This window comes from Thermobia domestica, chromosome 9 (genome assembly GCF_964235325.1).
Source record: "Thermobia domestica chromosome 9, izTheDome1.hap1.1, whole genome shotgun sequence".
Lineage (NCBI taxonomy): Eukaryota > Metazoa > Arthropoda > Insecta > Zygentoma > Lepismatidae > Thermobia > Thermobia domestica.
Genome location: NC_137462.1, coordinates 185,398,777 through 185,542,955, shown reverse-complemented (window position 1 = coordinate 185,542,955; position 144,179 = coordinate 185,398,777). Strand labels below are relative to the sequence as shown.

General features: G+C 34.5%; 2 protein-coding genes across 2 annotated transcripts in view; one reads left to right on the top strand and one right to left on the bottom strand.

Annotated features, from left to right (window-relative positions):
* LOC145660502 (lysosome-associated membrane glycoprotein 5) overlaps positions 1 to 52,775 on the top strand; it is a 55,314-nt gene extending 2,539 nt beyond the window's left edge. The window contains exons 2-8 of the mRNA XM_081725628.1: positions 25,555 to 25,643; positions 29,914 to 29,977; positions 34,763 to 34,890; positions 37,054 to 37,170; positions 38,607 to 38,694; positions 46,792 to 46,974; positions 49,444 to 52,775. Coding sequence (XP_081581754.1) covers positions 25,555 to 25,643; positions 29,914 to 29,977; positions 34,763 to 34,890; positions 37,054 to 37,170; positions 38,607 to 38,694; positions 46,792 to 46,974; positions 49,444 to 49,604 — 830 coding nt within the window. The 3' untranslated portion in view covers positions 49,605 to 52,775. The remainder of the gene's footprint in view (positions 1 to 25,554; positions 25,644 to 29,913; positions 29,978 to 34,762; positions 34,891 to 37,053; positions 37,171 to 38,606; positions 38,695 to 46,791; positions 46,975 to 49,443) is intronic.
* A 9,859-nt stretch (positions 52,776 to 62,634) lies between these two features.
* Positions 62,635 to 133,281, bottom strand: LOC145660501 (homeobox protein SIX6-like). Its single transcript, XM_081725627.1, has 2 exons — positions 132,282 to 133,281; positions 62,635 to 70,120 (listed from the first exon to the last, which is right to left on the bottom strand). The coding sequence occupies exons 1-2, from the start codon at positions 133,169 to 133,171 to the stop codon at positions 69,847 to 69,849; spliced, it is 1,164 nt and encodes a 387-aa protein (XP_081581753.1). The 5' UTR covers positions 133,172 to 133,281; the 3' UTR covers positions 62,635 to 69,846.
* Positions 133,282 to 144,179: the final 10,898 nt, after the last annotated feature.

Sequence of the window (144,179 nt, the reverse complement as noted above, 5' to 3'; positions counted from 1 at the left end):
AGTAAAGTTGAAAACTGCGTGTCAAAAGCATTGATGAAGCTGCAAAATTACATGCAAGCAAGTGACCACGACAATTCTGTGTAGAGAGTACGAAAAGCTCTATCAGTTATTTGGTCCAGAGACTGTTTCACTTCATAAAGATCTAGACATCAACAAAATTGAGCTGTTGCTTAAATCGTTGACTGTTTTTTGTGGTGAAAATGTTGGTTGCTTACGGTCAATTTAAAAGTAAGTTTATTGAAGTTCTCAGCAGTGAGAATAAGAAAATGACATTGTATCATTGTTAAAAAGTTTAAAAGTTAACCACAGGTCATTTGCTGTCAGCTCGTTACATTCAATATGGTTGCTGCCAGTCTCGAGTGTTGATGCCGAGAGATTATTTTCCAAGTATAATATGATTTTACTGACAGGAGAACAAACTTAAAAGAAGAACTGGTAATGTCTTGCTGGATGTGATCTTTTAACTAAAAACGAGGTTAGAGGGTGTTTGAAATTTTGCATTAATTTCTATATTTCAGTGAATACATTAGCTAGAATTTGCATCTAATTAAAGTATATCCTCATTTTTGTATTAAATACATGTTACTACCAAAAATATACTGTTTCACTCACACTCTCTCTCTCTCTCTCTCTCTCTCACACACACACACACACACACACACATATATATATATATATATATATATATATATATATATACTAGCAGCGTTCACCCCGCTTCGCTGCGGTCACCCCGGAACGCAATAAACTTTGTTACTTAGATAATTTTTACTTTTTCGCTTTCAAGTGATATGATAAAAACCATAGAAGATTGCACTAATGTTAACATTATATCGCCTGTCATTTATGTTAACCCGCCCCGCTTCGCTGCGGTCACCCCAACCCGCCCCGCTTCGCTGCGGTCATCCCGGAACGCAATAAACTTTGTTACTTAGATAATTTTTACTTTTTCGCTTTCAAGTGATTTATAGCGCCTGTCAGTTATGTTAACCCGCCGAGTCACAGGGTCATGCGGGTTGCATATAAATACGTTTATTTTTATACCTATGATGAACTAATAACAAAGGATTTGTACGTATGGACACCTGAATGGTCAATTATCTCAAGACACTGGTAATTGAAAATTAAAGTGATATGATAAAAACCATCTAGGGTCCACATCCTAACAACCCCCCAAAAATGAAAGAAATCGGTTCAGCCGTATTAGCGTGATGAGCGGACAAAGGATTTTTTGTACGTATTGACACCTGATTGGTCAATTATCTCAAGACACTGGTAATTGAAAATTAAAGTGATATGATAAAAACCATCTAGGGTCCAAATCCTAACAACCCCCCAAAAATGAAAGAAATCGGTTCAGCCGTATTAGCGTGATGAGCGGACAAAGGATTTTGTGCGTTCTCTTTTATATATATATATATATATATATATATATATATATATATATATATATATATATATACATACTTGTGCTACATTTAAAAAATATAAATGCGAAAATATCAAAATTGTTGCGAAAAAGTTTCGTCTCTAATTAGGCCTATAATTACTCACTCATACTACAAGTATTGTGTAAAGTAATCAAATTAAGTACTCTATTAGTGGCTATGATGGCTTAAGGTTCTTCATCACTCAAAGCATGAATAATGTTGGAAATTTAGAAAGTCAATATTCAGTATTGAAAAGCTGCTATTAAATAAACTGACATAGGGGAAAATGGGGCACAATGAAACTTCAAAATTATATTTGCGATATCTTATTTATTTCTTACGGTATTCGTTTAAAAAAAAACTGTTAAAAAAGTCATCTTTACTCTATGTGCGCTGTGCACATTCGTTGTTAGGCCTATAATTCAAAATACGAAGTTAGAATAAACAATTTTTGAAAGAGTTGTGATTGTTTCATTGTACTCCAGATGTAGTGGGGCTCAATGAAACAATAGATAGGATACAATTATAATGGTCTAGCTTTTGCAAAAACTGTTAATTAATATCGCATTAACGAGAAAGAAATATTTGTGTATAGCCATCGGCGCAAATCTGTCTTCAACATTGGTGGGGGGCGGGTAAGACCGTTCCCATATATATATATATATATATATATATATATATATATATATATATATATATATATATATATATATATATATATATATGTATATATATATATATATATATATATATATATATATATATATATATATATATATATATATATATATATATATATATATATATGCGATGTTCAAAATATTTATGAAGTTGAAAAACAATGCTGTGAAGAATCAGGAGAGCATAATTGTCTTCAGTGGCGTATTTAGGAGGCTATCGGGCTCAAGCACCCCCCCCCCCGAAATAAATGTTAGTTTTTCGCATTCCACGTACAACAATAATCCTTCCTACCATTTCTAAGAATGTCATTGACTTTCCATTTTCTTATGCTCTTTGTTCAGAAATAATACTGTATTTGTCAAATTTCATTCCATGTAAGAACTGCTTCCTTTTGTTCTTTCTTTCGTCCTTTCTACTTTTCTGTTTCTTTTCCTTGACGTTACTTTCTTTCATTTCGTCTATCATACTTTATCGATCGTTGTCAGTTGTGATACAAGTCGGTCGTAATCAGTAACACCAAAACTAAGAGGAGTTGATAGAAGAAACTGGTGTTCCACACCAACTTGCTCGGATATTAACATGACAGGACTTTAGTTATTATAACAAAGGAAAAATTATATCGTTTAGTTATTTTTAAAAGAAGGAAATATTTGAATTAAAGAAAATCAAAACGGGGGAATAATTAGCCCGGGAAATTAGGAAGGCCAAAAGAATGCTTCCTTTTTCTTGTATGAATAGAATTAAGGGTTAGATTCACTCCTAAATTTTTGTATCATATCATATAGGATTTATCGGTCTGCAATTCTTGCCATTATAACTTCAATTTATGCATAAATCAAAATATATTTAATTCTCAAACTCAGATGGGCAATTGCCCACTTCCTTCCTTGTGTTGGGCATAGCCCCTCGAAACAAAATCCTAAATACGCCTTATTCTAGAGAAAGGAGATGAAACTCATATTAGGGTAGATGAATCTGACCAACTGTTTTAGAGTATCTATATATATAAAAGAGAACGCACAAAATCCTTTGTCCGCTCATCACGCTAATACGGCTGAACCGATTTCTTTCATTTTTGGGGGGTTGTTAGGATTTGGACCCTAGATGGTTTTTATCATATCACTTTAATTTTCAATTACCAGTGTCTTGAGATAATTGACCAATCAGGTGTGAATACGTACAAAAAATCCTTTGTCCGCTCATCACGCTAATACGGCTGAACCGATTTCTTTCATTTTTGGGGGGTTGTTAGGATGTGGACCCTAGATGGTTTTTATCATATCACTTTAATTTTCAATTACCAGTGTCTTCAGATAATTGACCATTCAGGTGTCCATACGTACAAATCCTTTGTTATTAGTTCATCATAGGTATAAAAATAAACGTATTTATATGCAACCCGCATGACCCTGTGACTCGGCGGGTTAACATAACTGACAGGCGCTATAAATCACTTGAAAGCGAAAAAGTAAAAATTATCTAAGTAACAAAGTTTATTGCGTTCCGGGGTGACCGCAGCGAAGCGGGGTGAACGCTGCTAGTATTATATATTAGGCAACGTAAATGAAGTAGTAGTACATATCAATATTACAAATCACTGCCGTGAACACATTCTGAAATCTGAATACATGCATATTTATAATTGGTATGTTCCTAATTAAGCATCCACAAAGATCCACGTTAAAATTGTTTTATAATAATATAATTAATGACTTCCCCGAAACTATGAAGAAAGAATATCAATTATGTATGACGCAAAAATACTCTTTGATCAAAATGACGATAATCTCAAAAACATTACAAGAATCGTTACAGAAATCTGTCGCATGTCATATACTCTTTAGTTAACAGATGTAACCTTAAGATTATGGAGAAAAATATTCCAGGAATTGAATTCTTTTCTTTGCTTACGAAATATCCTCTCTCAAAAGAAAAATCGGGACACGCGGAAACACGTAGGAACAAACCATGGTTCGAACTAGCAGAGAAGAAAAAACAGGCAAAATTACGTTGGCTACAAAATCCGAATGAAATAACTACACAAAATTTCGTAGACATCAGGCGGGAAACTTCCAAAACTTTTAGAACAAAGAAGCGCGATTTTTTGAAAGCTAAAATTTAGGAACTTGAAGATAATAGTAAAAATAAAAACATTCGGGACATGTATAAAGGGATCAACGAATTTAAGAAAGGCTATCAACCTCGTGCTTACATTTAAAGAAAGTTGATGGAACAGTTTTCACTGATACAGATAGCATTTTAAATAGATGGAAAGATTTCTTTGACAATTTGCTTAACACGCAGTCAAAAACTAATGTGCGTGGAGAAAGAGAGATACTCACCGTAGAACCGTATAATCCAGAACCCAACCGAATAGAGGTAGAAGTCGCTATAAAGAAATTAAAGAAATACAAATCTCCGGGTGTAAACGAAATTCCGGCTGAGTTAATTTTAGCTGGAGGCGAAAAATTGTGGAACAAGGTACACAAACTCATTCTCCTTATCTACAACAAGGAAGAATTTCCAGTGAAATTTTCCACAAGAGTGGAAAGAATCAATCATTGTTCTAATCCACAAGAAAGGCGACAAAACTGACTGTAATAATTATCGAGGCATCTCTCTTCTGTCAACATCTATAAAATCCTAGCAAACATTCTATTAGCAAGATTGACCCCATACGCAGATGAAAGTATTTGAGATTATCAGTGTGGATTTAGACGAAATCGATCAACTATCGATCAAATATTTACCATTCGCCAAATACTCGAAAAGAAGTGGAAATACAGTATAGCACAGCACATCAACTATTTATTTATTTTAGAAAGGCTTACGACTCGGTTAGGAGAGAAACATTGTACAATGTTCTTATATAATTTGGAATACCGAAAAAGCTAATTAGATCAATTAAAGCATGTTTAAATGAATCTCAAAGTAAAGTCCGGATAGAAAAATTTTTGTCCACGAGCTTTCACATCGAGAATGGCTTGAAACAAGGAGATGCGTTGTCGCCATTATTAAACTTTGTCCTGGAATACGCTATAAGAAAAATCAAAGATAGCAACCAGGGCCTAGAGCTGAACGGTGTTCACTAGGTTATGCGTACGCTGATGATGTAAATTCAATAGATGATAGGAAAACAATAGAAAGAAATGCAGAGGTCTTATTAAACGCTTGCAGGGACAAGGGTTTAGAAGTAAATGCAGAGAAAACTCAATACATGGAAGTGCGTCGGGAACGTAATGCGGCAAATTATGAATGCGTTAAAATATTAAATAATACTTTTGATAGAGTTGATCTTTTCAAATATCTAGGATCAATATTAACAGACAAAAATCTTATTCACGAAAAAATTAAATGTCGACTAAAAACAGAGAATTCGTGTTATTATTCAGTTCAAAATCTCTTGTCGTCGCGAATTCTGTCGAGGAATTTGAAGCTTAAAATAAATAAAACGATAATCACACCTGTTGTTCTGTATGGTTTCGAAATAAGGTCGCTTACTCTGAGGGAAGAACATAGACTGAAAGTATTTGAGAAGAACAAGATGCTCAAACGAATATTCGGACCCAAGAGGAACGGGAATGGGGAATGGCGAAAACTTCATAACGAGGAAGTACGTAAATTATACGGCTTATCAAACATTGTTAGGGTCATCACGTCTAGGAGGCTTAGGTGGGCAGGTCATGTAGCTAGGATGGAAGAAAGTAGGAACGCTTTCAAAAGTATTAGCGGTAAGACAAATCGGAAAACGACCATTAGGAAGACCTAGGCTCAGATGGGAAGACGATATTAAGATGGATCTTGCAAAAATAGGAATACAAAGTAGAAACTGGATCCAGTTGGCTAAGGATAGAAGTCAGTGGAAAGCTTTGTGAACGCGGCATTGAACCTCCGGGCTCCATAGGCTATAGAGTTAGTTAGCTTACGAAGCATGAGTAGATGCCTAGGCTGATACTACAAATAGATTAAATGCGCATTTTCTGAAAAGATGGGTTCTACTGACATTGGATAGTCTATATACTCTTCGTATGCTGGGGCCTAGGGGAGAGGAGGAGATAAGATTTCATATTAGGTTACGTCACGCACAGTTGCACGCCTTCATTTTCACTAAAAATGGAAAAGCCAAGAGAAACAAATTTCATCTCACTTTCCTTTGTAGGGATGGGCACGACTCGAGTCAAAGGTAATTTTCTCGAGTCGTGTTCCTAGTCGAGTCACTGCTTTTGACGTCGAGTTTCGAGTCGAGTCGAGTTTGATGTATGGCTTGCTCGTTCGGCTCGTTTTAGCTCGTTTTGAAATCATGGTCTGATTGGAATGGAAAGCGAAAGCCATGAGAAACGTAAGCAGTAATGTGGAATATTTTTAATGTTGCTCACGACAGAGGACAATACTGGCATCTCGTCTCGTCTAGATAACTATAAGACAACAGATTTTTACAACGAGACAGTCTCAAATGTCGTGAACACCAATATAAATATATAATTACTGTAGTTCTTACCATCTAGGTGGAGACCTGCACAGTCGAATTTTTGAATTGAGTTGGTTTTGAGATCTGTTATGATCAAATCTTCGAAGGGATCATGACAACTCTATTGGTTATCGAAGACGCATCTCGACAAAAGCACTTTCAGATGATGGAAAAGGTGGAAGCCAGTGGGCGAGATCTGATACGGTTTTGTGTCATATCGCAATACATGTAACTTTTACAGTGATGTTTATTATTATTGTTGTAATTTGATTAGATCTTGACAATTGACCAATGCTTAACATTGACATTGTAGTTTTTGATACATTTCGTCAATTTTCTGAAGCACTCAATTTGTCTGGATTAAGTAAACTGTCAGTGGAATAATGCACCCACGAAGTACCTCACTATCACGGACAAATCCAGGATTTTCTGACGAGGGGTGCACCAATAACTACCACTACATTTGAATTTTTTAAATGCTTTTAGGCATCTGTGGTTGTGCATGAGGAATGTTGTTTTGCTTGGTGAATCCTTTGCCTTCAACCTTCAGAAAATCGACTTTAAACTATTGCTTTTACAAAATTCTGCTTTCTTTTAAAAACGGAAACATAACAGCAGAAAATTTAAGAAAGTGTTGCTATTTTCACTGCTAGCTTCTCATTTTAGATAGGGTATATTTACAACGAAGAGGGTTCACGTGCCCTGGTGCACACCCTTACATCCGGCCCTGCTCACTATATACTTCGAATGCAAAATCGGCTCTGGAAATGTTTTAGGAACAGATGCGCGATCCAACAACTGATAGAATGTGTCGATTGCCAAACAAGATAAAATTTTCCTTTCATGTGTGTGTATATATTAAATAAATTGCTTTTATATCACAGAAGCAACAGCAGAGTAGAACAGAATTCAAAAGACTTATTTCTTAGGTGTTTGTTCAGTTTATCCATCTTTTCACCTTTTCCAGTTTCGTTGTACAGAGGTTGTTCAGTCTACATTTGGCCAATTTCGACTTAACTAAAAATTTAGAAGAATCCATGGCGCTAGGTCCGTAAATGCTCGATGTGTTTCCCTTGGTTCCTAACAATAGCCCGACAGCGTAATTTCCACTGTAATAGGCTTCTATGAAGAACTGGGAGGGGAATCTTGTCCCATTCCGTTTGCACAGCGTTCCAAAGTCCTTCCACAGTTGTCACACGCCGTTTTCCCAAAGCCCGCTTCAGCAATCCAAATCCACAATAGTCCCTAGGACTTGCATCTGGAGATTTAACAGGTACCTCATTGAAAGATATCACCTGTATACCACTTGCCTCCTCCATCTCCCTGTAGAATGCGAGGGACGATCGTGAGATATGTGATGAGGCCTTGTCCATGTGAATGCGCACCAGATTGGCGTCACTTCCGTACATTGTTGGAATCTCATGCTCGCAGATCGGCCGCATGATCTGCTCCTGAAAATACTGCGAATGTATTTTGCAGTTCTTCGCCACCCTACGAATCTTCAGTTTACCTCGGTAACAGCAGCCAGTAATGACCATGAACCCTTTTGGGAAGGATTCTTTACAGACACGGACCCACCTTCTGAAGTTCTTGGCGCCTTTCTCTCAGTACATGATGGCTCTCGGTTTGCCGCAGTCGGAAAGGTAAATCCACGCTTCATCGAGCGTTACGACGTACATCCACCTTCGTTTTGCCAAATGCCGTTCGTACAGCTTCCGGGCGTTACACTTTCGTTCCTTTTGGTGGGCATCCGTGAGAAGATGGCCGCGAGCTTTCATGACTTTTTCCAGCTTGAGTTGATGATGTAACGTCCGGCTCACAGTCCCCAAAGACACGTCAAGACGATTAGCCATACACCTTTGTGTTGGCGGATTTTCTTGCATTGCCATTTTGCGAAGTTTCCTCTGCATGTTGGAGGTGACCTTGATGCATTCCCGCTTCCTAGGCAACTTCGTTGGTGATCCTAATGGTGGAGTTTCGTTGCCCTTGTAGTTTTTAATAACATTTTTATTCCACTTGCAACCATTCTTCTTGCACTGTTTTCTAATGACAGAAACACTAAAATGAGCGTCATAAAGAGCCTCAACATAGCCTTCCCAAAACCGGCTTATTTTGGGCGGCATTTTGGTCACAGAGCGGAAACCCACACACTTGGAAACAAATTTAACACAACACTCACAACAATGGTCCTGTTTTGTGCGTTATTGCCGTCCGCGCGGAAAAACAACTCCGTTTCCAGGAAGCCACTGCACAACAATGCAGGACGCCACGAGCCAGGTCGGGTGAGTTCATTCTGCCCGGGAGGGGGAAGGAACGAAATCGGCCAATCGTAGGCTGAACAACCTCTGTATGCTTGCTCGCTGTCTTAATTTACCCCGCACATTCATTCCTGTGTGACCGTTGAAGTAGATTTTGCAAGAAACGTGCTTCGGTGCCCTATTGTCTCACAAGGGAACCTATCCCAGTGTAACTCTGACTTCGAGTCGAGACTATGGCCGTTGGATAAATTGTCCCAAAAGAACATAACACGAAAAGGGATACATCCTCGATCGCAACCGTTGCGGAGATATAAACGTGAAAAGTTAGAAATTGAGCTCCATACTATACATTACAAAGTCGGATTCCGGGTCAGTTTTTTCGGGAACGGTCGGGTAAGGAAACTCAGCGAATACATATCAAATTAGTGTGGGGAGCCCATACCTTTTGAATGAAAAATGTGTGTACCCGGGGCACTCGCAGGGTCCCAGGCGGGGTCCAACTAAAATTTGCAAATGGAACCTGGGGTCAAGTAGCATATTGTATGAAAGCTATTATTAAATAAAAGAAAATAGAACATATCTCAACTCTCTACCTGAACCCTGTGCAAACGGGTAACTGGTCAAAATGCCAATACAACGTACATCAGAAAATCTATGGCCACGCTTCTAAATCCGTTAAGTTGCGACAATAACAAAACAGAAAAACACGTTTAAAAGTGCAAGGTATTGAAGTAAAGCAAATTGCTGCAGAATCTCTCTCTCAAAAGCATCCTTCGATATATTTTATTTCTGCACTATTATTCCAGTTTTCTCGAACCGTCCGATAGAAATTTCACGGTGCAATCTGTGAATCTGGGGTCCCGTTGCGCGAAGCATATACCGTTGCTTTTTGACCTTCTCACCCTCCACGACGGATGCGATTCACAATGTATCCTTTCTAGGACACGAAATCCAATGGTCATGGTCATTCTATGGTCCATTGGTCATTCGAAGTCACACTTATACTTGGATAAGGTCCGTTGTACAACTCTGTGAGAGACTGCAGCAATTTGCTTTACTTCAATACCTTGCACTTTTAAACGTGTTTTTCTGTTTTGTTATTTTCGCAACTTAACGGATTTAGAAGCGTGGCCATAGATTTTCTGATATAGGTTGTATTGACATTTTGACCAGTTGCCCGTTTGCACAGGGTTATCGTAGAGAGTTGAGATTTGTTCTATCTGCTTTTATTTAACAATAGCTTTCATACAATATGCTACTTGACTCCAGGTTCCATTTGCAAATTTTTAGTTGGACCCCGCCTGGGACCCTGCGAGTGCCCCGGGTACACACATTTTTCATTCAAAAGGTATGGGCTCCCCACACTAATTTGATATGTATTCGCTGAGTTTCCTTACCCGACCGTTCCCGAAAAATCTGACCCGGAATCCGACTTTGTAATGTATAGTATGGAGCTCAATTTCTAACTTTTCACGATTATATCTCCGCAACGGTTGCGATCGAGGATGTATCCCTTTTCGTGTTATGTTCTTTTGGGACAAAATATCCAACGGCCATAGTCTCGACTCGAAGTCAGAGTTACACTTGGATAGGTTCCCTCGTCAGCCTTGAAAATAAACGAAATCTCATAGATTTCCTATAATGTACTACAACGTGGAGAACATAAACTTTTGGAATGAAGTAACAAGGTATACAGACAAGATATACATGTTCTGTGACCACAGCTTGTATCAGTTAAAAAAAAAGCACCCGCATTTCTGCAGCAAATTTGTGCAATCCAACGAGGCATGTCATTTGAAGAGGGCGGTGGTCGATGGACAATCTTGCTCCCCCTCTTGGCAAAATCTGAAATGATGCCATTGAATCCAACCCAGTAGGACATGCCAGTGTCCTATTCGTTATGTAGTTCATCAGAAAATTAAATCTTTTGAAGCCTGAAAGAAAATTGTCACTTTAATTATTGTACCCCACCCAAAGCATGCTGGAGGAAGGAGCACTGTAGGTCAGTAACAGAGCGCTTACCTCTGCTGCGTGGTTCCCTGGTTCGATCCACGACAAAGTAAGTTTGTGGTTGACAACATTGTGCCCTTGAGTTTTCTCGGGATACTCCCGTTCCTCCCCACATTCTCATTCTTCCAATTCTTTCGTCATCATTCACTTGCCTTTATCATCCTTCTCCCTTAGCCTAAAGGGCATAATCGTGGGACGTTAAACTGAAAGGTTTCATTTAATTTCATTTTCCGAGTTATGCTCGATTTAGTCACGACCCGCCACTGATATTACGTCCAGTTCTTGTAGTGCAATGGTAAGTTCCGCAAAGGGAGAAAATTCTCCCTTAAATTCTCTCTCTCTCCCTAAATTCTATTGAACAATGGTTCAAAAGATTACGTATTAATATTACCTCCTCAAAGTTCTGTGATATCTACCGACCTGAAAGAAACTCTTTGTGAGTTCGTCATTTTCTCAACCATTTCCAGTATGGAAAGTCAGAACGGCAGTATCTGAAGCAGTGAAGCGGTATCTCAAATATAATGAATGACCACTTTGTTTTATAATATTTTCCAAGTACTAGGCATATAAGTCTTTCAATGAAGAGCGAATCATATTTATTTAATTGGTGAAAGGAAATTGAGAAGTTCTCATAGATTTTCAGTTATGGTATTACTGACAAAACAAATTTGAGTTTAAGAAGAGTAAATGCCTGGACGTGTGTAAAGTTGGCCCCCACTCTCAAATTTTGATTCGAAACTGAAGTTAATCGTTTGTTTCTCGTTTGTTACTATTGTTTTGAAGAAAAAAATCGTTTCGTAAAACATAAAGATATATATCCAAAATAAAGTTGGGGGAGCCAACTTTATACTAGCCGCTTCCACTTTCAAATTTCGATTAAAAAACAATACCAATTGTTTGTTTTTCGTTTGATAATAATTATTTTGAAGAAAAAAATCATTTGAAATATTTATAAAATAATGTTTGGGGTGCCAACTTTACACTGGGCACCTAGTTTAAAATTTTGATTTGAAACCTAAGGCAATCGTTTGTTGTTGATTCTTTTAAAGAAAAATAGTTTCTTTCCAAAATTATAAAGAGATATTTATACTTTCACTGTCCCTCCCATCTTTTTCAAATGTCGATCCAAACTCGAAGCCATTCGTTTGTTTTTAGTTTTTTATTGATTCTTTGTAGAAAAATGTTTGTCTCGAAATTCATAGAGATATTTACACAATAAAATTTGAATGTGGCGAAATTTATCCTGGTTATTCCACTTACAAACTTCGATTGAAAATCAAAATCACGTTTGATGTGTGTTTGTTGTTGATTATTTGGAAGGAAGAATCGTTTGTTTCGAAAAACATAAAGAATATTTACAAAAGAAATTGGTGGTGCAATTTCGCACTGATCCCACTTTCAAATTTCGAAATGGGTGGTGCAATTTCGCACTGATCCCACTTTCAAATTTCGAAATGGGTGGTGCAATTTTGCACTGATCCCACTTTCAAATTTCGAAATGGGTGGTGCAATTTTGCACTGATCCCACTTTCAAATTTTGATTTAAAACCGAAGCTAATCGTTTGTTTTTCCTTTGTTATTGATTGTTTTGAAGAGAAAGTAGTTTGTTTCGAAAAATAGAAAGTGAGATTTACAAAATAAATTTCGGATGTAGCAATTCATCCTGGTCCCTTTACTTACAAATTTCGATTCCAGACCAAAATCAATCGTTTGATATCGGTTTGTTGTCAAGGGCGCCCATCAGGGGGGGGGGCAAGGTGGGGCGCTCGCCCACCTAGAGGAAATTGTACTTCGGAATATCGAAAACCCAATACAATTCTTAGAATAGTTACATCAAAATTTGAAACTATATTTGAAATGTCGCTTATACTTGCCCCCCCCCTTGGAAACCACAACATTGGCGCCCTTGTTTGTTGTTGATCATTTTGAAGAAAAGTACTTTGTTTCGATAAATACAAAAGTATGTATTTACGAAATAAAGTTGATGAAGATGGTTTGTTTATCGTTATTTTGAAGAAAAAAATCGAACAACAAAAAGAGAAAATTACAGGATACATTTGGTGGCCAACTTCACACTGCGTATTCTACTTTTAAATTTCGATTCAAAACTCAAGTCTTCGTTTGTTTCTTATTAATTGGTTTGAAGAGAAAATTTGTTTCGAAAAATACTAAGAGTCATTTACAAAATAAAGTTGGATGTACCAGCCTCACATTGGTCTTCCAAATTCCAAATTTCGATTCAAAACCAAATTCAAGCATTTGTTTTACGTTCGTTATTGATTGTTTTGAATAAAAATCGAAAAGTATTAAAGATATTTTGATAATAAAGCTAGTGATCACCTTCACGCTTTCTCTGCACTTCTAAATTTCATTCAAAGCAAAAAAAAAAAAAAAAAAAAAAAAAAAAAGAGAGAGATAACGATGAGAATACAATCAGTAGTGTACGCAGAAGTTTGCCAAGGGGTTCAGGCTCCTAAGTTCAAAAATATTTCAAATGTTGGTATATATATGATGAATGCTTATTTTTGCATATCTTGTTCAAGGTGTAAGTTTCAAACTCTAAAATCCCTCCCCTTGCATACGCCACTAAACAGAATAATACTATTTAAAAGAAGCACATATTTTATTGCCAAAAAAAAATGAAAAAAGGAAAAGACCAATAATAGTAATAATAATACCTTAGACGAATACAAATTCAATTATAAAACAATATTTCATTATTTTATTTTATATTTTGGAAGTGAGAATTGAAACACTACAACGTATACAGATTGGCAGGCACGTAGCCAGGATTTCGAAAAGGGGGGAGGGATCCGTGACATGAAATACTGTAATCATCGCATCAGGGGCTCGAGCATTCTAAACTGTTTTGCTGGAATATATGTTGGTTCGTTTAGCCAGGATTTCGTAATGAGCGGGGGGAGGGGGGCGAGAGATGAAATACTGAAGGCCCAGGACGTCGATCAATCTAAACTACTTTACTGGCGACATATATTGATTTGTTAGGACAATAAAATGAGGATATGTTAATACGTATTTTAATAACAAACTATGAAGAAATCTCGAGTAAAAGAATATAAAAAGGCCAATGGTGTAACTAAAGACTTGGGGGCCTCCCCGCAAACAGCGTGGAGTGGGGCCCCTTCTCTACGTCCCACTTCATGATTTGGAGCCCCCTGATGGCTTGAGCCCCCCCCCGCAATGCGGGGTCTGCAAGGCCCTTATTTACGCCCCTGAAAAAGGCATTGAAAAGAATTTTACAATATCTGTGTTCCTTTCTCTGATGAATCAAATGTTAACAGAACTTTCTTTCCACATAACCTTTTTGTTTTCATTACTCTGTCAACTACTGTCTGCTCTTAATGACAGGTTAAAGGAGTAGTAGAAAACTCTTTCTGAAATAACATGTTCTATACTGCAGAGAAACGATGACGAAAAATTATAAAAAAATTTCACACTGTTACAGAACGGCATTATGCTCTGGAAAGCTTGAAATTTTCCTGACTAGTAGCAGAAATTCTGAGAATTCCGTAACTTTTCTAGAAATTTCAAATTCTCTGACTTTTCCAGGGTATCTCGCTCATTCGCTACCATGTATTGCAAGTAATACAAATCTCCTCACAAGAAAGAGTAACCAAAAGCTTGCTGTAGCTTTTTATTTTTAACTCTGATTCTTCTTTTACTCGTTTCTTTTCGTTTCATCCTTCCTTAATTTTTTACATTTCTGGTTTCGAAGGGGGGGGTCTGGACCCCCCGGACTCCCCCTTGGCTACGTGCCTGTAGATTGGATAACAAATGCTTTAGAATTACTTTACACATTACAAATTGAGAAATAAGTAGTAGTAGGGACCCGCGTTGGCCCGAATGACTCATCCTCACTCTCTTTCATGACCGGGGTGAAAGGTCAATGACCTGGCCCGGGGGCAATGACCTAGGGGTACTTAGGACCACCCCCTCTAAATTTTGGCAGGGGTACCATGGCCCACCCCCTAAATTTTGGCAGGGGTACATAGGACCACCCCCCTTAAATTTTGGAAATTGCCAAATCTAAAAATTTGGTGTGGTAACCTAGGACCATAGTATGTACCTCTATCAGTATTGGGTGTCTATGTCGTTCCCTTTCATGGGTAAAAAATTGCCAAAAATTCAAATTTCGGGGGATTTTGACCTAATTTATCCCCTTTGATGAGGTATTATTACCCTATATAGTTATATGGACGTATACAGGGGTCCATTCCCTTTCATAAGACATGGGTATATTAATGCACCCTTGAAAAATTTGGGAGGGGTACCTTGGCCCACCCCTTAAATTTTGGAAATTGCCCAATTTAAACATTGGGTATTATAGTACAGGACCCTAATATCTATTATGATAAATTTGGACGGTCCACCTTGTTTCCTTCTAGGGGTACAAAATTGCCAAAAATATAAACGTAAGCAATACGTTATACCACGTGTTTGGTTTTCGACCTAATTTATCTCCTTGGATGAGGTCCTATTACCTTATATAGTTATATGGTCATGTATAGTGGTCCATTATCTATCATAAGACATGGGTACATTGGTGCACCCCTTGAAAAATTTGGGAAGAGTACCTTGGCCCACCCCTTAAATTTTGGAAATTGCCAAATCTAAAAATTTGGTGTGGTAGCCTAGGACCATAGTATGTACCTCTATCAGTATTGGGTGTCTATGTCGTTCCCTTTCATGGGTAAAAAATTGCCAAAAATTCAAATTTCGGGGGTTTTTGACGTAATTTATCACCTTTGATGAGGTGTTATTACCCTATATAGTTATATGAGCGTATACAGGAGTCTATTATCTTTCATAAGATATGGGTACATTGGTGCACCCCTTTAAAAATTTGGGAGGGGTACCTTGGCCCACCCCTTAAATTTTAGAAATTGCCCAATTTAAACATTGGGTATTATAGTACAGGACCCTAATATGTATTATGATAAATTTGGATGGTCCACCTCGTTCCCTTTTAGGGGTACAAAATTGCCAAAATATAAACGTAAGCAATACGTAGTACCACGTGTTTGGATTTTGGTCGATTTTATCCCCGTTGATGAGGTCCTATTACCTTATATGGTTATATGGGCGTATACAGGTGTCCATTACCTTTCATAAGACATGGGTACATTAATGCACCCCTTGAAAAATTTGGGAGGGGTACTTTGGCCCACCCCTTAAATTTTGGAAATTGACCAATTTAAACATTGGGTATTATAGTACCGGATCCTAACATGTATTATGATAAATTTGGATGGTCCACCTCGTTTCCTTCTAGGGGTACAAAATTGTCAAAATATAAACGTAAGCAATACGTTGTACCACGTGTTTGGTCTTTTGGCCCAATTTATCCTCTTAGATGAGGTTCTATTACCTTATATGGTTATATGGTTATGTATAGGGGTCTATTCCCTATCATAAGACATAGGTACATTTGTGCACTCCTTTAAAAATTTGGGAGGGGTACTTTGGCCCACCCCTTAAATTTTAGAAATTGCTCATTTTATATATTTGGTATTATAGTACTGGACCCTAACATGTATTATGATAAAATTTGGGTGGTCCACCTCGTTCCCTTTTAGGGGTACAAAATTGCCAAAATATAAACGTAAGCAATACGTTGTACCACGTGTTTGGTTTGACCTAAGTTATCCCCTTGGATGAGGTTCTATTACCTTATATGGTTATATGGTTATGTATAGGGGTCTATTCCCTATCATAAGACATAGGTACATTTGTGCACTCCTTTAAAAATTTGGGAGGGGTACTTTGGCCCACCCCTTTAATTTTGGAAATTGCCCCTTTTTTACATGTTTGGTATTATAGTATAGAACCCTAATATATATTACTATAAATTTGGGTGGTTCACCACGTTTCCTTTGATGGGTACGAAATTGCCAAATTTTAGTACAACCACGTGTTTGGTTTTGGCTCAATTTATCCTCTTGGATGAGGTCCTATTACCTTATATGGTTATATGATCATGTATAGGGGTCCATTCCATATCCCCTTAAATTTTGGAAATTTTCCAATTTAAGCATTCGGTATCATAGTACATGACCTCAACATGTATCATGATAAATTTGGGTGGTCCACCTCGTTCCCTTTTAGGGGTAAAAATTACTAAAATATTAACATAAGCAATATGTTGTACCATGCGTTTGGTTTTTGGCCCAATTTCTTCCCTTTGATGGGGTTCTATTACCTTATATGGTTATATGGTCATGTATATGGGTTCATTTCCTATCATAAGACATGGGTACATTGACGCACCGGGAGGGGTATCTTGGCTCATCCACTCGGTTTTAGAAATTGTTTTAATATAAGCATTTGGTATCATAGTACAGGTCTTCAATATGTACCACTATAAATTTGGATGGTCCACATCGTTCCCTTTCATGGGTAAAGAACTACCAAAAATCGAATTTCGGAGGTTATTGACACCTATTTAGCACGTTATATGGTTTATTACCTTTATATGTTTATGTTCCCTTTTAAATTTGGGAATTATCAAATAACAAAATTCGGTAAACGTTTTCTAGGACCCATTGGTGTTCCTCTTATGGCCAAATATTCAAAATTTAAATGTTATTGACCGGCTTTATTATTGAATAAGTACAGGATTTATTACTTTTTTCATAAGACACAGGTGTATTTGTGTACCAATCTTAAATTTTGGGAGGGGTACATTTCTTATTGTCATATCAATAATTGGTAAATGTTCTTTGGGTAAATCATTGTGATCACGTGATCAGTTATTGACCTATGATGGGATTAGGAGTCCAGGACATTGGTACATTGAAACTTTGTAGGATAATTTGAGAATGCGTCATTGGTATTGATTATTACAGCCAAATATAAACGTAAGCAAGACGTTGTACCACGTGATTGACCTTGATGAGGTAGTGTATAGGGATACATAGCTAACCTTATTGAATCTTATGACTCATAGTCTTAAGGGAATACATGCTACAACACTGGCAAAGTTATTGTTGATGCAATTTGATTGGCTGATCACTATCTTTCCTGCAATCTGATTGGTTGATCACTATCTTTCGTGCAATCTGATTGGTTGACGAGTTTTAAATCTTTGCTGTATTCAGTTTTTAAGTTTTGTTTTACATTTAAAAATCTTGTTTTCGTTCAACATTTTGCACTCAATGATAAATATGATCAAAACCGTTTATTTGTTAATCGAATAGTTAAAAACCGGATAAAGTTTGACGGTTAACCGTGAAACGTAAAAATTTTTTAGTTTGAAATTTTTTTTGCTTGAAACATTTTGTTTGAAAATTCTTGCTTTCAAATTTTTTGTTTGAATTTTTTGTTTCAGAATTTTGTTTGAAATTTTTTTTGACAACTTTTGTTTCAAAATTTTTTGTTTAAATTTTTTTTGTTTGAAATTTTTTTCGTTTCAAATTTTTGTTTGAAATTTTTCGTTTCCAAATTTTTTGTTTGAAATTTTTTGTTTCAAAATTTTGTTTGAAATTTTTTTTGTTTCAAAATTTTGTTTGAATTTCTTTCGTTTGAAATTTTTTTGTTTGAATGTTTTTCGTTTCAAAATTTTGTTTCAAAGATTTTTGTTTGAAATTTTTTGTTTCAAAGTTTGGTTTGACATTTTTAAAGTTTGTGCACTCATTAGTAAAGAACCGGAACTGTTTAGAACAAAAACCTTTGTCAATATTTTTTTTCATGATGCAATAGTACACGTCAGAACCTGGGGTTGTACTTGAAATGAAAAAAAACACAATTCATTGAAATGGATCATTTTATTACACTCCACATACATCCATACCAGATAGTGGTTCTGGATATTGTCGATACAATGTATTTTGAACTTCTTGCACTAGTTTGTCTTTAGCATATAATTTTAATTCCAATTGAAGTCTTTTAAGGTCTAATGCGATATCAATTGGTGGAAACTCAATGTTCATTTGATCACAAACAAACTGTTTATCAATACAGGTATGCACCCACGAACGATGTTGACAACCATCACAATATCTAGATACATGTTGTACAATATGCATAACACATTTTTCAAAATAGTACTTTTTCAGGAATATACTTGTTTTGTTACACACTTCCACTGCATGTTTAACACACTGGAATACGCTGATGAATTTGTTCCATTCCGTTTGTGTTAGATACACCATGTTGCGAGGGACATGAAATGTACTCTTTTTACGTAACAGCACCATCTTCTCTTCGAGGACTGTACGCAGCACCACTTCATGATTTGAGCCTAATGATTTGACTATGGTCACATTTAGCTCATCATGAAAATAATCGTTCATTTGGTCGATTCGTGCCATTCTTCACAGGTCAGTTGTACACCAAATTGTTCTGCTTTGCCCAATCGAATCACTGGGTCAAATGTTCTAGCACTGATACCAATCATCACATGTTTTGTTTGAAATATATTTATTGGATAATAGCTTGCGAAGATGAACTCTTTATCGTTAGAAGTACACATCTTTCCTCCTGAAAAGCACTTGCTCAAATGATTTCACGGTATTGGTTGATTTATAGAACTACGGCTGACGTCATGTGCTGACGTTTGAATTCATGGTTTCAACACAGTTGCCGACCAACCACATTCATACAACTATGTCTGATGTGCTGACGTTTGAATTCATGATTTCATCACAATTGCTTACGAATCCGGCTGTGTACTAAATTCAAACTGATGACTTCGACCCAAGAGTCTTTTATAGCATAAAGATACAGATCCAGTATTTAAGAAACGCAGCAGTTCTTCTTGTTTTGATGCTTCCATGGGTAAATATCTTGCTGGTAAAATTATATTCTTATCATTTTCAAGCTTCACTACGATTCTTAATCCAAACTCTGTAGGGATCATTTGGCTAGCTAAGATTCTATAAGGTACATTCTGTTGTAAATCAGTAATCTTGGTAAATGATTTCATCACATCACGTGTGTTTAGAAACTGCAGACAAGTAGCCATGATGATGTTATCATGAATACTAACGCGAACGATACTTATATATGATGCAAAACTGATGACGTTTCATTATCATGTTCTGACGTGTACTATTGCAACATGTTCTGACGTGTACTATTGCACCACAATGTTGCCAGAGGTTTTAGTTCTAAACAGTTCCGGTTCTTTACTAATGAGTGCACAAACTTTAAAAATGTCAAACCAAACTTTGAAACAAAAAATTTCAAACAAAAATCTTTGAAACAAAATTTTGAAACGAAAAACATTCAAACAAAAAAATTTCAAACGAAAGAAATTCAAACAAAATTTTGAAACAAAAAAAATTTCAAACAAAATTTTGAAACAAAAAATTTCAAACAAAAAATTTGGAAACGAAAAATTTCAAACAAAAATTTGAAACGAAAAAAATTTCAAACAAAAAAATTTTAAACAAAAAATTTTGAAACAAAAGTTGTCAAAAAAAATTTCAAACAAAATTCTGAAACAAAAAATTCAAACAAAAAATTTGAAAGCAAGAATTTTCAAACAAAATGTTTCAAGCAAAAAAATTTCAAACTAAAAAATTTTTACGTTTCACGGTTAACCGTCAAACTTTATCCGGTTTTTAACTATTCGATTAACAAATAAACGGTTTTGATCATATTTATCATTGAGTGCAAAATGTTGAACGAAAACAAGATTTTTAAATGTAAAACAAAACTTAAAAACTGAATACAGCAAAGATTTAAAACTCGTCAACCAATCAGATTGCACGAAAGATAGTGATCAACCAATCAGATTGCAGGAAAGATAGTGATCAGCCAATCAAATTGCATCAACAATAACTTTGCCAGTGTTGTAGCATGTATTCCCTTAAGACTATGAGTCATAAGATTCAATAAGGTTAGCTATGTATCCCTGTACACTACCTCATCAAGGTCAATCACGTGGTACAACGTCTTGCTTACGTTTATATTTGGCTGTAATAATCAATACCAATGACGCATTCTCAAATTATCCTACAAAGTTTCAATGTACCAATGTCCTGGACTCCTAATCCCATCATAGGTCAATAACTGATCACGTGATCACAATGATTTACCCAAAGAACATTTACCAATTATTGATATGACAATAAGAAATGTACCCCTCCCAAATTTTAAGATTGGTACACAAATACACCTGTGTCTTATGAAAAAAGTAATAAATCCTGTACTTATTCAATAATAAAGCCGGTCAATAACATTTAAATTTTGAATATTTGGCCATAAGAGGAACACCAATGGGTCCTAGAAAACGTTTACCGAATTTTGTTATTTGATAATTCCCAAATTTAAAAGGGAACATAAACATATAAAGGTAATAAACCATATAACGTGCTAAATAGGTGTCAATAACCTCCGAAATTCGATTTTTGGTAGTTCTTTACCCATGAAAGGGAACGATGTGGACCATCCAAATTTATAGTGGTACATATTGAAGTCCTGTACTATGATACCAAATGCTTATATTAAAACAATTTCTAAAACCGAGTGGATGAGCCAAGATACCCCTCCCGGTGCGTCAATGTACCCATGTCTTATGATAGGAAATGAACCCATATACATGATCATATAACCATATAAGGTAATAGAACCCCATCAAAGGGAAGAAATTGGGCCAAAAACCAAACGCATGGTACAACATATTGCTTATGTTTATATTTTAGTAATTTTTACCCCTAAAAGGGAACGAGGTGGACCACCCAAATTTATCATGATACATGTTGAGGTCATGTACTATGATACCGAATGCTTAAATTGGAAAATTTCCAAAATTTAAGGGGATATGGAATGGACCCCTATACATGATCATATAACCATATAAGGTAATAGGACCTCATCCAAGAGGATAAATTGAGCCAAAACCAAACACGTGGTTGTACTAAAATTTGGCAATTTCGTACCCATCAAAGGAAACGTGGTGAACCACCCAAATTTATAGTAATATATATTAGGGTTCTATACTATAATACCAAACATGTAAAAAAGGGGCAATTTCCAAAATTAAAGGGGTGGGCCAAAGTACCCCTCCCAAATTTTTAAAGGAGTGCACAAATGTACCTATGTCTTATGATAGGGAATAGACCCCTATACATAACCATATAACCATATAAGGTAATAGAACCTCATCCAAGGGGATAACTTAGGTCAAACCAAACACGTGGTACAACGTATTGCTTACGTTTATATTTTGGCAATTTTGTACCCCTAAAAGGGAACGAGGTGGACCACCCAAATTTTATCATAATACATGTTAGGGTCCAGTACTATAATACCAAATATATAAAATGAGCAATTTCTAAAATTTAAGGGGTGGGCCAAAGTACCCCTCCCAAATTTTTAAAGGAGTGCACAAATGTACCTATGTCTTATGATAGGGAATAGACCCCTATACATAACCATATAACCATATAAGGTAATAGAACCTCATCTAAGAGGATAAATTGGGCCAAAAGACCAAACACGTGGTACAACGTATTGCTTACGTTTATATTTTGACAATTTTGTACCCCTAGAAGGAAACGAGGTGGACCATCCAAATTTATCATAATACATGTTAGGATCCGGTACTATAATACCCAATGTTTAAATTGGTCAATTTCCAAAATTTAAGGGGTGGGCCAAAGTACCCCTCCCAAATTTTTCAAGGGGTGCATTAATGTACCCATGTCTTATGAAAGGTAATGGACACCTGTATACGCCCATATAACCATATAAGGTAATAGGACCTCATCAACGGGGATAAAATCGACCAAAATCCAAACACGTGGTACTACGTATTGCTTACGTTTATATTTTGGCAATTTTGTACCCCTAAAAGGGAACGAGGTGGACCATCCAAATTTATCATAATACATATTAGGGTCCTGTACTATAATACCCAATGTTTAAATTGGGCAATTTCTAAAATTTAAGGGGTGGGCCAAGGTACCCCTCCCAAATTTTTAAAGGGGTGCACCAATGTACCCATATCTTATGAAAGATAATAGACTCCTGTATACGCTCATATAACTATATAGGGTAATAACACCTCATCAAAGGTGATAAATTACGTCAAAAACCCCCGAAATTTGAATTTTTGGCAATTTTTTACCCATGAAAGGGAACGACATAGACACCCAATACTGATAGAGGTACATACTATGGTCCTAGGCTACCACACCAAATTTTTAGATTTGGCAATTTCCAAAATTTAAGGGGTGGGCCAAGGTACTCTTCCCAAATTTTTCAAGGGGTGCACCAATGTACCCATGTCTTATGATAGATAATGGACCACTATACATGACCATATAACTATATAAGGTAATAGGACCTCATCCAAGGAGATAAATTAGGTCGAAAACCAAACACGTGGTATAACGTATTGCTTACGTTTATATTTTTGGCAATTTTGTACCCCTAGAAGGAAACAAGGTGGACCGTCCAAATTTATCATAATAGATATTAGGGTCCTGTACTATAATACCCAATGTTTAAATTGGGCAATTTCCAAAATTTAAGGGGTGGGCCAAGGTACCCCTCCCAAATTTTTCAAGGGTGCATTAATATACCCATGTCTTATGAAAGGGAATGGACCCCTGTATACGTCCATATAACTATATAGGGTAATAATACCTCATCAAAGGGGATAAATTAGGTCAAAATCCCCCGAAATTTGAATTTTTGGCAATTTTTTACCCATGAAAGGGAACGACATAGACACCCAATACTGATAGAGGTACATACTATGGTCCTAGGTTACCACACCAAATTTTTAGATTTGGCAATTTCCAAAATTTAAGGGGGGTGGTCCTATGTACCCCTGCCAAAATTTAGGGGGTGGGCCATGGTACCCCTGCCAAAATTTAGAGGGGGTGGTCCTAAGTACCCCTAGGTCATTGCCCCCGGGCCAGGTCATTGACCTTTCACCCCGGTCATGAAAGAGAGTGAGGATGAGTCATTCGGGCCAACGCGGGTCCCTACTACTTAAGTATTACTATTTAAAAGGAAAAAAGATTGAATAAGAATAGTGCTTCATCCCATGTTTAGACTTTAAACAAGTAACAGTGTCGCGTGTACCCCACGTGGTTTTTGTAGCGTAATTTTTCTCAATTATTATTGAAATCATAAGTAGTAGTAGATTTATATCACTTCCGGTTTTAGTAGAGATATTATAATAGAAGAGACATAATATGTTCTTGGGATGCGTAATTGATAGCAGAAAACCGCTTCATGCTATATAGTACCATTTTCACTCTAGACTAGCGTTTCCCAACCGGTGTGCCGCGGCACACTGGTGTGCCGTGAATGAGCCGCTGGTGTGCCGCGAGGAATAGAAACAAAATTATTAATTTTATACCAATCAAATTGCAAAACGTAGGGAAAAATGTATATTTGTATTTCACATTACTCTGAACCTCTACTATGAATCTACAATTATAAAGTTTCATACCAAGTTACTCTTCTGTACATTTCTAATGTTGGAAAAAGTATCTATCATTGTTATTGTTGCAGACTATTTCGTAACTTGAAAATTTAAAATATCATTCAATCTTCTCGACAAATTACCTACATTTGTGTTTTAAAAGTAAAAGAGATTTGTTTGTTCTTTCGTTATTAAGTGATCTTCCTTCTTAGTAAAAGGTTGGATACAGTTTTTAAAAAGAAAGCGTATTTTTAAAAACCTGAGTCCAATATTCCATTGCAATTGTTTTCTATTTTAAAATTAGAATGAAAAGTAAGCATAATGATTTACCACAGGGGAAAACCATTGATAGAGCTTTCTTCTCTGTGAGAAGATCAATAATCACAGAAAAAATACCACTGTATTTAATATTTACAAATAATAATATCTATAAGTTGCCGCGAGAATCCAAGTAACACCCGAGTGTGCCGTAAGTTGAAAAAGGTTGGGAAACGCTGCTCTAGACGATCAACGTTGAAACGGAACTCTATGTAGAGCAACATTGAAGCCTGAACTCGTAGTGAATTTTTACCACTGCCGGTTTTAGTAGATACTTCAGGATGGAATTGATATGTATTCTTGAGATGTTTAATCGATTGCAGGTATCTGTATCTATTTATTACAATTTTTACTCCATAGCGATCAACGTTAAATCCGTAAGTGGTTTATTTGTGTCACTTTCGGTTTTAATAGAGAGATTACAGTAGAGAGAAATATATTTTTGAAACGCTTATTTAATTAGAGAAACCATTTCTCGCTATCTGCGTATTACAGTTTTTATTCAATGCTAATCAGTGTTCAAACCGGAAGTGATTAATTTCTGTCACCTCTGGTTTGAACAGAGAGTTCAGAGAGAAGATGGTAATTATATTTAGAACGCTTAATCGATTTCAAAAAATTGCTACTCGCTACCTGTTATCGTTTTTGCTCCATGTATATCTATTTTGAAACCGGAAGTTGTTGGGAAATTCAAACACTTTGGGTTTTAGTAGAGAGTTAAGGATGGAGATGTAATGTTCCGCAAAGAGACGTCAAACTCCATCCTAATTAACTAACGTCACTACACATACCTACACAGTTTCGAAGTACACAAAATTCTAATGCTTATGCTGAAATGTGTTTAATTAAGTTGTTCCTCAATCTTTGAAACAGTATTACCTTCCCTATTGAGAACTTACCTGAGTATTTTAGTTTTGCATGTAGAATTCAGTTCTAATATCAATAATTATGCAGTAACTACTGTGTTCTCTTTCTTTTTCCAAGTTTTCCTAATTACGAATGCGATTGGCTTTGTTGCATCTCAGGAAGAAGAAACTACAACAAGTAACAGCAATGATGAAGAAGAAACTAAGGTTTGTTACATTCAATGAGATCCAAATTATTTTAACGTTTCTAGTTTCTAGTTTATTTATATTGAATATTAGCGAGAAACTAAACATATGATGAATTGTACTTCATAGGGAGATAGTGACAATAATATGTCTTCATATATACCCACGAAAATTATTCATATTCTATATGTTTCAGTGGTGTAGTCAGAAATTCATACAGTTTATGCTTACTTGTATAGAAACTTCTTAAACGCATAAAATTACATGGAGTTGCTATTTTTTTTTCATTACTGTATATTACATTATAAAATATATAGTGGCCACGATATCGTACCGGCTTCAAGGTGCCATTGTTTCTGCTTTCCGAACCAAAGTTCGATACCTCTTAATTCATTTTTAAGTCTCTCTATTCGTATTCGTAGTAATTTTTTATGCATATCATAACGAGAAAAGGATAGAAGAGTAAAGAATACAATATTTAACTAACTTGTTAAAATCTTACCTCGGGTTAAAAGACAGAACTTCTGTAAAGTAAGTTTTTTAACATGTCTATACAATAGTGGATTTTTGTGCTAAATTATAAAAATGTCATTAACATTAGGGATCACAGCCCAATCGCTGATTTGAGAAACGTCATAAAGTCAAATAATGCTGTAAGCCAATGATTTGTGACGTTTCTCAACTCAGGGACACGTATTGCAGCTCGATATTGCACGAACTAGTAGCGTGACTTCTGACATATCACAACCCAACGGTGTAGCTACCCTTCAAAAATTAAAATTGCATGTAAACTCATTTTCGGTCAATGGGTGACTTATGACGTTTCTCAAATCAGCAATTCAAATGGAACTTACTCCATGTAAGAAGAACCAATTTTCGAGCTCATTATATTAATGGGGAGACTTGAGCCGGGTTAGCCTCTACCTACCTACGCCACTGATATGTCCTTTTTTTACATGCTACATAAAACGTTATGTTTCCCCTTTCATACTGTGTATATATGAAGTCACTGAAGTTAACTCCTCTTTCTTAAGAGGTACTCCTTGAAAAAGAAATATAATGACGTAGGCCTATGATCTTATAATTGTGAGGACCATTCAATCAACCTTTGGCTGTGTACACTGAAATTACCCTCTATTTTCGAGAGTATATGTCAGGTCCAATGGCACAGTAATATATGTAATCAATGACTACGCATTGCTTCCCAGCGCCATTATTTCTGGCTGTCTAGACCGGAGTTCTACTTCGTTATTCAAGTAAATTCTCATTTGTCTTATGATGCTGAGTTAGCATCGAAAATTCTACGTGCTTCCATCAGACGTCAAACCTAGGACTACGGGCATAAGAGGTACGTGCTTTAAACATTCGACTACATTGAACCATTCTCTTGTTTACCTACTTAACAGAATAGGGAAATCCAAATTACAATTTTCAAAGTGGGTGCGGTGTTTCGCGTTTTCCTCTTAAGTACTTAGGTATTGTGATTTTCCTTTAATCATATAGTACGTAATATTCCGTTTTATCGATAATATACCAAAAAGAAAAATGAACAATTTATAATAAGTTCTCAGTATCCTAAAAGCTAACATGCATGTTTTCTGTACGCATAGTGTTAAATTTGATTTCCGATTAGAAATATATAGCTCAGATTTCACTTTAAACACCATGCCTCATAGGCTCAGTGTTGAAAAGATACATTAAATTATCAAAAGAATAAACAATTGACGATTGGTACAATGTTCAACTCAGGGGCGGCTCAGCCAACAAAATCACGTGCCTGATTAATCAGTACGAAAAATAATTATTATGAACATTTATTCCTTTGTAGGAATGACCAACGACCGAACAAAAAATTGTTATTTTTATGTGGAATCTGAAACTCTGATTGATATCTAAGAGAGATTTGGCAACATAATATGTTACAATGCTTGATATTACCCTTTGTTCACGTGTTTGCTTTCTCGCACTAGCCTCACTCCAGAAAAATCTTTTAAACGCCTGACCTTACATACAATGTAATCACACTTTTAATGTGACTGAATAAACATGTTTTCTACCTACCTCCTTGTGGCCGGCGGAAGAGGAGAGGAGACAGGCAAGAGGGTGGTACCTCTCAGCTAACCTGTGCTAGTTTTGCGCGCAACACACTATGAAAAGGGAAAGAATGACTTGTTTGTCGCGGGAAAATACTGACTCATATCGTTTCAAGGGGAAAGGACTCCGCAGTGCATTTTCGAAGCATTCTTTGCAACCGTCATATACAGAAAAAATAAAATAATTTCTAATGTATTTTACAATTTCAGAATTTAATAACACATGATGTATGTTAACTTTTATTTCATAAGCAATTTAGGGAGCGATGAATACTCTTGAAGTACATTTCAAATTGATTTGCCTCTGAAATGTTACTGTGAAAGCAAGCATGCGAAGTCACAGTCAAATTTGTAAGTGTTAGACTTATCAACAGGTAGAGAACAGTCAATTGTCAAGTCATGTAGGGTAGATTTAGGGTGGAAAACACTCACGAGGCACATTACAGTGCTAATAATTATGGGCCTTATGCAGAGTCGTTCTGACGCGTGATTAGTTCCATATTAAAGAGTTCGACTAGCATATGTTTCCTGCAGTAGTCAGGCCTTTAGTATGACGCTAATCATACTTCAAAACGACTCTGCATAAGGCCCTATATGTTTAATGGGCATGTAACCAAATGATATTTACAGAATCGATTGAGAAATTCAAATTGAAGGAATAGTTCGAGCAGGTTAGCACCATCAATTTCCACTTCTTAAATTCTTTGGCAAAAAAAAAAAAAAAAAAAAATGAAAAATTACGTTAACTACACCCGTAGGACGTATACAGTCAATATAATTATGCAATGGCAAATTCGTTGCTATTTTACCTATAATATTTGTACCTCACATCAGAATTTAAATAATGTCTACAAAACGAAAAATCACTGGAGGTCCTAAGCAAGGTTGATTTTACGAGAGAGGGATGCAAAGCCAGTTTCGGCGCCATTGACGATTTACTTTCCTCTTGTAAAACTCTGGAGCCGTCGTTGGTTCAACTACAAGGGTAATTGAAGGTATTTGTTAAATTGGCGATTACTTCTCTAAACACTCCTTTTTAATGCTTATCTAAACTTAGGTGCTGTATTTTTCAATAATTGATTCCCAGAATGTTCGTATTCCAAGAACTACGAAATAGGGAGTGGGCAAGAGTAGTCAGATTCGGCAGTGGAAAAATCTCATATTTGTGTGTGGACTAGAAGTGTATTGTAATGGTTTTATAGGTAGAGACTAAATAACGGTCCGGGCTAGTCTTTACCCCTTCACCAATGTATTTATAAAAATTGCTAGTTACAAATGTCTTTGATTACAAAGAGTAAAATAGTGTCTATCTTGTTATTGACCAGATGAGAGGAAATAGGTGTTTTCACGGTGCCCCTTCTCTCCAAGCAGTCTCCAAGGCACCTGTAGGTTCTGGCGAGTCTTGAAGGAAAGTTCCTCAGTCCAAGGCAGCTTCGTGAGGCTTGGTTGTAGTGAGGATCCCTAGTCCAATGCGACCTCGGGTTAAGGATAGGTGTACCCCTAGTCCAATGCAACCTCAGGGCAGGTGTTGGTTAGTTGATCAGTCTCTCGGTGGTTAGGCTTTTATTTGTTCTCTTCGGGTCCTTTCATGAGGTACGTCTTCTTTCGGCTTCCTTCGGTGTCTTTCGTGTCGGCTTCTTGTCTGCTACACTGTTTACAATCAATAACACGTGTTATATTGAGATGTGTTTCTGCCGTGATGTGGGGTCCTTTCAGTATATGTTAAATAAGGTAGAGTTGGTTGATTTAGAGTTTGTGGCCCCATTCAACACTTAGGTTATATGAGACATAGACCTACACGAAATATGAGACATAGACCTACATAGGTTAATAGGTCCACATGTGAATCACATGAGCTCCCACCGGACATCGAACCTGAGTCTCCCAAGCCGAAGGTGCATACGCTAACCATATGGTCGCGAGGGCGCTGGAAGCAATACATGATAGGCAAGAATTAGAAAGAGAATAGTACTGTGCCCTCCTGAAGTACACTAAGATTAGTTTTGTTAATAACATAATGGTGTGTGGTATTTGGTTTAAAATACTAGTCCTACCTGGAATTTGGTTCAAGTTAAATCTTTGGCAAAACTATTTTTCGTTGGATTCTAATTAGGTATTAACTACTTTCCTAGGTCCAGTGAGTTGGAACTAGATCCTGAATGTGTTTATTGTTTTAATATTGTTATTCTTCATTCCAGGGAAAACCGAGTAGTGATGATCAGATAATTGCAACAGAATCGACAACGGATAACGAGATTACTGGTGAGAAAAGAGTTTGTATTTTATGGAAACGATGACTCCACCGGTAGACGTCTTCGACTGTCGCATAGAGGCTGCTCTTACGGTAGTGGAAGCATGCGAAGAATGAACTGCAAACAGATAACAGATGGTTGAATTTCAAAATAAAGAATTATTAGCATCTAATTGTTTCAACACTTTTTCCATGGGGCACACAAACTTTTCTCTTTGATTGGTTGATAATTACTAATAGTGCCAAGGAAAATTTATGACACAAGCATGTTTGAACATCGTATTTTAGCATGTATATCGTCAAGTAGGTTACTCGACAATGTCAATTCAACGTGCTATAACTCAGTTGAAACATCAATGTATGGACGTTCGAGCAACAGCTGATGAAATATACTTTCAGCATTAACCTACTATAGTAAACAAACATGAGTGAAAGGATATACAGCTTGTCGTTGATATTCTCAATAAGACATCTAGTGGTTTAAGGCGAATATAGAAGTACATTAATTGCAAATACACGGCAACACATTTTTTATTTTCTTTTTTTTTCGAATTTCTTTTTTTCACAAATCCAACTTCCTCTTAAATTTGATTCTCTTACTATAAATATTTGTTACTGCGTTAGAAATACATTGTGAAAATAGGTGAAACATATTCTGTCATATATTGATGATAGACGAGCTTTTATAGAAGGGAATGGACGCCACAAGGGGAAAACATTTTGAGAACTACAGCAAACTTTTAACATCTCGCATAGGCTTGCAATAGATGGAGGTTTATTTTTAATATAAAATTGGATTGCTTTTGTTATTGGAAACAATAAAATTAAGAAAACTGTCCACAAAATGTAACAATATAGACATAAAAATTTAATATCAATATTAAATTTGTATGTCTATGGTGGCCTAATTAATCTATAGACACAATGGCATAATTAGTTTATGGACGCGATGGTAGCCTAATTAATCTACAGACAAAATTATTTACTTAAAATTTTGGAAATTTGTTGTGTAAATTCTAGTGAAATTGTAACATTTCTTGCAAATTTTTTTAAAAAAAAAGTGTAAAATAATGAGTGAATTATATCATTATTCAAAGATATTTTGAAGTAGATTCTTACGGGACTTTAACAAAATTTATTGTAAACTTAAGATACGTTATTGGGTTAATTACGTTATCATTCGAGGATAATTTTTCAGTAGATTCTTCTGGGATTATTTTTTTCTTTGAAACTTTTCTTTCAAACTTTGAAGGAAACAATGTAATATAGTGGATTTATTAGGTCATCGTCTGAAGAGATATGTTGAATAAGTGGGTATTTTGTATACAGTATTTGTTTTATTTTTATCAACAGGGAAATAGTTCTATTTCATCATAAAAATCAATCATTTCCTGTTACTATTTTTTCAAAAGTATTACTGCTTCTTAATTAGAAACTTTGTTACTTTAATAAGAAATTCTACATGCTCTAGTTCGATTGTTCCGTACTTGGTATATTAAACTAATTGTATGTGTAAAGTTACGTTGCTTTTTATCGAACTTTACACGTAACTAAAGTTGAATAAAGTATTTAATTGATACATTCTAATTTGAAAAGTCTTGTTATATGATCAATCTAGGACTTTTGATAGCAAATCCCTAAATTGGTTAATAGTACCTTAATAGGAAATTGATTTTGAACATTAATAAAATATTGGTTTCCAACACAATGATTTAGAATAATCACAATTGCTTTATACTCTTACATCACTCATCATAGCTCTGTAAGTATGAGTGCTATAGGCACACTTCGAGAAATTGTTTTAAGGAAACATTGCCACTTTGTTTAAAAAAGGGAAAGAAAAGACAAATGCCTACAAGTCATAGATTTTTAAAAGGTGTATTTGCAGTTCAATCTTCGCGCTTCCTGAGATACTTTTTCTATCTGCACCCTTCTTTCTTACTCTTTAACCACCTAACGTAAAACATGTGATCAAAAAATGACTAAAATTGTACATGTCTTAATGAATGATACTAAAAAATAGACTAGACAAATGCTGTATTCGATTTACTCGGTATATCTTCACTTCTATTAATGTAATGATCAATGAAAAATTCATACATAACCAAATAAAAGAAGTAATAAGGATGCTATGATTTTTCACAGTTTCAGATCAAAGATGCACAGGTTCCACCTTATGTCTGACATATTATGTTAGGCAGGAGCTTAGCTTTTCATAGTCTCGATTATTTGACAATCACATCGAGGCCCCTCTTTTCTCGAAGTAATTGCAGCATTGAAATTCTTCATGAATTGATATATAGATTAACCGGTAGCCAAGTTTTGTTTCGGAACTTTGCAGTGAGATTCGGTCACATGATAGTTTGTAAAAATAGTTTACGCAATGCAATAGCCGTTTTTGTGTTCCTGAAGCAAAAGCTGTAACGTGAAACATAGTGGAATTGTTTATCTGGCATATACAATCGTTCAAGTTTATTTATTTATTTATTTATTTATTTATCTTACTTTTGAGACAAATATCAGTGATTTAAACTATTTGTGCCAATATTGGATTGGACCTTCTGCCAAATGACAACTTTCCAAATCTGTTCAAAAGTGACGTTGTAAGCAGTAAAGAATTCCATTTGGCTAATTTACAAGAAACAATATTCACTAATCATGTGACTAATTTCCATAGCTTATGTACCAAGGTGTAACGTCATGTGAATCTTGGTTGTAAAAAATATAGCTTTCTTTTTCTTTTGATATAAAGAAATAATTGCAGTATTTAAGATAATATTATTGAGTTAATCATTTCTTGAATTGTTTAGCAAACTCATTTTGGTTTCGATATTTTCTTTTATTCTTAAGAATAGATATATTTAACTTTTAGCTTATGTAAAATTGAAAACTCTGTTTTAAAGTGGCCTATTGTGGTTTTTGACTCTAAATCAATCTTTTTCTACAACTTAAAGTGTTTCTAACAAATACAGAGCTAAACTTCAGATCGCATTATTTTTGCTTATAGTCCTATGTTATTACCACGATTCCTTATTACTTTTACCGGTATATGAATTATAATTGCGATCGTTTATATTAAAATGGCAAAATATGATAGTCTATTAGACTTAATTAGATTTAATATTAATCTCATGCCTTGATAGTTTATACAAACATTCATTTAACCTATTAGTCAATTACAAATTCAAGTGCATCTTCATTAGGTTAAACCTTTATTACTTTTATTTAAATCTAATCTAAAACTCGATTATAACGAAAATATTTGCCATATCTGAAATTTGGATTAATCTTTTCTATAAGCATTTGTCTAGTACATCTTTCCTTAATTGCATGTACACACGAAAAGTTCCTAATACGTATTTGCTTTATTTTCTGCTTATGAATGTGTCTTACTATAGAAAAATCTTCGTTGTTCAGTTGACCACCTTCTCTCAACGTTACTTTCAGAAATAAATGTAATATCTATAACTGAACTTACTAAATGTATTCTAAGTTAATAGATATATGGCACTATTATAATATAGTCTAATAAGTTCTAAGTTAATGAATATATGGCAGTGTTACATTATATATTGTCAATATGTACCGTAGTAATGATTCGCGTCCAGAATTTGAAAGAAAGTCTTAACAGAAAAGTATAAATAAGCGTGTTAATACAGAAGAAACATTAATAGTCTAACATTATTTTCTGAAGCAACACATTACTCAGTCTATTCGAAGGATTTAATCAGTTATTATTGCATTTTTATATGGATGAAGTTTGGTATCTTGTTTTAGTACAGTGATTATGTTTTAGTACACTTAATAGAGATCCAGAGCCACATATGTTTCAACCGCGGTACAACCAGTGCCTACTGTTTTGCTACTAGGGCAGATATTGACAATGATGAATGAACTTTTATGAAGTTCATGAAAGTGATGCACTTCACTTTCATGAAATGAACAATTATTTCGAAGTTGAATCATAAAATTATTCTAGTTCGATTTGTAAACAAAACCATGATTAACTATTAACAAGACAATAACAATAACATAACGCATTTTAGCTAGCAGATGTATTCATGTTATTATAATTGGGGCAAAGATTTTTATTTCTACGAGAAGAATGGAGCAGAAATGAAAAAAGAAAAAACATTAAATATCAGGTGCAAATAAAACAACTTGCTGAGCACAAAGAGATTTTCCTAGAACATAAAGTTTTATTATTAGAAAAACCTTTAAGTGAGAGTATTCAATGAAAAGAAAATAAATATCAAACTATTATTTACATGTTAAGCATTCTCGTTATATATTTGGTTAGCCGAAAAGACGAGTTGATTTCTTTTTCCATGATGTTCATTAGGTGAAATGCACAGTAGTATATAAAAAAAATGTGTATTTAATTTAGGATGGAAGGCGATGTATCATAAACAAAAAATAGAAGTTGAAATCATATAACAGCTTTATATAAGTAATATATTGTGTATATATAGCAACATTTCAAGAGTGATAAGAATTTAAACTCACTCAACTTCTAATTCATTGATGCTTAGTACCTGGCAAGCTTCTATGAGTTGTCTTTCTTTAGATTGAATTATTTGTTGCTCGGAAGTTTAAGTAGAACTATGATAACCAACAGATCAAATATTGAGTAAACTTACATGATTATCAGAGATATTACACTATGCTCTAAAAGGAGCCTCTGTTTCTGCTATATAGCGTTATTTAGTTAAGTTTACTTTGATACAGTTTGAAGTTTATTACTTTAATTTAAAATTGACTTATAATACATAACTAATGTTATTTTTTGTTTCCAGCTGTGCCAACGATGAATAGAAGTACAGCTACATATAAATTTGATGGAGAAGATGGATTGGCTTGTATTTTGTTGAGAATGGATGCCCAAATTGATGTACAATATAACGATAGAGAGGGGAATGCAAAGGTAAGATATTTAATCTTTACTTCAATGTTCTTGGGTTAAATTTACATTCGTTATATCCACTGCTTCAAATTTTGTAAGAAAGAAACAAGAATGTAACTTATTTTTATTTGCGATTCCCAACAGAATGGTTTAAATGCAAGTAATATGTGCATGATATTAGTAGTATTCTGAGATGATGTAGAAGAAAACAAAAACATGCTTTAAGTTCATTAATATTGACCAAGCGTAAGAGAACAATCATTATCCTATATATTAAAAAAAAAAAAGTTACATTCTCAATGAGCATTTAATAAACAGTATTGGGAACGTTTCGAGTTCGTCAATGAAGCTGTTTATTAATTTATCAAAAACAAAATTATTTACAACAACTAATTCATGTCTATGCATGCTTATACAATCATGAGTTAGTAATGTTTATTTTGTATTTGGCGAAGTTTGATACAGAGCTCCGTCGATGAACTCAAAATATCCCATGTATGCACAGTGTTGTTCACAAAATCTACCCACCTGGCTCTATTCTATCAACCGTACCTAGTAAATTCTGATACTTTGGTTCTAAACAAATATTGCAATTGGCTGAAGAAAATCCACATTTGTTTGATTTAATTCCAACTCTGAATAAGAGCACAGTGCTTCTCAAAGAGAAATGAATGTCCACTATTTTTGAACTTCTGTACATAAAAGTTAACATAAATGTAATTCATAGACATTTTCTTATGATCTTTTGAAGTCCATGGAAATGGTTTCAAAAGCAACAAATGCTAACATTTCAGTAACATAGGCTGATGTATTTATAGCTCTCTATACAAAGAAATAGTAAATAATAATTAATGAACAAAGAAATAAATTTTCCCATTGTTGTAAAGGATGAAATCGGGTAATCGGTAGAGTGGACTAACCGAACACCTTTGAATTAACATTGGTTTGTCTATGAAATATTTCTGGAAATACTCTAGTAATATTTAATATCTTACAACTTTTGACATACTGTTAATGACCACCAAAAATGCGTATACCTCGTACACAGTGAATGAGTTAGGTAGGCTTGGCATACCGGCAGTAAATTAAGATGCCAAAAGTCATACTAACTGTAAGAATTTAAAACTAAGTTCTACTTTATTTAAATATACCTAAGAGAGCTCTATGCACACGTGTATACCGGTAGTAGTCTATTTACTGATCCTACATTTCTTTTGTCAATTGCTTCGGAACAAGTCAAGAACGATATTTTCTGTTCAATATTGAATACTGTATACCAACTGGTCAATTTATTCGAAAAGTTATTGACAAAACAATATGTAGGGTGTCTATTCTTACTTTTGCTTGTTGTTGCACAGTGTTCGAAGTGGAAAAAAAGCAGAGGCGGTATGTTTTAGTATGATTTTGACTCAACATACCGGCTATTTAAATATTGTCTTGGTCACTGAAAAACCAGAGACAGTATGTCCTCATTACTGAAAAACCAGAGGCGCTATGGCATACCACCGCATACCGTCTCACTTCGACCTCTGTTATTGTACATATACGATGTGCAGAAATGTTTAAAAATATGTCGCTGAAAAAAAAAAATACTAAATTAACTAACATAAAGAGAGGTATGGTGAGATGACATACCGAGGACATTCTTAAATCTACAAGAAGAAAAGAAAAGATGGTAGTAAAAACATTTCTTTCAACCTTTCTTTCAAGATCGTCCTGGATAGATATTTTCATAAAAGATTTCTGAACGTAGAAGTATCGAAATTATACTAATAATATTTACAAAAACATAACGATACATGTAAGCTCTTAAAGAGCACACATCTGGTTAAAAATGATTGGTTAGAAGGATAAACAAGACTTCTATTTATTTAAATCGTTATTTTCTTGGTCTAGCTGCAAGAATATTCAATCTTCCCGTAACTGAACTAAATAAAGCATAAACATAACTAAATAAGCATAAACCGTTAGGTTACTAGTTCCTCATTTTTAACATAAGTGAGATTATTTGAAACGTTTATATAGCAAATTCCTACATCAGAGTAAAGCAGTATATATGTTGCAGAATTACAATGAGTAATATTTTCGTTCTTCGTTAATACTCAGCTTTAACAAAGTTGAGATCGTTGGAAATTGTCGATAGCTTCGGCATTTCTACATAATATCTTATTTATTTATATTTAGATCGCAACTATCATTGTGCCTCCATCCCCTGATATTACTGGTGATTGTGAAGACGGTGACAGATCTTTCATTAACTTACAATGGAGAACTTACAGTTTAGAATGGAGATTTAGTAAGGTGAGTGATGGCTTCATTTAATATAATTATTTAGTACTTAGATTGTCTATCACATTTCCCAACTTGGATGGCTTATTTACCGTATTTGCGCGAATATAGGCCGCACTTTTATCCTAAATTTTGGCTTTAAAAATCATGGTGTGGCCTATAATCGAGATTTTTCTCCTCAAATAATAAATCATCAATTTCAGAATAACATGTACATGTATCTTCTGGGTTGAAATTAATACTATTATAAGTTACTGCAGTTACTTTCGTAAACCATCGAAGACCTAAGAAGAAAATACCAGAAAAACTAAATCGGGTATAATAACTATTCTTGGACTGGAGCATTTCAAAGCTTGCCAGATATCCATGAATCGTTAATCTACTTTACGCTTCTAAAAGAGAAAAAGCTTTCACTCAAGATAAAACAAAATTGTATCTTCATTTGTACTCGTACTCTTTTATTTACTGTGCTCATATTAATAGTAACTGTACTGTTTCGGTGTTCCATGCCATCTTCTTCAACAGATCCAGGCCACTCGTCTCACTTCTTGGAATTTTATTTTGAATTGTGATTTAATCGTAAATTTAAGATTATAACAGCATCTTCACAAAGTTCCTCTAATAAGTAAGCAAGATTTCTACAAATTAACAGAAAATTATAGTCTTCATAAAAATCTTCTGCTTTAGTATTCAATAGAAATAAAATCTTCAAAGTAAGGATTCTAATGCATAGAAGTTATATGTATTACAAGTTTTTTTTCTGAATGTTTATTTACAATGTATACGAAATTGTGCAAGATAAAATTCTAGAAGTGAGTTGCACTAGTGAGGAGTTGCACGTGAGTTATCCAGATCTGCTGAAGAAGGTGTCAGGGAACACTGAAACAATACAGATAATAGACACAGTAAATAAAAGAGAAGATTTACAAATTATTATAAACATGCGTCAATTTAAATAATTAAAATTGTAGCATATTAATACAATTGTAGTTTAATTTCGACTGGGAAATATTGCTAAAAAGTAAGTAAAGAAGGCAATAATTTACGTGTTGCTTCGAAAATATCTCGAGAGTTCGCTCCCCAGCAAATTCAGTTCGCCAGGTATACGCTACACTATTTTCGCTATATAATAAAGCTTTTTCAAGGAGAACAAAAACTTTTAATTGAAAATGAAGACTTGGAGATAAATATGATAGTTCGTTTAACATTACTCAATATTATTCAGAAATTATCCCCTAATTTTTCAAGTTAAGAAAAGTAAGTTTCCGACTCGACCAAATTAAGATAGCAGTGCCCTGCTACTGTGTTCTGAATTTTGAAGATTTGTTCATATGTCTGTTATACGAGTGTAAGGAAATATTTTTTAATAACTTTTCATCCTGAGAATGGTACGAAGTTTGTTGATAATGTTGACATACGAATTTGATTATTTTTTTAATCTGTTTTAGACCCTTGGTGGTGAATTATGGTATGTTGAAAAGGTGGACTTTTCGTTTAGTACCATTGAGAGAGAATTTGAAAACGCAAATACTCCAGGTAAGAGTTTTCCTTTTCAATATCATGCCTACAGTATAAACTTTGTTATCCCGTCTAATGATAGAAAATTAAAAATGAAGTTACTGTTTTTCTTTTTTCATTGTGTAAATTTGTCACTCATGTAATGTGATTAATAAAAATATCTTCAGTCATAATGGCCGTGAGAGGTAAACTTGCAATCGCATTTTCGAGTTGATTTAAACAAGACAATGATATAAGAATTGTTTAATTGCTTATACGTATAATTTTTTAGTTACTCTTTAAGAAGAATAGAAAATCACACTTACAAGAGTTTAAATACATCACCGAGCGAAATAGCTCTAGTAGTAGAGCATTGGCTTCGCATTCGGAAGGCCGTGGGTTCGATTCTCGCTTCCGACCATCCTGACTGGGGTTTTCCAGAGTTTTCCTCAGCCCTACCAGGCAAATGCCGGGATGGTACCTACTAAACAGGCTCTGGCCGATATCTTCCCAAATCCTTTCCATTGTTATTGTTTTTGTAAATATCCAGGATAAAATGGCCTCTGACCTGAATCTGGTGATTGTTAAAAGATAAATAAATTTCGGAATGACAGTCGATAAAGGTAAACACCAGATTTTTTTTTATAGTTGGTAATTAAATAGTTAAATGTACTTTAACTAGATTTTTTGTAAATACATAAAAAGAGAGCATCTGACCATGGACAAAATATAATTTATTGCACATTGGCAATATTTCACCGTTATAAAATTACTCATATATTGATGTAGGTAGATATCTGCAATCCGTACCCACAAACAGATAAAGTGTATATGTAATATGTAATATTAGGAAAGTCAATTACAGGTTACAGGTCGCTATACCTCCCCCCCCCCCAAAAAGTCCTCCACAATTGATACACTAATTCCATTAATGTGCCATAACCTTAATGTATGCGACATATAAATCTTTCGAATTGTTGTCTTAGGTACATATCCCTCCAATTCACACATTTCCACGGAAACGTCTTCCGCCAAAATGGGATTTGAGTAGGCTAAACAAGTGAAAAATCACTCGGGGCTAAGTCGGAGGCTGTAAGGTGGGTGTTGAAGAAGTTGCCATCCAAATTCTGTCATTCTCTCCAGGGTTGATCATGTTATGAGACCTGGGATTGTCATCATGCAAGAATACGTTTGTACTCAGAAGCCTGGAGGGTTTCTTCGAATTATAGCCCGAAGCTGTAGTAGTACCTCAGATATGATGTGAGATTTATATCGCCTCGTCTCTGAAAATGAGTTAGCAGTACATCTACAAAACCACATAACATTGTAACCATAATCTTCCGGCGAAGGTGATAAATAATCTTCCATTATCTTCCAACGAACATTGTAACCATAATCTTCCGTAACCATAATCTTGACTTTATTGAATCACTGTCATGTGTATGAAATATTATATACACCATTTTAAAACGGGGGACTATAAAATTTCCCGTAAAATTTCCCGCACAACTTGAGACCAACGTTGTCATTCTCCCGTATTATGATTAGGTAAAGCCAGACTTGTATAATGAAAAGTTCACACAATTACCTAGACTTTCAAGATTCTTGTGGTAATGAATAATCGAAGTTTCCTTTATTTTCTTTATTATCCCTGGCTAAATCTATTCGTAATTTTCTTTGGGTTTCAACTTGGAAAAATCTTCATACAATAGTTTAGATAGTCCATCTATCAACGACTTGTCCATCATCTGAATTATTTGGTTTCTGCAAAGTCTAATAAATACATCTATAGCTAAATATACCTAAAGTCAACAAATAGTCTTTTCTAAAAATGATGAAAAAAATAAAAACACTACAAATTTTCCGCACAGCTTGCGGCCGTGTTGTCAATCTCTGGTATTAGAATTAGATAAAAGATAATGATAATGTGAGCTATAATAGATAATGAAAGATTTACACAATTATCTCCATTTCCAAGCAGTTGCGGCACTGTAATGTAGTCGCAAAGTCACGTTCCTTTCAAATTAATACGAAAAGTAATAATTAATAAAAAAATAATTATGGACATTTATTCCTGTATAGGAATGAGAAGGCACCAAACAAATCTTTTAGTTATTTTAATTGGAGTCTGCAATCCTGATTGACGTTCATGAGAAATTTGGCAATATAGCGTAAGTCACGATGCTTTGTGTTACCGTCTGTTCACGTGTTCTGGCGTGGCTCTTTCTCTTGTTAGCCTGCTTCAAAGAACAACCTTTTAAACGCCTGCCCTTACGTACAAGGTAATCACAAGTTAAACGTGACTAAAAAAAATGTTTTTTTCATGTACTTCTTTGCGACCAGTGGGGGAAGAGTGGAGGCGGGAGAGAAAGAAGAGGAGATGAGCGGAAAGATAGAACCCTTCAGGACTGTGTTGCGTTTGCACGCTTCAGACGATGAAGATGGACGTAGGAGAAAACACCTGCTAATCACGGGAAAAAGAATAAATCACATCATCGTAAGGGCGACATAGCTTTGCAGTAGATCTTCGAAAAAGGATTATGTTTTCTTTACGATGTTCATATATAAATTATTACGAAGAAAAAAATAAAATACTTTCTTAATACATTTTAGAATTTCGGAATTTAATAACACATGATTTTTTTTCCAAGTATTTAGGAAACGAATTTTTGAACTATATTTTAAATAGATTTGCATCTGAAATGTTAGTGTCATGCGAAGCCACAAACAAATATATTGATGTTAAACTTGTAATTCGAATTAATAGTTATAAAATACTAACAAGTGCAGAATACTCAATCATGTAGGGTAGGTTTAAGAGTAACACTCACGGGAGTTCAGCAAATTCGATTCTCGTTAGATTTGAGGAACTGCACGCATATTTTGAAGGTTCCTCAAGGATATATGATTTAATAAACAGGATACCAGAATTCGACTTTCGGTAGGAGCACGTGTGATTCAGATTCTATATTAAACATTAAGTCTACGTCTTGGCACTGACAATAAATGATCGAATGAAATCTCATTTGCTTTTAAACGATCGAAATCGAATAGATACTCGTATTTCATTGCATCTTGAAAATATTTTCTTATCCTATTTTACAAATTAATAAATATACGAGAAATGAAGCAAGTTTATTTTTCACCATTACTTAGTTTTTTCGAATCTGTTTCAAATTACACTGCTAATAATTTGTATTTTAGTAGACATGTAACAAAATGATTTTTACGAATCGATTGAGAAATTCAAAAAATTGAAGAAATAGTTCGAGCAGTGTTTGCACCAAGAATTTTTACTTCTTGAATTCTTTATGCTAAGTAAAAGCATATGTGTAAAATTAAGTTAAATAATTCTATATGTAGGATGTATGCTGGCAATATAATTATACAGTGGCATATTCGTTGTTATTTTTCTGCAATATTTATTCTTCACATCAGAATTTAAAGAATGTCTTCAAAGTGAGAAGTCACTATGCGAAGGCGGATATTGATTTTGCAGGGATGGGTTTGTGATTTCCTTTTTGTAGAACTCTAGGCCCGCCACTTCTTCCAAGATTCTTACAGTAATAGGTGATAGAGTTCTGTTTTCTTTCTTTTATATTCCTTATTATTGTCTGTGAAATATATAAGAACACTTACAAGAAACAGTATTATTAGCACTTTGAGACCACCAGATGTTTCTCTGTTAGCATTTTTAAAGGATTGACAAATCCACGTCGCTTTCACACAAGTACTTCTTTGATTTATTTTAGCCACCTTAAGACATGTCTACTGTAGATTGTTCGGATAATGGAAATTTATATTTTCTACATAAGTTTTGAAAAATGAATTTACAAGTCACTATTAGGAGGAATCAAAGAATAATACAGTCTGCTTCTAAACTGTACATATTTTTTCCTATACAGAGCATAAATTAGTAATTAAAAAAACATTTCTATAGAATAAAAACTTTCAACTTTATCAGATTATCAACGAATGACATACTTTTTAACCCCATAAAAATCTGTTTCTTTCAATTTTCTCGAAAACTAGCTTATGAATTCACCTTCAATCATGTTACTTTGTTTATGTCGATGTGATCTATTGATTGATATATCGCACCCCTGAATAAGACTGTCCTTACTCAAAATAGGTTTTAAGTTATCAATTTTTGATGTGTAATAATTGTAATTTGTATATGTTCAAGAAACATTTTTCTCTGCAATAATTAATATTATACGCATTGAAATAATATTACAATTTGCAAACATAGAAGAAATAATCAAGATTTTTTTTTTTCATATGGATTACCCATAAATTTACCATTTGATACGTGTCCTTCCAATCCTACCAAATGCATACCATAACCTTCCTGGGCGTCAATGTGGGCTTTACCACAGACTGTGGAGCTTCTTTTCACTTTGACCGTGATCTTTTTCGCATATAGTTGTTGTTTCATCACTCGTGATTAACTGCTATAGAAATGGCTCGAGGTCGTCATGTTTCAGCAGAAATTCGATCGAGTAAATATTTTTGAGTCAGATTATGTAGCATCTAAACAATGAGTTTCTTTTTCTTACCAGCTCTCTCCAGGTATCATCTACTTTTGCTGTGATTAGTCGCCCTCTGCGTGAAAGTGTCTTAAACTTCGAAATTTGCAGGATGAGAACATCTGAACCATCTTTTGCTCGTTGCTTTTGATAACATATCTTGCCCTTAAATTTCACGGGTCTGTGGCAGCATTTGCGCCGTTATCGAATGTAAAATGTAGCTCAGTTTTGCAAAAAGTTTACTCATCTCCACGATGAAAGACTTTACGTCTGATTATATAAGAGTTTCAACATTTTTTTGCATATTTACTAGCTTCAATTATGAAATGTCAATTAACGTTCGACCAGACCCGCTACGACTCATATACCCTGTGACACTAAGGCTGTCTCGTGCGCAAAAACTCACTATTTTTTTAAACAATCTGTTATACGTATATTACATTTTAAACTGTATATTTGAACTAATCGAATTGGCGAATATATGAAATTCTTACTACCAACATTGAGAATTTTTTATTATTCTCCAAATTTTCATCAATGGTTTCTTCTAGTTTTGGAAAAGATACACGAATATTAGTGAAAATCAAATTAATATGACCAAATGTTGCAAGATATTAAAGTAATATGCTCATAACTGTTAGTATTTTCTGCTAGAAGTGTCTGTATCATTGTTAAAAGAAGACAGATCTGATATATATATATGAAGCGCTCTCTCATAGACAGTGTTTTTTGTCTTGCATTCTTCAACTAGATCATATAAATTAAATATTACTATTGTGGGCTGAATTTGAATTTAAATGGCATCGGAAGTGTCACTGTTCATCTCAGCGATTCCGAAAACTATGGATACGACACTAATATCGGTCATTTTTAAACCTCTCCCGTAAGTTGCGCCGTCAAAGTAAAATGATAATCGAATCTCATCTATGTTGAAAATTTGATCGACATCGGTTGGGTGGTTCAAGAGTTATTAAATCACAAACATAATCACTTTCATTTTTATTTATATAAATACACGGTACGTAAATATAGCTATAAACAATCTATTCTAGAAGTATCAATTATTATTATTACCAACGAACGGCAATTTTTAGCGCCACAGAACTTCGTTTCTTCGCTCGTTCCTCTAGAAAATTTCGCATCAAAATTTACCCTTAAGCAAGTCATTTTGTTTTGTTAAGCTCGATGTGATATATCTTATCGTCGGACAGTATTTTAGGTAAATGGAATATAAAATTTAAAAGTTAAAATATTTTATGTAAATAGAAAATAAAATTTAAAAGTTGAAATATTTTATGTAAATACAAAATAAAGTTTAAAAGTTAAAGTGTTTTAGGTAAATAGAAAATAAAGTTTAAAAGTTAAAGTGTTTTAGGTAAATAGAAAATAAAGTTTAAAAGTTAAAGTGTTTTATGTAAATAGAAAATAAAGTTTAAAATTAAAATGTTTTATGTAAATAGAAAATAAAGTTTAAAATTAAAATGTTTTATGTAAATAGAAAATGAAGTTGAAAAGTTAAAATGTTTTATGTAAATAGAAAATAAAGTTCAAAATTAAAATGATTTATGTAAATAGAAAATGAAGTTTAAAAGTTAAAATGTTTTAGGTAAATAGAAAAAAAAAGTTTAAAATATAATCATATTTTGGACTGTATCTGTCGTGTTGCTAGTGTCATAATGAAAAATTTCATGAGTGTATACTTCAGTAGTAATCTCACCTTTTTAGGTGGCGTGGTTTACGTTCAGTATCAACTTTTAGGTTTGTCTCAACTTGCTATTCTCAATTTGTTTTTCTCATTTTCTCGAAACCTACGCATGAGCATTTACGGTGACGTATATCATTTTGATCTACACTGCAAGATCTATCAATGTGGTATATGTCTGATCTTTGAACTTTTTTTTTTTTTCGTTAAACGCTAATAATGTTGTAGAAGTTGATATGTATTTTTGCTATTTATTAAGCATTACAATTTCTATTTCTCTGCAATTCAGAAAAAAAAATGTTTATTGATTATTAAGGAAAATACATAGAGAATATTCCCATAATTTGATTAGGTGGACTGTGTCTCAGTGTCTCACAATGCTCTAAGTTTTACAGTGAAGTAATTAGTGTAGTATCTCGGATAACATCATTATACCACCAATAAATACAATAAATCTTGGGTATTTTTCTTCAGTTGTATCTGCTGTCATATAAGTCTTCAAGGACAAACTGTATTCTAATTTCTTATAGTTCATACTAGCGTGTTTGGAACGTAATTTACAACCTCATACTATGGAGAAAAAGTAGGTTTCTCTTAGTCTAATCTCTCGGAAGTCTAATCTCCCGCTAAGTATAAATAAAATAAGTAGTGTTTGTAACATTCTAAACGTATTGATAAGAGAAAGTTCATTCCAACCTGAATTTTAAACAAATATCGTCCCTATGGGTGGAACTGAAGAGTTTGAAGATATACTTATGTGAACTTTAAACTTTATTGACATCTTCTGCCATACTGCTTGTCCAAAACTGAGTTTCAAATAAGAACTCTATTAGCTAGTGTAGTTTCATATCATTCTGATGTACAATACTTATAACTTGGAACAACGTTATTTACTGTATTCTAATAGAAGTATTTAGTTATTGCATGTACCACATAAATCATTGATCCTAATCCCAAAAGTATGAAGAATCACTGATTTTTCTTTCTTCTGTTGTAGTGTAACTTTTACTTGCACAATTCCACTAAGAATTTATTTGTATAAATTCTAAATGTAAGAATCATTTTCCTATTGCTATTATGAAATTTTATATATAAAGTTCTTATTAGAAGGCATACAAAAGTTCTGCAAATAGAAATATGAGCCGCATTGATAATGAAAATCTCACTATTTGCTAACTGCCTACCTGAAAGCTTAGTAGATGAATGACTTTCTTAATGTTCTTTTATATAGTGTAACACCATAAATACTTGTTGTATATGAAACTTATTCTGGTAATATCACTGTGAACAATTATCAGTCCACTATGCTTCCCAGCTCTTCTCCACAGCCAATTATGTGGAACTCCCCCCCCCCCCCATGTTATTCCAGTGTTTCTTGATTTTGTCACCACTTGGTTTTCTAGGTCTCTCTTTGTCCCTATAAATATCCACTGGGAATTTGGTTTTGTTTATTTATCTGATTTCTTTCTTTCTTTCTTTCTTTTTTTTTTTTTTTTAATATTCTGAACTACTGTCATCTCAGTGCACTTATTTGCGTGGTAATAAGTCACTTGTATCATTTTCCTGATTTATTTATCTTTTTTCTTATAATTAAATATTATTCCTATGTCTTTTCAGGTTTCGTTGTGTAGTTTTGTAGGCAGTGAATGTCTAATTTTGTCAGAGTTCAAAATTTTAGTTTATATCAATGAGTAAACTTATTTCGAGTCGAAACCTTGAAGTAATAATAATAATAATAATAATAATAATAATAATAATAATAATAATAATAATAATAATAATAATAATAATAATAATAATAATAATAATAATAATAATAATAATAATAATATAAAGTATTGGAAATAAATAAAGGAGCAAGTGCGATTTATTGATTAACTATTATCTGTTATATTTTTATTGCAGCAAACCGACGTGTGATGTTGAAAACTAAGAAATCAATGCTGTACCCGACACCTGTAGGGAAGCACTATGCCTGCCGTGACTCCTCCATCGAACTCCGTAGTGGCGGTAATTATAAAGCCACAATCGACATAAAGGACTTCAAGCTACAGCCTTTTATATTCAAGAATGGGGAGTTCGGGCCGGGTGAGTATATTTCCTTACTTTTTTATATATTATATGCACTCAGTTCTCTGTATTTTTACTGTTATTAAGGAACTTTTTACAGCGATCATGAACTTTTATATCGTGAACTTTTTATAATATTTTTCATCTAAATTGTATGTTTAACTAACAAATAAAAACAATCGGCTTATGCACAACAAAGAGCGCACAAATAAAGCAAGGAAAAAATTAATAAATTCCAAACTTTAAAATCCCCTGCTATTTTAAAAGAATAATAATAATAAAAAGGACTTACTAATGAAAGATATTATTCTGCCTCCTATCTATTATAAATAATATAAATATATAAGTACTGACGAAATTAAACTGGAGCGTAATTATAACTATCAGATCAAACTCAGGAATGCGTCTACAGTTTTATTAATGCTGAATTTTTCAGTGAGAATCCTTACCTTCGTCAGCGGCTTATTTGTTGCACATAAACGCGCACTGCTGTTTCAAACACATCTCAGAACCCTCATTATGTAATGAAAAATTATTTTACGTATGAGTAAGCTTAGTTGTAATATCCTAAAATCAAAATACATAAACCATACTATGATGGATATAATTTCTTTGATTGAAATAGGAACATTACTGTATTTGATGCTATTTTATCCATCATAGTGTGGTTTATACATTTTGTTTTCAGAATGTACGGGTAAGCTTAATAATATTTAAAATAATTTTTCATTATATAATGGAAGTCATGGGATGTGGCTGAAACAGCAGCGTATCTTCATGCAAATAAGTAAGCCGTTGACAAAAATGAGGTTCCTGTTGAAAATGTCGGAATTAGTAAAACTGTGGATACATTCTTAAATATAAATACGCGGTATCTGTTCATTCATAAGCCCCAACAGATTAGGTTTATTCACGTCCGCAGAATATTCGATTTATAGTTCTTATTTCATTCCCCTTATAACGCACCAATAGTCATATTAGCTTATCCACCAAGAATACCACATTATTCATTTTCATTTGCTAAATAACAGATCATCCGCTGGTCACTATTTATACTAAAGTAACATAAATATAAATTGATCACCTCTAACATTTCTCTTAAGCTCTATTAGTAACTAAATTTCACCACCTAGCAACAAACATCTTACAATGGATATTACATTGCTTTACCAATGTTTATCGTTACTTCATAACTCCTACTTTACATTACTCAATAATAATAAATTTAATTTAGTTTAATTACACGAGGAAAGCAGATTGTATGATTTTTTGAGGAATGAACATAACATATTTAGCCCCAGGTTGCTTCAAAGTTTCAATCTGAAGTTGTTGTTTTATCCGATAGAAAATTATCACTAAGTTTATTACCATTATTTTTTAAAGTTTTTTTATATAAAAAACAACTGTTTTGATTCTTACATTAACATTTAAAAATATTGCAACAGCAGTCATCTTAACTCCTAGGTCATCATGATTATAATCATCATCATCAATATTCTACCATGACTGTCAGGTCATTACTGAAAATTGAGAAGTATCTAATTCCTACGTATAATAATCTAAAAGTACAATAGCGTTTAATAAAGATGTTTGAAAGAACAATAAATAACACCATTGATTTTTGAAAAATCCTTAAGGGTAGACTGCTTTCTTCATGTCTCAATCTATTTCTTGACTGTAGCTCGCCGATTTCTAGAAACATAAAGAAGAGAAACTGGCCACCCTACCCCTTATTCTACTGACTTAACACACCCGGCCAGGCATTCTAGAAAAATAGCCTAGAACTGACTTCGGGCAGTAGTAGTGTCCCCCTTTAAGCAAGGTACTATGGAAAAATAAACATTTACTATATTAAAATATATATATATATATAAACATTACGCTTTTCCTTAAAAGGATATGAAATTGAGAGCTTGAACTTCCCTTTGCTGAAATTCTGCGTACACCACCGTCGGGCAGAATATTCAGACAAAACATAAGAGTAAAGAAACTTCAAATTGTACTTACGTATGCATACAAATGGTAAAACCTCAATTCAATGCTGCGTTTCAGTGACTAATTGTCATTATTTTCATTCGTGTCTTTTATTAAGAAATTATTTATCAACTCCTTCCAGTGTTGAAAAGATTATAATTCGTGCTAATCATTGCTATTAAAATTTCTTATCAAAAACCACTCGTTCCTTTTTTTTTTTTTTTACCATTTCTTCCAAAAGATAAGCCAACAAATACTTATGTTGTGTTACATCCCATGACAAAAACAGCTTCTTACTCTGCTTTTTACTTTGTATAAAACTTATACTCCTATCTGTAAGCCAACAAGAAGTATACTCCTATCTGTATTCCAATCTTATGCATTATTACGTCATTAAATAAAAACATAGAAGTGTCACATAGGGTTTTCGAATAGTAAGTGGGGATTGCAATTTTTTTGAACTTGTTTGCACAATTATATATAAAATTAAATATCTGAACATATGTTTTCCAGAGTTCGCGTGTTCAGCAACTGGCACTGGGTCCTATCGAGACGAAACAGCGCCTGTAGCTGTTGGAAGCACGTTGGCAGTCGTAGTCCTTCTTACTGTGACGGGTTACGGTGTGTATCGTTATTTCAAAATCAAAAAAGTACAATATGACACTATGGAGTAGAAATGAAAATCAAAGTAATCCTTACAATATTGTCCACGAAGCCTAAACAAAAACAATTACACTCTTTGATTTTGAAAAGAAGTTGTTTGAAATAATTAAAGTTGTGACAGCTTCAAGCGACAGATAACTTTTTAATATAATGCACCAAGTAGAAAAAAATCTACTTGATATTGGTTTTAGTTAATGTCATATAGTCTAGCATGTAAATCCTAAGTAAGTATAGGTACAATATTTTTTTTAATATGAAGAAAAATGTAAATAGTGAGACATAATTCTGAATTTTACTTTTCTTTCGATACTCCTTCGTTTCGTCATGTACTCTCTTTTTCTGTACATTTTTCCTTTAATATCTTCTTTCTTTCTTAACATTTATTTTGAAAAATGTTCTTTAATAACTATGCAAAAATTAGTTTGGAAATAAAAAAAAATCGTGTAACAAAATTGGAAATCGTTGTTGTTCTAGAAGTATTACGTCACTATCTTACATTTTTCAGACTTTGTTTTTCAACATGATAATTTGTGATTTTTCCGTTTTGTAAGTGTTGAGAAGTCGTAAGAGTTTTGATATAGTGACATAATCAATGTTGACTCGTAACCGGTATAATAACAAATACAATTTAATATTCGAGAATAAACTTAAAAGTGTAAGTTACATATGTCCATTATTTGTCAATTTGTTTTGAATATTTAAAAAACAGTGTTAATTAATCATCTTAATATTATGTAATTTAATGTGGATATTGTATAAAGTTGTAAAAATCTTAGCAATAACTGAAGATTATTATGTAATCTTCTATATTTATGAATTACAGTGTGTTGATTTAAAAAAAAAAGTTTTTCATGAATTTACTAATTTTTGAAATATTTGTGATGTTATTTTATGAAAAAGAAAACATATCGTTAAGCATTAGCAAGCCATTACATGAACCTTCTGTTTAAATCCAATTTGGAATTGAGAGAGTAAAGAATACTGAAAGCAATATCAATTTCATTAAGGAATAAGGAAAGTAAAATTCTATTATTATTATTATATTATTATTATTATTATTATTATTATTATTATTATTATTATTATTATTATTATTATTATTATTATTATTATCCTCTAACATTATGATTTAAGTCTGAAGGGTTTCACATATCATAAAATACCTGGCTTAGTAAGCAAATATTTTGAATATTTTCTCGTTAATTAATAATTGCGAATTGCGCAATCTTCTTATAGATTTTAGTTATAACAAAGTACGGGTTTAAAGTAATAGATAAGATAAAACACATTTGTCAATTTTCCACATTAAGTTGTACCAATTCTTTCAAAAATATTTTATGCCAAATATATATATATTTGAAAATTTGCCGGTCTTACATGATGATTTTAAAATTATAAATGCTTATTCAAATCCATAAAAAATAGACTTCACAAAAGAAAGAAAACTAAACATGTCTACGAATTTAGCATAAGATAAAATTCTTTTTAAGTTGTTATGATATTATAAAATCTATGCTGTGATGTGAAAGAAGATTACTATCGTTGTTTGTATTGTGGTATTCATTTAAGACTGTCTTCTCAGTTTTTGAAGTTTTGTAAGTGTTTACTAACATGGCCAGGTTCAAGTCTTCCATGTTCTATTTCTTCTGCATGATAGAACACGGCTGGATAATTTATAGGCAAAAATATGTTCTATGATGGTACATTCAACGAGCATTCTGCAACATTTACTATATGTTGTAGTTTACTGTTACATTGCAAGTAGTTTCAACATATACATGAATTTAGAATGCAATCTCAGATAAATTGAAATTATTTTTCTAACGTTTATTTATTATTATTATTATTATTGACAGTGTAAGTTTATAAGTTTTTAATTGATGCACTTTTGTTTAAATGCAAATATTTCGTTTTTATGTTGTACATTCCTTTTAAAATTATATAACCTACTATTTCTTGGTGAAATCTGATTATAAATGCAAATTATCCGTTTGTGAGGAGATCTCCGTAAATGAGAACTATATTGAAGCATTGTCTGATTGATTCAGTCTGACTAAGACACACACGGAACTTTACATATGTATCTTGCTCTTACCAAAGAACTTTACAAAATAGTTCAACTATTGGTTTGCACATTAATAATATTAATCAGTCAAAAAGTAACAAAATAAAATAAAAAATAAATAAATAAACCTAAATAAAGTAATAAAGGTAACTTTTGATTCTACTGTCGATCAACTGAAATTGAGTCATTAGTTAACGACTCATCAATCAATAAATACGTGGTCACCTTTACTTGTTCCAAACTCTAATGATTGTACAAGCACTTGAATATTGTACGTTTATATTGTGTTTTTTTTTCCTTCTTATTTTTCTGCTAAAAATTAAGTGATATTAAATTGATTATCCTATTTACAATCAATTGATCTTTCTTAAAAAATCCTGAGTGTAAAAGATTAAGAAATTAGGAAAATGTTTTTTCCAATTAACTAACTATTCATTGATACCTTGGAAAACAAATACTTAAAAATACTATTAATAAAAATATATATGTTAATAGTATAATCTGACTAGTTTATAAGATTTTGGAACATGTAACAATTGTTTAAATATCAACTTACTCAAGAAACATTTCTGCAAAACAAAATATTTCTTAACAACATGTGAGGAGATAGGAATAGTAGAAGAAAACTATTAAGCTAGAATATTAAGAATTATTCAAGCACTTTTCACTACTTTAGTAGCCTGTGATCCGTTCAATCATTTTTACCTACAAATTATCCAGCCAAATTATAATAATGAAAAGAGTCCCAGGTGCACCTACAAATGTAAATGGTGTATCATGTTACGGTGTTCGTTACCTACAATAAATGCAGTTTGTACTGTAGTAAATCAAGGTTTTTTCTCAGTGATATTAGTTTGGGGATAAGATTAAATAATTTCATAATTTTTACTTCTTTGAACATCAAGTTTTTAAAAAATTTAAAATAAATAGTTTATTCATTTACCCTTTAATACAAAGTTCTTAAATATATTTTTATGGAAATGTAAAAATTTTATCTAATGTTTCGCGCGTGTAACTGTAAGTAGTAGTTTACATCAAAACGTTACTAGAAATGGAAGGATAACGTTATGTATGAAGTTATTCTAGGTGAAGAGTACTATGATTTTTTTTAACTTCCTATGCTTAAAAATAAGTATGAATTGGTATTATTATAAGTTGTGTCATCATCCTTTTGTTTCAAGCTGTTTGCCCCCATACGACACACTGGTGGTTATAATAATCAATCCATATTTTAAACATAGAAGGCTTAAAAAATCAGTGTGTCCTTCACCTTGAACTTCTTTACACGTAAGATTACTCTTCTATTTTCAGTTACACTCTGATGATTGTTTCACTACTTTTGTAAACCGAAATATTAGAAACATATAGATACATTAGGTAAGTTTTCACATTTCTTTTAAAATATGTGGTCTGAGAAGTATAACAAAATACGTTTTTTATAGCTTGGAGAGTGTCGTGAGTGTATTGCATCAAGGTTTGATTTTTATACATAAATCCGTAAGTTTATAATTTCTTATGTGTCTGTACGCTCTTTCAAATCGTTTTAATTGCCCTAAGCTTTCTTTCTATTAGGAACAAGACAAATTCATATCTTTTAAAATATGACACTGCATTATAATATATATTATATCTATTATTGCTATATGCCATTTATGGATTGTAATATGTTTTGCTTTCATACGTGTATTTCTGAATATAAATTTCTTTTGTATGCGTCTTACTAACGTGTTAATACTTGCCCTAAGCTTTCAAAACACTTAATGAACTGTCTTTATAGGTGCATGTCAATTCGAGAGCATAGAAGTTTTTAGGCACATTATTTTAAATAATTATTGCATTTCACGTAATTAGATTGTTATTGTTTATTATCAAAAGAGATTAATCATAAAATTATATATATATATATATATATATCCGCAAAATTGTTTCAGTTCTACCGTACAGTTCTACGTTACGAAAGAAATTTTAAAATGGTAATTCGGAAATTACATGAATGTTGTCTTTATATCATATTAAACATGAGCATTATGGTCTCTTCTTATTGGGAAAGAAAATTACTAACAGTGAAGCTGCATTTGTCATAGGTAATGCTATTCTTCAAGATGTTGCTGTTATTGTAAATGTAAAAATATTTAGCACATTGACGATAAGATACTGTTTATGAAAATAAATGTTGAGAAATATAAGGACCGTTAGTTAAATTTAGAACATATATACACACATCTTGTTGCTTTATTAATAAAAACTGTGGAAAAACCTTCTAATTTTGTTATTTTTATTTAACTCTATTACCAGGTAAACGATGGGAGCTTAAGAAAAGAACCCAAAGCATTTATAGTAAAATACTCTTTACTTACCGAGTGTTGAAGCTACGCTAGCATTTATTGTAAAATAAGACAAAAAAAAACATTTATATTCCTTGACGATGTCCATCGTAGAAGAGTTGTAAAAATTTATTTTCCTTCCTTCAAAATTCGAGAAGTTTTGGGTAGTTTCTTAACGAGATAAAATAAAATTTATCAGATATTAATTTTGTGATAATCTATGGCGGACTATTGTTGAGATGTATTAACGCTAGAATGAATTTTATCAAATACTAATTTAAAGTCCCGAGGCTGTTACTCCCAACCTAGTCGCTCCATGAAATCCCGACTTTTCTGTAAATTTAGTCTAATTGTAGGGGTGATTTTACAAGTTTTAATATAATTTATCTTCATATGAATTTGAACTCCAACAAAAGCTGTGAACTCTCCCGAAATAAGTTCTTGCGTACGCATCTGTTGGTGCACAATAAACCGTAGCGACGATCGTGGATAACCGATATGTAAACAATGAATGAAAGTTAAACAGGAATTGTTTGGAAGCATCCTGGATTCCAGAAAAAAGATGTCAATGTCAATTCTCTAGATCCTGTTTCACTTGCATATTCCTGCAGCACTTCTTCCTTGCCAATCATCGGTGACCAAAGAGTTTGGGTGCGATCTCCTTGGGAAAACAACAGTATGGAATTTCGAAGAATTAAGACTGGTTAATTAAACAACTTTATGGAGTCAAAATATTATTACGGTACTACCATTTTCTAATACTTTGATTTGTTGGCGAAAAAACACTTTACACAATTAAATTAAGATTTACTTACAGGAAAGTTGTAGAATTTAGCCATCTGAAGACTATTCTGCTTTTCAATATAAGAATTTAACCATCTGAAGACCATTCTGCTTTTCAATATAACTGTCAACAACTTGACTGACTATAATGACGCTGATTACGTGACTGTTTGTTCAGACCGTTCTGTCGATTCTAACCGATCTAACAATTGTGACCTTTTGTTTATTTCTGGATTATTTTATATATTTTTGTGTTTGCCTTTCACCTATATGAATTCCTTGTTTACTTGTCGTATTTTCGACCTTGTCACTTTCATTTGCTTGTTTTCACTTCCTTGAAAGCGAGTTTATTTGCTTATAGAATCTTGTTTCTTTTTACTTTTAATATCAAATTTTTAATATACTTTAAAATTTTTGAAAATTACATTACATTATTTGTAATAAACTTGTCGATCCAATAACAGAACATATTCAATGATTATGAAATAATAACATGGAATCAATAGTAAAGAAACAGAAGAATCGTTGTTAAAACAGAAAAATTAATTATAAAATTGAAAATAAAAGAATAAAGATAAAACCAAGATACTTTGTATTGTCGCAAGTATTGGAGCGAAAGAAAACGGATGGTGCATTGCAATTTGCTCTACTCCAATTAAAATTTTTAACCATTTGATTTGTAGTTCTGTAATAATCTATAAGTCTAGATTTCGCAATATAACACAACATCTTGTTAATATACGTACTTACAAGGTTCAAAATATCAATTCATTTATTCGCTGCATGATAACTTTGCCACATCTTTTAAGTCGAAATTAAATGAATAATTTTACTTAAATTCAAATTAGTAAGCTTGACTTATGATAAAGTAATATCGAAAATTCAATGATAATTTTTGGATCAATTTTAAAAAATGTAAACACATAATTATCTTGAACTTCCTTCACACTTTAAACTCTCCATCAAACAATTAATAAGAACATGCGCAAAATTAACACTAGCACCAGATCATAGCAACACTCTATTTTCTTATGTCCTTCCCTTCCCTTTTTATGGTGGTTTCTTCGAACATTCAAACTTCATTTCTTTCATTTATTCTATTCTTTCTCCGTTCCCAAATCGATGGATTGGTAAGTATCGTTATTCGTATATTTGTTTTCCTGATTCTAGTTTGCATCCTTTCTACTTTTTTTTTTTTTTTTTAAATTACGGATAATCATTAGTTGTTTCATTTTCTGCGTAGGTTTCTTCGGTTTCTACTTTTCTTTCGGTTTTCCGTCCCTTTTGACTTTATATCTCACGTCCTTTCAATTTCCTTTTCTTTCATTTCCAATATAGACTTCCTTGATTCTACTTCTTTACTTCGATCTTTCATTCAATGATTTAGCATCTCTCCACTTTGCATTTTCTTCTTTCTTTTTTCCAAGCAAGCTTCTAAATGTCTTGGTTTCGATCTGTCGTATCGTCATTCACAAAATATGCTTATTTTTAACTCTTCAATTTTTTCTTTTTTATTATTTTTTCACGTAGGTGCTTCCAACTTCAGTTTTATTCTGTTTACACTTCTTTCCATTTTGATTCTTCTTTTTCTTTCAGTTTTCACCAATTTGTGTTGTTTTCCTGAACTTCCATCATTCCAACAAACTCATCATGTGAATGTTTTTCGAGGTAATTGAATCTTCTCTAGTTATTTTCTTACCATGCATAACCTATTTATTCATCGTCATTAAATCCAGTGTCAGTTACTTGTTCAATGTCCTGAAGCGTAGCTAATATCGAGGAACTAGATTCAAATTCTTGTGTCATATTGTATTTCACATTTTTCATATTAATAGCAAGTAGAGTGACTTGTACTTTCAAACTTAGGGTTTCCTCTCGTCTTTGCTTCATGCTATTTTGCAAGGTTAGATTCATTTTCTACAACTGCACTGAAATCATAACCTATATGTCAGTTGCTGATTTCCATAAAAGTCCATCTTTTCAACGGTAGTGGTTTTACCACTTTCTTCATATTAGGATGCTATATCAACAACGAGCATCAAAGAGTTAATATCATTTTCAGATTTTGCATTCAATGAGTCCTTCGTAGAACTTAAATCGTTTTTACAGCAAACAAAATTGTCTATATCATTAATAACGTTCAATTCACTAATATTCAGCTCATTGTCTTCGTTAGACATTTTTAATTAGATAATTATATTTATATTAATATTACCCTCGTCAGAGTTCCTATCAATTGCATGAAATTCTCAACATAACGAAATTCAAATCTGCAATAGGAATTTTACAAATAAATACAAAACATTAAGTTCTACAGTCACTTTCTTATCTCACATGTCCCAGGCTTAACTTATCGTTACAACCTTTTTCTGTAATGTTTGATGAAGATTTTTTTTCTATTGGTACACCTCTTCGTTGTTATATATCGCTATACACTGTAAACCATCATCTCACATATGTAACTCATGAAACATCGTTCAATACTCTCTCTCTCTCAGGCGAATACCATAATAAAAATCCTCACGGTATTGATATTCACTTGACCAACCTCTGTCTGTTCATGGAGTTTCACACATCAATATCTGACTCCAACAGATCACCCACAAGTTCACGATTGCCACTGACATGCTATAAATCATTCCGGTCTGGGAACTGTCTTGATTTCTTTTAAAAATTTAATTATTCCAACAGGTCTGACATTGCTACAAAAGACTATCTTTCGGGAAAGTTGATACTTCTGCTCCCAGATCTGTGGATTGCAGCAACAGTATCTTCAGAAAATACGTGAAGATGGTTTGAATCTTTGACACCAAAACTTAATTAGCACTTACATTACATCGAAAATCATATGCAAAATAAACGATAAAAATAGCGATAGAACAAAATTATCAATGTCTGTAATCAACATTAATTATATGTGTAAATAAATAAATTTGGAACAAAATTTCATCAGGATGTGCTATTTAATAAGTTGAAAATGTCGCACGCATTCATATCACAAAATTTCAATTATCATAAACATCGACATTAAATATTATTCCAACAGTATTATATATCAAACCAGGCCTGTATCCACGATGGGTCTAGCGGGATGGCCTCCCTAAATTTTTACTGACCTCCTAAAATGTTCATGGTAGGCTTGCGAATGAACTATAATATTGTGATGAACTATAATATGGTTGGATCTCCCCCCCCCCTAAGTTCTCCCGGACCCCCTACATTTTTGGGCTTGCTACTGGCCTGTATCAAACGTTATTCAAGCTGTATCATTATAACTCTCTTATTATTAATTGTGTCCATAAAACAACATTAGGTAGCGTAAGAACCTCATCCAACCTTGAAAGACTGGAGCTCCCAAAGACGGAGTATAATACGTTCCTCCTTGGTAATGCATCGGCACATTATTGAAGATTCGGTCTTATTATCCGTTACACAACATTAATCAATTATTAATAAATACGAGGAATAAAACGTATTATTTAACTGGAAACATCCATTTGAACACTGAGAATCATATGAAAACTTATTTCACGGAAGACTAACATTCCTTATTTAATTATTATTACTTTCTAATAAAAGGTTTACTTCACATCAGCATCAACACTTGTATTGCAATTAATTATTAAAATTTTATTATGGGCACTAGAGCGTTAATTCATACAAATATCTATTGTTCATTTACTTATCATACATCGACATTCCTGTATTTGGGTTAAGTGCTGTATCGGCAGACCAATTTTTAGGAAATTTACCGGGTGAATTGGAGTAGTTATTTTCGTTTGTGAGGAAGACTGAGTGAAAGTCTAGTGAGAGGAATAGTTGACGTTAAGAAAGTGGTGGTTGTTGTTGGTTCATTTTGTGTTTTTGTTGTTGTAAGTGGCACTGTATGTGGACGCGGAAGGGACTATTTGGCGGAGAGGTATGTACACTTGTTAAGATTTAGTGGCGGGAAAGGCAGTGTGGAAATGGTGCGTATGTATCAAGGTTGTGACATATCGTGTTTGAGTTTTACAAAATTATACGAAAATAATAAGCGTGTATCCTAACCTGCTACGTGGCCACTACGGCGGTGCATTTGTGCAGAGTGTACAGAATCTGTATTTTATGTTTGCAAGTGGATCATTACTAGTATGAAACTATGGTAAGTGCTATTTAAACTCGTATCATTGCCAAAACCCACTTGTTTTCACTACCCTCGCTTACGAGTGTACTTACCGTCGCTGACGAGTCTGCTTCCTTCGGACACACCCCCGCACTGTCGCGCGGTCCCATTAGCTTCGCCCTGCATTGACTCGGTTAGATAGTATTAATGCTTTTTTTAATGGCCACCTAGCACTGGTTGATTCTTGTTTTTCTGTAGTTTTTCTGCCCGTATATCCGGACGCGTATTTATATGCAAATAATAATTTTCTATTCCAAGTTTGCACGCCTCTGTTTTGAAAGTAATTGACTTATAACTCAACCTAATCTGACCTAATGTAACGCAACTTAATATAATGTAATCTAATGTAACCAACTGTAACCAAATGTAGTACATTTTGGACTTTTTTTTTTCGATTTTCATGTTGTCCGGTGATACAGCACAAATGCCCTGTATTTATATATCATGATAATAATATAGCCAACATTGTATATATGACGATGTATATTATTCTTTAAAATGTATATCGATTGAAAGATCATTTAAACTCCATTTGAGAAGGCTCTTATGCATTTGTGATATTGTAGCACACAAATGCATATATCACTCGTATGAAATTAACACGTATCCCTACGTTTTAGATAAATGATTGAAATTTCAGTAATTTTAGATATTTTGGATTAAATTTTGATGATTAGGATATTATGTATGAATGGGATTGAACCCCTTTAATGGTAAATTAACTATTTGATGTAACATAAGTTTAATTCTATGTCGCATCTCTCAATCCAATAATAATTTTTAAAAAATGAACAGGATCTAGTTACCTTATTTCAACCATTATTTGGTTCAAAGACTTCAACTTACATATGCAGACTCAAATAATGTTCACATCAACCGAAACATGGGTCTCTTGAGTCCCAGTGTAAATTTTAGAGCACAATGATGGCACCCCTGATTGTTCGTGAAAGTTTATTTGGCTCTTTTATTTTATACTTTCAATGTGTACAAAAACCTTAAATACATTTCAAAGTAAATATAATACAAAATTGACTCATAGGTCTCTGAGACCTTATGTTTCTCATAACATTTCTGAAACTGATGTTTCGGTTAAAGTAATAATACCTTTCTGACTAGAGTAGCTATATACTTATTTATTAAAATTAAAATAAGTCGTAATAGTTTCAGGAACGTAACGTTATCTTCATCAGACGTTAACTCTGATAAAGATAACGTTAAGTTCTTGAAACTATTACGGCTTATTTTAATTTTAATAAATAAGTATATAGCTACTCTGGTCAGAAAAGTATTAATTATTTCAATAATAGTTCCAGAGTCAAGATGGATGAAGTTGCATGCAATCAATATACGGAAACTCTTCGAATATTCCTTTTGTACCTAGGTAATTAGTTTTGATTGAATTACGAATAATCTGTTGATTTAAAATAGATTTAAAAATTCAATATTTTCTTGAAGTATGAAATAAGCTTTGCTTTATTTTTATAAGCTTCAAAACCTTTGTTTTGTCGATCCAGTAACAGATCATATTCAATGACTATGAAATAATAATATGGAATCAATAATAACAAAATCAGACGAATTGTTGTTTTAAACAGAAAAAAATATTTATAAAATTGAAAATAAGAGAATAAAGATAAGATAAGATACTTTGTCATGTCGCAAGCATTGGAGCGAGCGTCAGTATGTGGTGCATTACAAACAATCTGTGATAGAATTGACTAGACTTTGGTTGATGCGTCTGTTAACTATTTATAACTCGGAAGAGTTGGATAAGAAAATAAATCAATGTAAGGTTATACGAATAATAATAATAATAATAATAATAATAATAATAATAATAATAATATGGCAAATAAAATATCCAGTCACTTAAAAATGGAGAAAAACTTAAATAAATTTAAACGAAATTTAAAAACGTATCTAATAGAGAAAGAATTTTATAGTGTTAAAGAATATCTAGAAATATATGTATAACAATGTAAAATATTTTTATCTATATGTATAATCACTTCTGTAAATCAGTTTATGTTTTGTTTTATAATCTCACATCAATACTATGTACATGTGAACTGAACCCTCCAAATACCATGTATTGTTAGATGGAGTAAATAAAATATTTGTTTAATAATAATAATAATAATAATAATAATAATGTTATACACTTATTTTAACAAGTTGCGATACTTGCAGAATATTAATTGCACATGTTTTGTGAGGGAAAATATACTGACTAAATTTTTAATCATTACGAATTTTTATAACAATTATCAATTAAAAATTAAACTCGTGGAATGTTTAATTGATTGTATTTAAAAATTAACAAACAATTTTAAAAATTTTGTAACATTAATAACAAGCCTGGAAATATTCATTCCCAAAGATCCATTACATTTTCTTTTCTCTCGTAGATCTTTGTATCCTTAGCATCACCAATACAAGCATTTTACGTACATGAACATGTGACTCCATACACTCGAACTTCTTTATATTCTGGACAAGTTCTCGATTAAATACAGAAACAACAAACCTGTAAAGATATGACTTCATAATAATATAAGGCTCATTTAGAAGCTAGTGAAGCAATCAAAGATCAAATTGAGCAGTGCCTAAGGTGAACTCTGATAAAATGAGTAACGTTTTCACGGTTGCTGTACATTGAGCATAATAAAGGAGATCTACAGTAGTATATGAAGAGGCCCATCTTGGATCTTCTTAATTTAGTTCCAAAATTTAATTTAATTGGTATATAGCTATATACGTATAAAGCAACCTATTACTTCTGAAGTTCAATTATGAATTACAGGAACGCCACGATTATCGCAGTTATTGTTTCCATGAAAAATCCCACAATAATCGAATCCACAATAATTTGGATAAATAATGCGTGTAGAATCAATGATCATTTCCAAGGATTTTTCAAATTTACTAATTAAATTTTATAAGTACCACCTTAAATCAAATAAACGGAATGACTGGGAATTATCTATTACCACTAGCTAACACAATATTCATTTTATATACACAGTCGTATGTAACCTTTTTGTAATAATTATAGAGCAGCTACAATGACGGTATTTTAAAACATCTCAGTGATTCCGACTGCAATATTGGAAAAGGAATCATAATGAACTATTAAATACCATAAAGGTTTAATTAAAATAGGGAGAAGGCTCCAGGAACTAAACGTTCGAAGCCTATGAAGAGGCGTCCAAGGAGGCCGAAGGGAAGGAAGGAAAAGAATGTGTTAAGCGTGTTAAGTAAAAATCGAAGACTCATTTAGAAAAAAAGATTCTTCTTTAATCTTTATTTTTATATAAGGAGGGTATAAGGATAAATATATATCCATATGCAGTACAGGCAAAGGTGTCAGTTATTGGTGAGTTATGATCATACAAAAAGTGCGAAACTACGGTAAATTTTAGAAATATGCGAATTCAATATTGAAACTAGAAGTAGTACACCTGCAACTTTCGGTTTTAATAGAGGAATAAAATAAAAGATAATTGATATCTATCGCTTCCCATTGAATTAGAGTAATAAAATCAAAGGTGAAACATTCTTGCGGTACTGAATCTATATATATATATATATATATATATATATATATATATATATATATATATATATATATATATATATATATATATATATAACATAAATATATATATAAACTGTTCGTCGTTATCTATTTCCGTCTTTATATGGCTATAAAAAGTTGGAACCGGAAATGATTAGTTCTTATCACTTGTGGTTTGAATATGAGGTTAACGGAGATGGAACCTATTCTTGGGATACTGGTTCTATTGTAAAAGAAAAAAATATGATTCTCGATATATTTTACAGTTATTTGCTTTATGAAAATAAGTATTGAAATCGGGAGTACTAGTAAGTACTATTTAGTAAATTTCAACCACTTTCAGATTCGGTCGGGTGATAATATGTTCTCTTGCCACGCTGGATCAATTGGAAAGAAACAGCTTGTCGCTATTGTTACCGTTTTCATTCTATGACAATAAACGTTGAAACAGGAAATTGTTGATTTATACCATTTTCTGGTTTGAATATAGGATTAACGGAGAAGATAGAACCTATTCTTTGGATACTGATTCGATCGCATAAAACCACTTCTCGATATCTCTTAATGTTTTTGCTCTGATACATGTCGACAGAAGGACGGACGGACATAACTGTTCTATAAGATTTCGACATTTAGGTATATCATTATTTGGAAGTGTAAAAACGAAGCGGTTCTAACGGTGACAGGTCCACGAGGATCTCATACGGTGGACTTATCAAAACCTCCCAGTCAGGTTCTCTCAATTTTTAACGGATCGTTAAAGATGTATGTGGTGTGATGTTGTCAACATGATATACAACATCCTTTCTGTTAACTAGTTCTGGCCGCTTCTTTTGAATTGCTAGCTGTATTCACAATAATTGTTGACAGTAGTACACATCCGAGTCTATCTTTCTGCCCTGCAATAGCAGCTCGTGGCTTTTCCAATCCCACCAAAAGCACAGTATAACCTTCCTGGGAGTAAGTGTAAGCTTTGCCACAGATTATGGAGCTTTTCTTTACTTTCATCACGATCTTCTTCGCACATAGTTGTCGTATGTTATCCATTTTTTAATTCTACTCTGTAGTGATCTACCGCTTCAGAAATGGTCAAGATCGCTAAGTTTCAGTTAGATTCGCCGATAGTAAAAGATTTTGAGTCAGATCATGTGGCACCCAAACATCGAGCTTCTTCTTGTGACCAACTTTCTCCAAATGATTTAACGCTGTTTAATGATGAGCGTTCAGGTCCTTTGCAATGTCATGACTGCTTATATACCAGTCTTCCTTGACTTCTGCCAAACTATCAAATTTTGCTGTGATTGGTCGCCCAACTGCGAGGAGCGTTTTGGACATTGAAATTTCCAGAACGAAAGCGACTAATCTATCTTTTGGCTGTTGCTTTTGATAATGTATGTTACCCAAAAACAGCACAAATTTCTTTACGGACCTGCGCAGCACTTCCGATTGTATCTAAATAAAATTGTAAAAGTTAGCGCAGTTTTTGCGAAAAGTTAATTCAAAGGTGCAAAACCTTACATTTGATAATAAGAATTCCAACACTTTTAGCAGATCTACTAGATTCAACTATCAGCTGTTACATGACGTTAGGCTCTGACCCACTGCAACTCATATATCCTAAAATTTGGGACATTAACGCCATTTCGTGTGCAAAAGGTTCATTACTTTTTAGTCTACCTGATATTTTATGAAGAAATATGCCTGATATTTTACAAGAATAAATTCTTCATAAAAGAAGTTTACGGTTTATCTGTAATTATTATACTATATAATACTAACCTATTAGAGAACATACTTAAATTTTTAATGAAGTGTAAACATTGCTTGGATGCTTTTACAGATTAAATTGATTAAATAAAGTGTAACTATAGATTAAAAATTTACACACTGCATGTACGTAATTTATAAGATTTTTTTCCCTCACTTCAAAGAAAGGATCAACACAGGTTTTATTTTATAAATGTAAATCTTTCTGTTTACATTCTTATTCTTTATTTCTTCAAAAATTACACAAAACTGTAATTTATAATTCAACCTGTTGTATTTACAATAACCTTATACAATTTATGTACAAATCTATACATATGTTTATGTAAGTACACAATTAGAAAGAAGTAAGAAGAATTCTATCAAATGTTGGAAAATCAACTGTGTATATTTAAAATTATACGAAGACGAAGACATACAAGAATACTGCAGAAATAGAACTAAATACAAAATAACTAAATTGCTTTATATTTTCACAACAATGAAATAGTCATCTCGAGTTATTTTCTTTTCGGCGATTATCAGTATACGAAAGAATACGAAATACTTGCATACTAAATAATCATTCCACAAAATTTTGCAATAATAACTATTGAGCAAACAAAACATATTTATACAAAGAACATTCGACTTTTCTGCTTTGAGTTTTTGTAAATTGTATTACAAACTAGTTCGATAACTTTATATTTAAATTACTATATAAGTGAACTTAAAAATACAACTGAAAACTTAGTAATACAGACACATTTTTCAGTTACATCTGTAAAAAATTATAGCATAAACACAAAAATAAGCAGGTAATATTTTTAAGGACTTAAAATGAAATGTTTCAATTTTGAACTTAGCAATTTACGAAAAAATAAAATATATTCTATATTGTGGAGCTCAAACATCTATTACATCATTATTAATGATATAGATTCTTGATTTTAAAAATAATAACAAGCATACAAAAAAGTATGCTAAATTTCTTTAACTTTTAAATGATTTTCATTGGTATACACAGAAATATAGCAATTCAATACTTTTGTAAAATTGTAAGACTCGCATACATTTAACTGCAGCATTATTATTTTGGGATTACTAATAATATATTTATTTTCCATAGAGAACTAATTTTAAAATACACAGAGCTGGTTTTACCTAATTTTTTGTGGTTTCTGGTGCAGTATATGTGTTACATGGTGACTTTAACCTTCCTATAGCAACTCTGATTATATCCAGAGATTTTAATGTATTCAGTATAGTTAAATGAGCAATATCTTTAAACTACTTATCCAATGTAAGTGTTTCAAATACAATATACTCTTTTCTTCAGAAAGTAAATTTTGGAACTAGACTAGAAACGCTGTAGCCCAGTTTGGAATTACAAATCCAATGTGTTTTATGGATTTGTCTGTAAATGTAAAAATAGCTATTATAATGCTTTCATATGAATCTGTTAACAGTAGAGTTAGAACATGATTGGAGATTGTATAGGGACATATCAGACATCTCTTGTAAGTTATTGTTCTTAAACATAGTCGTAATCCAATAATTAAGCAGAAACGAAATAGAAGGCAACAGAGAAATAATTATTTAAAATATAAACAAATAAACGAAAACCAGAAAATAACAAACATGCGTTATCTTGATTCAAAGTTTCACGGTACAGAATGATTACATTCTTTGATTGCATAACACAAAGCATTTATGTAAAATTTATAATGGTTAATAAAACATTATAAACCATTCCGAGAAACTCCGGTTCGAGAAACTCCGAATTTTACTACATATAGACTTCTTACACTTAGGTTTCTATAATTGTTCCTGACTATAAAGATTTAAGGAAAGGAGAAACGAATTTTTAGATTTTAAGCTAGAAGATAGTGTCATAACTATGATTAATTTGAAGGACCTATGAGCAACAAATGTGACGCAACAGGATAGTTTAGAGCAAATATCAACGTGATTTCTTGGATTCTAGAAACTGCACAATATATAGCAGCGGGTTTCCATTCTTTATGACCTTAAATGGAAAACATTGTTAAAATATCTTTTGAGATGCCTTTTTCCATGCATCTTCAAATGACAATGAAAGCGATGAAACCACGCAGCTGATACCAAACAACAATAAAATCTAAAAACTTAAAATATATAAAGTTAACTGTAGTTTTACAACTTGATCATGTGTACGAGTATATTGAAACGATATTATATAGTTAATGACGTGATATAAATACATAACTAAGGCTTTCTTATATCCTTCTGTATTGAAGCTACAAATATCAGCTTTCACATACTTCTTTTTGGGAGAGTCAAGGACCGTCAGTTAACAGCCGAACCAGAGAGACATTAAGTGGGTGCTTAATCCTTTTATAAGTATATCTGATAATGAAATATTAATTAGTAAGATTTTGACAATATAATTATAGATTTCTTCAAAAATATGAAATATTTCCTCAAATACTTGTTGGAATAATTCCTTTGGCATAATAATTTAACAGTAATTTATAATAGGATGTAATTTGTGTTTTTTTCTAACGCCCCTTGTTAATAAATCCAAATAAAATCTCGTATTAACTATCGATTTCAACCAACTTGATTTATCTTGAAATATGTATATCAACAGATTACCTCTTCTTTATTTCTTTAACAGTAAATTCTGATATTGATATGATAACACCTACAATTGGAGTATACTTCGCTTCTTATGAAATGTAGATAGTATATGCAATAAATTACTAAAAATAAAATCTTGAAAACAGCCAGACATATCTAGAATTTTAAAAAAAAAGACGTGTTTAATACTTTCGTACTTGACTCTCCTGCTACTAAATGATAACATTTTACAAATTTAATAAATGATATGTAGTTTTAGTATGGCTACAAAAATTATTAATCGGAACCAAATATTAATTCTGCTATTTTCTATTACTATTAATATGTATGCTTTCTCAAAACATTGATATTATTGTCTCCTGTTGGTTTTAATACTGAGAAAGATAGATATTATATACCACCTCCAAATTACTCTCTCTCTTTGGTTTTACTATGTATATTTTTACAGTTTTATTCATACTTCTTTACATATGCTCCTTTTTTTTAACGTAACGATCCATTATTCTTCTTTCAAGTAGAAAATAATGTTTAATTCCGTAGGGAACGAGCAACATATCTTGCAGACTTATATCCTTAAGATTTCTTAATATTAATAGTAAAAGAGCAAGGGATAAGACATTTTGAAAATGGGAAAGTGTGTAATATATCAGGAGTTCAGAAGAGAATGCAATTTTCGACAAAAGGCATTCAAAGCTAGAGCAGCAGAAGGTGGAAATAAAATAAAATAATTATTATTTATTTTATAATGTATTAACATGCAATTTCTGTATTTTGTTTCTCTAGGTTTAAATTAAATGCTTCTTCCCAAAATTACATTTTTCTGTTTGCCCTGTATCCTTATTTTAGATTCTATTGTCACTTCTCCAACTTCGAATGCCTTTTTCCCAAAACCATGTTTTCGGATTTGTCTTTCTTTTCTATGCTGGTGATATGAAAAGTTCAACAATAAATAAGTACATACAGAAATAATTCGGCATTACACTGAGTCAGAAAGGGTGATTCATATATAAAGCCGGAAAGAATGAAGTAATCAGTACATAAATTATCATAATAATAAATCACTGCATTATTTCAAGAAATTTACTATAGCTGGCAACATTTTCTTCTTTCCGTTATTACACGAATCAGTTTTTTCTTTCTTTTTTTTTTTTTTTTACTTATGTTGTACTGAATTAGTTTTCTGCATATTTATAGTTATTTCTTTTTATAGCTATATAGATAGATTCTTGAATCTTTTTCTAAACTATTTAAGAAATCTTGTATTTAGTGTCCTTTTTAACTCTTGGTAAAACCTACAACGTATCCAGACTACAGATCTAAATTCTTTCTACTTCGAAATTTTCTTTTCCTTTTTTATTTTTTTAAAAATTATAATATAGAATGTTCCATTTAAACCTCCCACGTTGGAGTTAGTGGTTACGAATGATTATGATAATTTGTAAATAGAAATTACGTAGTACAAAAAGCACTAGTACCAAACCCGTAGACAGAACACTAAGATGGTAGAGTGGCGGAGATAATTTTAGTGGAAACTGACTTGAGTTCAACTTACGTACAAAGAACTGAAAGTCCAGGAGGATAGAAGAGGGTGGTCGCAACGTTGGATCAGCCCCCTGCTCACCCTAAGAGTGTGTCTGACTACTACACAATTTAATTTTGCTTGTTGTTTAATATTTGAATCGTTTCTGTGTCATTAATTAATTTCATTCTTGTTTCCCACAGGCAAAATTGCAACCCCACAGAAACATGCACAAATTGTAATGTTACGTGGGGATTAAATCAATATAACTGGTGTAGTAAAAGAATATAAGTTTCCTGACGAGATGTACCTGATGAGAATGCCGTTAAAAAAGGGTTCGAAAAATTTCTAGCTACTGAAAGTGTTCTAGAACAGGATAGTGTTCCTGAATTGTTTTCAAATTATGAAGTTGAAGGAATTCGAGTAGGATTTCAGTGAATCCCTAGCACATATCTATTCGCTAAGCATCAATACAAATTCAACATTTCACTCGCAAAAGTGGATGGAGTATTGGATAAGGCTTGTTTTGATCTGCAAAAAGGGCAATTTGTTCAAGAACTGAAATCGGACAAGTACGTCGGCAGTCTGTGGTTCGTATAGATATGAACCCTTCCTAAATTTCTTAACACAATCTCGTTTTCAGATGAGGCCTATTTAATCTACCACAAATTGTTGCTTGTCATTGCGTATATAAAATCCCACGTCTATAGATAAAGTGTGCAAGATAGTTATACAGTGAACATTTGATAAAGCCTAATGAACGATAGAGTTTTTTGGTCAATTTTTCTTTGCTGCAATGACCAGTTCCAGACCTCGTGTGAATTGATACGTTGCAACAGTTTTGTATCCGCAGGTAGCTTATTTGAATTCTAATCTGATCCTTCAAAATGAGGTCACACTTCCACACTGGAGTCGAGGAGTTCGTAGCTCGCACAATAAAAACTTCGGAAACCGTTGGATTGAATGCAATAAACCAATTCTGTGTTCACTAAGGTTTAATCTGTTGGATTTCTTAATCACAAGTTAGGTGAAGGATTTTGTGTTTGCTACTTCAGTGAAATACCTCGTTGCTATCATAATGATGAACTTGTTGTAGAGAATGTGAAATAAAATTTAATTTTGATTAGATGTTGTTCGTGTTACAAATGGTACCTATGTAGAAATATATGAGTTTATATTATTATTTTCTGTGATTTATTTACGCTTTCCTAATGTTTATTTAGATTTGCGATTGAATAAAATGCGGGAGGTTTCAATGGAACACCCTATATAGCCATTCTATTTCATCTGCTTGTTTTCGTTGTAGTTACGATGAAAATATTATAATCTTTCTTCGTTTTGTGTATTATCGCGTTTTTCACTTAGAAACAAAACACCCTGTACACTGCATCACAGAATATGTATCACTGCGTAACTTACACAAAGGAAGCTCGAAAGGTGAACCAGTAGTATTTCTCATGAATGTAGAGCTGAATGTAACGAAGCGAGTGCTGTTGGGTCGTACCCATGGTAACCATGATAAGCAGAATGCGACGGAAACTGAATCATTGGAGCTACAACTCCAGGTTCGTTTTTCACCATTCCAAGTCCTCGAGGATCCTGAAACATTTTGGAGGCGTAGAAGCTCTTCAATTGGTCCTGAAGAATTTCCGCTGGGCTTCCTACACTAGGTGAAGAGGTCACCTGACCTGGTTGAACTTCGCCATCCTGACAAGTCATGTGTTCATCGCTAGAAGTAAAGAATTAAAAATTAATTAAGGAAACAGTTACTGGATATAAAAATTAAAATTGTATGAGTCAATATTACAATGGCATCCATACAAGACTAAAATAATAATAGTTGCTACAATATTATTAGCGCTTTTAAGAAAAGGTCCAACCGTAAGACATATGCCAATGAAGAAATTTCATTGAGCTACTGAGTATGAAATCCTCATGCGTAGTTTTCGAGAAAATACAAAAAAATCATTTGTAAACCTAAAAATTTATGCTATACGATAACTATCCCACCTATTAAAGATGGAACTGATGCAGAAGTACCCGTCATGAAGCTCTTCATTATGACATTAGCAAGACAATAGCACACTATGGGTAATAAGATACAACCTAAAATTATGATTTTAATTTAACAATGACATTGTGCAAAGATGAGAAGTACTTATCAGATCCAATCGGTAACAGATGGCATCGAGCTGAACAAACTGACATACTTCGAGGCAAATTATCATGCGTAGTATTTGACAAAATAAAAATAAACTTTATGCCGCTACAAAGTACGCCATTCTTTGCCATTTAGTTTTTGGATCAAAAGATCCAATATATTTCATTCAAAATTTATCTTGTACTCCTTATATTTGTAGTGTAGTCAAACCCAAACTATCACTTAACTCAGTATACTGTGCTTATTCCGTAGAAAATACGAAAACTCGATTTATGGGCCTTTCAAAAATTTTGTGGACCCTGATCCAAAAACTAATTATTGGCCAAGATCTCAATCTTTTCATGCATTTTTTTTATCATTCCTAAAATTCTTGTTTATTCTTCTGGAATACATTGTTTATCAGCCAATTAAATTGCACCAAGGATAGCTTTCCATTAATGATCTTAGACAATGAATTTCGATTAAGGTTCGAACTGTCAAATTGTTATTATTGTTACATATCAAAATGTTTTAATAATTATCTATCATGTTTCCAGTCCTACTTTCTTCATCAATGACCTTAGAACTATGAGTCGTAACTATAATCGTAATGTTCAACAAATCTTCAAACTAAAAATTTAAAACTGACCAAAAATATAATAAACAAAAGTTTTCAAATATATATATATATATATATATCTGGTTTTAAACCCTAAATTTTTCCAGCAATGACAGACTAAGTCGTAGCTAAAGGGTTAATTTTTTTAAAAACAGTAGTTGAAAATATTTTAACCTCTTTAGTCCATAGGTGCACATATGTGCACCTCTGTTTTTTTTATTTTTTTTTATATTTATTTTCTTGCTTCTATTCTGAGGCTTGCATCGTAGTAGAAACTGCTTTGTAACGTTCGTGTACCTCCCACCTATGTTTATTACTAATCTTGTTTATTAGATGGCATCAACAATCATCATATTTCAAGCAATAAATTTCCACTAATGACTTGATGCTATGAGTCCTATACTACGGCTGAAAAAGATCAGCCAACCAGACTGCACAAAGAATACGTTTGTATCATTGACCTTAGACTATGAGCCGTAGCGACAATCTTAGGTTTAAAAAAAAATCAAACTAAAATTTTAAAAAGAAATCGAAAAAATTTAAGCAAAAAATTTGAAACTTTTTTAAAATTTTAAAGAAAGATTTGAAAGTAAATAGTCAATCAAACTGCATTAAGATTAACTTCCCAGTAACGACCGTCGGACTATGAGACGTAACTAGAATATTAAGGTTGAAAAATTTTCTAACAATTTTACACCAAACTTTTAAAAAACTTTTTGAGAAATTTTAAATAAAGATTTGGAAATGATCAGCCAATCAGACTGCACAAAGAATAAGTTTGTACCAATGACCTTAGACTATGAATCGTAACTACAATACTCGGCTTCAACATTTTTCAAACAAAAATTTAAAAAATCACAGTGATTGAGAAAAGTTTTACAAACTAAAACTTTTCACAAATGAGCTGTAACTACAATATTAAGGTTCAGTCTTTTATTATTATTATTATTTTTTTTTAATTGTGCACGGGAGCGTACGCAGCGAAGTTCAGGCCGCGCTGCAAGCTAGCTTTCCCGAAACACCGAAATGGTCATTTTCAAGATATCACTCCTGAGTAAGTAATATTGTCCAAACACCAAATTAAGCACAATTACTAGTAATTATATATTCTATGACAGTACTAAGTCTTACGTCTGGGGCGCTGTCAGAGGTTGAGACATGATCCCCTGAAACTTCATTTTTCGTGGTTTCTGGGTGACATAAATTTTTCGTACGTTCCTTACTAGCTAGAAATACGAAATTTCGCACATTGATAGGAAATAATACAGTATGTACATTCCCAGAAAAGTCCAACATTTCGGACACCACTGCAGGAGTGTCAAACAGCGCCATCAATATCAGCCAAAATAATCATTTTCCAAACATCACTGTTCAGCATCGGGGCTTACAAATTGAGTTCTAAGGGCAAATCATGTAACAATTTGGCATCCGATATTTTCTGAATATATACCCATCACTGATCACAAAAATGTCGGATGTCGGGGGAAGGAGGAAAAAGTCGAAATTTTAGCCCTTTCTATTATTTACTATATCTCAGTAACCATTGGAGCTAGAGCATCCGAACTTGTTTTGTTTTGTTTATCTAATTGTCTTCTACAGTAGCGTAGCCAGGATGTATGTTTGGGGGAGAGCAAGTGCTGTTATAGGTACATATAGAAAAATTACAAACAAAAAAATATATAAACATAAAAATATATAAAAAATTACAAACATTAAAGTACTAAAGTACATTGTCGGACCTCTTTGCGGGCCCCTTCCCTACGCCACTGGTCTTCTACATTTTTGAGCTAAATATAATGGTTTTCTTGTTATTTTCATTTTTACTTAATATTGGTTGAGCGTGACGTCAGTTTTTTAGCCACAGATTCTTCACAAGATCGAATTCGGAAAAATGTTTCCTCTAAAAGGTTTCGCCATTTTATGCTCTTTCGAAAAATGTATACTTATATTAGTGTAGGACTAATAGTGCTTGAGTTATAAGCGACTTATTCTGCTGTGTGTGAAACTGAGTTACCTTCGCACGGCGCGGCCCTAGAGTTACTTTCAGCCTAGTTAAGGATGTCCTATCTGAAGGTACCCGTGTTAAAGACGCATCACTTTGGTGTATACTGTTTGCACACGACGTGTAATACTAACAGAGAAGAATTAGAAGAGAAATTAGGAGAGTGTGAAAGAGCTTTGGAGAAAGAGAATTAAAAGCCAGTAGGAAGGAAACACAATATATATGAAGTTCGGAGATGAAGAGGAAACTGTACAGATCAGGGCCGTACTGGAAACCTGGAAATTTCCCGGTGGGCCCTGGACGATGAATTTTTTTAATGGGCCCTCCGCCTCGTATCGTAAGTATCGGTATATGAACAAAAAGGCATCCGTCACACACTCTTCGCATACGGGAGTAAGGGAACGAAGAACGATAACACGTCGAGTACCGGCAATACAGTCAGTTAATTCCAGAACAGCGTTACCAGCCCATGATGTTGTGAAAACAGCCTTTCACATTTTTCGAAATTCGACCCATGAAAGGTTCCTGATTTTCCACTCTGCTTTATACTTTTGCTAATATTGAAATATTAAGCTAAATTGAAATCTCAAGTAATGCCATAACTTGAAATTAAATAATAATTTACATTTTAGAGCACCTTGTTTTCCGCATAGAAAATATACAGGGCCAGATTAACACCACTGGGAGCGGGAAATACAAGGGGCCCCAATCAAAACTTTTATGATGCGCCCTCTCTCAACATGTTCAAAAGGGTACATGAATTATATAGGAGTGACTCTAGTTACGTTTTTTAAAACTTTTATGGTGGAAATGTTTTTAGTATTTTTTAAAATTTTGGGGGGGTCCTTGGTCGATGCCAATCAGTGCCGTAGCTAGAGATTTCGGCGCCCGGGACGAAGTAGAATTCGGCGCTCCCCTCCCCTATATTCACCTCACCAAGCTTTTTTCTTATATACATATAAGAGAAGCAGCTTTTGTCGTTATATTACGCTAAATTTTTATCAAGCTGCTTGGACAGACCATTGCAACAGCCAAAAGCGATCATTAGTATTTAAAAAAAAAAAAAAGCTTTTTCAAGAGGCTTATATTAGTTTTGTTAAACTCGACGAAACTACCTTTTGTTGTATACAAATCCAATTGGAGAACAGTTATAGAAATTTACAACAATTTACAACGTTTCATACTATCGATAATAAATGAAATTTCAATGCATTAGAAAGTATGTGCTTTTAAAATGTTCGAAATAGGTGATAGCATTAATTTCCAGTAATAATTGTAAACGTTTCAAATTTTATTCTGTATATGACCACACAAATAGCATTTTAATTTCAATTGTTTTACGGTAAAAAGTATTTTGTGAAATGTAACAGATATTTAGAAGAAGCCTTCTTTGCGAATTTCTCAATATTGATCCATGAAAGTGAATAATATGTTAAATGTTTCTCTTCAAAAGCCAAATGTAGTTTGGCTACTACATATGTTTAAAATTAAAGTAATTACTTAATTTCTTAATGAATGAAAGTTCTGAATTTAAGACTATTTATTATTAATTAACACATTGAAAATACACTAACACATACACCCTAATCTATACACATACAATCACATACAAGTATATATATATCCTGGCGATACAAGTAGTTGATGGTGAAATCATCCAAATAAATTCCTTGAAATCGGAAGCATTTCATATGTCAATGAAATAAAAAAGATCACTGGTAGGGATTAGTCTTTCAAAAAGACGAAATTAGTTAGGTTAGGTTCTGGACTCTTAAGTCCCTATACTTTCATTTTAATATTCTCGCGCAAACAGCAGCTTGCGACCACCTATATCACATCATCATTAACGAATCATATATAATAACTTTCTTTAAGTAATAATTAAAAGCTTGTTGTGGCTCATTGAAACGTTTGAGTTGCGAGCGAAGCGAGGAAGATTTATTTTTTAAGAAATCTACTCCTTTGCAATCCCACAACAATATTGATTTAATTAGGGCGCCAATACTTTTTTCGGGGCGTCGTTTATTCATTTCCAACACGTTTTCTTTCTTCTTGCTCGTTCTGCACCTTCTTGCTATCAGCGCCCGCGGCCACGGCTTCACCACCCACCCTCATAGGTACGATTCTGGTGTTAATACAATGGAGAAGTGTTGTATTTGTATAAAGTATAGATCAATTCTGATGCTTCATATATGTATTTGTATATGAACCAGGGGCGTTTGTGGCACAAGTGCGGCATTGTTATTTTAGGGGAAGATATGAAGTAATGGAGCTTCCGCAAATGATTGTATAGTTGCAAGAGAAAAATGGAGGATTGGGTATTATGTCAGATCGATCAGTGTCAGGGGAGAAATTACTGCCTTAAAAAGTTTTAAATCTGCATTTTAAGACTTTTCAGCATACTTTATCCCAGTGGCACTCCCAGACTCCTTTTATTGTCGGGGGAGAGTAGCAGTACGTACATGTGAGTGGGCCTCCTAGAAAGTACTTTCCCGGTGGGTTCCTGGGTTGCAGTACGGCCCTGGTATAGGTAGAAGAATAGGATCTAAGGAAAATACAGGTATTGATTCCACTAGATTTCACTGTGAACAAGGATGAGAGTTTAGATGTAGAGGGCACAGAATTAAGGCGAATTAGGAGTAGGAGATCTCAGGTATTTCTCGTGATAATAGTATAGATGTTAAGCTGAAAGGAAGACCCTACAAGACCGTAGTGAGACCTGCAATGGTGTACGGAGCAGAAACGTAGGAAACGAAGATCTAGACGTGGCCGAAACGAAAATGTTCAGAAGGATGTACCAGATTGGATAAGATCAGAAACGAAAGAATAAAAAGCAGCGTTAAAGTGACTGAAATGTTGAAGAAAGTACAAGAAAGAAGATTAACAACGGTGTGGTCATGTTATGAGAAAAAATGATGACTATGTCGGCAAGAGAGTGGGGAAGATGGAAATAGAAGGCAAACGAAGAAGAGGAAGATCGAAAAGAAGGTAGATAGATTGTGTGATTACGGATTTAGAAGAAAAGGGATTAACAGAGAATACTTAACGTTTGGGACCGAGCAAGATGGAAACGAATCAGATGAAAATGTCGACCTGGAATAAGCGAGAAGAGACAGAATAAAAGAAGAAGAAGGATGTTCTAAATGAGCTTGCGCAACTGCCAAACGGAGTTAGCCGTGTGTTTAAATGACTAGTGGTCTTGTGTTTTAAGATTGGTACTGCTGATGTCATACTACTTCACATGTTTGATCTTTCAGTTCCGCATTGTTTGTATTGAGTTCAGCATTCCCATTTGAGAAATATATTCCGCGTCGCAGAGGAATTATAAAATATTATCCCTAAGATTACTGCCCTTTTCTGAACAATCCCGTTCAAGTATCATTCCCGGCAGAACTCATGTGGTTCGGATCCCACGTTAAACTGTAGGTCCACGTCTTATATAGCCCTGCTGAACGGGATGTTAAACACAAAATCAAGTAAAATCAACTCTTTCAAGAAGCAGTAATGTTTTACCACCTTTATCTACCATTACGTATTAGAATGTTTCAATTAGAATGAATAAAATTGGATCAACTGAAAAATACTCTTGCTTATCAGAAGAAACTGGAGCATCAAAGAATAAAGTCAAAAGTACTAATTTTGTTTTATACAAGTATAAATTTATCCCTTGAGCTAGTAAATATTTAGCCTCAGTGATGAGTTAAAATATTTAACCCTTATATAAACCTTTCTTAGAGTCTTTTGTTTGCAATACTAATTCGGAAAATGAGGTATTCTTTTTTCAGTAACTCTGCTCATTGTACTATTATAATATACAGGGTTTGTCCCAAAGTTACCGGAATTATTTTTTTAAAATCATCAATTTACAATCTTTTCACAACTTTTCAAAGTATTCTCTCTCTGATCTTTGCTTTTTTCGGGCGAGGAAACTACTTCTCGGATGATGATATTATAAAGGAAGATCCCACATTTTTTTCTGTCAATGAAGTTCAAGTTTGAATAAATTTAAATGTAAATTAGGGTTGAAAATTGTATCATATCACTATATAGCTCCTAGGCTTTATTATTTATAAAATATGAACTCGGGGTAACATAGTGATATGCCATATTAGGATAATTTCGAGAAGAATGTTAATGAAGTACAGCTGAATTTGAGAAACACAGTGCTAAGCCACATTATATTTTTAAAAATGCTCCACTTGGCTCAAAATCATTTTCTTCTAAGAAATCTTCTTCACTAGCATGAGAAATATTTCTCGCACACTTTCTGACACTACTTGTACTAGATTCCGCCATGTTGCTCTGACACGTGGCATAGGTTGTTGATGAAATTTTTCTAGGGGGCATCTCCATGGTTGTTATATTACGTCTGATATTTCTGGTATTTAATATACGTGGTTTGTCATATTACGTATACATTTTCGTGAGTCAAGGGGTCCCGGTCCTTCCCCCCCCCTGCTCTCCCTTCGGGCGCCTATGGTTGTTGATGCTGAAATATTTACGATCATATTAATAGGAGCGCCAAAGATTTATAGCACTTGTCCTGTTATCTCTAACATTTCTTGTAACTTCTTACTGACAATTAAAAGTACTACAGTTGAAGACCTACAAGTAACATTTAGTTCATTCTTGGCCAAAGTGTGGCAAAGCACTATCTTACCCCGAACCCTTCAATTTATAGTGAGCTTGATTATTGATAGGGCGCACCATGTCACGGCATATAATTCATTTATAATTTTTAAATGCGTGTTTCATTAAACTGATAAGCATTATTACTGGTAAGTTCAACACAGGGTCAGATTCAGGACGAACTAAATTCTGGGGGCACGGTGGGTTGTAATACTGCTACTTACAGCTACTTTTAATAGCTCCAAACTCTGGGATGGGTTTTATTTATATATAAAATGAGAAAGTTTCCTCTTCTGAATCCGCCCCTAGTTCAACAGGAACAAAATGCAAATACTGGTAGTTCTTGAGTTGGTTAGGTACTTTCTACCGATAGAAGGTGTGAAAATAAACCTCTTATCAAAGTGGTCCAAGTTTGGAAGATTCACCTACCACTAAAGCAGTGGTGCCCACTCCCCCTTATGTCCATGACGCACCCCCCTCAATTGTCTATCCGTAGGTGTTCTTCCATGAAAAAAAATCTTTTCGATTAATTTTTACACTCCCTCAAACATATTTATATAGATTTTCAACCCCCCAAATATTTCAATGACGCAGTTTGCGTCATAGCCCCCCCTTGTGGGCACCCCTGACTAAAGTGTCTCGGTTTGTAATCCAATTGATAATAGCTTTTTTCAATATTATTTAATTTGAAATTTAAATAATAATAATAATAATAATAATAATATTTAATAATAATAATAATAATAATAATAATAATAATAGCAATAATAATAATTTGTTTTAAGGTAATGCTTTTATAAAATGCACTATTTTTGTGGGATAAAATGAAGAAATAGGAGCAGCAACGTCATTTCAGATTTTGACTTATCGTCAACGTAGGGGTCTTACCAAGTTGAGGTCTTCTGGGAACCCCAAGTATTATTTTAATTTCTCAACTTATCTTTTTGCACTTCTTTAACGAACATATCATTGATCTATTTATATAGCAGATATCCCAAAAGGATGCAGGACACATATAAAAATCGAGAATAAATTGGTTCTTATAGTTGCAGCAGTATCACCAAATATCACCCTCTGGGGTCCCTAGATGACCCCGCCTGGTGTGTTAAGGAATATAGAAGAATAAAAATATTTTTTATTAATATATTAGCTATACAATTGATTAAAAATATGTATTGTCAAACTCAGAGGGACATCTCTCCACTAGTGGCGTGAGTGCACCCACGATTCACGCTTTCCTCCCCACACTGACCAAAATATTCCCTCCTGTGATAAATCAGGCATGTTTTTTTATTATTTTTTTTATCACTGCATTAAATCTTACATCGTGAAAGAAGACAAGAACATCTAATACTTGTTTAGCGGGTTGCGAAATTTTACGGCCGATCACTCAAACATCCCTCTGTCGCGATATTAGTGGATCAGTTATTGATTTTCAGTTATTCAATCAAGTTGCTAATTTTTGGCAATGTGAGCATGTAATGTTCACAAATTATATTTTATTTTGCATATGTTGTATTTTAAAACCTATTTTGCACAGTATATACAGGGTAATTCAGGAGGCATGTCACATAATTTGTGAGGTGATTCTACATGTGAAAATAAACCCCCCAAAAATCCTATGAACATCTGTCCGATTTTCGATCGTTCGGAACTGGAGCGGGTTGAACACTACACGCATCCACGAATGATTATGAGGACAAGTGTGAACATTACTTACCGAAATGCTGAGTAGGCGCTGTGGTGGACAGAATAATGGTGGAATAGATGACCGATCCATCCTATAAGAGGTGTGGGGTTCTCTAATAGATGGCAGCACTGTGACGTTGCACCGAAGCAACAGCTTCAAGCGTATCCAGTGTGCAATTGTGGGTTGTATCAGTGAGCAGTCCTGAGGCCGTGTGCTTGTCGTGCTTGAGTGTTTCACCGATTCATTGTACCAGACAAGTATCCCAATATCTGAATAACACATTTCCTCAATGGTGCATTTGCCGTGGCGGACCCATTAACTAGCCTCCCAGATCACTCGACCTAACCTTATAGACTTCTATTTATAGGGCGAGTTAAAGGGGAATGTGTACGCTACGAAGGTGGGTACACGTGAAGAACTTATCGCTCGCATCACCGACGTTGTTGCCCGCATTAAAGCGTGCCACGATGATGTTCCATGTGCAATACAACACACCCTCCAACGCGTTGACAAGTACATTGAGATGGGTGGGGGACTATTTAAACACCTCTTGTAGGATGGATCAGTCATCTGTCCACTGCAGCACCTACACAGCATTTTGATAAGTAATATTCACACTTGTCTTCATAATCATTCATAGATGTGTGCAGTCTTCAACCCGCTCCAGTATCGTAACGATCGAAAATCGGACACATGTTCATAGAACTTTTTCGGTTTATTTTCACATGTAGAATCACCTCATAATTTACGTGAGATTCCTCCTGAATCACGCTGTATATATCTTACTCCACAATATAAATAATCGTAAAATGTCATTCTATGACTCAGCACTGGTAAAACTGCACTAATTGTGTGAAGTATACCATGATAGTCTGTGCAACCTACATAATCTTTTACGCTGCACATTAATAAATACTTAATGACTGCATTTTACTGCAGAGAGGGTCATTAGGGCGGGTTCTTTAAAAGCTCTCACAGCACACAGTCAACAAGTGAAGTTATAAAATTTCCGAGAAGCATTGAATAAAAGTCAACCAAAACTCCGATGTTAAGTCACATACTTTGATAACAGAGCGAGCCAGTACAGCACGTCTCCATCAAGACCTTTTGCTCGGTTCACTGCGTATGTTGCCAGACCATAGCCAGCAACTATTTTACTATTGAGAAGCCACCTGCTATGCTGCGCCCATTGAAGTGCAAGGCGCAATAAATAAACATTAAAAAGAATAAGAAAAACTCTCTCTGTTGTCTCGATTTTTTAACTCCCTCATTAAAGTTTTTGTTAAAGGGAAGAATACTGTTGATGTTTCCAGGCAATGAAGTTCCTTTATACTCATACATTTAAAGAAATCTATCCATCTAAAAATGACGTCCTTTTTCGCTTTCATTTCTACATCGTTAAATGTTTCTTATTGACATTTAGTGTTTCCTTCAGATAGACTGATATCATTTTCTGTTCTTGATAATCGGCTTTTATAGAAAATATTTGTTCCATCGAAAAATACACTTTTATGAATAACTAGGTAAATCGAAAATTTTGACAATTTTGATATTTTTATCCTTTCTGATAAATCATCATCATCGTATTACTATGAGCCAATGGCGTGGTCCTGCAATCCAGCTCTTTTGGAGGTGAGATATTGTAGTGGGAAATGACTAATACTGCTACGGTTGGTCTCTTATAAGGGTCCTGTGCACCTACCACCAGCACCGCGTTCAAGCTCCAGAGTCGACTGCATAGCAGCTTTGGCCTTTATTGCTTTTAGTTTAACGTCCTAAATTATGGTCCGAGGATAAGGAAGATGATGGTGATGAAAATGAACGGAATGGTGAAATGAAGAAAGTGAAAAGAAACGGGAGAACCTCCCGAGAAACCTCATACACATGGTGTTTATCCATCAAAATACCCACTTGCCACGAGCGTCTATCAAACTAAGGAACCCCATATACCAAGGTGTACACTCTACCCAGGGCCGGATTTCAAACCAAGAGAAATAGCTCTGTTGATACAGCGTTGGATTCGCATTCGGAAGGTCGTGGGTTTGATCATCACCGCCAACCATCCTAAATGGGATTTTCCCCATTTATTTCCCTTGTTATATATCCAGTGTAAAATGGCCTCCGGGCTGTATCTAGTATTTGTTGAATAAATAAATAAATAAATAAATAAACGCCAATTGTGTCAAGCTGCCTACTGTCTCCCTCTTCAGAAGATCCACCGACAACTGATCAAGCCACCATAATAACCAGCTGACTTATGACAATATTTGCTACGACTAATATGCTACAATATTATCGTAGTCACGGCCATTATAAAAAGGCTTCCGCTTATTTTATTGAGTCGTTGGTGAAATATGTAATTTCAATAGTTTTATAGTATTTCAAATATTTTTTAACAAATTCCTGCCCCCAAAAATTTGCCGCCCTGGTCCCGAGCCTATGTAGCCCATGCCTATATCCGGCCCTCACTCTACCACTGAGTCATCACGAACTCTTCATCACAACAGTATTGCACAGGGACGTAAATCCCAGAAAAATCTTTTAAAAATCATCATCTTATTATGTCGTCATTAGCAGATTGTTTATCGGAAAATAAAAAATATTCCGTTCACTACGATCCTCACCTTACTTGAAACGTTTTGAGGTCTGCTTTAATATTGAATATCAATTATATTTACTAACTTCCGACTTTCTCTTTCCAACTTCTTCCGTCCCCCAGAATACAATTTCTTCTTTAACAATATCCTGCCATTTTTTCTCTCTTTTAACTATCTCCAGTAATATTTTTCTTTCTCTACGTATAAAACACATGGACAACGTTTTAGATACAAAAAAATAGTCCGTTGTTCATATGCCCATACTACGTCCTTGTTGGATTTTTTTAATGAACATTAAATATAAATGAAACGGAAATTTAATTTACGAATACTGAGCTGTATTTGAGTTGTGTTCAAGGAGATTAATATTAATATTGTAATAATAATAATAATAATAATAATAATAATAATAATAATAATAATAATAATAATAATAATAATAATAATAATAATAATTATTATTATTATTATTATTATTATTATTATTATTATTATTATTATTATTATTATTATTATTATTATTGTATATTCGACTTTTTAACCGTTCGAACCACCTCTTCAATTACATTCTTCACATAATATATTCATATACCAAATAAGTACATTTGAGAATACCATTGCACTACTCCATATGTCAACAAATAAACTGCTTTAGTCCATGATACGAGGGACATCGCAAAAGTAAGTTTACAAGGCAATTGACAATAATTATATTGTATGTTTATATAAACCAATACACATTATATGTTACATTCATACTTTATTTTTCAACATAGTCACCAAGACGATTGAGGAATTTGTAATGAGAATAATTTTAAAGAAATGGAAGTTACTGGTAAATACAATAAAATGGCCAATGCCGATTTCAGTTTCTCATTTATAGCACAATGTATATATAAGCTTATTAGTGAATATACTAACGAGATACACAATACAGGTGCTAATGCACTTTTGTTTACGACAGGACATTTCCTTCTCATGGATGGGTCCGAACAGAGATACTTTACACTTAGACCTATGTCATAGGGAATTTTGAGGGGGTGACGGTTTTTTTATTTTCCAGAGTTGGTAACCCTGTTTATGCTTAACTAAAAGAAAAGCATGAGAAGCACTCTCATATACAATCATTTGATACATTCTTCAAATATGACGTAATATTATAATATAATGTTATTATTATAACATTATTTTTTATTATTGATATACGTTAAGGTATATTTACATATAATATTACATGAAAATTGACGATTATAAATTGATTATATATGAGAGCGCTCCTCATATTTTTCTTTTTAGTCATATATAAATAGATTTTTTTTATTAAAAAAGTAATTTTCTCGAAAACAGAATTATATTTTAGTTTTGGTATGATTTGTTTTATTTTGTTTGTAAGTTTCCTAAAAGAATTTTTAAATTTTTATTTTATTTTTTACTTTTTTGCTTATAATAAAATTACAAGACATTTTCTATCATTGTAGACCTTTATTCGTTTTTTCTCCTACATGCTTGCTGAGATTCGGTGTTTTTCGACACTACAGACATTTAAAAATTACACAAAAAGGAATCTTTTTGTGGGATAAATGAAGGAATGGGAATAAGATTATAAAAGCATTATGAGCTCAAAGTGGTTTGCTATAAACTATTATAATCAATCGCGTGCAATGATTTGATGGTATTAGACCCATTCCTTCGTTTTAGCGACAAAAGAATCTCCGCTTTTGTGCATTTTATAAAAGCATTAATTTTATTATTTTTTTTACGCCTATTATAACCGTTAAACCTTGTTTTCACATTCGATCAATTCTTGATCTATTTGTACTTTACGATCCTGTGTATTATACTTCACATGCCAACTCCAGAGCATTTTGGTTGCATAACTGAATAGGATATATAGTTTGTATTTGATTTTATTTGAATTCAGCGTTCCTCTTAGGAGCGAGGCTATTTGCGACGTGAATCTACAGTTTAACGTGGGATCCAAAGTACATGAGCTCCCGGGTCTCAGGAATCAAACCCAAGCCTTCCACGCCAAAGGCGCGTACACTAAACCGTTTAGTTATATAGGAGCTCGTATATAGTTCATAGCGAACAAGATTAATAACTGAATTAATAAATATATACAAATATATAAACGTAGTAAAGGAATATTGTATTGTCGCCTTATGTCGCTGTATAAAATTTCATCATTTTATGAGGTCGAAAAATGATTTAGGGTTGCAAGGTTTGAAGATATGGTTGAACCATTTCAAAAAAATGTTGTTATTAAAACACAATTTAGCTTCATTAACAGCTTTAATTGTAATATTAAACTGATAATAGTCTTAAGAAAAATTTTACATATACGCATGTATATACAAAACCTCCGTATTCATAATAGATACGTGCAGGTCCTTCTGCTCGGAAAAAATATATGTATGAATTATTACAGAAGAGAATCATCCCATTTAAGAAGACTCTGAGATACAGGCACGAACACTTTTCTTGTACCCTCTACATTTTAGTGGGATAGTGACATAGCGGACAGGAATTATTCTCAGATCGAACGCCTTTAGTATAGAAAATACTCTGTTTGGGTTGAAAATAAATCTAATTGATCTTCTCAGCTAATCTAGTGGTTACAAGCTCACTTGGAAGAGAAACGTTTGTCCATAGGGTTACACGCCATATTTTTTTGCACGAAATTCATACACTGTCATAATAATTTGTTCTTTCTACATATTTAGAGCTTATTAATAATGTTACGTGTTCTTGTTGGGTTACTTTAAATGTAGTGACTAACCGAATTAAGAGGACTTTAATAGATTGATTTGATTTTAAGTTTAGCGTCCCTTTCAGCAGCGAAGGTATATGAAACGTGGACCTACAGCTTAATATAAGATCCGAACCACATGAGCTCCCTCCGAAAATCGAACCCGGGCCTCCCACACCAAGGACGTTCATAAAGATTTGTGCTTGAGAAGAAATTTATCACATACGCCCATATAAACAGCTCTCAGTCACATATATATATATATATATATATATATATATATATATATATATATATATATATATATATATATATATATATACCCATTAATTTAAACACTGAGTAGAGTACGAGAATTTCCATGTTAGCCTATATTTACATTTACAACTTTATATTTACTATATACTACATACAACTACCACATGAGCTAGCTATGCGTAATCTAAATTTTTGTAACTTCTCTGTAACGGCCACTTCTAATTTAGAGTAAAAAAAATCATGTCCCATCGGTGTCTGTTGTGTGTGTGTGTGTGTGTGTGTGAGTGTGTGTGTTTGTGTGTTTCGAGTTACAAATAAAATATCAATTGCTGTAGATATCCTGTACCTTCAAAGTATTCTAATGGTTTCATTTTTCGTGTTTGCTTCTTCACGTATCTTTAGCAACATAATACCTTTGAAAGGTGAATAACTACTGCAGTCACATTGGCAGCATTCAATTAATGAAATGTTTCCTTACAGATGTTGCACTTACGAATAGATGTCATTGATTTTCGTCTTCTGAAAACACCAGGCAACGCCGTCAGATCACATGGTTTTATTTTTCTTATAAGTTAAGAGATTCGTTTATACAAGTATTAGCGTCTCATTCATCTCATTTCGCTTTCTTGATTATTATTTTTTTGTCTTGTCATTTCATCATGAAACAGTTAAATTAGAATTAGTAATGGTTACAAAATATTTCAATACTTTTCTGCTGGTGCACTTGCGCGAACGGATACATAGAGGTTGTGTAATCTAGTAACAGCATCATTTTCTGACAGTGTTCGTAATAATCTTAAAACAATAAATGTAGCTTCCGTAATTTTGATTAATACCTATTCTCACTAATGGTTGGTTAGCTGGAATTTAACATCCTTGTTTCAAAGCACATTTAACTATCAATTAAAATGCTACGTTCATAATATGCTTGTGGCCAATTTCTTTCGACAAGGAATCTCAGAAACTACAGACTCCAGAAACGTGCCATTTTCGCTTGTCGATTTCAAATTTTGAGTACATTTAATCAGTTCTCATTTTTTTTTTTTTTTTTAATCTATTTTAAGTGTTAAGGGTCGTTTTGAGTCCGTAACATTAAATTGTCGCTACGGTGCGGCGTTGCTAAGGTTGATAGCCTTGTATTAGGCAACCAGTAGAAAGTCTACGTATAGCGGGTTGACGGACATTGCAGGCACTATGCTTTAATCTGAATGGCGAAACCTGTTATTAAAAAATAGTACATGCTGGCAACTTCAAAGGCCTGTAGAACTGCAATGAGGCGTACTCGGATGTGGGTTCATAAATCCATTTGACATCATCTTTTACTTCTCCAAGTTTTCCATAAATTTACCAAACACCTAGGCGTATATATTAATTAAAATGCCATATTCGTATTTCATCCATAGCAATTCGCTCCCTTTACGAGTACTTCACTTGTGTCTGTAAAGCGACATGTACAGATATAGTGAGGTAGTGAGAAAGAGGCTCATGTTCATATTAGAAACAGCTCTGGTTCAGCTAGTACTTCATATAAGAATGAAAGTAGCCTTCATTTTGATCGCATCGCATCACGGGAAAACGGCTGAACCGTTTGAAATGAATTATGGAATACAGATGTAGCTAACACCTACCACGAATTGGGTCTCTTTTTATCACTTACTATTTTGATTAAAATAGTTTCCTAAGGGGGGAGAGAAGATTCAAAATTTATGCCAAAAATAGTGTATTTCAGAAGCCCCTCAAGTTCTCAAAAATGCTTTTCTAAGGGCAGAGGGAGAAATTTATAGGATTTAAAATGCTATTTCTACACGCGATGCACCTCCGCTTCTCGTTATTCGACGAAGAAATAATTCGCATCATTATTTGCGAAGTGGATTTATAATAATAAAAATCGGGTTGAAGTTCACATCGCAGGGATATTTTCTCAGCGGGAAGGGGCAACAGGCTGATACAAACGCGCAGTCGCTAATAGACTCACACTTTGATGTACGCATGTACGACATAGTACTCCATGTGAAACAAAAAATATATTTGTGCACATTGCATAACAGTAAATAAATACTGTACTATAAAGTATCTAATAAGAATATAGTGTGTGAATATGCAAATGCTTGGACATTATTTCGAAAAACTGAAACCCGTTCAGACGAAGACAGTTGTACGTACGTACCTCTTTGCCTCACTCTGCAATGTATCACGATTTTATTTTTGAATTTTACATTTTTTGCGAAAAGAGGCAATCAGAAATGAACAATGATAAATGAATGAAAGAATAACACTATGCTCTAAGCGTGATTTGAACCCACAACAAACAAGACGTCAGCTTAATATCTTCGACCACTCGACCATTCAATCCAGCATATTCCGATCTGTAACTGAACCCCCGTCTTCTGCCGTGGACTCGCGTTCGATCTACTGTAGGTGGAGGCTTCATATGATCAGAATGACGGAAAACGAATTTAATGATAAAACTGTGCTGAATATAGACGAATGATAATTGTCAACTTGCACGTGTGAGTTGGAAACATTGTTTTTGAGTACATGAAGGTGTTTGAGGGATTGTGGACTTGCGTAGTAAATAAAAGAAAGAAAAGAATAGGGAGGGAATGTTGTTTCGTCTTGCAGTTCTGCGTTACACATGTTGATGGAGCACCCACGTCCTGTACAATGCAGATTCCTCAACTTGACTTGTGACCCCATAAGCCATACGTCACTCCAGTCTTCAAGACAGGCAGGCAGTCCCCCGTGTGCCCCAGCCTGCATCACATGCTGATGGGATGGGATACACAGGGGTTGCAGGGGAGATGAGGGGTCATCAAAGGAACACAACAACAATCACCTCCTCCCAGGACGTTGTCAGTCACGTTTGTTTCTGCAGATTACAGCTCCTTCATAAGTTCTTTTACATCTAGAACTACGAACTTTGGACATTGACAAATTCAATACAATAACCTATTATTTAGTTTTGCCAATGAAGCTCAGATTACAATGAAACCTCCATTCATACCAAAAATATATATAAAAAAATAATTTTAAAAAGTCCAGTACTAAAGTTTCAATAATTAACCACGTGGAGAACAGTAGCGATACGTGCCCACTACCTAATCGGTTCCAAGCTACTGGTTTCACTTCCATAAAAAGTCATGTCATTGAAACCAATTTTCCCTCCTGCCAATTATATTCTTTCAAACTTTCGAATGACTGTTGTACATTTTTAAAATAACATAATTAACTTCCAGGGTCTCAATGTCATTATTATTCAAACAACCATTTCACTTCTTTAGACCTATTCGCGTTTCACTAAACACACTTTATGACTGTCAATGGACATAATGCAACTTATGCCAAGGAAATCAAATAGTTAGATTTAATGTCCCGCAGGTGTAACGCATCACATACGAGGTTTAAGCACGGGCATCACTTGGGGAGGGAAGGGAGGCAATTGCCCCCTTGAGTTTGAGAGGCTCATACTTTTTAATCGATTGTATACTAATGTAATAAAAAAAAAAAACAAACGTTAAATCCTTATGTCTGTAGAGCATCTTCTCCCTGAAAAATCTGAAATTATGCTACTGGGATTGAGCCGCATTTGCAGCTACGACTGCTTGAGCGGGAATTATTTTTACACTATTCTGCAGGTGCTCCTTCGTTTTTAAACACCACATTGTATGAGGACGTTTGCTACATCTCTCTGTCTCCTGGTTCATTTGTAATTTCTTTTTTAAAAAAAGTCCTTAAAGGTTACACTTGGGATTGTTTTATTCAGGTGATTTTCTCAAAAATGACTTTGGCGATTTTGTTTATATTTCATAAATACATTTTTCATTACTAATTCTGCAATATAGGATAAGTCTTTTTGGATTTATGTTTAGCGTCCCGTTCAGCAATGAGACTATACGAGACGTGAAACCACAGCTTACCGTGGGATTCGAACCACACACTGCTTGAACTCCCACCGGAAATCGAGCTCGGATCTTCTGCACTGTATAGCCACGAGGAAGAATAAGTAATTTTTAATGAAAAATCCACAAGGGGTATACGAAGAGAAAAATCGGAACACATTTAGAAAGAAAAATCGTAGATGGTCCTACCACGTAAGGAGAATTGCTTGAAAATCTGTGTTGTGGAGTAGAATTTTTGGACTGTTTACTGTCCGTATACAAACAGACAATGTTTATGAAAGTAAATAATCATGATTTTCTGTATCCTGCACGTGTCAACAGAGGACACACATGATTCCTATCTATTTGCAGCTGTACAGATTGGTCCTGGCTAGGCAGCAAACTTGTACATAGCTGGAACAGAAAATCTCGTGCGTGATAGAGAATCCTGCTAAATTTTCTCGTCTCTGGGTTTTTTAAATTAAAAGTTAGTTTTTCTTCCTTTCCTTTCCTTTCCTTTTTTTCTGATACTTTTCTTCAATACAATTCATGTGATTTTGGTCCTATTTGATAAACAAACATTTCATTAATAACCTCATTCCTATTTTTAAAAATTCCGCAATGGGTGTATACTTGGGAATGAATTTACTTAGGACTAAGTTTTCCGGAAACGACTCAGTATTTCACACATCAATGTTTCAGAAATAACTGTATCATAATATAATTTAGTTTCAATTATTGGAGCGGGAAATTTAGTGTGATGGTCCGTATCTTTTAACCCCAAGGTGATTCGGCCACTGATTTCTTAAAAAACACTTTTTATGATCCATTCTTGTTTTTTTGAATTTTTTAAAGTTCTGAAACTATATGAAACGTGGGCTTGTAATATAACTTCAGATTCCAACCGCGCAGAGAGAGAGAGAGAGAGAGAGAGAGAGAGAGAGAGAAAGAGAGAGAAAAGGCTATTTTTTTAATTAAAATTCGGAGAAGCGAAGTTTGGCAGATGAATGTTCTGTACCAGGTTTTCTCTATTAGGACTACGTAAAGGATTGTTAGGCGTATTTAGTCAGTACCAATCTTTACAGTCGCAAATAGACAAAATTTATATGTTTCCTCCATCGGTAGAATACTGAAAATCATGGTAATGTACTTTGATAAATATTATCTGATTGGGTGCGGACATTACGTGGTCTTATTCTTGTGTAAGATATAGATTTTTCTTCTGGCTGGAAATAAATATAGGGAAAAAAGAATAAGTATTTATCGGCATCCAGAAAATCTGTACGGAACATATGTGCAAAGATAACGAATACACAGTGGTGTTATTCATCCGGTTCGCTAGAACCGGTTGTTTAAATATTTCGAGTTGGCAGAACCGTTTGTTATACCTGTCTAGGCTCTGTTTGTATGCACTATCAAGGCTCTGCTCCTTCCAATGTAGTACAAAAAAATTTGCACAACAACCATAGAGTTATAAAATAACCCTACGATTGCAGTTTTCCTGCCGTAGTAGGAGCAGCGCCACGAAAGCCGCCTGTTGCCGGAATCTACGAATTTTCCTTCTGAAGGCCCTTGATTCTTCTCTCCGTGCACACATATTCTCATTGAATATTTAGCCTGTATCCACCCTTGTAGAATTAACATGCTTTCAAATGCAAATAATAATAATAATAATAATAATAATAATAATAATAATAATAATAATAATAATAATAATAATAATAGTAATAATAATAATAATAATAATAATAATAATAATAATAATAATAATAATAATAAAATATAATACCTCTAATTTTCTTCAGGAAATCTCAGTTATGATACTATCATAGTAACTGGAACTTATCTATTTCAAGATGCACAAACATCACCTTTACAATGTTAACGTTCTAATATTCAAACACAGACACAAGGAATACAAAACTAAAAAAAGTAATTCTACTTCTGCTAGAAAAAAAAAATATTTACTCATGTAAACGTAATATAGTGCACAGGGGTGAATTAACAAACTCTGGTGCTCTAATGGATTCAGCAGTCAATCGCGCCTACACAAAAGTTTCGTTTGTTGATATGCGGGAGCTTATAGTTTAAGCTCAGTGGTACTTTATTTCTCGGTAACTACGCCCGGACCTGAACGAAATATGGTGGGCAAGTATCTCATCGTCTAAGGAACAAAGATCGTTCGTTATATTTGGTGGCTGTGCTCAGCCAGGGATAGGCTCAGCTCAGCCTGATTTGTATGTTGTACTTTATTTGTCTTGTCGATAACTACTTGCCGGATCTGAACGAAGATTGGTAGGAAAGTAGCCCATTGTCTAAGCCAGCGTTTCCCAACCTTTTTCAACTTGCGGCACACTACAGGTGTAACTTCAATTCTCGCGGCACACTCATATATAAATGTAAACAAGAACGTTCTGCGCTTTTAACCCACCAAATTCGAACATCGATATGTCACCTAAGACGTATCTGGAAGATCAACAGTATTCCCCATCTGCATCGACGACCTTCTGCCAACGTTATGGAAGGCCATGGATTCCATCGCGGTAGAAGCGAAGAAGGTATCAAGTACATTATGCACCTCTACTAGGTATGAACTGGCGTCCTCTAAGGTGATTGTCCAAAGAATGGAACAGGTGATAATCGGACGGTGCAATATTCGGGTAGTATGGCAGATGCAATAGTGTATCCCATCCAAGGCGTAGAATAGTGTCCCGGGTCATCCTAGCTACTTGAGGCTTAGCGTTGTTCTGTAACAGGAAAACCCCTTTGCAATTCAGAAGTGCTGGCTCCAGAATTTTGAATTTTTCTTCAACATGACTCAACTGCTGACAGTACACAGTTGCATTGATGTTCTGACCAGTTGATAGCAGTTCCCAATACACGATGCCACTAGCAGTCCAACAAACATTCAGGAGGATCATCTTCTGGTGAAGTGCTGGTTTCGGCTGTTCTGGAATCAGTTCATGGGATGCTAGCCAATGATGACGGCGCCGTGGAACTTCATGTAGGACCCGCTTCTCATCACATGCCAACACCCTGTCCAAAAATGGTTCCTTCCTCAGACGAGACAGCAAAGAAACACAGGTGTCTGCTCGCATTGCCTTGTAGTCCGGAGTCGAATCACGTGTGACCCATCGACCCAATTGTAATGCTTCCCGAGTTGATGGAGATGATGCCGAATGACTGTAGTCGCAGTTCCTCATATGTCTGGCCACTGTTCGCCTCAATTGCTGTCTGAATATCTTTATGTTGTACATATGTTGATCTTCCGGCACATGTTTATCTTCGATTGTTTGGTCACCGTCCTTAAACTTGTTGAACCACCGCTGCACTGTCCGCGTAGTCACAACATCCTCACCAAAGGCCTGGCATATTTTCCGCCCCGCTCCAGCGGCGTTTGATTAAAGTTTGAACTCATACAGCATACACCCCTTAGGACCTCTGTGGTGGTCCCATGTTCACTATGTTCTCACGGAGTTCCCGGTGTAACTGAACTGACACAACCAGGTAGTATGTTGAATGTACCCACACGAACAACTGACCTTCGCCTTATCTCCATTCGCATTTAAATCACGGTGTGAGGGCTAACTGAACACAGACCGCCGCAAAAAGCGACAGAACTTTCTTGGTTACTTCCTAGATATTATTAATATTATTTGTAAATATAATATACCGTGGTAAGTTTTTCTATGATTACTGATCTCCTTCTCACAGAGAAGAAAGCTCGTTCATTAGCTTTCCCCCGTGCTAAATCGTTATGCTTATTTTTCATTCTAATTTAAAAATAGAAAACAATTGCATGAGATTTTGGAAAACTGTATCCAACTTTTCACTAAGAAAGATCACTAAATAACGAACAAATAAATGTCTTTTACTTTTAAAACAAAAATGTAGGTAATTTGTATGCATGTTTGCTTTGTCGAAAGGATTGAATGATATTTTAAAATTTCAAGTTACGAAATAGTCTGCAACAAGAAGCAATAATGGTCATAACAATGATAACAAATACTTTTTTCAACATTAAAAATGTAGAGAAAAGTAACACAGTATGAAACTTAAAATTGTAGATTCATAGTAGAGGTTCATAGTAATGTGAAATACGAATATGCATTTTCCATATGTCTTTCAATTTGATTGCTATAGAGTTAATCATTTTATTTCGATCTCCTCGCGGCACACCAGCGGCCCATTCGCGGCACACCAGTGTGCCGCGGCACACCGGTTGGGAAACGCTGGTCTAAGCTGTAAGGAATATAGATCGCTATATTTGGTGTGTGTACTCGGTCAGGGACAGGCTTGGCTCGGCAACAGAGTCTGTGTTCCACACCTTTGCATGTTGGGAGCTTCCGAGTTCGGTTCACCGATTGTATTCCACGTGTTACAGCTTTCTATTTACACCCATAGATAATGAATTTTGACGTATATGTTACAGAGAAAACATTTAAAAAATATTAAGAATACAACATATGATTTGTTTGAAGAGAAATGAAATGAAATCTTTGAGTTTTACGTCCCAGAAGACGGTGATGATGAGAGATGAATGAAACGGTGGAATGAATAAAATGGGAGGAAACGAGAGTACCACGAGAAAACTCAGAAGCACGGTGTTTGTCCACCACAAAGTCTACACAGTGCGATGTGGGATCGAACCAGGAACCCCAAGCACCGGAGGTGAACGCTCTACACCGCGCCCCCACAATTCGTTTGAAGAATTGTTATGAACGGTTAAATATAAAGGTTCTGGGAAGTAAGTTTCTTTTAACATGACTGTACAATACTTACTTTTCTGTGATAAATTATAAAAAAAAAATAACGTCGTAATATCAGGATAATACATAGAACATACTGCATGTAAGCAGAATTAATTTTCAATATCATTGTACTAAGGGAGTCTTGAGCCAGTGAACCTCCCTAGCTACGCCACTGGTGGGTGGGAAGGAGCCGAACGTGCTATCCCTGAGCTGTATGCCACTCCAGGATCCAGTCTACTCAGCGCAGGACCTAATCTGGACCTGAACCTGACAGCACATGTGACGAGTACGGATGTACTGTACACTTGAAGACATGACTGTTATATATCAAGCAGAAAGTTACAGATTAAGTATTTATTATTACACTTGGCAATGTCTGGAAGAGAGGAGGATACATAAAAATGCGAAAGAGGTAAAATGAACTGTATACAATACGCAAAAAGTGAAAGTACTCAGTGATGATTTAAGTGTAACTATTCTTCCCCCCCCCCTCTATTTCTTGGAGCTGATGAAAATCAATCTTGTAATTAGAAAAACGGGTGAGTTTTAGTTAACATTTTAGCGATAACTGAAGGGAGGAAGAAAAAAGGAGACTGAAAACCTGGTGGCGCCCGGCAAAAACGGGTAATCAGGTAGTACACGTGTGCTAACTACCTGTATAGAGGCCTAGTAGATTACAACGTTTGATAATCTTTGCGTATGAAAGACATGTGCCAGAAATTTAGAAGTACGTAAAAGCATCGGAATGATTCCTCGAGTGTCCGCATCCGCAAACCACTTTAGCTTACTACGATTGTTTGGGGACAAAGCCAAAATGTACACACGTGTCTTCCGCTGGGTCTTTCGATATTGTGGTCAGACTCTTCGACGCCTAAGGTGGAGTTTTGGACCATTAGCCACATCTGGAAATTTAATTTCCAGTTTCCACACAAAACAGCCATAACCCTAAAGCCAAAGATTCTTCTGTCTGTAACCCATGACCAATTGCATCAATGCAGTGACCTCTTTTAAAGGAATTTTGTTGTTCCTGATATAATGGACAACAACAACTGTGATCGAAATATTCTGCATATGAACTATGCGTTATCATTTCGCAAGGATTTGTAAATTGCACGTACCAGAATTCTATGCAATCATACACACATAGGAAACAAAAGGCATAGATGCACTGATGTGTATCCTATGACGACTCGTTTTCGCTGCTGGTGCTCGAGTTCCCTGGTTCGATCAAAAGCAAGCGTATTTGTGGGGAACAACATCGTGTCAGTGAGTTTATTTGAAGTTCGTCCCACGTTCCCATCCCACCAATTCTTTCATACTATAATCGTCCACTTTCATTAATCATATGTCTTCTTTATCTCAAAAAGAGCATAGCATAATCATGGGACCACTGGCGGATCTAGCCCAGTCCCCCGTAGTTTTTGAGCGACAAAAATATTTGAAGCTATTTATTATAATATTTTTGAAAGTTTATAGTAAGTGTTGCTTTTTGTTCTTTATTAGAAAATTTTTGAAATATTAGATAGTTGCAGTTGCAGATCTGTTATGCAATGTACAGTGGCGAATCTAGAAGGTAAAAACTGGGAGGGGACAACCAGACTCCAGTTTTTCCTTCTAGGTCCGCCACTGCATGAGACATAACACTAGAAACTTCATTTCATTTCATTTCGATTTCACTGTATAACTTTCAAGGAATGAAAGCAAGACACTGTAATTATAAATGCCCTGCGTGAATGTTTCATTTTGGATATATCATTATCCAAAACATGACGTTTCTAAAATATAAAGTACTATACGCGCCTTTAGTACCGGAGATCCTGGTTCGATGTCCGGTGAGAGTTCATGCTGCAGTTCATAACCGAAGTTTAGGCATAGGTTTACGCCTCATATAGCCACGAACAAAAGGAAGCTTAAACTCCAAATTATCGACAAGATTCCTACACTTTTTAAGTGAATTATTCTTTGATATACTCGTAATATCTATACGGTTCGCTTCTAATTTCACGTTCCAAAATTGCTCCAGATCTTTCTTGGACTGGAAGTTATGCTTTTCTCTTATATTCTTCGTTATTATTTTGCAACTTAATTCAGTAGTACTGGCGCCACAGTAGCCCAGCGGTAGAGTGTTCACCTCTGGTATGTACGTTCCCGGTTTGATCCCAGCTAGCGTCCAGTGGACTTTGTGATGGACAAAGATTGTGTGCATGAGTTTTCTCGGGAGTTCTCCCGTTTCCTCTAACTTTTTTCATTCCATCATTTCATTCTTTTCATAACATCATCGTCTCCTTTAGCGTATACGGCATTACTGTGGGATGTAAATCTGAAAGATTTTATTTCATTTCCTGCCATATTCACTTTAGAAGGTGGTTTCATGTAGAGAAGGTTCTTGGATTTTTCTGATTAATGTATGTAATTATTCAGGTAATTTAAAACTAAAATTTCTTCTTCTTCTTCTTCTTCTTCTTCTTATATTATTATTATTACAAGTAGTATGTGCGTAAAGGGTATGTGGTCATCCTAGGAAAATAACAAGCAATTAGTTAAAAGAGTATTTCTTACACAGTATATAAATAAATCAATAATAATTATTTTGTAGCAGAACAAACAAGGCCAATTACTATTGGCAACGAACGACGTAATTCTTTAGTGCCATAAAAGTTAATTTTTCGATTTTCTCGAAAATTACGCAGGGAATTTATCCTCAAACATGCCACTATGCTCAGCAGGATTGGAAAAAACAGTATTAAAAAATAAAAAACGTGTTTAAAACATGAAAAAGATGTTGAAAATGTTTTAAACACATTTTAAAACACACACGAGAAAAAAATGTTTTAAACATTTTGAACAGTTTAAAACATGATTTTAAACATATATTTACAGATCTTGTAATAACTTATTTCTTAAGACTTTTTGCTTTTTACTAGCAACCAGTTATGTTATTCCAATTTTTTAACAACTGGTTGAATATATATATATTATAGAGAGATAGTAGATGGTAGGGTATGTTGATAAATAGATATAACTCTTTTAGGAAACAAACCTTACAAAGTAGACTAAAGCAAATTTTTTACTGAATACCACAAGTGACAAGAAGTGACCTACACAACATCCCAATACAAAGTGGTGTGACGAAATTAGGTACTACTGCGAATATCTTAGAAACAAATAACTCAAGATAGATAGCTGTCAAAAAGTTTGAAAAGACCTTAATCCAGCAATGGATCGACAGTTACCGGTATTGATAATGATATATATGCGTTTCAAATACAAATAACCCTCACAACTACACTCATGTGAATCAAGTTCTCATTCTTGATATCTGAGCATTTGAGATTAAGAAATAAACCGCTTATATTGTTATCCGGAATCATATGTTTAACCCTTTAGCTGTAAGAATTTTAAAAACAAAGATAGTTAAACTAAAATTTACTGTTCCTTTATATAACTGGGTGAAATCTACTGTTACATCTGGGTATAACACACGGTTCTGATAACTCGAAATATTTAAACAACCGGTTTCTAGCGAACCGGTGCGAACCGGCTAAATAGCACCACTGCTTGCGACCGACCTTTTCATTTATCCTGGTTAAGACTACACTGTGTTGGATACAGAATATTTCAGTATAGATTAGTAATTCTCATCTTATTTCATATCACGACCCCCTTTTACTACACCCTCGTGCCCGTGATCTCATAAGTGCTTTCTTCGTTGTAATAAGCTTTTTAGATAGACCACTGTATTTTAAAATCTACCTAACTTACTATGGAGACTTCACACAAGCTATCAATATAAATGGTAAAACAAAAGCCCTCATCACCCTTGTGTGTTGAGAACGGGTTGAAGGAGAATGATGACACTTGGAAGTGGTCTGACACATCAAATGGTTATCACGCATCATGGCGGCTATCTTTGATTGGTATTCGAAATTTCAAATGCAAATGTTAAATGTTTTAAGGCTAGAAGTTTACCAGAAATACGCTTGTGCTCTTAAGTCATTTCGGAGTTACTGCTTCTGAAAGGTTTCTAATTATGCCCGTAGGGGCTAAGCTCGCATTTCATGGAGGCGGGTGAGATTTTAGTTGCAAAAGTTGATTATGTAATTGGTTGTTTTTTCAAGTCAATAATTTATTGAAAAAAAAAAGAAGTAATTTTTGGGGCGTTCAGAGCACAATGAATCCAAGTCTATTTTCAATAAGGTTCAGTTTCGCACACCAAATGAATTCTATTTCAAAACGTAATATCTTCCCAGTTCAGGGTCCGAAATAAATGTTACTAAAACTATGTGAAAGGGTGTAGGATAGTTTCATATGACAGCCGTTAGGCAGGGGCGTCAGTGGAGCAGCCGCCCCTACCCTAAATTTCAGATTTTGGGGGCTAAGGCAGTTTCAGAAACCCTTTGATAAGCAAAATCGATTGTTTAAAACAATTTTAATAATTTGTTTTAAACAAAACAACCCTGGTTAGATGCCTTCCATCGATTGATGTATGTATCAATTTTAGATATTAATCTCGTTAAATATAAGTTAAAATTAAGAGTTGATAATCAGTTGGCTAAATCTCATTAATCATCCTATGTCAGGCGCACATAGGAAAAGTTTCCATTTTGAGAGGGTCTAATAGTACAATGCACTACCTCTATATAGTATTGAATCAATGTTATTCTACACTCGAATAGAGGTAGGCTAAGTACTGTGACCTATATTCTCAAATAATAATAATAATAATAATAATAATAATAATAATAATAATAATAATAATAATAATAATAATAATAATAATAATAATAATAATAATAATAATAATAATAATACATTGTTTTCTAAAGAAAAGAAAGAGTACATATGAAGTGGGAGACAATTTTTATGCCACATCAATATTTTTTTTCTAATACACAAGCATAGTTTTATCAAGTGTAAAAATTAATGTCTAGCTAGGAGTTCTGGGGAAGGCCTGGACTTAGTGGAACCCCCTCGTTAGTGCGTCCCTAGTATGTACTGCGATCGTTCTACTGTCATAAGAACTTTATCAGTTAATAGGTATCGTGGTTTTCGTAGTTACAGCATATTTTTTTTAGGTTTACAAGCAAGTTTTTTTTTTCGAAAACTACGTATGATATTTTACACAGACTCATATAATTTTGTTCAGCTTAATTAGATATATCATCAGTGAACGAGAACGAGGCATCGGATAAATCTCCACGTTGAAGTACGTAGGTTCAGTATCATGCTTGAAGCACAGATTCTATTGTATTTGAAACGAATTCGCACAATGAGATCATAGTGGAGAACAAGTTGTGTAGTTTTAAAATTAATTTAAAGATGAGCTAACCACCAACAGATGGCAGCACGTATCCTCTGTCTTGCAAATGTATTTTGCAGAGTGGAACAATATTCATAATAATTCAATCAACTTCAAGAGATACATAGTCAAGCTTTGTCCAACGAAAAGTTGACTCAATAATAGCGCTGTTAACTTGAAACTTTTCCGGCGGGGAATAAGCATTAATATTTGTGTCCCCTAGAATTTGAAACCTTAATAAGCATTTTATTACCTCTAGAGGCGCTAGTTGGCATTGCACTGAAGTAGAACCCAGATTACATAACGGAAGACGATGGTTAAGATGATGAGGCATTAGCAACACCTTTTAAGTTCTTTTTGGAAATGGTATGGGGGGCACATTCCATGTTAGTTACAATATATACAAGGTGCGAAAAAAAAGTCCCGGAACGGTTCAATATCTCATGAAATATATAGTTCAGCAAAACAAAAATAGCACGTGTTAAATAGTTTTGAAAAAGCTATCCAATGATACCAAACGCAATCCACTATCCCCACCCCCTTTGGGGATACGGGGCAACTTTAAAATTTTAAATGGGAACCTTCATTTCTTTTAGGATTCTCCAGAAAAAGGGACAGTGATTTGACCCAAAAATTGAAAACAGTTCTTTCACGGATGTCGCTTGAATCGACACACGAAAAAAGGGGGCGGCAAAACGTTATGAAAATGGTACCTCTTAGTGCCGTACTCTGTAGCCACATGGTTAGCGTACTGGACTGCCGCATCAGAGATTGTGAGTTCGATTCCTGCGCAAAGCAACTTTTATGTGAATTTTTTATACCCAAATAATGAATTCATACATTTTAACTTCGATAAAAAATAATGCATTTGTCCATATTTATTAATTTGCAAGGAAATACAAATGCCAACAAAAATGGTTTATTTTTGTTGTAAAAAAAAAACTATGAACTCTAACCCTATTATTAAGAACTACTTCATAAAGCTAATTTGCAAAACAATCATCGAAATTTGTATTCTATGTAACTTCGAAAAAAATACTAATTGAAGTTAAAACGTATGGAATTTATTTGGGGAAATAAAAGTAAAAAACTGCCATAAACGGGAATGGAACTCAGAACCTCTGACTTCGCAATCTAATACGCTAACCGTACGGCAACAGAGCACGGGACTGACAATTCCCATTTTCGTAACGTTTTGCTGCACCGCCTTTTTTTTGTGTGTGTTGATTCAAGCGCCATCTGCGAAGACACTGTTTTCAATTTTGGGTCAAATCATTGTCCCTTATGCAATAAGAAATAGCGGTTTCTGTTTAAAATTTTAATGTTACCCCTGAAGGGGTGGGGATAGGGGGGTTGCTTTTGGTATCATTGGATAGCTTTTTCAAAACTATTTAACATATGTTATTTTTGTTTTGTTGATCTTTATACTTCGCGAGATATTGAACCGTTCCGGGACTTTTTGCACCCTGTATATATATACTATTTCTGGGAGTCCTAATCAAGGTGGTCCTAATAGTAGATAGGATCCAGATCCAGGGATCCGGGTAGTGGAGCTCCGGCAGAGCTTCCGAGGGAGGAGTGACGCTTCGATACAGAAGCAGGAAAATGCGTGCTTCATTTATTTCAAGGAAGATGAAGTAAAAAAAAAAAACGAAAACGTAGTTTTAACTTACTACAGAAGTGTTCAAAGTTATGTTCTAAATGTTTGTTCAAAGGCAAACGCAGTTAATTAATTAGGCTAGTTGCTTTCATTTCGTTCATTACTAAACTAACTGTCTGCCCTCCTTAATTTTTCTTTCTTGTGTAGAAACAGTCATTTATCGCCTTCCCTCATCGGAAATAAGAAAGGATTTTCTCTCATGAAAAACAACCATTACATGCTATGACTGTTTCTATTACGTATTGTTCCACTGGATAATATAGGGTCATCAAGTCTAGAAGGCTCAAGTACGATGGTCATGTAGGAAGAATGGAAGAAATTAGGAACGCTTTCCAAGTTTTAACTGGAAATCCAATGGGAATACGACCATTAGGAAGACCTAGGCACAGATTGGAGAACAATATTATGTTGGATCTCGTAGAAATAGGAATATAAAAAAGAAACTGGAACCAGTTGGCTAAGTAAAGGACAGATGTCAATGGAGAGTTTTCGTGAACATGACATTGAATCTCAGAGTTCCATAGACCAGAGAGTTAGATAGTTAGTTAGGCAATGTTAAAATAAACATTCATAATTTCATTTCAGTTCTGTGTTTATGCTTAAATTTTGATCTTGGTTCTCTTACCTCCAGTGGCGGCTCCAGTGTGGGGAAGAACAATGGTACGGTCGTACCCCTGTTGTTTCACGGATGATGGGACAATGGGACAACATGAAGGCACAATATATGCGGAAATGTAAATGTATGCATAAACTTATGCAAGAATGTTACTATTCGGATTGTGTTGATAGATTCAAATCGTACGGCTCTCAAAGGTTTCTTTAGAAAAAGTCAGCTATTATCCTTGGTATCTTTACGTACAAAAATTTCAGTACAAATGAAGGAAAGGTATATAAAACTTACAGTACTGGCGCCACAAAACAAAGGCACATTTCATCACGTTATAGTGTAAGATGGATGTAATAGTTTGGCAAGGTTGAGTTGAGTTGATTTTAGTTTAGCGTCCCTTTCAGCAGCGAGGCTATATGAGACGTGGATCTACTGATTAACGTGGAATCCGAACCACATGAGCTCCCGCCGGGAATCGAACCCAGATCTCCCACTCCAAAGGCGCGTACGCTAACCGCTTAGCCACGAGGGAGCTCATAGTTTGGAAAGGAGGACATATATTAATGATGTAAAGATGATACTCAATCATAAGTTACATGTTTTTCGGAACAAATATTGAAAAATATATACGTGTAGTATGTTTAACTCGTATTATATACTACTTTTTATTATAACAAATACAAAAGAAATTAACGATATAAATGCACTAATAATCTCGTGGATTTATTATAAAATTGTTAGAAAGAAAAACGGTATAATACATTACCCACTAACACAAATCCACGAGGAAATTTATTCTACAAACTATCAATGGATCAACGGGAAAACAAGTAATTTTAAAATTATTGAAATTCAACGCGACCTGAAATAAGTTACGCGTTTATTACGCATAGATAGGTTTGCTTTTGCAATAAATTCTATATTAGGCACATCTTTGGTAAAGGTATTGTAATATATCACAGGCGGTGTGAAACTGTGTAATTGATTTTCTTCCTCTATGAATACCGGTACAATTGAATTTGGCACGACAACTCTGCCCAGATCACATTTTTGTTTCATTTAAAGACTTTTTTGAACCTATTTCCGTACTTTATTTATACACTTAACGTTCGTATCGTATCATGTGCAGTAACAAAGTTTTATTTTAAAAGGTCCCCTCGAACGGCGGGAAGCTTAAGCAACTTCCTCCTCTACCCCCCACAAGTTACAGTTTTGATCAATAACTAGAGAATAATCTGTGCACTTTTTGGTTGTTTCATTGTTGGAAACATGGTTCTGAAGAGTAAAATTAAGCTCTCTACAATGAATAAAACAAAATAATCCTGAAGTAGAAGGATTATCCTCTGAAAATATATTCAAACTGCCTTTGGGCAAACTTTGAATATTGACTTCTTGAATTTGATTATTTTGAATATTCTCTCTCCCTACAAAATACATTGGAAAGATAGGGAATACGTGCTGCCATTTCATTCATTTCTTATTACCATCGTCTTCTTTAGCCTAGCCGACATAATCGTGGAACGTAAAACAAAGATTTTATTTTTTTACGTGCTGCCATCTGTTGTCGATAGTCGAGCCTTTACACTCACCATAATCAGTACACTCCCTTTCCTTTCATTGTGTAACTTCCATCAATACATTCGATACCATTATTTGCATTTACTATTCGTCACTCACACTCTACAGATATTCCTCGTGGGTAGGTGGTTCGAATTCTTTGTTGCTGGGGCGGATGATTCAAGCGCGATATCCGGTAGGATCTTGCATTAATCTGCAGGTTAGCGTCTCCTATAGCTACGATGAATTAAGTGCCAAATGAGCATATCAAATCTCATAATGAAACGATATCAAGATCTTTAGTTTAACGTTCCAAGATGAAGCCCTGTAGGCTAAAAAGACGGATGACTAATGAGAAGCTCACTTTTTAAGTGTGAAATGCTCATTGATTCAGTCCTTTTCGTAAATGTGAAAAAAAAGAGAGAGAGGGAGAGAGAGAGAGAGAGAGAGAGAGAGAGACTCATGATAAAAATCTACGAATACAATGTTCCCAGGTATCCTGGGGTCGGTGGACGGAATCAAGTTAGAAGCTCTACCACCAAAGCACCATGGTTCACAAACAAGTTCACCGGGCATTTACTATTATAAATTCCATTACTTATGTTTCCTGTAATTATATCACTTTATATACTATGTAACTGTCCACTATATTGTCCAAGAGACAAAACAAGATGAGAAATGATGTTTTCTCGTTTCGTTCTACAAATTATGTACAGTACAAAACGTATGCTCTGATTTTGGTTTTCTTAATGTCATCTAGAAGTTATCAGGTCACGTTATCGTCACGAAGATCCATGAAGAGTATGATACAACAAAACTAATTTACTATTGGAGTATAATGACTTGCATATGTTTAAACGGTGATAAACGTATCGATTCTCGTTTCGGAAACGAGACGAGATTTGTCATGTTCCTCGTCTCATAGGAATAGTGGCGGCTTTAGCACGTAGGCTGGTTAGGCACTGGCCTACACAAAAATTTTAAAAAATATATAAACGCTAAAAGATACAATAAAGAGTAAATATATTTTCCTCTATTTATATTAATGGTAGATAATTATTTAACAAATAGCATCAAATACTACTGTAAAAGTAATTTCCTACTGTCATTAATCAATCAAATGTGTATATGTATCCATAAGCGAGGCAGCGGGCCTACCCAAAATTAAAATCCTAAAGCCGTCCCTGCGTAGGGAACATTCATCACCAGTCAGCACAAAATAAAGTTTAGACATAATAAAAATCTAAGTAGTTACATGGAACTTGCGGGCGAATCCGAATAGCGAGTGTTTCATCCGGCCCATTTCATTTCTCCTTCAAATCCTTGTAAAATAAATAAATAAATAAATAAATAATCTCGTTCTTGTTGGTTTTTCTCTCGTTCTCTATTAAACGATTTTCTTTTAATAATTGGGTAATAATCCAAAATATGTTTTAAATTGTCATTACTCTATGTTTATTTTTAATTATCTATTTATTTTTAACTGTTTCCCTCTTAGTATGGTTCTCATTTTATCATGGCCCGCTGACTCTCAGTTCATTATAAATTGGTAATCACTGGTTTAACAAATTACTGTCACCTTAGTCTTTAGGCATTACTGTATTACAGCCAGTGATAAAAATTTTCCGATTCATAAACATATATTCCACTTATTCCTACATAGTTGTTTAGCACTAAAATTTACTTGTAATAAATACTGTCTAAAAAAGAAAGTTTCATGAAGTGAAAATCTAACGATTCTTCATTTCTGCAAAAATGTTTCAAAAAACTTCAATGTAGTCTTCCTTCAGAATTCATCTTTGATTTCACAAAATCATATTTTCTCAGTTTAATACGCGTAAGACGAAGTTTTCTCATAGCTTTACTATTTTTCTGGATTTACATACTTCCAACGTAGACTATAAAAATAAGTAGAGATAAAATAAAGTACAAACTGTAAATTTTTGACTATCCAAAATTCCAGTTTAAGTAACTCATGGAAACAAACACTGAACACTTTCTGGAAATAAACATCGAAATATTAGAAAATTTTCAGGTTCTTGAAAGCTAATTGCAAAATTATAATTTGTTGCTGTCAACTTTCCCTTACAGGAATTCAATTTTATAGCTCAATATGCATTTAAATATAGTGGAAAATTTTTCACTTAACATCACTACACATAATATTCAAAATTGTTTGGCTTATGAAAAGTTTGTCTATACTTTTTTCTACCTCGGCATGAAAATTTACCAAACTGAAAATTCCTTTCCCCTGTTTCTACAGAGCAATAAAACTTTCCGATTCATTAAAAATTCTTAATTTTTACTTCAAAATGATGAAAATTTTCTGACTCATAAAAGTTTTTCAATCTTTCCATACGCGACAGAAAATTCCTCGATTCATGAAAATTTGTTTCACTCGTCCCCACATAGTACTAGAAGTTTCCTGAGCCATGAAAATTTTCGAATTCTTTAAACGATCTTTCAATTTTTAAACATTTCTATACATAAATTCAATCAATTTTATGATTATTGAGGATTTGTTACTTGATCACTGATATTTGTTTAAAACGGAAAATTTTCCGGAAAAATATAGCGGAAAATTAATTTTCCGAAATCGAAAATTTTCTACTTTGGAAAATCACTGAACAGCCAACATTTCTTACTACACAAAAAATTCATAATTACATTACAAATTTTGGGCAACCTGTCTCGCGTCTGAGAGATTACTTGCTTGTGTTCACGAACAGTTTACTGCTGAGCAAATAGTGAATAAATTACCGCTGCAATCAACAGACTTGTCGACAAGTGACTTTTACTTACAGGGAACGTGCACACAAGTATTGGGGTTACTTTTTCTTGGTCCACCCTATATATATATATATATATATATATATATATATATATATATATATATATATATATATATATATATATATATATATATATATATATATATCGATTCATGAATGGCTGGTTTAGGGAAAAATTAAATTACAGTAAAAGTGGAAAATTGCAAATCGCTTAAAAATAGTTTCTGTCCCATCTACACTATTATATAAAAGAGTAAAAGTGACTCACTGCCAACGTCTAGGTCAGTGTTTCTCAACCGTTTTTCTTCCTTTTGGGCATACCAAAGTACGTTTCAAACTTTCGCGACACCCCTTCATGTGATTTTTTTCCTAGATGCAAAACATAAAAATACATACAATACATTTTTTTTTAAAATATGGAACATCTGGGAGATACAAATCTCACAAGCAAATTACGTTAGACTCTTAAATAGAAACATTAACATAAAAGAACGTTGAAAGCAAACTTTCAAGCTTTAATCTTGGAAGACAAGTGTGAAATCAAGTCAATTGGAGATTCATTTTTATTTTCTTCTAAAGATAATGCGGAAGATCTTAGAAGACATTAAAAGTCTTGGGACACTTCTGACATGTACCAGATATTCGTAACACACCAATGTGTCGCGACACAGCGGTTGAGAAACGCTTTTTTAGGCCATTCTAATTGCTAGAAACATGAAATATGGAAGGAATAGCTCTTTTGTCATGGGAGGGAAGAAATAAGAAAGGATTATTTTGAAATACATAGCGGGAGTAGAGTTGATTAAAAAAAAATAGAGTGTCACACATACTCCTGAAGTTAGGGACATGAAACTCAGCATATAAACTCTTCGTTAAAAACAACTGAAATGTTCACCCATTGACGACTGAACCTTCAATTACTTGGGGGAGTGGAAGAACAGAACTTTTAAGGAGCTTTTTTTTTTTTTTTTTTTTTTTGGTTACACCAAAAAGGATGGTTTTATGTTACTTGGTTTCCATTACAAAATTTCTAGGGAAACAAGTTTAGCCATCGGGGGTGTCCGCCTTTCTTTGTCCCTTCGACGTTGTCATGGATTTTAATGGTTTCGAAAATTCCAACCGCAAAGTAGGAAATAAGTGCAATTTCCATAGTATTCAAGTTTCCGGGTCTATTCCGAAAATACTCAATGAAGGCTTTACTTAAGTTCAATGTGGGAAATTTGGTATATATAAACTTTAATTAAAAACGAGAGAATATTGTTTTAGCGTTATCAAAAACTCCACTTCTAATGAGAGAGAGAGAGAGAGAGAGAGAGAGAACATTTTCTATGACACTCTAATGAGGTTTTACAGTTATTAAACCTTATTGCTCCCGTGCGAATAAAAGGGCACTTCCGCTAATATTCTACAGTATTAACTGCATCTCCAGATTATAATATACCTAAAACAAACACAATATAAACAGAAACCTGAAAGCCAAAAACATCTCTTATCTTTAATTCATCCTTCAATTTCTCTTTGAAGAATATAAAAGGTTTAGTATTGCCTACCAGACAAGATAAGACAATTATTGTGACTTGACATGGGCGAGACAGCCCCAAATTTTCTTTCTCGACAATACTAGATAAGTATTGGTTCTTCAAATAATAATAATAATAATAATAATAATAATAATAATAATAATAATAATAATAATAATAATAATAATAATAATAATAATAATAATAATAATAATAATAATAATGCTAACCTAACCTCAGAGGCGTAAAATACTATTACTATTATACTATTTTAGACTAGAAACTTTGTTTTTAAATGTGTAATTAGTATATGATTCCCAATCGATACTATTTCTTGTTTTCTAGCTCGTATTTTCCTACTTGTTCATTCTATTAACTTCTTAAATTTAAATACTTAGACAACTATATGCTGAGTTCCATCGTTACCATATGGTTAGCGCAGGTGATTGGCGCAGGATACCTGAGTTTGATTTCCAGCAGGGTTGGCAAAAAACATGGTTTTTATTGAAAAAAAAAAAACAGTTTTTTTTTGGTTTAAACAAGTTTTTTTGGTTTAAATAATTTACTCTATGTATTCATATTAAATATGGACAGAAATTAGTTAATTTCGCCTTGGTGTTATTATGCAACAACAAGGTTATGCTAGAAGGGGTCACATAAGCTTAAAGCGGACTGCAAACCGCTTCTCGGCTTACATCCAAGAGAAATTGTCCATTTGGACACGAAACCGGGACTAATTGGTCACAAATACGATTGCCGACTCACTCACAAAGGATTCCTGATAAAAATACGTTGTACTGATATTTACATAGGCCTACTTGTTAACAGTGGCGGCCGGTGGATTGTGGTTTCGGGTGTTGCAGTACGAACGATAAGAGAAAGAAGATATAAAGTTGGCTCATTGACTAATCAGCATAACTTTAGGTGCAAATGCAATGTGACATGTTAAATTAAATAAAATTCCGTTTTTAAAAAATAAAAAATGCAGAACATTTTATCCGATTAATCACCTTAATTAATTAGTAAGTTCATTCTCCTCTCTTTGATTGAATCAAATCTGTCTAATACATACTGGTTGAATTCTGGTATTCTTATTGTCAGGTCTTTTTCGATGGACAGCATAACCAATGGTGATAACCTTTCTTGGGACATTCAATTCCTTGAAAGTATCAATTCTTTCTCGTGTGGAAAAAAACTTTTCGTCTTTTGCTGACGCCATAGGTACAGTTAACATTAATTTCAGAAGAAAATATTATTTCCCGGGTAATCCGAACCCCCCGAAATCCGAACACGCTTCAGTCCCAATTAGTTCGGATTTGAGGGGTTGTATGAAGTGTTTAGATGGATTTTGATAAAACAGTAACCTAGATTATGTAAATAGACGGACTGAGGACTATAACGACATATAAAATATGCAGAACAAGCATTAAGCTAATTACAAACTGGTGATTTTTATAGTAATACACATTTAATGGTCGTTATAATTTAGCCTGGAAAGAGATGCTAAACTCCAAATCAACGAACTAGGTAAATGTAGAACAAAATATGCATTAAATTAAAATGTAATGGACTGATGTGCGTTAGTTGAAACATTGGTGGTGAACTATGCATTTTAGTTTGAATTTTAGTGACACGATTAATTGGGATAAAACACGTAATAGCGGTCAAAAGCGGGTGCAAGTGACATATGCGATAAAGCACATAAAGTTATACACGGTGGCCCAGAAGTAGGTATATGCCTACCTTTATACCCCTGCATTGATCAAGTATAACATACTAGCTTATAGATTGATTTGCTTCGGCTATTCCGAGCTTAAGATATAAGTAAAAGGACATTAAGAACAGACAATAAAGAAGCTAAGTCTACCTGATGGATAACAATAAAAAATTATATAAAAAACAAAAAGTTCATCAGTACGGGACTATATACCTACTTTTGGGCCATCCTGTATTACATCCATAGATATATATATAAAAGGACCTCTAAACACATTTTACGATTATCATGTATTTGTCAGTGTATTCTAGCGTGGCATGTATGTTGAAGCGTTTTTCATGACTTTTCAGCAGCGTAAAAAAACGTAACCTGTATATTAGGCGATACAAATGAGTATTAACTTACAACTGCTATGAGCAGCTAGTGATGAGCAAATGCAAGACCAAGACCAAGACCCGGGTGGTCTTGGTCTTGGTCTTGGTCTTGCACTGGAACTCTCGGTCTTGGTCTTGGTCTTGGTCTTGCACACCTAGTCTTGGTCTTGGTCTTGGTCTTGCACACCTAGTCTTGGTCTTGGTCTTGGTCTTGCACACCCAGTCTTGGTCTTGCTTGCAAGAGTCTTGCAAGTTTTGCTTTTAAGAAATCTATGATTTTCATACGTAAATTTTACTCTGGATATAAGGGATAATAAATCCTACATTGCGTCAATAGTGAGGGAAATGCAATGTATGTTTCTAAATGTAATATATTTTACCTTCGTGTAAGTGTGATGATACTGTACAACATAGGCGATGACCTTTACTTTTTTTTCAATGGGTGATCACGCTTCACTACTTACAAGATAAATCACAACATTTCGTAATATTTTTATATGTTTTAACAGATCAAATACTCCACTGGTTCCCAAACTGGGCAGGCTACCCCTCACAGTGAGACACATGAAAGAAAACCAAGACGGCACAGATTACTGAAATATCATAAATTGCAAAATTATTTTTACACTCTAAAGGCGTCAGATTTTTTTCTTTCCAACCACGATTAGCTCATCTTTGTATTGAACAAACTCCCAATTAAATATTGAAATTTTGTTTTACTGATTCTAATATATACTGCATGGGGCAGAAACAAGGTCATTACGCAAAAACGATGAAACAGTTAGACTTTCGAAATGTGGGCATGGAGAAAAAGGGAGAGAATCAGCTGGGTTGAACGGAAAACGAATGCAAAGGTTTTAGAAATAGTAACAGTAGGGGAGAAAAGAAGAATTTTAGATGTAATTAAGAGGAGGACATTAGCTGAGGAGGAACTGTATTATGAGGGACGTGCTAGAGGGAGGGGGCGAAGGAGATTGTAGTTGAAGCTGCCAATAATGGCAGAATTGCTATTATTATGACGATGATGATATGTTTTGCAATATTGACCAAAAAAGAGAGAAAAAATTAAAATAATAATAATTAAACCTCTTAATATTTTAGAATATAAATGAAATTAAATTTGTGAGTTTTACGTCCTACGATTATGCCGGCTAGGCTAAAGGAGACGGTGATGATGAAAAATGAATGAAAATGGTAGAAAGAAGAAAGTGGGAGGAAACGGGAGAACCCCGAGGAAACCCTCGCACACGGTGTTTGTCCACCACAAAGTTCACTTGGCGGGGGCTGGGATCGAACGCGGGACCCCAAACACCAGAGCTGAACGCTCTACCACTGAGCCCCAAGATTTTAGAATCATTTGAGTGAAAACTGAAAACGACTCAACTGTCTGTGTCTTTTGTGTAAACTCTATTTATATAAATACTTTTGACCTACATTAGAAATACATAATAACGGCATCAAAATTCAAGTTATTTGAAATAAGTACGAAATCACTCTCAGTTGTGAATATAGATTATTTATTGTTGTATAATGTTATATCGTTGAATCCTAGATATGCCGTATACCTAAGGGGGCTATAAGTTATATTGATAAACAATTATTCAACGTATAAGCATCCACCTATGAAATCAAACTTGCGGTCACATGCGCTAATTTTTTGTCAATGTCATGAAAATGTTATTTCAATATTAATTTTATAAGTACACATTAAAAATTTTCAACGGATGCTTGAACCTCAGAGCCAAGGCCATACCCATGTAGTCGGCACCTATGGTGTACGGAATTGCCGATGTTCAATACTACATTTCTTTAGTTTTGGAAGAAAAACACCACTAATGTTTTGAAATGAAATGAAATATCTACTTTAACGTCCCACGATTATTACACTGAGGCTAAGGGAAACAGTGATCATGAGAAATGGTGGAATGAAGAAAGTACGAGGAAACGGGAAAACTCACGCACAGGGTGTTTGTTCACCAAAGAAGCTCACATAGCGCAAGCTGCGATCGAACCAGTACCCCATGTACCAGAGGTGAACGCTCTGCCACTGAGCTACCGTGTCCATAACATGCTCTAGTTTATTTTTGCTTATCCACTTCTTATGGACACAACTATTCTTCGTATGATTTCCCAAAATCCAATCATGGGCCGTCGTGAATGATCAAATGATGACCAAAGTAAATCAGACACTGAAGTTATTATAGCTATTTAATTATGCTGTCGGTCGTCTCGTGAACAACCGACTCAAAAAACGACATACTGTAGCTATATGTTACAGGAGCAGATCGACTTACATGGATTGCATAAACTACTGGGAACACATTCACTCCGGCGGTATTTTTACTGGAGCTAAGAAGTTCAGTGAAAGATGTAATGATTTTTCCCCTTCCTTTTTACATTCTATAAAAAATCAACTAGTACCGTACTTGTGCAAGACTCTTGCGCAAGAGTCTTGGTCTTGGTCTTGGTCTTGCAGGTATGGTCTTGGTCTTGGTCTTGGTCTTGCACCCCTTGGTCTTGGTCTTGGTCTTGCATCGGGATTCCTGGTCTTGGTCTTGGTCTTGGTCTTGGTCTTGCATGCAAGACTCTTGCAAAAACTGCAAGACCAAGACTCTTGCGCTCATCACTATGAGCAGCGGTGTCGTCAGACCTGGAAACTGATTTTAAGAATTCCAATGAATAGCAACAAACATGAAGTCCTGTGTTTTCGATAACCATTGAAATAATCAGTACTTTGAGAACGAAATGAGAGAAGTTTACTCTTAGTAGTGAAGTCGAAAATCTTCATGTTCAGCATAAATATACATCATCATCATCATACGTATTCTGCCCTTACTGGCAGGTCACTTGCAGCAGCTGAGAAGCTTCCATGCTCAACGGCCCTCCGCTAACCTCTTTGTCTTCGCGTATGATCTTTCTGTTTTTATATCATCCATTAATTGTAGTCTCCTTCGCCCTATGCTTCTCTTTCCCGCCACCATACCCTCTATGATGTCCCTCATGATACAATTTCTTCTTAGGCAATGTCCCAACCAGTTTCTCTTCCTCTTCCTAATAATATCTAAAAGAGTTCTTTTCTCCCCCACCATTTCTAACACCCACTCATTCGTTTTCCGCTCGGCCCAACTAATTCTTTCCATTCTTCTACACACCCACATTTCGAAGGCTTCCAGTCGATTTTCGTCACCTTTATGTAATGTCCACGTTTCCGCCCCATACAGTACAACACTCCACACGAAGCATTTTATGAGTCTTTTTCTCAACTCTCTGTTCAAGGTCCCACAAAACAGACTTTTCTTCTTCCTAAGGTCTGCTAGCTAGCCTAGCTGGGGGCTCTGCTCCCAGATTCCCGTGTTTGCTCGGCCTATGGCCTCGCATCTCTTACGTATCAGCCTTTGCATTAACAACGAATTTCGTGCATTTGCTCTTCATATTTCCTGAATTTGTCCAGCTGGGGGCTTCGCCCACACACACCCGCCTTTGCTTAGCATATACGGCCTTGCACCTCTTAAATCCACAATTCTACCGAATTTCAAGTTTCTTTTCCTATTTCAACAATCTAAAAGATACCATTTTGTATCCCAAGAAAACGCCAATTTAAATCACATGGTAATTTCTTCATCTCCCTTTCGACACCTCAATATTCAATTTTGACAATTTTCCTGTTGGTTAGTCCCGGAAGGCTACAATCATGCCAAATTTAATCTTTCTAATCCTGCCGGAAGTGCCTAAACATTTTAAGGTGTAAAAGGTATCTCAAATAAATATAAATAACATGGGAAAGATTTTTCAGTTTCCCATAAAACCACTCTAAAGTTGAAAATTTTTATTTCTAGTGACCTTGTTAAATAATTCTATAGCAAAAGTACATTATACCGAATTTCAAGTTTTTATTCCAGTTCCAAGTAACTAAAACATGAGATTATAAATTTAAAAAAGGACCATTTAAATAACATGGGGAATTTCTTCATCCCTTCTTTAGACCCCCCCCCCCAAAAAAAAAAATTAAAAAAGTATTCACTTTTGGCAATTTTTCTGTCGGTTAGTCCCGGAAAGCTACAACCATGCCAAATTTCAACTTTCCACGTCAACCAGAAGTACTCTTTTTAATTTATGTCAGTTCATGTTTTATATACCTAGGTACAGGTAGGATATACAATTATTAACAAACTCAACTTAAGAAAAAAGTTAAAATTTTAGAATAATGCAAACTATAATGAACAGTTTCAACGTTATTTCTGTTAATTATATATATATTAAGGAATGATGCCTTTTCCCTATTATGACGAACATCCTCATTCTCATGTTTCATGCTCTCACATTTAATATTTAATTTAATGGGAAGTTTGAGAAGCCGATTCACACTAGAACCATAACAATCACACGAACAACTGAAAAGGACCTATGGTTTAAAGGTAACGTCCTGACATATTTGCGTGAAAAAACTGAAGGAAAAGGCTGGAAAATTGGGTTATTAAGACTGGTAGCTACATTAGAACTCAGGGCCTCCCAATTGCGAACAGAGAAGGTTAGCTACTCTTCACCCACCTTGTTTAGTATATTTTGGTAGCATCCGCCACTAGACAGTCTTTTCGGGCCTCAGTTCGAGAACCATTGGGATGAGTCCTGATTTCAGTTTTCTCCAGGTGAGTTTCAATGCACAGGGTGTAGGGTGGAAATAGAGGCTAGTGCTGTACATCTACTGGTAAATTTGAACGAATATTTGACTCTGAAGAAAATTCAGTTTCTTCCAGGGGGATTTTCAATACAAGAGGAGCGGGGTGAAAATAGTATCGAACAGTGTATACTGCTAACTCACATTAAATATGAACACATATTTGACTCCGGGGAAAATATTGCTGCTTGGGGGATTTTCCCCGGGCCATTGATTGGCTATTAAATAAAGGACTTACGAGGACGAGTGAAAAAATTATCTACACTTTTGTCATAACTTTTCTTACATTGCGCACTTTGTCTTCTGTCCTCGCATATTTTATTGTTATACTGTTGTGGTAATGCTGTGAAAGTGTGATCTCAATTCCTCCATTTTTCTTCCTTCTGTTGCAGATATATCATGGCTGCTCCATTAGAAATTTGCACCAAAGAGGAACAACGAGCACTGATCCGATTCCTCTGGTCGGAGGGTGTCGAAGGGTCAGACATTCATCGCAAACTATCATCGCAATATGGGGTAAGTGCACTATCACGTAAATCTGTGTTTTTGTGGCTTGAGAAGTTTAAAAGTGGTCGAACAAGTGTAACGCATGAACAGGGAGCAGGACGGCCATCAACCTCCACTACAGATGACAACATTCAGCAAACTCGAGAGATGGTTCTGGAGAAATAGGCGAATCACTATCTATGAGGTAACAGCTGCTTTGAACATCAGTAATAGCTCTGCCCATCAAATGATCCACGACGAGCTCGGTTTTCATAAAGTCTGTGCACGGTGGGTACCAAGAAAGCTTACTGCAGAACACAAGCTCACTCGTGTTAGGGTCTGTCAACGCTTACTCACTCGCTTCAACAACGAAGGTGATGCATTTTTAAGCAGAATAGTCAAAGGCGATGAAACATGGGTTCATCACTCTTAGCTAAAATCAAAGCGCCAGACTATGCAGTGGAAACACCCTGGATATCCGACGAAGAAAAAATTCAAGACTGAGCCATCCGCAGGAAAGGTTATGTTAATTCTGTTATGGGACTCACAGGAGCTCATAATAGCAGAGTTCGTGGAAAAGGGAAAGACGATCAATAGTGCGAGTTATAGTGAAATGTTGGAAAAGAACCTGAAGCCGAAAATTCACAACAAACGCCGAGGTTTGTTGTCGAAGAAAGTTTTGTTGTTGCATGACAATGCACGGCCACTCACGGCTCATCACACTATAGAAACCATCAACAAGCTAAAACTTGAGTTATTGGAACACTCTCCCTACAGCCCAGACCTAGCTCCCTCTGACTTTTACTTGTTTGGGCCACTCAATGATGCTTTGCATGGTCGCCGATTTGCCTCAGATTTAGACGTGTAAAATGCGGTGCAAAAGTGGCTCCACGACCAACCGAAAACCTTTTATTTGGAAGGAATACGTAAGCTCGTTGACAGTTGGACTAAGTGCATTGATATGGAGGGAGATTACGTAGAAAAATGATGTGCATAGTATAACCCTAGCTTCATGTAAATAAACTGTAGAGTGAAAAATGTAGATAATTTTTAACTTGCCCTCGAATATTCAAACTACAAGTAAATACAAAGAATATCATTCATTGTTGCTGTAAATGTTTATGTTTCATGTTCAATTACAAGTTAACAAATGCGTTGAAAAGTAGATAAGTTGTAGTCTTATAGGAGTATCGGCCCCAACCATCTCAATCCTGTGCACGCCCATAATTCAGCAATGTTTGTAGATACAACTTACAGGTAGTATATTTCTCCAATACTCACAACCGTAAGAATTTGTTATTCATTACACAAACTATTTTAAAATATCCTTAAGTAAACTTTCATTATTTAGGCTCGAATTAACTTCCCTACGAAAATAATGACCAAGATCGTAGAAACGATCGATTCTCTCTTAATAAAAAATATAATTAAAAGTTAATTGCAGTTATTAAGGATTTGCTTCAATTATATGCTCCTTTTAACATATCATTCCCCGTTAAGAATTGTGTAATACGCATCTTTATCTATATACCTACAGATATATCTATGTATCTACAGTATATATAAATGTAAGTCACTAAGTTCGTGACTCAATAACTCTTAAACCACCCGATTGAGCTCGATCAAATTTGCCATATAGATGAGATTCGAGCCTGGGATGATTTTTATCATTTCATTTTGACGTTGCAACTTGAGGGAGGGGGAATGGAAAATATATATATAAATGATCGAAAATGACCGATATTAATGTCGAATCCATAGTTTTCGGGGTCGGTGAGACGAACAGTGACACTTCCGATGCCGTTTTATTTCAACGCAAAGAAGCGGGTAATCAACGTTAGTTTAAAATAAACAGTTGCTCAATGAGTGCATGCATAAATGCTGAGCGGCTAATCAGCTCTTTTTACTGTTGCACATGCACGCTTTCATTGTTCAATTTCTTAATTAAAAAAAAAAAAAAAAAAAAGGAAAGTAAAAGCTTACGGGCTCTTATTTACTGGACTTATTCCCTCGCTTTTGAAATTCGTTTCTAATTGTTCTTGAAAAGTTTATGGATTTAGTTTTCATTTTGTATGAGAAGTATCATTTCGGGCCCAACTGCCGTATCAAATGTCTCAAACATTTTTTATTTATTTATTTATTTATTTCATTCATGTCCGGAATACCTACTAGGAAATATCAAAAAGTTCGTGCAATCACCTAGAAGGTGACTAATTACGAACCTACTCCGACATGCATCTTATACCGTAGCTAGGTCCTTGTATGTTAAGCATACAAATTTTGGACTCGTTAGAACAACTCTTTCCTATTTTCCTTAATCGTTTTTGCACGTAAATCACTGAAAGTACGATGATTGACAAGCTTGAGGCACGGAGTGTCATTAAGTTCCTCCAACATCAGCAGATATCAGCAAAGTAGATCTACAAAGAAATGAAAGAATCATATGGGGATGATGAAAGCTCATTCTATGAGGTGGTATCCAAGTGGAAATGGCAATTCCAAACTGGACATATGATCAGCCCGGACTCCCCAAGATCTGGAAGATCATCTTTCACTGATATCGTCTTGACGGAGAAAGTTGAGTTCATAATAGAAGACAGGAGGATAACCATTGAAAATGTTGTGTATGCAATAGGTATGAGTTATGGGTCCGCCTGGAATATCATTCACAATCAGCTGCATCTTATGAAAATGTCAGCACGATGGGTGTCACGACTAATCAGACCTTTCCAGAAGAGAAATCGCGAGAACGATGCAAGAGAAATATTGCATCGCTGTGATGTGGATGAAGAGGATTTTTTTTTTTCGGGAGATTAGTAACAATGGAGGAGAGTTGAATTTATGATCCAGAAATCGAGGAAATGAGCAAAGAATGGAAACCTTCCTCCTCCCTCTCCCCTAAAAAGGCACGCGTGCTGAAGTCTGCCGCCAAGGTGATATTTTCCTTTTTCTGAGATTATAAAGGGATCATCATGACAGATTAACTACCACGGGGCAAACTATTACTAGTATCTATTATTTCCATCTTCTAAGTTACAAAAGGAACTGAAGAAGAAACGTCGTGGCTTGGTCACAAAAGGGATGTTGCTATTGGCAGACAATGCACAGCTCATTCTGCTCATCCATCCATAATAAAGGCAGTGGAATTGGGATATGAAATATTGCCCCGGCTCCAAACTCACCGGACCTAGCCCCAAGTGACTTCTTTTTCTTACCAGAAATGAAGTGTGTTAACTCAGCATCAATTATCGAGCGAAGTAGTTTAAGTGGTAGAGCGTTGACTTTGCATTCGGAAGGTCGTGGGTTGGATTCCCCGCTGCTGACCATCCTGATTATGGTTTTCCTCAAAGAAGGCAAATGCCGGGATGGTACCTACTAAACAGACCCTGGCCGATACTTCCCAAATCGTTTCCATTGTTATTATTGTTGTTAGATATCGAGTATAAAATGGCCTCTGAGGTGTATCTGGTGATTGTTAAATAAATAAATAAATTTGCTATTAAAATCGAAACAAAGAGCAAAAGCAATTAGTAGGCTATGTCTAATTTCTAAACATTATTGAACTTTAAAATATTCTTCTGTACGTTTGACTGAGGATGGTAAAAACCTAAATCAACAGTTAAACTGAGCTTCTCTTTGCGAATTCAATTTTTAAAAAGCTCGATATTGACAAATCACGTGTTTCTGATATTTAATGATAACAGATAATCATATCTTTGCCAATAAGGTTATTTTGTCTCCAACTTGAAATCATATCTCTTTTAAGAAGTAAAAGGTAAAGTAATGCCCTCGAGACAAATCATTTCTGCTCCATAAAATCTCATTTTGGACACATTTGTCCATGAATATTCCCTCTCTCCCTGCCTTCTGTCCCCATCCAGACAGTAGACACAGTAATATATAGGGCGACCATACGTCCCGTTTTGACCGGGACAGTCCCATTTTAGGGGCGCGTCCCGTCAGTAGATGGGAAAAAGTAGCTTTTGCCCCGTTTTATGCAAGTGAAAGAAGCAAATAACAAACCCTTCTCCTTTATTCCTCGTAAAGGTATTAATACTAACAAAGAGGAAAGAATTGAACTGAAATTCCCTACATTAAACATGTTCTATATTTCGCAGTATTGCTCGAAAAGCAGCAGATGTGTTAGCAGTTGCTTGTTTGTTTTGGTAAACAGAAACTAATTTACGCACTGACCTGTTTCTCATTTTTCATGATTTTTAAAAAGTCGGAACCTGTCCCGTTATCAGCTGAAAATTTCACGGTCACCCTAAGTAATATGAATACAGTAACATAATACGGTATTGATCTTGATGTATCACTTTAACCGATTAACTACAGATTGTTGTCAAGTTAGGGAGCTTCAAAAGCGTGTTGTTTTTTTTTATCAATCTTTTTGACACCTTAAAGCCAGACCCGACTATACTTTGAACTCCTTGAAATTTTCAGTTGCTTGTTTACAATAAATATGTTCTATAATAATAATAATAATAATAATAATAATAATAATAATAATAATAATAATAATAATAATAATAATAATAATAATAATAATAATAATAATAATAATAATAATAATAAGCTTATATCCTTACAAGCAAAATATATAAATAAATATAGAATGTTCCTATATGGTTTGGGACGGCATAACAAGGGCCGTAACTTAAGGAAGCAGGAGGAAAACTACCCTTTCATTTAAGTTCCCCATCGTTCCAGTGGGGCCCACTTCAAGATAAATTTTCTCTTACTCTATATGATGCGATATGAATAGGAATGTGTAAATGAAGCTTGGAATAGGTTTAGCATATTCCAGAAACAACACAAAATAAGTCTCTTAAAGGAAATCTTCGTAAGTGTGATTTAGGTACAATGCAATAAAATGTCTACTATGAGCGACCTCAGAAATTATATATATTTCTTTAGGTTTTCAGTTGTGTCGAATATTATCACCTCACTTTTTATTGTGAAGCATGAAATGGGCCCTCCATATCTAACTGAAAATAATTTTAAATGGTGCTGTTGCCTATCACCTAAATAGACTATATTTTCCTAAGCAAAACTGTAAATGTATTCTAGACCCTACTTCAGTCAAACACCAACTAGGGTTCCTAGAAGTAATAATAATTAAAAAAAAAAGTTTAAATTTATTAAGGTTTTAAATTCTCGGGGTCCGAAATTGTGTATGTCATACTATAATAGGTGTTTCAAGTTCATATTTTTTAGGAGGCCCAAAAATTGATCCTTGTCCCTCCTGGAAAAATTTCAAGCTACTGCATTGCGCATAACCCAATTAAAAATTTTAGCCCGGAACGAGTTTCCTGGAGAAAAGAGAAGTTTTCTTTCTTTCTTCCTTTCTTTCTTTTCTTTCTTTCTCTCTCTCTCTCTCTCTCTTTTTTTTTTTTTTTTTTTTAACTTGAACATTCCGTTACCGTGGAAATTTCTGTTTACTTCCTTGACAACTATTGGCGTACGTAAAAGGGAAGTTTAACTTGTGATACAAATTTACTGTATAATTCTATTCTCCACAGGAAATTTTGTTCTATAGAACACACTTACTGAACAATAGACTTACACTTTCGAGGCTAAGCTGCAAATAAGTAAGTTCGCCATTTTGTGTTTGTATACATTAATTACATTACTACTTTTTATCTTAATAAATAATCTCTTTCTATGTACTGAATCTTCATATTTGCTGGGAATTAGGCCTCTCTCCCGTATTAAATAAATGAAAAGTGGCAGCTGCTAAGTCGTATGACATCTTAATTTGCTTGGTAGTTTGAAGTTTGGCGTCCCTCTACAACACCAAGGCTAAATGAGACATAGACCTACTTTTGAAGGTGGAGTACGGGCAACATTCTGCGTTCAAATCTAAATACTTTTCATTGTTGGGTGGAGGGTTTAAAGTCGAAAGGATTGGGTGGACCCTGGTGAGCGCATTTCTGATCTAGACAAAAAGGTATATTATTTAAAAAGAGTTACGAAATTTCGGTGAGGGGAGATTCGGATCAGGCGGACCACTCATTGGTACGCCAATATTGCTGTTACACATTACTATTCATTAATTTTATACTACTCTGGAAAAGAAATAAAAAGAGAAAAGTTAGGGGAGAACTATTCAACACTGTTAATTGGGGAGTATTTTTAACAAAACTCATTCTCTAAAGAAGAACAATGCATAATTTTCGATATTTGTTAAAAATATGTTGTATTTACAACGCAGAGCCCTTCAAGTAACGGGGTAATACTTCTACAGTGGATAGCAAGATATTCAATGAAAGCGGACAGAAAAATTCACAAAAAATGATTCTAAAGAGCTCAGCCCATATGCACGATCTGAAACGAAATTTTCTCGGACCAGTTTTTTAATATCTAATTTCTGAAAATTTCAAAATTAATTTTATGGATATGGAACAGAATTTTTGCATTTTTGTAAATATAATAAAAATTCATATCTTTGCATGTAAACATTATAAGCTTGCGCTTGTTTCTGTTCGTTCCCGAATCCAACAGTTCAGCAGAACATTCATTTTCGTTATCATGAATGTTTGATCATTACGATGAGTCAAGTCATATCTTCGTTGTTCTCTATTTAAGGAACGTTTACAATATTTGTTGGTGTGATCGATCCTTCACCGAACAGAAAGCAAGAAGAAAGCTCTTCAGCAGTGATTTCATATTGGTGAGAAACCAGGGCCATCATTTATAAATCGGGTGTTCTGAAAATGGCTCCCACGGATCACAGAGCACTATTCCACAGGCCAGAATAAAGGAAAAATGTTATATGATGGTTTGCCCTCTAGGGCCTCCTTCAGCCATTGTGGGGAATCAAAATTCCACAATGTATCAACGTCACATATTAACCATTAGCATTAGAATTACTCTACGAATTCAACAAGCAGTTGAATTGATTGCTACACTAATAACTGATGCTAGTGTCAATCAATATCTACTTTAGCTGTCATCTGGAAAGAATCGATATAACTATTTGATGGATTGGTAGATTAATCTATGGTTCTTTATGTGCGACGCTGCCCCATAGTGCAATTTATGTCTCCAGACAAGGACTCGAAAATAAAACGAAATCTTTAAGTTTTACGTCCCACGGTTATGCCGGTTAGACTAGGAGACGATGATGATGAGAAATGAATGAAATGGTGGAATGAAGAAAGTGGGAGGAAACGGGAGAACCCCGAGAAACCCCACGAGCACGGTGTTTGTCCACCACAAAGTCCACACCGCGTGAGCTGGGATCGAACCAGGGACCCCAAGCACCGGAGGTGAACGCTCTCCCACTGTGCCACCGCGTCCCTACAAGGACTCCAAAGGTATACAAATACAGTGGCTCAATAAAGAAGTCGGACATATACATATTCACACATTCGAAGAGAGAATAGACATTCCAAGAGTATGCTTCAGAGAAGAAAATATATATTTCAATTACTCTATATTATTTACTTATGGAAAATAGAAATATCATTAACAAAACTCAATTTCATGACTATAAAAAATACAAAAAAGTGAAAATACAGCTAAAATCCATGTCAAAAAAGAACTCGGAAGTAGCACCACTCTCTTTCTTTTTGGGCTTAATAGGGGAATTTCCAAGAGTTTGTCTACTTCACAGTTTCAGTGTCCAAGTGAAACGAGTTGAAGCCACACTGTTCGTGCGTAGGTAAAACTGTGTGTTTAAAATTTAAAATGGTAAGTCAACTTGGGCAAACTTCTTTAGCAATAAGAGAACTTATTTTAAAATATTATAAAGAGGGAAAATTAGTTTGTGATACTGTAGAAATAGTAAATAGGTCACACTCCAAAGCTTATGACATTATTAGACGTTTTAAATCAACAAAATCACTGGGAAACAAACCAAAAAGTGGTAGACCTAGAGTGTTTTCAAAGTCAGATAAGTGATGGATTGTACTATAGCCTAATAAATACTCCAAGATAAGTGTCCTAAACTGGCCAAAGAACTCTCAGAACATCTTAATAAAGTGTGCATCCCGAAACGATAAGATTGGTTTTAAGAAGAAGCAATTTACATGGAAGAGCAGCCCGTAGAAAACCATTCGTGAGCAAGTGCAATAGACAAAAGGGACTTAGTTTTGCAAAAACTTATAAAAATAAAGATTTTTCGTTTAGGAGTACTGTGTTAATCGCGGACTAAAGCAAATTTAATTTGTTCCGCTTAGATGATCAATGTTATATCTGGCGAAAACCTAATGAAGAATTCCGACAGCGTAATCTACGATCCACTGTGAAAAGTGGAGATGGCTGGGTAATGGTTTGAAGCTGTATGTCCGGTGCTCGTCCAGATAAACTGTGTGTAATCGATGGAATTATGAACCAAACGAAGTATTTAAACATTCTGAAGCAAAATTTGGTAAAAAGTGCTGAAACATTGGGAATAACAGAGAACTTCCAGTACTACCAGGATAACGATCCCAACCACAAAGCACTCAATGTGCGCTTCTAACTCCTGTATAATTATTCGCATGTGCTGGAAACACCTCGGCAATCTCCTGATATTACCTTTATTGAGCACTTATGGGTTCATTTGGAAAACAAGTTAAAATATCATACTATTAGAACAAAGGAAGACTTGGAATCAGCACTTCTGACTGAATGGGCAAAAAATTATCCTTCCTTCAGCACAAAACTTGTAAAATTAATGCCCGGAAGATTGAAAGCGATAGCGAAAAATAAAGGATTGACAACAAAATATTAAAAATATCTAATAACAGTCTAAAATTGTGTTAGAAATAAAGTGTCCGAGTTCTTTTTTGACATGGATTTACGCCATGTTTTCACTTTTGGTATTTTTTATAGTCATCAAATTGAGTTTTGTCATTGATGTTTCTATTTTTCAGAAGGAAATAATATAGAGTAATTAAAAAATATTTTTTGTTCTCTGAAGAATACTCTTGGAATGTTTATTCTCTCTTGCAATGTGTAAGTATGTATATGTCCGACTTCTTTATTGAGCCACTGTATATATATACAGGCGCGGATCAAAGGGGGGCTATAGCCCCCCCTTGACGCTCAGATATACACTATATAAAATAGGCTTCAATTCTGTTTTACACTGGATACAGCGGCAAACTGATTTAGCCCCTCCCTTGATCATATCCTGGATCCGCCCCTGTATCTACATCTATATCTATACATCTATATATATCTTTTGACTTGTAGAATAATGTTCTGTGGTCTGTGGGTGCCATTTTTAGAACACCCGATTTCTCTTTTTAGCAGCGAAGTAGTGAGACCTACAGTTTAAAATGAGAACAGAATCACTGAAGTGCGTTCGATTATCTCCCAGCAGGAGTCGAATAAAGCCCGTGGACAAAGGCACGCGCTAGTCACAAGACCGAAAAAAAAAGAATATATTGTATTGCGTACATGTACACTCATGTCCAAAATTATTGTCGCATGTCTATAAATGTGTTGTTGTAGGAATATAATTTGATAACGAATTCGCCCGGTATTTCTTATAATGTTAGTATGTGTATAATCGGCAAAGACGTGTATGTGGAAAATTTCATGCCAAAAAAGCAGTAAATAAGAACAATAAAATGAAAATAACACTTCCTTGTCCATTTAGCAACATTTTGTTTTATTCATTCTAATTTTCGTATTTATATTTCTTTTCCTATGAAATTTACCACAAATATACCATTCCCGATTATACACACAATACCAGTATTAAAAGTATCCTGCAAAATCACTATTAAATTATATTCTTACAAGAAGATAGTTATAGACATGCGACAATCATTTTGGACATGAGTATACCTATACATTGCAAGTGCACAAGCCATTCTTATAAAAGCTTTGTCAGGGCAGGTGATGATGGACGTGGAACTAGGGATGTTTGGAATTCGATTTCGTATTCCGGAATTCATCTAATTCCAGAATGTTCCGGAATTTCGGAATTGCGGAATGTTCCTGAATTCTGGAACGTCTTGAAATTGTATTCCGATTCCGGAATTGGAATTTCCATTCCGGAAAATCCCGGAATTAGGAACAGCCCTAATAAAAAAGGCACTTTTTGAAAGATTAACCAAACTAAAGGGAAGAACTAGCTCGAATTTCTAGGTTCCAATTTCTGCACCAAAATCACGGGATTTACACTGAATCACCAATGATTGAGACTTTAAGGATAACCAGAGGCAAAGTTCCAAATCTTATGCGCAATCGTTCACAGTGAACGGATCTAGAGAATGAAACAAACCAGTTTCCGTCTACCAAAGCTCCTTCCTTCAGCACAGCGGAATCAATATCCAGTTTCAAAGCAAAGCTTTGCGCACACCTCTCAGTTCGGGGTAACAGCAAAAATTATTTTTTCAATAACAAGTTCCGGAATGCTCCGAAATTCCGGAATGTTCCGAACAGTGACGACGCCAGCTTTAATTTATTAGGGGGGCAAAGGAGGGGCAGATACATTTTCGGGGGGGGCGGCTATTTGCCATACCAAAAATGACATATTTATTACGTTTGACTTATTTTACATTACATTGTGTATTTCGTTGCTGTTTTCATATTAGACCTATGATTATAAATTAAACTTATTTCAAGTAAAATTTGTAAATAACAAATAAGTAACGTCCGCACATGAAATATTTTTCAATGAAACTTTTGGAGCTTGAACATAAATTGAATTATTTTCGCGTATGCTACAAGTAACACATTCGTCTAGTACTATATGCTACGTCTCTCTCTCTCTCTCTCTCTCTATATATATATATATATATATATATATATATATATATATATATATATATATATATATATATATATATATATATATTCAAGCTGTCCGATGTTTATTTTGGAACAAATATGATGGCTACAGATAATCTATGTATTCTTAGATGTGTTTCTAAGGAAGAAATCAAAATTTTAATGTTTATATTTTAAATTTATACATGTAGTAAAAGTATATATATATATATATATATATATATATATATATATATATATATATATATATATATATATATATATATATATATATATATATATAGAGAGAGAGAGAGAGAGAGAGAGAGAGAGAGAGAGAGAGAGAGAGAGAGAGAGAATTTACGAGGAGCTGCTGGAATGTCGTAGTAAAATCCGGGAGGAGTGTAGGTACTAGGTAGAAAAATGAAACCGTAGTTTAGAAAAACATATCTCTGTAGGTACAAATAACATTACAAATTTTCATATTAATAATGAAATTCTTATTGTTCCTCAGGCCTCTGAAGTGATTATGTGTGCCCAAACAGATAATTTCACCAACATCCAGATCCTAACTGTTATAACATTTTTGTTCCACCAAGGAAAGTCACCGAAGTAAATTAATTAGGAAATCAGTGAAACACCACGAGACTCTCCTCCGTTATATACAGTGGTGAAGAAGTAAGTGGTTTAGTATAAATGTGTCGATTTCTCAACAAATTATGCTTTACATCCAGGATGATTAAAAACAATGACTCTTTCCGAAATCATGGATGCAAATTGTGACATTATTCTTGCAGCATTTCAGCCAGTGGTGGATATAGCCCTGGGCCGGAGGGCCTAGGCCATCCCAGTTTTTGAGTGACAAAAATAATTTAAGCTATTATTTATATAGTTTTTAAAGTGTATATTAAACTCACGATATACATATTATAGTCTGAGGTCTGGCTGCACCCCGCTTTCTCAATTTTTACCCTCTCAGCAAAACTTGTGTCGGAGATTCTGGGCATTTCTTTCGAACGTGTTGGTAGCATAATTCAGAATGGCTTGGGTATGCTCAAATTCTCGGCATAATAGGTTCCCAAAAAATGTCAGGAGAATAAGAGTGACAGCATTAAAGAAGTCTTCTTCCAATTTGACCGTAATGCTGATCAATTTCGCTCATGAATAGTAACCATAGATGAAATATGGTTGTACCACTATGATCCTGAATCGAAACAACAGTCAATGGAGTAATAGCACTCCTTTCTCCATCGCCCCAAGAACTTGAAGATACAGAAGTAGGTTGAGAAACTGTTTGCAACATTCTTCTGGGATAAGTATGGAGTGGTACTCATAGACTACCTCCGCATTGGTCAGATATTTAATCCAGAATCTCTACATTACTTACAAACCTGAAAGAAAAATTCAAAGTTCAACGCCGAGGAAAGTGAAAAGAAAGGAATTATGTTCCTTCAGGAGAATATACCTGTCCATAAAGCCCCTGCGAACACAACTGACATTGCATAAATTAGGATTTCAATTTCTAGATCATCATTCTTATTCCGCAGACTTAGCTCCGTCTAAGTATTACGTGTACTTATTTCCGAAACTTAAATAATACTTGAAACGATGCCATTTTAGATCTGACAGGGGTAGTGCTATGAACAGTGGTGCGAGGAATCTTCAGATTTTTTAACTTTTCTGCAAAAACTGGAGAACTGTACAAGATAGTATATTGACTCTCGGGGGAAGTGTAGAAGAAGTAAAACTTTACCATTCCACGTGCACTCCTTCTGGGTTGGGCTACGAAATTTTCAGCAGTTTCTAGTCAATATGGTAGACGTTACGTCAGTACTTTGAAACAAAATAAATAAGGGAGCACTAGTATAAACCAATTACTAACGAAAGATCAGCACTCTGACAATACGTTTTATTGGGAATCAATTTCATTCCATAAATTTATTATTATCATTTGCAGGAAGATAAAACACAACTCTTTTTATCCCTTTCAAAAAGTTAAACCCTGGTAGTTGCAAACTAAGCTGTTATAAGCACATCCTCTGAATATTGAAAACCGAGAATAATGTTTCAGAAAAAAGAAGTATAGAACCTTTAAATAAAACAAAATATGAAACTGAAAACTTCAAACTTCAAACCTAAATACAAATAAGTTACGTAAATGGTTTTACCTTTCTTTTGTTTCCAACGGAAGTTGATCTAATGAGAAGAAAACAAGCCGACCAAATCTACTATTGTTCGCTAGACACAATAATTAAAAATCGTAAGAAAGAAGTAGAACTAAAATTTACCTCAAAAGGGGCTAATTAGAAAACAGAAATATCCGTGCATACCCAGACGCTCAAAGAAGAAAGCTTGAGGACTAATCTGCCACATAGTAAATGCATGGAAAGTAACTACAATTTGACAATGAGATTGGTTATGATACTGATATAAACATGTAGAATATTTAAAAATTGTAGGAGTCTGGGGGGGCAGTCTAGGTGGCAGTCAAGGGGGCAGAAGTAGCTACTAGGGGGCGCTCGCCCCCTTGCCCCCCCCTCTGGCGTCGTCACTGGTTCCGAAATTCCGGAACATCTTGAAACTGTGTTCGGATTCCGGAATTAGAATTTCCGTTTTGAAAAATTCCGGAATTAGGAACAGCCCTACGTGGAACCAATAACTTTTGAAGCACTTTAACTTCGACAGCATTTCAAAATCCATCATTAGTATTCTGCCATTATTGGCAGGTCATCTCCTGCCATTGAGAAGTTTCTATGCTCCGAGCTAACCACTTCGTCTTCACGTACGATTTTTTCCGTTTTGATTATAACCATCAAATGTACCTTCTTTTGCCTCTCCCTCTTTTTCCTAGCACCACAGTCTCTAGCACGTTCCTCATCATGTAGTTTCTTGAGCTAATATCCCAATAAGTTCCCTTTCTATTCAATTACATCTGAAATTGTTCTTTTCTCCCACGCCATTTTAAACACACTCTCAGTCATTTCCCACTCCACTCACCAATGGCCTCCATTCTCCACATCCACATTTCGAAAACTTCCAGTATGTTTTCATCACTTTCGCGTAATGTCCATCTTTCCGCTCCATACAGCACAATACTCCACATGAAGCATTTTACGAGTCTTTATACAAGTAGTGGGTTCACAAAATAGAGACTTTTCTTCCTCCTAAATGCTTCTTTTCTCATGCCTATCCTTGCTTCTATTTCACAGTTGCACTTCATATCATCAGTAATAATACTACTCAGGTATCGAAAACTAGTCACCTGTTCTATGCTCTCCCCTCCCACTTCTGTACTTGGTACCGACTGCTTTGTCCCAATCACCATAGCTTTTGTCTTTTTATCATTTATTTTCATCCTATATTCCTCACAACCCTCCCTCAATTTTTTAACATCTTACTGATTTTCTTTTCAGATTCCGCAAGAAGCGCCATATCATCTGCATACCGTATACGCAGTGGTGTTATTCTATTTTTTTAAATAACCGATTATATATATACACAGATCTACAGATCTACACAGGATCCTAATACAAGGCAGTGTGACGAAATTAGCTAGCACTGCGAATATCTTGGAATAAATTATCCAAAATAAATGGTTGTCAAAAAGTATTTGGAAGACCTTAATGCAGCAATGGATCAACAATTGATAAGGTATTGATTTTCAGTTGATCGTCCCTTTCAGCAGCGAGGCTATATGAGATGGGACCTACTGATTAACGTGGAATCCGAACCACATGAGCTCCCGCCGGAATCGAACCCGGGTCTCCCACACCAAAGGCGCGTACGCTAACTGCTTAGCCACGAATGGTATGTATGCGTTCCAGATAAAAATAACCCTCACCACTACACCCATGTGATCCCAGTTCTCATTCTTGATATCTGAGCATTTGAGATTAAGAAATAAACATTTATAGGTCTACCTTGCTTTTTAAAAGTACTGGAGAGGTTTGAGAACTCTTGTTGAGGTCTCATCCTAAACAAAGGCAAAATCCCAACCTACACCTCCTCGCGGGAGAAAGCGGGCAACGCCTTTGGCGGCTAACGTAGGTGGGGACCGACCGACTCCCGGGATAAGGAGTCAGCTTTTAGCAAGTGACAACGGCCTTCTTGGAGGGCGGATGGGCGGGTGGAGGTCAAGGTACCTTCTTGTCCTTAGGAGGGAAAACTGTCCTATAGCACGGCCAACAAGAGATGGTCTCTGACGTTTTTTACCACATGCGGTGCGACATTGCAGCCCCTACTTTGATACCACTGTTACCAACCACGATCACTCTGTCTTATACCATTCATTAAATTGCCACTACAGTTGCACCGAAAAAAACCTTGACACGCGAGTAGTGGCAATGTCACTGCGAGCTGTCAGGGACGTTCTCTTACTGGACGCACTATAAAAGGCGGATGAACCACTGGATGGTCAACGGCATGGAGGTATGGAAAGGAAATGGGAATACTACCGCATTATCTTTTTTCCAGAATGGACGAAGAAGGAGAATAAATGAATATGATCGTTCTTCCTGAGGTTAAAAAAAAAAAAAAAATCCAGAGGTAAAATATTCCCCAGTTCGGATCTCCGGGTGGGGACTACTCCGGGAAGAATCATCAGAGGAGAAAATAATAACTTTCATTTCAGCATAGGAACCTGGAACGTACGAACTCTACGACGTAAGGAAAACTTGAAAATTTAAAAGTGGAAATGGACAAATGTAAAGTGGACATAGTGGGCTTGAGTGAAGTGAGATGGCCAGGGAAAGATGAGATAGTATCAGGAAATTACAGAATATACTATTCGGGTGGCGATAAGGCCGAGAATGGTGTCGCGATAGCAATGAAAAACGAAGTAGCAAGAAGCATAACCAAAGTGGAATACTGCAGTGACCGCTTGATGTTTGTAAAACTATACGCAAAACCAGTAGTGCGCAAAACTATACGCAGTGATAATACAAGTGTATATGCCAACAACCGACCAGGATGATAATGAAGTACAAGTAATGTATGATCAGATCAGTGACATATTAGGAAGGAATATTTGTATTTATTTTGTAATAACTTATTTCTTTTGTACTGTAATAACTTGTGTAAGTTATTAGAAAATAATTACAAATACTATTTAAAAAGTAAACAACAAGGGACATAGCCAGCATTATAAGTCATCAGTTACGCTTGAGTTCATTTTTCTAGTTGCTCCCTTTACTTAGATTTTTGAGTAATTCAAATTCTGGTCACACTGTAATTTCTATGGATGGCAACACTGAAAATAATTCCGATTCGAATTTTCGGGTGTAGAATAACATTATCTATTATTGCGGTAAATTACATTTCATTATCTCTTTTCACTTCCGAAAAACGGGCAAAAGAAAAATTGTTAGCTTTTGAAAAATATTTAGTAGTCTTTCCCCCTTAAGGTATGTTTGTATTGACTGAAGAAAGTATAAAAGTGAAAAATACGACTGAGTAAAAAATGCTGAATGAAATAAAATTAAGACAAAAACATCGTCTGGTCGATTAGTTACGTATCTTTATTTTTGTACGGTACATTGTTGTTAAACACTGAGCGCAGCTGATAACGCAAGTTAGATAAAGAAAATTATTTATTAAAAAGTTTTTTTTTTTTTGAAAAATGGACAATTAATCCGAAGGGCGGTTAAGAGAGCGTCTACTGTATTACGGTGGTTTTGATTTCACCTTAAGCTGTAGATCCATATCTCACACAACTTCGGTGCAGAAAAGGGACGCTTAACTTTAATAAACAAATAATATAAATAATAATTTAATTAGTACAGTTATAACAAAAACATGTCAATGGGCTAATTTGCATGGTCTTCTTTTGCTGGCATTCACATTTTCCAGAGAATTACGGTTGCCAAAAAATATTTGGATATCACTTCGAAATCCTATTAGCATTACAAGGAATGACGGGAAGGTGACTATGTCGGGTAATGTATGATTAGCGCCACGGGCGTCTCTGGCGGGGGGAGGGGGGACGCGTCCCCCCCAATATTTTGAAGTACAAAATATTCAATATTTTATTCTAATTTAATTTATTTACTAACGACCGAGTACATATAAATAATAGACCTAATAATTATATTTATTTGAAATATAATATTCAGGCGGTGAAACGATTGTAATCGAGTTCTTGATATACCTTAGGGGATCCGTGAAGGTAAGCAGAAAGATAACAAGTAGAATCGAGGTTAATAAACAGGTTGGGCTAGGTAGTACCATTTAAATCACTTTCTTTGATGTCCCCCCCCCCTACAAATTTTACATGCCCGAGACGCCAACTTCCATCGCCCTTACTTCTGGCTTTCTACATCGAAGTAACTACTTCTCAACTGAAGTAGCTCCCAAAATGCCTCACGGTTCTTGATCAACACGAAAAACTCCGCGCTCTTACCTGGTCACGAACTCGGGACTATATACACACGCACTGATAGTTTGGCTATACGAGAGTACGGAATTAACACCTATCTTGATAGTTTTTTAAATCTGTTGTTAATCGAGCTTGATGCAGTTCTCTGACAGGACAGGGAATCGAACCCGCGACAGAATAATTTTGCGACCACCAGCACATGATTGTTAGGTTGCTCAACCATGCCATCTGGCCACAGAATTCAAGATAAAGAACAAAAATTTGGCTTGTCTTACTGTTGTGAAAGGGCGTCAATACAAAATCAATCAATAAAATTGGGAAAATAAATAAACTAATCTGTATTTTTCTGGCATTTGAGTATTATTATTATTATTATTATTATTATTATTATTATTATTATTATTATTATTATTATTATTATTATTATTATTATTATTATTATTATATTATTATTATTATTATTAGTTGAATATGTCTGCCTGTATGGCGTTAACTTCACTTTTATTGTCTCTGCTTCCGTTACGACTGCGTTATTCTTACCAGCTTAATTATATTCATTGCTATATTCATAGTGAAAGGAAAATCAGAAGAGGACAATATGGTCATACAGTGCAAATATAGCTGATTAAATAAATCAATATTACAATTATCCCAACTCTTATTCTAATAATCATGTAATCATAGAATAATAACATATTTATAAACATTTATTATTATTATTATTATTATTATTATTATTATTATTATTATTATTATTATTATTATTATTATTATTATTATTATTATTATGCAATATTGCTTTACCTTCTTTGCTGTGGTGTCCTATCTCGTTGTCTCCGATTCTTGAACCAATTACTCACTTGCGTCAATGTAAGTCCAGTCTTTTCGGCGAGACTTCGTTTTTCATCGGGCGTTGGGTATCTGTTTCTCTTGTAGCACTCTTTCAACGCGTTGCGAGATTTCTCCTTGAAACAATACACTGTTTCCTCTCCATCCCAAATTGTCTTTGGAAGCGGATATTTTTTCCTAAGACGATACTTATCCACTGCACCTAGAGGCCTACCTCTGATTTTTTCAGCTTCTTTATAATGCGCGAGGTACCACATTTGTTGCAGTTCAGTATGGTGCTGGGGATCGAAGCTATGACTTTCTAAGATTGCATATAGTTCATGATAGGCACCGCGATGGAAAGCGACTGCAGCCCGGGCTCTAAGCACAGCCTCATTGCCACGTAGAAGTTCATTTGGAGGCAAGGACCACAAAAATCTGGCAAGTCTTTCGACATTACCTGCTTGCTGCAAAGCTTCACACATACAAGCCACTTGTTCTGGAGAAAACGACAACGTCTTTTTGGATGACAAAAACTCGGACACTTTTGTTCCCGTATTATTTGGATGATTTACGTGCTCCGCGGGATGCGTATCGATGACACCAACTTTTAGTTGTAAACTACTGCTACTGCTGGGTTCTGGTTTCGATTCAGAAGCTGCAATGTTCATATTATTGTCAATGTTCGTTGGTGTCATTCTTGAATTTGGGGTGCTCGCTGAATGGGTATCCGAAGTACTACTAGTTATGACACCATGATGATGATGATGCTGACTGATCGTCAAAGAATCGAACCTGGACTCCACGGCCGCATTGCTGTTATGGTGATGGTCATGGGATGATTGAGTTAGCACTGATACTTCCATGTGCGACGAATGGTAAACAACACACACGCACACACACTCAACTACAATGCTTGCTCCTCCACCTCCGGGCTTCCTATACACTCTAAACAACAACGGCCACTTGTTCACATCTGCGCTGTCAGGCTACTAGGCTCAACACTCCGCGTGCGCTTTTTTTTTTCGTTCCTCCAGTATCCCGCTACGTGTTCATTCATTGGTCGGTGGGCGGATCCTCTGATCCCCAATTGGTCCAATAACTAAGGTTCATTTTGTAGAATATTTTGTTTGTCTTGAGGATGCCGACACCAGAACAAGAGATATGATGAGATCAAGGGGTTTTGCTCTAGTTGGAAAGAAAATTGCCATGTGTATGTGTATAGATATTCTTTTTTTTATGTAATTACAGTACTCCCCCAGATCATTTAAATATTAATAGGTTTACAAATATTGTTACGTAACATTTACATAAGTTAACCGTTTAAAATAAAATGATTCTGTCAAAAATCTTAAAAAAATAAAATAAAGTTAAAAAAGACTGGATTATGACTTTAGTCAGTGGCGTACTTATAATTTCATCAACGGGTGTATTTAAGCTCTCAAGTTCATATTATTTCAGGATTTTTATATTCCTATCTTAATATGGTAAATGTCTATTTTCATATCATGTTCTAGGGGAGTTTAAAACCCTTTTCTCACTTGCGTACGGCACTGACTTTTATCATTACAAGTAATGTAAAATTGTTCTGAATTCGTTTCAAAATTTCCTTAGCAAATTATATTCTAATAAATGGGACTTATAGCCACACGGGGGAAGGGAGGTGATCAAAGCTACTTTAGACTGAAATGAAATGAAATCTTTAAGTTTTACGTCCCACGATTATGCCGGTTAGGCTAAAGGAGACGGTGATTATGAGAAATGAATGAAATGGTGGAATGAAGAAAGTGGGAGGAAACGGGAGAACCCCGAGAAAACCCACGTACACGGTGTTGGTCCACCACAAAGTCCACACGACGCGAGCTGGGATCGAACCAGGGATCCCAAGCACCGGAGTACTTTAGATTGAAGATAACTGAAAAATGTTATCTGCTGTAAGTTTTTTGATTATCTTGAGGGGGGGAGTGGAGGTTATGAAGTAAGGGTTCCAGAGGAGAAGAAGGCACTACACAGTCTCATTAAAAAATACATGGCCACCCACCTGTCTGTAAAAGAGCCTTGTACAGTCAGCAACGAAAGTTCTTTCCGTATGGTAAAATTTATTTTGAGAATGTCGGTGGTACGGCTGGAACTTACAACGATGGTATGATTGAACCGTACGAACAATTAAATTCTTTTTAATTTACTGAAAACTGTACTCAAATTATCCTTCCATTCTGAAGTTGTTTACGAAACTCATAAAACGAAACAAAGTTTTGTCGCTGACTGTATTCTTATCCACAGTTGAAATTAAATCAAACGAATATGGATTTTCTTTACCAATGGAGATCTGTATTTAGAACCAAAGTATTAGAATTTCCTACTTAACGATTGTCTGAATATGGTTTTCTAGGGATGCGCACGAGACAAGATTTGATGCTGTCTCGACTCGAAAATGTGCTGTAAAAGTGATGTCTCGACTCGAAAAACGTATATTTTTCTATTAGAAGATCTGTGTATCGACTCGAATTTTGTCAGGAAAATTCTGTCTCGTCTCGACTTGTGCGCATCCCTATGGTCTTATAAACAGTGGTGTTATTCTATTTTTTTTTTTTTAACAACCGATTCTCTCTCTCTCTCTCTTTCAAACACACACACACAAAGTGAGTGTCTATATTGAGGAAAGAAAGTATTGGTCTTGACCATCAATCGATCGAGATATCGATGAAAAGACCACTTTATTTCGTACGCATTGCTTCAAAGGCATATATATTTCCAGAACTAATGAATACATCTGAGTTATTCAAAAACAGGAAGCACACGTAATAGGCATTAGATACACATCACATTCATTACACTCACATATTCCAGTATCCCGGACAAAATCCCGGAATTCATATTCAAATTTCCGTCTGCCAATTCAATCGAAACAATTCAAAGTTGCTTGTTTTCATAACAATACAAGCGAGTAGGAAAAGTACATAGGTGTTGTCACAAATTTGTTCGCCTTCTTTCTTTCACACTTGGCTAGATCATGCATTAATGTGCGTGCCTGCGTGTGTGTGTGTGTGTGTAACAAACCGTTCTGCAAACTCGAAATATTTTAACAACCGGTTCTAGTGAATCGGTGCGAGCCGGCTGAAGAGCACCACTGCTCCTAAAGCATAGTGGGCAGTCAAGATTTTCTTTCTAAGACTGTACCTTTCAGTACTTGAAAGTATTCTATGTTTATGATTAAGAATATATTCTGAAGACATAACTCATTTTCTATATGTTATTATTAGAGCAACCCACATTATGCTTTATTTTGTGTTTAATTATGCTTTATTTTTTTCAAATGATGCTTTATTATTAATTTCAATCATTGTTTTACATTAATCGTGTATAATGTATAATATTTACTATAAATTAAATATTCTAAATATCTTGATCTATTTATTAATATTTTATGCAACCAATTTATTTCATATTTAATGAACTTTCTACTTAATGCACTGTAAAGATATCTGCTTGAGTCAGTTTTCCTTATCACTTGTGTGCACCTTAGAGATGCGTATATACAGAAACGGAAAGTAAAAGATGCCACCAAAAAGCACAAAAAGTGCTCAAGTTCAAGAGGTACATATAACAATACAGTGGCAGTTCTTGTATACTATTCATTGTTGGCGGAAAGTTTTCTTCTTCTTTTACTTTTTTCTCCACATCAAAGAATTATACCGAAAAGAAGTTTACAGGAGTAAAAATAAGCTTTCCATTGTTGCATTATGTTCTCAATGATTTTGCGTTGTAAATATTGGTTTTAAAAAATATTAATACAGTATGTTAAACTTGCAGTTAAACAGAATTTTTTAAGAATTGTGCTATATATTTTAAATTATGCTTTATGCTTTATTTTCTAAAATTATGCTTTATTATGCTTTTAAAATTAGTTTCTTCTGGACCTCTTCTATAGACAACCACAACCATGTTGAAGGTACCAACCATATGTGTAAATTGCTGTTATGCTTTTAATGCTTTTGGTTTGCTCTAGTTATTATTATTAGTTTAACGTTCCGCCACGATCATTCATCAATGTTAAGGGAGATGGTGATAATGGTAATGAATGTAACGGTGGAAGGGAGAAAAGGGGAGGAAATAGAACACCTCACACATGATGTGTGTCCACCATAAAGCCCGCTTTGCGCAAGTTGGGATCGAACCAGAGACTCAAAGAACCAGAGGTAAGTGATCTATCACTGAGGCCTCTCTATACATTACTGTTATAGTTTTGCGTCCCTTTTTAGCACTGAGGCTATATGGGACGTGAATCTACAGTTTAAGCTGGAATTCTAATGGCGGTAATGTGTTCAAAGCTCTCTCACCAGGAATCAAACCGGAACCACGTGCAGCAAAGGTGTGCGCACTAGCTATTAGATCTTTGTAAGTAATGTGTTGTAGCAAAGGAGGGTGCACTTCCAAAGAATTTATTCTTGAATTAATCTTTTTATGTATTAATTTGATTATTTTTAAAATAGAACCCTATATTAATTATTTTTGTCAATGCTGTCATACATTTCTTTACTTAATAGGATATAAAAAAAGTTCCACCCAGAGTCGTACCCACGAAGGGGGTCCACCTGGTCCGGAGCCTCCCAAATTCCTAACTCAATGCACATTTGTACATTTTGTCAACAAAATTACTTGTTGAACAGAGAAATGATTGATGTGGCATAAAGTTTCATCTTACATTTCTCTTATAAAAATATTTTCTGCCTTTTTTTTTTTTTGAAAATATAGGTGGGAATATTTTACAATTGCTTATTGTCTTTTTGGAGGAAGAATGATACCCGTTCAATATTACATAGACGTAGTGGCTTCATGTATTGGATCTCCCACCTCCAAAGTTTGGACATCTCCCAATAAAAATTTCTGGGTGCGCGCCTGGCTCCACCTGATAAGGTTATTCAAGGATTTGTTTGTTAGTAATCATGACGTGAGTATTCAAGAGGACGTTAAATTAAAAAAAAATCATATTATTAGTAAAACTATATATAATAATAATAAACCATATATATATACAATGCAACCCGGAGTTTGGGATAGTAGAACTTTTGAACCTGAAGCGATATACAAATAATGGTTATACCAAAATGAAGCTTTGTTCATGCATATATTTTAAAACTAGGAAGCAACGATTGAAGTACACTAGGAACCGCACAGTGTTGCCAGATGTAACTGAAGGTGTAAATCAATTTTTTTACAAAACATATAAATTGACTCATAATTCGTACGTATGGATGTTCTGTAGTTAGTTTTCAGTTTGTTTAGTTGAAGTAGCTTGTAAACTAAAGAGCAGAAAAAAAAATTTTTCATTTCCACCAATAACTAATCGGATGAAGCCTCTGTAATGGGGAACTAGGGAAATCGTGGTTTTCACAAATTAACACTCTGAATTGACAACATTGCTGAAGTTTCAGTGCATCAAAAGGTGTGTTAAGAACCTGTATACATTATGCAATTCCAGAAAACAACGAAAAAGAAACTGAAATTTTCATAATAAAACTTTTACTTACATGCACCCGGTAACACTGTTATTCATTTCTATAGGGCTAGTTAAAGCAAGAGGTATACAAGAACAATTCTCGAACTATACAAGACCAGGAAACGAACATTCGCAGTACCATTGAGAACATTAACATTTCTACTCTTCGTAAAGTTGCTGCCAACATGGTGAAACGTGTGAACAGGGGCACATCTAGTATCGCTGTAGAAATGATAACTTATTTCGTGGTAGTAGCACTGTTGCCGAGTGCATGTAAGTAAAAGTTTTATCATGATAATTTCAAAGTTTCTTTCTCGTTGTTTTCAGGAATTGCATAATGTATACAGGTCCTTAGCACACGTTTTCATGCACTGAAACATCAGCAATGTTGCCAATTCAGAATGTTAATTTATGAAAACTACGATTTCCCTAGTTCTCCCTTACAGAGGCCTCATCCGATTAGTTATCGGTGGAAATGAAAAATTCTTTTTTTCTGTTCCATAGTTTCCAAGCTACTCCAACTAAACAAACTGAAAATTAACGACAGAACATCCATACGTATGAGTTAGAGTTAGGAGTCAATTTACGTATTTTGTAAAAAAAAAAAAATACACCTTCGCTTCAGGTTCAAAACTTCTACTATCCCAAAATCTGGGTTGCATCCTGTATAATAATCGGACATCCTGTATAATAATTGGACAATTATTGGACATCCTGTATAATAATTGTCACAAACTGGGATATAAAACTTGCATTTTCACATACAATTTTTTAGAAAGATTTTTTATGATTATTAATTTATGAGTAATGAGTGTGTATGACAAAATCAATATCTAAATTCTTTAATTGCTACCCCTGACTCCACACCAGAACATGTGAGTTTGAGGTGACACTTTAAATTTCCTTAGCGTTTTTAGGAACTCTCTTTGCTCCATTATTTTTCAATCATTCATTCACTTGTGTTTTCATCCGTATCTCTATAAATAAAAAAGGAATTGATGTTGTCTCTGATCATTTCACGGAAAAACGGCTCAACTGTTTGAAATGGATTTTTAAACGTAGTTAGTACCTACCTCGAACTGAATTCTTATCATGTGACTTTGGTTATAATAACAAACTATAGTGGCAGGAAAGAGAGGGAGAGGGCGAAGGAAGCTACAATTAATGGACAGTGTCCAAACAGGAAAAAAAATCGTACGTAAAGGCGAAGAGATTAGCTGAAGACCATGGTGCGTGGAAGCTTCTCTTCTCAGTTCTTTTTCCAAGTGACCTGCCCCAGTGGGTGTCGCGTTACGATTGTCAGTTTAAGAGTTAGACGCTCTACCACACCTGCTAAATGAAAATGAGCGATTATGTTAGATATCAAAAACCATCAAAGTTAATGTAAGATACTCGAAAAGGAAAAGGAAAACGGAATATTTAAAATGGCTGAGACTAGTGTCGGATTCGTAGCTTCTAGGGTCGAAGAAACTGCCGGCCAGTTTGAAATGACTTTTGGAACGTAGTTAATACACAGAGAAAAATCTGTTCTCCGGACAGCGGTATATTGTACAAATATACGGTATCCTCTTGCTTACTATAGAAATCAGTACGGAGCATACCTTATCCGTATGCTACATAGGCACTGCCCTTAGATGTTACATCATGCCGTTGCAGGATGTCTGACATTTAACAGTTTTCCGTATACAGTGAAACCTCCCTTAACGGACACCTCTGAATAACGGACACCTCTATAATACGGACAGAGTTTTTGTCCCGGCAAATTTATATGTTCTCTTATGGAACAAAACCCTCCCTTTAACGGACACTCTCAGATACGGACGCAGACAGTCCTTTTTTTCCCCCAAACTTTCAATAACCTCTTCATAACGGACAGGAATTATTCTCGGTTCCGCAATATATTACAGTAGACAGAAAAGTCTTTCCCCCACAGGTGTATCTATCATGAGTCTAGACCTGGTGTACCATCAAACAGAACAGCTTCAAGCTGAACTTGAAATTCATCTTTGTTTATGCCCACAATAAACTGCTTTCTGATGGAAATCCTAAAAAACCTTCAAAAAGTAATAACACTCATGCAGGTCAGTCGTAAGGCCAAGAATTCTACGCGAAAGATCTTCCCTTCTCTAACAAATTTAGTCCTTTTTCCTCTGGGCCTTGCATCTTTCCCGACAATTTCTTAAATAACAAAATAATATTTGTTTTACAATAACATTTTCAACGAGCAATGTTTCCTCTCTCTCTCTCTTTTTTTTTTTTTTTTGAAAAGTAACATTTTTCTTTTACTTATGACACTGGAACAAGTCTGGGTTTGAGGTTTTCCCGGCTTTCTTTTCACTTTCACTAAGAGGATATTCTTTGTGATTGGGACTGGGTCAATAAACATATTGCAGTTCCAATAACTTGCCTTTTCATCCAAAGAACGAATATATTAACACATTCCCCAGTAATAATATCATTTAAGAAATGAATTTCTCCTTCATCCCTCCCAGTAATTCAAATGCGTACTAAATAGAATATTTTCATATTGAATTTTACGTATCTACGCTCATACATAATGCAGTTACTGTATATTACTGCATACAATTACCATTGTGAAAAATTAAATTTCTGTAACCTCTCTGTAACGGACACCTCTCAATAGCGGACAAAAATTCATGTCCCATTAGTGTCCGTTATTCAGAGATTTCACTGTATCACATACATACACTTATGTTAGCTTCGTCAGCTATATGTTATATACGTCCATTTATATGTGAGATTCTGACCGCCTACATTGTTTCATACGGAAAGTACGTATAGATGGAACACTTATAGAGAAAGTATTATAAAACATGCGTTTTCAGTTATAGGTCTGCTGTACGTTGTCCAAAAACTACAGGAATTACGCATGTAACCTATCTTTTTTCTCAGTGTACCCATCTCGAGCTGTTATTTTATCATATCACTTTGATTTAATGCTTAAGGGAGGTTTTTAGAGTGTTTCGGAATTTATTCCAAAAGTGGAGTGCCTTATAGTTTTTTATCATAACACTTGCTTTAAAATATTTATCTTAAGGGAGGGGGGAAGGCATTCAAATATTTCCCATAAACCTATTCTCCTCGTACGGCATTTCAGTTAGCTCTCCGTTCAAAGTTCTCTCTCGTCAGGAATCGAGTCCGTGACCAAGTACTTCAAAGTCGCTTTTATATGTAATAGCCTATTTAATTAAATTCGGTTGCATCCTCATGTACAGTAGTCTAAGAAATAAAACAAATTGAATATTTCTCTAACAACCAAGTTGTAGTTGCTAAAGTTGTACGATCTTATAAATAACGTTTGAATCTACTGAGTTGAAAAGTAGGCCTATAGTCAGTTGCGGAAGACTTGTTGCGTGTACATCACGTGAAAAAATTTAGTTTGTATGGCGTGATATTTTTTCAATTAATCTTGAGAGGAGTAGATGGATTAGAGTGGATATGGAATATATTCTCTCTCTCTTTCTTTTTTACTTTATAAAAGAAACTACTGTAATTATTTAGTCATTTATAACATTTTGTTGTTCTTACTCCTAGGATGTATAGAACTTAGTTTTTTTTTTTTTTTTTTTTTTTTTTTAACAAGGCCTTGAAAGAAAACAGAAACTTGTGTGGTGGTGTGATGCTAATGAGAAATGGAATTGAATAACTTAAGTATTTAATGATAGAATAACTTGAACTCATAAAACGTGTTGCTAAGGTAATTTGACATTTACTGTAATATGGTAGCACAAAGGGAAGAATAACTTGTAATTTGTTCCATCTTAGAAAACAACAACAGTAATAGTCTTAACAAAGCATAATTCCCAGATAGCACAGAAAGTTTTTTTTAAAATGTTTAAAAATTTGCAAAGGCAAACTAAAAAGTTTGCAAAAAACTTGCCTTTTCAAATGAGAAAATTTGCCGAAAGTTCAATGCAAATAACGAAGTTGACGCTGGCTGAGTTTGCAGCAAAGTTGCCTCAGAAAATGAAAACATCTGCTAATACAAACGAAATATTTGCGACTGCACAGCAAGAAAGTTTGCCAGGACTTTGCTGCAAATATTTTGTGCAAATTTCCTTTGACAAAAGGACCCCGCACTTTTCTTATGGAAAGTGGCTTTCGGCTAATGTTGTTGAAACTTCGCTGGTTGATAGTTCTTAACATGTGGATCAAAAGTCTCAATGGGCACAAAGACCGAAATCCACTCCTTCCCCCCCAAAAAAACCGCCTCCAAGTAGCTGGAGGGATTGAACTGATTTCAGCATGTAAAACAATTTGTTGTTTTAATCAACTCAACAAGGACCCCAAACAACTACATGTTAGACTATCAAACTACCCCACTTGACACCGCCCTTTTCCCCCACATATCCCCCCCCCCCGCGAATTACCTTACGGATGTTTCATATTACTGTAGTTTATAGTTGGGCGTATCTGTTGAAATACCTACAGTTTTGGTCTCACCGACGATATAATGGGTTTCACGTATCGCTGATTACGAATCTGAGGTGAGAGTTCTAGAATTCAAGATGGAGGATCAATATGGCGGATCAAAAACACGAAACTCCTGATTGTAGCCACAAATAGCTGTTTACTAGGGTATTTTGGGTCGTTGGTTACGAATCTGAGGTCAAAATTCTTGAATTCAAGATTGCAGATCCAATATGGTGGATAAAAACGTCGAAGCCACAAATCGTAGTAGACTAGAGTGTTTTTAGATCGCTGTTTAAGTACGCAACATTCCTTGATACTTCAGCCACCATGTAGAATTATTCTGCACCCTTGTCCTTTACCAAAACCCACCACAGATATCTTAATGCTGAACCATTTTTGCTTCATCATTAACCAGCATTTGTTACGCCACTATTGTATTTCTGATTAACTTCTATCCCAAGTCATCTATTGCATTACTATATTCCCAATTAATTTTGTGCTGGTTAATGATAAAGCAAAAATGGTTATACCGTTGGATTTATAGTAAAATTTGCTATTATAAGGTGTCACTGTTATGCGTTTTGCTTAAAACTTTTGTCTGATTCAAAATGGCGGATTTGAACATGGCCGCCATCAAGGCAACTCTTACAATAGACCTAATATTTATCCACCTGCTTTTTATTTAATTATTATAATTAACACAAAATTTACAAGGTGGGGTAAAGGACTAATACATATGCTGCAACAATATTTAATTTCCCTGTAATTTTTTACCAATTGCGCGTAAATAAAAATTAACGTCACCATTGTTCTTCTGGTTAAATTTGCGCCTTAAATCATGTATCACATGACCCTATTTCTATTTTAAAAACTTAACCTTAATTCAAAATGGCGGATTTCAAGATGGCCGCCGTCAGGTATACCGCTACTATATGACTTCTCCCTAGTCCTAATATGTACCCACATATTTGTTATTCACCTTTTGTCGTTACAAGAGGTCTTACAGAGCTTTTACCTCCAACTGTATGAAGACTATTCTGTACTTCTATGTGATGTTCTGGTAGCTGTATCTCCTAAACCCCTGGAGCTTCGCACCTACAACTTCACTGAAATACTGACCACATTTAGTACTACTTTTTCATATGTGTCTCAGTCAGCAACTCGATTCACCCAAACGTAAGGTTTACTTGTCAGTTCTCTTAAAAGGCTACACCCTTGATATTTAATTTTTAAGTACCGATACGGTTGTGCTATAACCAAGTTTGGATATCGATTTCGTTAGAAAAATCGAAACTCCATCGAATATCGAAATGTCGAAATATCTAAAAATATCTAAAACCCTAAATATCGAATATCACAATATCTAACAAGGAAATAATAAAAGTTTGAAAATCAAAATGTCGAGAAACTTCGAAATATCGTTACATATCAAAACATCGAAACATAGAAAAAATATTTTTAAAATATCAAAATTTAGATACGTATATCGATAAAATTTAGATATGTCGATGTTGGTATATTTCGATATTTGAAAATAATGTTTAATATACTGTATCATAATTAGAGTAACCCAAAAGCATAAAGAGCATAAAAAGCATAACAGCAATTTACAGATATGGTTGGTACTTTCAATATGGTTGTGGTTGTCTAAGGGTCCAGAATAAGCTAATTTTAAAAGCATAATTTTAGAAAATAAAGCATAAAGCATAATTTAAAATATATAGCACAATTCTTGGAAAATTCTGTTTAACTGCAAGTTTAGCATACTGTATTAATATTTTTTAAAACTAATATTTACATTGCAAAATCATTGTGAACATAAGAATGCAACAATGAAAAGCTTATTGTTACTTCTGTAAACTTTTCGGTTTAATCCTCTGATGTGAAGGAAAGAAAAAAGGGAAAGAGGAAGAAAATTTTCCGCCAACAATGAATAGTAC

Excerpts from the sequence above, each read along its gene's own strand:
- LOC145660501 (XM_081725627.1), bottom strand. The coding sequence starts at position 133,171 with ATGGAAGTATCAGTGCTAACTCAATCATCCCATGACCATCACCATAAC. Across the intron at positions 70,121-132,281 it reads AGGACACCACAGCAAAGAAG|CGATGAACACATGACTTGTC; the intron begins GTAAAGCAATAT and ends CTTTACTTCTAG.